The sequence below is a fragment of the Cibotium barometz genome, chromosome 11 (genome assembly GCF_041138505.1).
Source record: "Cibotium barometz isolate CiBa-2024 chromosome 11, ASM4113850v1, whole genome shotgun sequence".
Taxonomy (NCBI): domain Eukaryota; kingdom Viridiplantae; phylum Streptophyta; class Polypodiopsida; order Cyatheales; family Cibotiaceae; genus Cibotium; species Cibotium barometz.
Window position 1 is genome coordinate 10,066,238 of NC_141056.1, and position 144,179 is coordinate 10,210,416.

The following is a 144,179-nucleotide window of genomic DNA, read 5'->3' on the forward strand; positions in this document are numbered from 1 at the left end:
AAGAAGATACCCAAAAATGAGTAAATGCTCACATAAGATGAAGAGTTGAAAATGTACAAGGTTTATTAGTAAAAAAATATGCGCAATATTAAAAATATGAGATATTTTGGGTATCCAAAAATGAGTAAATGCTCACATAAGATGAAGAGTTGAAAATGTACAAGGTTTATTAGTAAAAAACTATGAGCAATATTAAAAATATGAGATATTTTTATAGCAGCGGAGCTATGGCAAAGTTTTTATAAAAATTACGCATAAAATAATTTCATTCAAAGCATGAAAAGAGGACTTCCTACCATATTCTAGGAATTATCATCCTAGATTAATTGAAGATATTCATAGAGAAATTGATTTTTATATTATGCATAATTGATTTTCATGCATAGAGGTATGCATAATAGATTATTATTTTAACATAAAAGTGTTACTTTTATCATAATTAGATTTCATGCATAGAGGTATGCATAAAAGATTATTATTTTAATGTAAAAGTGTTACTTTTAGCACAATTGAAATTCATGCATAGAAGTATGCATAAGAGTTGATTATTTTATTATAAAAGTGTTACTTTTATCACAATTGAATTTCATGCATAGAAGTGTGCATAAGAGTTGATTATTTTATTATAAAAGTGTTACTTTTATCATATTTGAATTTCATGCATAAAAGTATGCATAAAAGTTGATTATTTTATTATAAAAGTGTTACTTTTATCATATTTGGATTTCATGCATAGATGTATGCATAAAAGATGATTATTTTATTGTAAAAGTGTTACTTTTATCATAATTGGATTTCATGCATAGAGGTATGCATAAAAGTTGATTATTTTATTATAAAAGTGTGACTTTTATTATATTTGAATTTCATGCATAAAGGTATGCATAAAAGTTGATTATTTTATTTTAAAAGTGTGACTTTTATTATATTTGGATTTTATGCATAGAGGTATGCATAAAAGATATTCTTTTATACTAAAAGTGTGATTTTCATCATAAATGGATTTTATGCATAACTTAGATGCATAAGAGAAATTCTTTTATTCTAAAAGTGTAATTCCTACCAAATTGAATTTATGCATAAGAAGATGCATAAAAGATTGATTTTTACTTCGAAAGTATTAATCTCCTTAAATAGAATTTATGCATAAATAAATGTGTAAAGAATTCTTATATCAAATATAAGAATTCTCTTGTATTCTATAAATAGATATGAGATGTGATAGGATGTGATAAGAGGTGTATAAGATGTGACAAGCGGTGATAAGATGCTTATGAAATAAGTTATGAGGTGATAAGATGAATTAAGATTTGATAAGATGTGTATGGGATGAGGTAAGAAGTGTATGTGATAGGATAAGATGTATATGGGTTGTGATAGGGCGAGAATGGATGTGATGTAAAAGATTAGATGTGAAGGCATATGGGGTTATATGAATGGGAATGTGGAAATGGATGTATGTATGTGGATGTGTGGATGTGGAGATGGGAGTGTGGATGTGTGGATGTGGAGATGGGAGTGTGGATGTATGAATGTGGAAAGGGATGTATGCATGAAGATGTTTATGCATAGATGTGAATGTGGATGTAGATGTGGCTGTATAGATGTGAATGTGGAATGTGGATGTGGATGTATGTATGTATGTGGATGTAGATGTGGATGTATAGATGTGAATGGGAAGGTGGATGTTGATGTATGTGAATGTGGATGTAGATGTGGATGTATAGATGTGAATGTGGATGTAGATGTGGCTGTATAGATGTGAATGTGGAATGTGGATGTGGATGTATGTATGTATGTGGATGTAGATGTGGATGTATAGATGTGAATGGGAATGTGGATGTGGATGTATGTATGTATGTGGATGTGGATGTATGAATGAGGACGTGATAGTAGATGTATGCATGTGGATGTGGATGTATGGATGTGGATATGGATGTGTATGTGTATGTATGAATGTGGATGTATAAATGAGGATGTGGAAATGGAGGTAAGCATGTAGATGTGGATGTATGGATGTGAATGTGGATGTGGATGTGGATGTGGATGTATGAATGTGGATATGGGATGTGGATGTATAAATGAGGATGTGAAAATGGAGGTAAGCATGTAGATGTGGATGTGTGGATGTGGATGTGGATGTATGGATGTGAATGTGGATGTGGATGTGGATGTGGATGTATGGATGTGGATATGGATGTATGGATGTGAATGTGGATGTGGATGTGGATGTGGATGTGGATGTATGGATGTGAATGTGGATGTGGATGTGGATGTATGGATGTGGATATGGATGTGAATATATGATATGTGATGTGAAGGAATCTGAAGTGAAGAGATGGAAAATGATGTGATTGGATGAGTACACATATAAATGGAATGTGGAATAAGTAATGTGGATTAATGAGGGATAATGTGGAAAAATGAGAGTTAATATAGAAATTGTATTTGTAAACTGTTTATAAATACTGTTTGTAAATGGCTGTTTTATGTCAAGAATGCTGGGGAAGCATTTTGACCGTCTTGTGATTAAGGTCGTGGAGACCTAACTGATAAAGTTACAACTGCTGATGGAGAGTCAATGGAGGACGTCTCGCGTAGCAAGGTCGACCGAGGTCTTGACCAGCCTCGGTTCGATTAAAATGGTGAGCTTCCGGTACGGTGGATGAGGGACCAAGGAAACGGCCTATGAGTGAAGCGCTAGGTCACCTGCGAAGGATCCTAGAGGGTGCTGACCATACGGTGCTCGGGCTCTGGGTCGCCTAGGATACCCACGCGTGCGTCGAGGAAGATATTGGAACAAGGAGTAAGAGTTGTTTTCTGAAACCGGGCATGGATCTGGTTGATTGACCTTGCTGGTCTTCAATGGATGAGTCCATGGCTCTTTTTATGGATCTGTTGGTTGATCTTGCTGATCTTCAACGAGAGTCCATCTTGATTTTTATAAGTGATTATATTGCCGAGTATTATGGGCTAGGAACTATTGAAAAGGCCCCTGAGTGGACAGGTGGTGAGCGTTCTAGTTGCCAATGATGCCATAGATACTCTGATGAAGGAATGATGGGAAATTATGAATCAACCGGATAAATTGGAAGATTGTGATCAGTGGTACTATGGTTTCATTAAAGGATTGTTTTAAAGTTAGCTGATGCTAAGAAAAAGGCAATTTCATATTGGGTGTGTAAGTGGTGTGGCTAGTTTTATGTTGCATGAACTTCCGGCTAGGGGCCTTGGAACTCTTTTTCTTGGTACCCGAGACAAAACCTAACCAAATTCCAAATTGGATCCCATCACTACAGTGGTTGGGCGGTTGGCTAACCCATGGGATTGGATGGGGTTAGGCTGGACTGATGGATCCATAAATCGAGACTCAACTTTTGTTATTACGATAGATAAAGTAAATCCCGGACAGTAATTGTTCTATGGATAGGAATCAACGGCTGTACCTCTTGAATGGGGAAAAAAGCGTTGATCCCAATGATCCAAGTGCAAGTTTCTTCCTTGATCCGACCAAATATCTTATAGATGCAATTGGATCAGTTTGATCAGAAATGATCTTGACTACGTTAGAGTAAAAAGTTATCCTGGTGGAATCGCCCGTGCTTTTCGGTAAAGGAAGTTTTTCCGGGTTCGGTTTTGGAACAACCGACGGATTAGTCTCTTATCCGGATATCCGTGGGTGAGGCCCCGAGTGTGGGACCCCTGTCCCGCGCGAGAAGTGCTACTTCCGCTGCTAGTACCCGAATCCGTTGCTCGGTGGGAACAGGGATCTCACAGTTGGTATCAGAGCCTTTGGCTAATAAAGATCAACTGAGAAACCAAATATGTCAAAAATTTATCAAGAAGCACAAAAAGGTTATAATTGTGTGATATAATCCATACAATTTGATATTCAAACTGCAATTCGTAATTTGGTAATTGGGTCTTCAGATGAAAATACCGTAATTATATAGAATCCCTTACTTGCTTGAGGCCTAGATATGATGGTATTTACCTTATAATTCCAAGCGCCGTGACTACCCGTATATACCGAGAGTATACTGCAGCTCTTTACTGACAGTATATACGAGTAAATCTAAGACTTGAAATTATAAGCGTTAATGCTATCCAGATGATGAATTTGAATGTGGTTGATATGATTTTTAATTCTGTTTGGGAACTGATGAAATTTATTTGGATTCTGATTGAAAATTGATGATTTCTGAAATTTAGTTAAAATGTAATAAGCTGAGCGAAACCACAATGAGGATGAATGGGACGAGTCCCAGTGATAATATTCATAACTGGAATGATAATAATGATTTCAGCAAATCACTATGAGATTAGTGGATTGTGCTGTCAGATTGCTACTGTTAACACTTGAGACGGTAGATTAAGTTAAGGGATGACAAATTGAGAACTTGCTTAACTAAAATTCCTGTGGAGGAATGTTTAGAAGGAAAATTTTCAGTCTAATGGACCATTATCGTGTTAAAGATATGAATGATATGATCTGAATGAATTGTTATTTAATGTGATGAGTTCTATATAAGGGATAATTATCCCCGTATTCTGTTGGGTTGACTAGAATATAAGGAACCCCAGATTAGGTTAACATTATTTCCCCTGCCCATTCTACCATAAGGCGCTTTGCTATCTTACTCGCTCGAATGAGCACCTATCTTTTGTAAGATGGCAATGGAACATATAAACGGTCTTACCATGAGCTTAATGTCAAATAGGAAAATTCTAAAGACCATGTACATACTTGCTTAAGACTAGTAATAGTGGCTAGACCATTTTTTAAGTTTTGGTTGGCCAAATGTGAACATTAGTCACCTGTTCATAAGATTTTGACAATAAGGACTAGACATTCATACTCTTGCAATAGAATACCTGGGAGCTCTTCTCTCTTCTCTCTTCTCTCTTCATACTCTTGCAATAGAATACCTGGGAGCTCTTCTCTCTTCTACTCTTGCTTACATGTATCCTATCAAATCTTGATTCCTTGATGGATGCATGCTAGATAGGTTTAATTGTAGGTTTTCCTCTTCCATTAGTTGCTTCTTTTACGAGAGAGAACCACCGCGAAGGCTATCTCCTTCTTGCCTCCATCTAGGCAAGGGAAGCTCTCTACCCTCCTTAGTAAAGGAGCATTTTGGTGTGACAACAGAGTAAGGATGTAATGGAATGAGCTAGCACACTCACATTGAGGACTTGCATTAGGACTCGAAGGCAAGGCACAATGACACACGATTTGGCAAGGCTAAGGTAAGCTCTCGACTTAAACAAATTTGGCACGGTCTCACTACGGCTCTCACTAGGGACTAGCCTAGCGCTTAGCACCATTCTACCATCCATTCCTAGATATTAGATCACCCAATATTACTTGGAGTCGATTAGGAGGCCACACATCGAAAGGCATACGTTTTTGAGCTTCGGATGTGTTAGTTTTGTTGTTTTTTATTTGGTTTTAAAGATTGAATTCTATTTCCATATCTTAGAAGGAAAAAGTCTCATTTCATTGGTCTTTTGTATGATTTTGAAGCCCAAAAGGAATAGCTTAGCAATTGTGATTCAGAGTGGAATCACTTTGAAAACGTAATCTTTGAAGAGTTGGATAGTTGATTTTTGTTTATCAATTTCATATTTTTTCATGCACTATTGGAATTAGCAACTTAGAAGCATGAAAAATAAACAAAAAACAATTTAAAAAAACACTTAATCACTTGCATAAGCACCATTTACTAGGACTAGGAGACCTTAATCACCCCCTATAAATCTTAAAAACCTCAACAAACTCCAAAAACTAGGCCAAACAATCTCTTGGGTTGGGAGACGTGAGCATAAAGTCCCATGAAAAAAAAGACGTGAGTCGTGAGCCTACACATATGAGTTGTGGGTCTTGACATGTGATATGTGAGTCTACACATGACAAGCTGAACCATGAGTTTGGAGGCATAAGTTACACTAGATATCAGTCTAGAGGTAGGTATATAGTCTAGACATGTGAGTCGTGAGTTTGGAGGGGTAACTTAACATATGTGAGTCTAGACATGTGACGGCATGAGCTTGGCAAATACCAACAATTAAAACTTCCTTGAAGACTTTTAAGGACATATCGACTCATGTATTTTAAGGATTTTCCTATCATACAATTTGTACCACCTACAATTCCAAGAGAAATTCTTGTCCTTTATATTCATTTGGGCATTGCCCAAATAATTACACACCAACCCTATCATAGGCCTATTTCATAAAAATAAAATCTGTGAGCCTAGTTTATATTAAAAAAAGTCATGAGCCTATATCTGTGTGCTACAATGAGCTTACATACGAATCCTAAGACGTGAGGCCACCAAGCTTGACATGCGTCTAGCTCACCGTATGGTTCCATCTCTTGGTGGTACTAGAGATTGGACTTCTTCTTTCATTAATTGCTGCATTTTTAGTGGTGAGGTTTTTGTTGTGTTGGTTGTATAGTCAAAGAAGAGAGGATGCATTCTTTGAAGACCTTTGGAGGTTTATTCAATTCAAGAGCTTACCTTAGCCTTGTCGAATCACATGTCATTGTGCCTTCAAGTCGTAATGCAACTCCCTAATGTGTGGGTGCACTGGCTTATGCATCTCATGTCCTCAACCCATTTTGTTACACAGGAATTCTCAATGGCTATGTGGGAGAAGTTAGAGATCTCTATGTCTAGATGGAGGTAAGAAGAAAATGTCCTTTTTCACAGTGGCCCTCTCTCACAAAATGGGAAATGGGGAAGAAGCTAATGCAAGAAAGAAACATATCATCAAACCTATCTAGCAAATATCCATCAAGAGTAAGATTCAATAGAGCATAAGCAAGCAAGAGTAGACAAGAGAAGAAGAGCTTACAATATATTGCAAGGGAATTAATATGTATTACTTAGTGTCAAAATTGACTTATATAGAAGTGATTAGTTTGGTGTCAAAGGTCGGTCAAAACTAAAAAATGGTACAGCCACTTACTAATTTTAGGCAAGTATGTACACAGTCCTTAGACTTTCCCTTTGTGTGGTGACATTAAGCTTATGGTAAGGCATCTTTATTTATTCCAGGTCCATAGAGTCCTTGTTTTTGCTTGAGTCAACTCAGCACTTCACATAAACATATGTTCACTTATCTAAATCTAAGGACATAATCCCTACATAAGGCACCTAGATACACTAAGATGTCAAGAGCTAATCATCCATGGTTCTCCTTGATCAATCTACTAAGACCATGAGGATAATTTGGTATGCCCCTAAATGAGGATGCACTATAAAATTCGCATGCATCATAGCCTCACCATCGAGACATCCTTGCATGTACATCTTTAGGTAGGGGGACCATGGTGGGCGAAAGCTTGATCCATGTTATAATCCATCGCCTGGATTGCCATACATCTAATTATGGATGGGTCTCAATTCTACTGCTTAACTTTGCATGCCAACTTCACCTCATATCCATAACTATCCATACCACTTCGACTCAAAAGTAGCTTCACCACCGACTTGGGTGTGATGCAAGGACACATCACTCTATTAGGAAGGGGTATGTTAACCACGACTTCACATAAGGCACATTTCCATTACCCACTTGATGGGCACCTGAAGTGACATCAATTAAAACAAGCTGAAGAGAAGCAAGTTTTAGGGTCGTGAAGAAGACATATGTGAACCTATATTTTGATGGGCTTTTATGAAACTATTTCCATTAGAAAACATGGAGAAGGAAAAAATTGATGTACTTATCAATGTGAGCAAAGCAATGCAAAGGAAAAGACATTTATCTACACCATATTAGTATGCATATATTAGCATCATATATTAGCATGCATTTATTTACATCATATTAGCATGCATATATTTTGTACATAAATATCAAAAGGTGAGGTTCCATGCACAATTCTCGATTTAAAAAAAATGGGAAACTAAAACTCATTGTCTTGGACGTCACCAAAAAAGCTTTCCAATAATTATTCCCCCATTGCAATAACATACTTTCCATATATTCTCATAAGGGTTTTTCCCACCATGATGTCTAATAGGTCTAATGGGTAGCCCTACTCGCAATATGTGAAATATCAATTCGATGCTTTTTGCATAAATTTGTAGAGTTGTGCTTGGGTTAACTTGACATTTGTACACATAATCTCGCAACAATGAGCCTTACGCAACTCACAAACACTCTCTTCATTTCAACATTGCTCCCACACTTGTATTTTCTACCATCACTTCTATTAAAAAACATGAAAAAGGACAACTTCATGTCCTTATCACCATGAGAAAGCAATGCATAAAAAAATATATTTATCTACATTGAATAAAGCAGGAAATAATGGAACATATTTATTAAACCATACCAAATGAGCCTATTTGGATTCTACTTTTCACTCTTGAATTTTACACCTTTCGTCACACCCGAAATCCTCAACAAAAAAAAAACAACTTCCAAATTTAACAAAGTGTTTTTATCAAATTAATCTATCAAGCCTAAAAAGTATTCTTATCAAATTAATCTATCAAGCCTAAAAAACATATTGGATAAAGTTACACAAAGATTTGTAATTTTCATTTTGATTACAAACTAAGGGAACAGATAAAAGCATACTAGTCACTTCTCCTTCTCAATCTCAGCACTAGCCTCTTCTTCAACCTCCTTTTCTGTAATAAAAATACAAATGTAATTGAATGCCTTTCAAACCAAGCCTATACGTACTACAAAATGCAAAGCTGAGGTTGTATATACTTTAGAAATCCCTCAATCCTCAAGTAAGTTATCGGATAGCACCTTCAACTCATAAGCTCTGTGTGTGTGTGTGTGTGTGTGAGAGAGAGAGAGAGAGAGAGAGAGAGAGAGAGAGAGAGAGAGAGAGAGAGACATTGAGTCTCCCTCATTCATGTGCTCAGACTCCAACTGTTTGTGCAAATATGCAACACGTGCTTCATTGTGCACCTGGTATAATGCAGCAAATGCATCCCATGCATGTTTTGAAGTCTTACATGACTGAATATGAGGAATAATGCTTCACTTCACAGAAAGTGCAAGCAATGCAAATGTGTCTATGCATCTCTTCCATCCCATCCTGTTTGAGCAGCAGCAGTGGGAGGTACTGGTGGTGCATGTGGAGGAGCCACATCTGTATCAGATTCTACTTCAGATGTGCCTGCAGCACCTAGTTACACTAGTAGTTATGAAAACAGGACGAGTTTCACTACTGGCCACATTTCAAAGGCCTTTAGCAACTAGTGCATGCCTCATCATATAGGACCAAAATGGGTAGTTAGTCCCATCAAGTTTGTCCTCAGCAGACAACATGTTGAGTACATCACTACTGCCAGCCCATGACTTTCTACCAAATGCAAAATCTTTCAACACACTGCAAGTACTCATTATTCACTGAATACAACCCTGGATGGTTGCCAACTAACTGAATCAGCTGCAAAGTGTATGAAAAATAACACAGAGTAGAGAATATAGTGTTACTGGGTGGCGAAAGTATGATGGTCAATGTTGCTGTTGAAGACACTGTAGATGCTACTGCACACCAAATCTTTACCGCTACATAGCCCAAACACCCAAAATCGAGCAAAACCAATCCAAAATGACGCCTCTCTAAAACGTCTGCAAAAATCTTGATATCCAAAACATCGATTCTCACTTTTGAACTCATTGTTCTGAATCCTTAAAACAGGTGGGACTCTTGAGAAGTATTCAGGGAAAAGGTTCTTTCTTTTTTAAACAGAATCTTTCTTTTATTTTATAGAGAGAATAATTATAAGATCAGAAAGGGAGATTCTTACTCCTGTATACCTTGAAGGCTGGGGGAGAATCTTACATTCTACCCCACTTGAAAAGTGCGAGATGTCCTCATCTCGCAAGGTAGAGGACAACTCTTTTTCTTAAGATCCAATTTATTCTGGGGTTCCTTATATTCTGGTCAACCCAACAGAATACGAGGATAATTATCCCTTATATAGAACTCATCACATTAAATAACAATTCATTCAGATCATATCATTCATATCTTTAACACGATAATGGTCCATTAGACTGAAAATTTTCCTTCTGAACATTCCTCCACAGGAATTTTAGTTAAGCAAGTTCTCAATTTGTCATCCCTTAACTTAATCTACCATCTCAAGTGTTAACAGTAGCAATCTGACAGCACAATCCACTAATCTCATAGTGATTTGCTGAAATCATTATTATCATTCCAGTTATGAATATTATCACTGGGACTCGTCCCATTCATCCTCATTGTGGTTTCGCTCAGCTTATTACATTTTAACTAAATTTCAGAAATCATCATTTTTCAATCAGAATCCAAATCAATTTCATCAGTTCCCAAACAGAATTAAAAATCATATCAACCACATTCGAAGATAGCAAATTGTCTGCTTCTTTTCAAAGTAGAATCACATCCGGTGCTCAAACTACGTCTTCAGGCACAATAGATATTGCTGAGTTTTCATTTCTTAGTTCTCTACATGATGTAGATGAACCTGAGTCTTTTGAAGAGGCTCAAGAGAATCCGAATTGGGTGAAAGCCAATGTGGGATGAAATTCATACTATTAAAAAAAATGGTACTTGGGATTTAGTGAGCTCTTGATAAGAAAGCTATTGGTACTAAGTGGGTTTTCAAAGTCAAGAGAAAGATAGATGGGTCTGTTGACAGACTCAAAGTCAGATTGTTTGCAAAAGGCTATGGCTAGCAAAAAGGGATTGATTATGATGAAACTTTTACTCCCACTTCCCATAGAACCACTATCTGTTTTGTTATTTCTTTGGCAGCCTATCATGGATGGAAAGTGCAATAATTGGACATCCAAACAACGTTCTCAAATAGTGAATTGCAGGAAGAAGTTTATGTGAGTCAAGCAGCTAGATTCACCCAAACTAGTTAAGAAGAGAAGGTATGTAAGCTAATAAGCTTTATATGGTTTAAAATAAGCTCTCAAAGCTTGGTACCATAAGATTCATGCCTATTTGACTCAACATGGATTTCAAAACAATCCTATGGAAAGCACTTTATATGTGAAAAAGGAAAAGTAGATTTGCTTGTTGTCATTCTCTATGTAGATGACATGTTAGTGATAGGCAGTAAATGAGGATTTCATTACATCTTTTAAGGCTGATCTTACCTCAAATTTTGAAATGTCAGATCTTGGCTTTTTACACTACTATTTGGGTATGAAATTTATATATAAGATGCTATAGGCACTGCTCAAGAGGTTTAACATGAAATGTTGAAAACCTATCTCTACACCAATGTAACTTGGTGTAAAACTTAGTTTGCAGGATGCTAGTGAACCATTCGACATAACCACTTATGATCAAGTTGTTGGATGCCTAATCTATTCGTGTAACTCATGACTAGACATCCACTATGGTGTGTCATAACTTTTAAATTTCATGCATTTCCCAAGCACTAAGCATTGGCATATTCAGTTAAACATATCTTTCGATACATAAGATCTTGGATTATTTTATGCCAAGGGGGGTGATTTACAACTGTAGGTCTTCAATTCAAATTGGGTAGGCAATTATGACACATGACAGTTCACATGTGGAAATTGTTTCTTTCTTGGTACTTCGTGCATTTCTTGGCTAAGCAAGAAACAACCAACTATGGTAACATCATCCTATGGCATTCTATGATAGTTGAATGTCTATGGTTGAGAAGATTGATGGAGGATTTTTGTGTCCCTTCCAACACCCATACTCCTATTCTCACTGACAATCAGAGTGCAATGGCGATTGCAAAGAATCTTGTCTTTTATGCCAAGACCAACCACATTAAAGTGCATTACTACTGTGTCGGAGAGAGACTCCCTACAGGTGAGATCAATCTGATCTATTATAGTACACATGATCATGTGGTAAATCTTTTCACTTAAGTCTTATCACGTGAAATGTTTGAGGCCTTCCGCAAGCTTTGGGCCTCTTCTCTTTCAAAGAGTGATTTGTAATCTTTGTAAACCTCACATTTGTTCTAAGCGGGTTTTGTTAGATATTTGGAAGTACTTTACCATAAGGTCATGCACTTATGCCATGGGCACTTTTTTCCCATTTGGTTTTTCGCTATTACCATCCAAGTGTGACGAGCTTAGTTAGTATATAAGTAACCTCATCCACAGTTTAGGGTTGCTTACTCATTTGTACTTTCTCATTGTACTTGTGTACAGAGCTTCATCCCTCTCCTTTAAGCTTGCCTTTCTCTCACACTTGCTCATTTTTACTTTCTTATTGTACTTGTGTAGAGAGCTTCATCTCTCTCCTTTGAGCTTGCCATTCTCTCACACTCTACACCCTTGTGTCCTTGTCTTTGAGCATTGCATGTGTGTGAGTCTAGCTCTCCATTTTGTGTGAGCTAAAATCACTTTTCCATTAAAAAAAATGGGAACAAAAAAAAAGTTACAAAGAAAGATCAATGACAATGCTTGGCAAAAGGAGCTTACTACTATGATGTTGGTGAAACTCGTATATAGCTTACTGTAATGATAACATTGTAGGTTTCAAGAAAGTGAAGGAGAAACAAATTAAATTGCAACCAATGATTGAAATACATCAAAAGTTAATGACAAAGATATCCAGATGCCCAATGGGAGCACTTTTCATGTCCACATATGCTATTGTTGACATAAACAGAAGGTACGATGAAAAATATTAATTGAAGAAAAAACCTTTCTCTATGATTTATAAAAAGTAAGATCTTAAAGGAAATGCCTTATTATTGGATGGCATGGTACATCTTTGATAAAGTAAATATACTTTTAGAATCTATAAGGCGAGGAATGTTGATTTTTAAAAATATAAAATTATTATATTCTCAGTAAGGTTTTTTGTTATATTTTTGGTTTGAGAGTTGATCTGTGTGAGAAGACTTTTTCATGTGAAATATTCCATTGTAATTTTTCCTTGTTATAATTTTATATTTATAACAGACTAAAGTTTCTTGTATATTTGTACTCATATTCAATTATTGATTTGTAAAATACCAATTAATGATGTTTTGATGATTTTTTCCAATACATGTGATGACATGTATGTGATTCTATATGTTAATTTTGTTCTTCAAAAGATAAGGTATCAAAAATATTTTCCCACGACATTTGTAAATGGAAAATATTTTCAACTTTGAAAGGATGACTGGACTTTCAAAAAATAATACTCACCCTATTCAAGGTGGGAATATGGTCTAGCATGCATTATTAAAATATTATGAAGCCTTATGTTTGTATGGAGGACCAAGCTAGGGAGAAATTCCTTTTCTTCATGGTATGGAGCCAAGAGAATTGTTATTAACATGAAGGCATCATGAGGATTGGAAAAGACAATCTCATGTTGCCAATTTTAAGCCCTTGTGGTTTTTATGAACACAAGTCTCACCTTCTTTTAACATGAAAAAATTAGGAATGCATATGCTTGTTGGGTGACAACTAGGTTTGTTTTGTTGAATCAAAGGTCATCATATCTAATTGACACCCACATTGGTACCACATTATAGTTATTATGGCTAGTTTGTGAACACCCCTTGTTCCATGAAATAATTCAACAAAAGGTATTATGAATTGCCTTTTTTATGGTGTAAATGACCTTAGTAAAAGTATATAAACCCTTTTTTATGGTGTAAATGACCTTAGTAAAAGTATATAAACCCTTTTTGGTTAACTGTGTACGTGCACATTATTGACATATTAACTAGCCCCTTTGTTGAAGTTTTTCATTCTCACTGCAAACTCTATAATCGCTTATCCCTTTTGTTAATCAATGCTATTGTAATAAAAAATATATATTTAGTGGATTTTGACGATTTTGTATGTGCGCATTGTTGATTTAAAAGTTTTCATCCCTCCTCAAACCTTTTCATCTCTTACTCCTTTTTTCAATGAATGGTCTTGCAATAAAATTTCATATTTAGTGGATTTTGGAAGAAAGTTTTTCTTTAATTCTAAATGTCCAAATAAATACATCCACATCCCATATCCACATTCATACATCCACATTCACATCCATACATCCACATCTACATGCTTACCTCCATTTCCACATCCTCATTTATACATCCACATTCATACATACACATCCATATCCACATCCATACATCCACATCCACATGCATACATCTACTATCACGTCCTCATTCATACATCCACATCCACATACATACATACATCCACATCCACATTCCCATTCACATCTATACATCCACATCTACATCCACATACATACATACATCCACATCCACATTCCACATTCACATCTATACAGCCATATCTACATCCACATTCACATCTATACATCCACATCTACATCCACATTCACATACATCCACATCCACCTTCCCATTCACATCTATACATCCACATCTACATCCACATACATACATACATCCACATCCACATTCCACATTCACATCTATACAGCCACATCTACATCCACATTCACATCTATGCATAAACATCTTCATGCATACATCCCTTTCCACATTCATACATCCACACTCCCATCTCCACATCCACACATCCACACTCCCATCTCCACATCCACACATCCATATACATACATCCATTTCCACATTCCCATTCATATAACCCCATATGCCTTCACATCTAATCTTTTACATCACATCCATTCTCGCCCTATCACAACCCATATACATCTTATCCTATCACATACACTTCTTACCTCATCCCATACACATCTTATCAAATCTTAATTGATCTTATCACCTCATAACTTATTTCATAAGCATCTTATCACCTCTTCTCACATCTTATACACCTCTTATCACATCCTATCACATCTCATATCTATTTATAGAATACAAGAGAATTCTTATATTTGATATAAGAATTCTTTACACATTTATTTATGCATAAATTCTATTTAAGGAGATTAATACTTTCGAAGTAAAAATCAATCTTTTATGCATAAATTCAATTTGGTAGGAATTACACTTTTAGAATAAAAGAATTTCTCTTATGCATCTAAGTTATGCATAAAATCCATTTATGATGAAAATCACACTTTTAGTATAAAAGAATATCTTTTATGCATACCTCTATGCATAAAATCCAAATATAATAAAAGTCACACTTTTAAAATAAAATAATCAACTTTTATGCATCATTTATCATCAACAAATTCAATATTAAGGTCCCCCTGCTAGACTAGGCAAAAAAAATCTTTTGAATTCCTGAAACAAAAGAACATTCTGAAGACAGATCCTCACCCCTAATAGTAGTGAGAACTATCTCAACAATACCTTTAATGGGATAATAGGCATTATTGGCACATGTAACAGTGTGACCAACCTTGTAGAGTCTCCATATGTTTGACCAAACTTCTTTGAGAAGTTATGTGCTTTTAAAGCCACCACTATCAAGAGACTAATTGTCAGAGAAAGTTGCACTAAGACATGCATCTTGTTTAGGATTATAACTCTAAATAGCCATGAGTGAGAAGTCTTCATGAATAACAACATTAGCAAAGTCCTCTTTCTTTGAGTGTCAGGGTAGAACTATTGGAACCTTTGTTGGATTTTTCTTCTTTTCCTTGTTTTGAAGTTTGAAGCAATTTTCAATTGCTTGGTTGGGCTTCTTGCAATACCTACAAGACACGTTCTTTGGCTTATCTTAATCATCCTTAGTCTCTGAAGATTTGTTGTAATTGGTCTTTCACCGAAATTTTTCACCTTTATCCTTGACCTCTAGAGCTTGATCACACTGCTAAAACTTTTGAAGGCATCCTATCTGGACTATTCCTCCTATAACACTATGCTAACACACTCTTCATACATAAGAGGATTTGTATTATCTCTTAAAGAAAGCCAGAGGGAAGTATTAAAACCCAAATAAGATTCATGCAAAGAGTTTAGGGTGATATTAACGTTTTCCTTGTGCTAGGAATGATCTCATTAATATTGGCAATTTGTTCTCTAAAGTCCCCTAACTTTGTTAAGTGTTTAGTTGTTGGCCATACATGACTACTGGTGAATTTGACAAGGGAAAATATGAAAAGTAAGCTTGAACTAAAATTAGCAGCAAATGCTGTTGAGAACTCTACAAACGTTAAAAAAAATAGCAATAGAATTGGTCAATTTGAGAAGGTAGAATCGGTTGATCACAAAAAATGGAATCGGGCAATCCCAAAAAGTGCAATTGCGGAGGGATCGCTAAATGATCGGACTTTTGAACCCCCATGGCAAAAGTGCATGACCTCAAAGTAAAGTACTACCAAATATCTAATAGATTTATCCATGCTTAGAAAAAACCCCATACATTTGTAAACACTTTCGTATGTTCCTTTCACATACAAGTACACATGTCTCTCAACAAATATATCCCATGTGGTGGGTGTGTTGAGATGAGTTAGTGTAGCTTGTGGCATCTCAAGTTGAGGGCCCAAGTTTGAACTATGCCCTAGACAAAAGCCTGATGTGGCCTAATTTTCTTATCCATCTCTTGTAAAAGAAAAGGTCCCACTTACTTAGTATACTACATGCTTGCAATCAAGAACTTCTTGTTTAAAGACACACCTAGTCCTTGAAGATAATCCTTATTATTTATGACATGACATGACATAGGATGGTAGTCAATGATGCAACATCAAAGACTTGTATATTTGTCCATCTTTACATTTCAAAATAAAAAGATAAAGCTGATAGTTTAAATGATTTTTCATTTTCTATAGAGTTGAATAAATTGTATGAGAAGTTTTATTTATACAAGGTTCAATGGTTTTAAATATAAGATTTTTATCAGAATTTTTGTAAATTCTACTCTTTTTTAAAAAATTAAATTTTTGAATAAATAAAATTTAGTCAATACCAATTTAATTTTGATTTGTGTTATTTAACAAAAATACTTTCAATATTAGTTGGAATAAACCTTGTTTCTTATGGATTATTGCATAAATAGCCTCGTATCTTCATGTGTCTATCGTTTGTTATGTGAGTAGCTTTAGATTCTTCTCAATCTGTGGTTCATCAAAAACATTCAAAGCACTAAAAATGTTTTAGATCATGGTCATCAAAGCACTACAGCTTTTTTAGACCATGGTCATTAAAAGAAAAAAACCTAGGTCCTCCTCAAAATAATTGATGATGGTACATAAGTAAACAACACCTTACCGTGCCCTTAGGAAAGGCCGAGTAGAAGTAAACAACAAGTTATTATGCTAGCTCCTTACCAAGGGTGTTGAGCATGTAGGCTAGATTGGGAGCAAAAGATTCATCAAGGTTTGTGTACTATATAATTAAATTGGATAGACTCTTTTTTTTAATAAACCTATGAAGCAAAATCCATAATGTAAGCTAGTTTTCTAATTCCAAATACAAGGATAGATTTGGAATCGTCCCTAGACAAGAATAGATCTCTAGCTAAATGATTGGAAATGACTTTCTAGACCTAACCTAACATTCTAAACAAATGTATAACAATAATATTGTTTTTGAAGTCATGGGGTATAATAGGAGGTGTACTTACCTCTCAAATAGCTCTATCCTTAGAGCTAGCAAAAAACTCAAAGACTAAGCTATATGAATCCTCCCAAGTAGCATCCTATACGAGGTGGATATTCCACTTGACTAATATTTCTTCTATAGCTGTATTTCTAAGCTACCTAACTCTCCCGTTAGGATTGCCTCTAGATTAACTTGCAACTCTAGGCGTCCCTACAATGAAAATGTGTGTCTTGCCAAAAGTGAGTGGATTTGGTAACATACTTCTTTAGCAACATAAACTTTTATACCAAGCAAGTACAATAATTATACAAGGTTCCTTTATATGTTTTCTCATCATAAAAGCGAGGAGCTTCTACTCATTGAAGGAAAGATACCATGGGCAAGTGTGTGAGGTATATGTACATGAGTGAGCTTGAAAAGAATAGAAATGTACGTATGCTCTTGTAGACCAAATGGTCATAGACAAAAGCGTGCTAAACCGTATGTTACCAATTATTATTCACTTTAGCAAGGGCAAGCAATATTACACCTTCTTGAGATGGAAACAGCAAGGCATCCAAGAGCTTCACATATACAAAAAAGATTACTCTGAACCACATCATGGTCAACAACCAGAAAACATCCATAGAACCAGCAAACAACCAATGAGAGATTTCTGCCCGGCAGTGTAGTTACCCAAAAAAAAGAAAGAGAGCTATGACCCAAAAAAGAAATGGAATCAAGATTTTGTTAGTCAGTCTTTCTTTTATTGAATTTATTTCTGAGAGTTCAACCCGGTTGCTCATAGAGACCAAACTAAGTGTCGGTCCATGGAGCAGGGCAGAAAGATGTCAAATAAACATTACAAATTATCACAGACTGCTTTTGTATAATCGGAAGTTGTGGACTTTCCTCCCAAATCACCCGTGAGATACTTCCCCTCTTCAATAGTCTTCATGATAGCCTGATGGATATTGTCAGCTTTCTCACTCATGCCAAGGTGACGTAGCATCATCACCGAGCTGAGAAGCAGTGCTGTTGGATTTGCCATATTCTACAGAAGCACAAACAATTTTCCAAGTGATTTTATTCATCAAACATGTTGCAGCAAGTAGATTATCATATCAGGCTATGATTTAGTTACCCACCTTGCCTGCAATGTCCGGAGCAGTGCCGTGCACAGCTTCAGCTAAAGCAAGCCCTTTGTCCCCAATGTTGCAGCTAAAAAAACAAGATTATCATTTCGTCACAACAAGGACCGCACCACCCCCCATGTTGTGGCGATACATTGTCTGCACTTCCATACATTTTACTTACCTTGGTGTCAAGCCAAGGCCACCAATCAGACCAGCACAAAGGTCACTGATGATGTCTCCATACAGATTTGGCATCACCAGAACATCAAACAAAGATGGATTTTTAACCAGCTGCAAACCCACATAGCAATACGTTAAATCCCCTAGCATTCTGCCTGCATCCTAAGCATGGAGAAGAAAACAATAATCAATGCTGGAAGAGCTACTGGTTGCATACATGAGAATTTCATGTGCTTCCTTTGTAAATATAAATTAAGTGATTATTGCCGAGGATCATTTTCTTACCATCATGCAGCAGTTGTCAATGATGACCTCCTCATATACTATATCAGGATACTTCGCCGCAACTTCTTGACAACACTGCAAAAAAGCAACCCCATTGCGAGGCAAGCACCTGACAAGGTTTCAGTGCCTGGGGCAATGCCACATTCATTAACACTTCTGCTTGCATGATCGAAGCTAAGCGCTACTATCATTTGCAAGCCTGTGCCAATCAAACAATTTCTAGAGAAACTAAGATTGCAGTATTATCACAAATAGGGTGCAAGATAATTGCTAGACTGCTAAAATGCTTCAGACCATTCCAAGAAGCCTAAATAAGACAAAAAATACCTTTCTAGCTTAGATTGTTTTAGGGGAGACACATGCCCTAAGCACATCCTCCTTCCTACATGTACTCACCATCAGAATTCAAAAGGTCAGTCAGCTATTATACAAGGTAGTCCTGATAAGGTCCGCCCAAAAGCATCCAAGGACAGAACCATCCCAACTGCCCACTATTACGATTGACCAAACTTCATGCTTTCATGGTGAAGCTAATTGGAAATAAGCAACCGACGACAAAAAACAATTATTCTCACCCAATATTACATTTGGCCAAGCTTCATGCGTTCATGGTGAAGCTATTACACAAGGTAGTACTGAACACCTTCACCCAAAAGCACCTGATGACATGCACATTGTGACACACCTCAGAGTGTTCAGGGCAGCCCAGTAGCCAGTGGGCAGCCCTATGCCTGCCTAGCGCAACCAGGTGCATGTGCCACATGGCAATCGGCTATCGGAGAGCAAGTTGGCCAGCACAATAATGGTCATGGAGCAATAAAAAACAGGCCAACCGACATACGGGGCACTACATAACCATGCGTAGGCTTTCTCTCATTTCCCATCTGCATTTCTCGAGAATACAAGTCTACACAGTGATTCTGGGGTGCAAGGGCTGGTCAAGGAGAAACTACAGCAAAGTATCCGGCTTAGAGTATTGTGGTCAACATTTTCAGTCATCTTTTGTACTCAGAAAATTCAGTTGTAATATTTTTCTTGTACATGATACAATACAGTAGTAAAAGGCTATTTTGTGTGTGTGTGTGTGTGTGTGCATGCGCACGCGTGTGCACTGTCTGTTTGTAATCTGCTGCTCTCCTCTGAAAACCCTAGCACAAAGGCAAAGAGCTCTTACAGTTGGTATCAAAGCCTAGAGAACCTGCAAATCTCTCTTTTCTGGCACTTGCGTGAGTTGGTTGCTTCGTTAGGGTAGAGCCCCTAGCTTTCAAAAGTGCTTAAGGTGAGGTTTGGGGAAAGATTCTATTTGGTTTATCTTCTCCTTGGCTCCTAGTTACTCGTCACGGATTCATACAAAGTCCCTCTACCATGTACCAGATCAACCCCCGTTACCCTATCCACCCGATCCGTGACCCACCACCTCTACTTTTGTAATATGCAACGGAAGTCTTTGTATTGGAAGATCCTCTCACACAAATGCTCACACCGTCTTCTATATCTTGAGTTTCGTGAGTTTAGCAATCCACTTTAATACTACAAACTTTAGAGAGATATGAGAACTGTACACCAGATTGGGTCCCAAATTACCCACTGAAGGCCCCCCTATCCTGTTAACGAGATAGTATTTGCTTTATCACTTTAGAGAGAATGACTGTGGACTGTAGATAAGCCAAACGCAAGATCTCGGACGATCGGAAGCCTGGCTGAACTATACACGGCTGTCGAAACACCTCAATGAACTGATCTCAAGCCTATGCACTCTTCCCAAGGGCATGAGGAAGGGCTGCACACCTGAGGCTGAGAAACGACTGCAATGGACTGTTCTAAGCTATGTAAATATGCAGTAAAGGCTTATGAATGATATGTTACCTTCACCAGCTGATATAGCATGTATGGATGATGCACAGAGGGCAGAATACTGTTGTAGAACTGATGCTGGACTGAAACGCAGACTGTAGGGCTGAAACGCACTGTAGATCTGCAAACGCAGGACTAGAGGGGACTGAACAGCCGGTGGCCAAGGTAGATGCATAAACGCAGATGTAAACTGCTGTCCTGGGGCCTCGCCAAAGGCTGCCGTATGCAGGCGCCTAAGAGCTGAGCAGATGGCTGGACCTGAACTGCTGCCTTTTGGCAAAGATGGCTGGATTAAGGTACAATAGCTGCGCCTGCTGACTATGGGGCTACTGTATGCTGAATAGACTGCAAGAAGGGCTGCACCTGATGACTGTGGAGCTGTGGGCTGCTTAAGGGGACTGCAAGAAGGCTGAAGCACAACACAAACTCCAGAAGGGCAGGAACCAGTCTAGGCTGAAGGCGGGGAATGCTCCTAGTGCTGAGGAGGAAGGTGCCTAGCTCACTGAAGACTAAATGGAAGACTAAGCCCTATGCAAGCCTATTTATACTATCTAGGGGCTGGTCAAGTTGGCTGGTCATTTATTTAATAAACTTTATGTTTATAAATGACATTAAATGCTAAATAAATACCATAAAATATGGGGAAAATACCAGATAAATCCTAGTAAATTCCCTAAGGCTTCTGGGATGTTCTAAATGATGCACAAGCATATGAATGCATATTATGCAAGATGCAAAGTGCTTTCTGATGCAAACCCTAAGGCTTCTACTGACTCTACATGCATGAATGATTCTCTCCAAGTGGGTTAAGGGACTTGACTGATTGACTGACCCGCTAAGGCTGAGGAATGACCTACATAGCTCGTGCCTGACTTATCCTAGATGTACAATGGGGTCACGGCGTACGACAAATATCATCCTACTGGGTTCTAATAATGTATAAATGTTGCACTGCCGAAGATGAGCCATCTTGTCACCATGCACTGAGTGCAGAGTGCATGTGACAGCTTTTTTCACTAGGAGTATGGTAGAGAAAGCTCTTAAGAGGCTACATCATGGGAGATCTGCAGATCATACAGGGATACGAGGTGAGCACTTCTCTTATGCCTCTACCACCATAGCTCCTTTCCTTGCACATCTCTTCAACAAGGCACTTGTAGAGGGCTTCCCACACACATGGAGCATGAATATCATTACCCCCATTCACAAATCAAGTGACCCGATGGACCCCGAGAACTACATGACTCTCATGGTTGGCCATATTATGGCCAAGATATATGGATTAGGGAGGGTCTTCGTGCTCCAGGACATGCTCGGTTCCACAGTAACGTCCGCACGCTGGATCATATCTTCACCTTGAGGAGCCTGATTGTGAGAACTACAGGACTCTCATGGTTGGCCATATTATGGCCAAGATATATAGATTAGTACTTGAGCCAGCACTTGCGAGGGAGGGTCTTCGTGCTCCAGGACAGGCTGGGTTCCGCAATAACTTCCGCACACTGAATCATATCCTCACCTTGAGGAGCCTGATTGAGCAGGCCAAGTCACGAGAGCAGAAACTCTATTGTTGGCTTTGTTGATTTCCACAAAGCATTCGACACAGTGCCATGGGACCAGCTCCTACAGAGATTGCAGACTCTCGGGGTGCCTTCAGATATGATCTGGGGGATCATTGCTTTATATGAGAGGGTGACGGGACGAGTCAAATTCCCAAGTGGTCTGTCAGAGGAGATACATAGCACTATGGGGGTGAAGCAAGGCTGCCCACTCTCTCTGACACTCTTTGGCCTTTACATAGATGAGGTCACGGACTTCATAGACATGAGGAGGGAGTGGTGCATCACTCTCAAGGGTGTTGGTCACTTTATTACTCTATGCGGATGACATCGTTCTGATATCTAACTCGCAGGGGGGATGCAGCACCACATGGATGCCTCAAAAGATTTTTGTACACAAAGTGGCCTTTCAGTGAACCTTGGGAAAACCAAGGTTATGATCTTTCACACTTCCAGACGGGTTATGAAAGATACAATGATCACATATAGAGGCAACCAGGTGGAGGTGATAGAATCAAATGTATACTTGGGTATTACCTTCACTAGTAATGGGAGTTGTTTCTCCATGAGACAGGCATCACAGGACAAGCTCACCCAAGGTTATGTTGCCCTTGCATTGATGGAGCGATAGTGTCATCTGGCTCACTTCCAAGAGCCTCGCACCAAAGGATGGCTATTTTACATCTTAGTCACCCCAGCTATGATGTATGCAGCACCGGTATGGGCCCCTAACCTCTCCACATATGATTGGCATCGGATGGAGAGACCGCAAATCCTCATGATCTCTAGGATGATTCGCAGCAAACCATCAGTACCACATGAGATCGTCAGAGCAAAGCTTGCAATGCCCCCCATGATAGTAGAGGCTCTATTTTAAACCATAGCCTACATCAGCGGTCCAGAGAGACTACCCCACCTGGCCATGGAGTCCTCACAGAGTATTGCCACAAAGGGCCATCACCCATCATGGTATGCTGTAGTAGATGAGCACATGGGCTCGACATGGATAGATTACCGCCCTTCCAGTATGATGATGACTCCCCATACTTTACATTCTCCCGAGAGGAGAGGAATAGAGTTTTGAGACAGAATTTGATCCAGATGCACACCAAGGAGACTTGGTCGGGTCCCCTTCCCACCAAGATGCAGTACTACAGAGATCATTTCCTTAGATTAAAAGAGGATGGATTTGTCAGACACCCAGACTATATGGATGTACACGTCTCACGCTATGAGGGAGACTATTGGTCAGATCAGAGTTTCCCCTCACACTCTAGAGATTGAGACAGAGAGAGCAACATGGACCCCTAGAGAGGACAAAGTATGCAGATTATGCCACAAAGAGTGTAAGCCCAACGGAGCGTGCAGTGACAGATGCAACCACGTGTACGAGAGAGAAAGATAGAGAGAGAGATGGGAATAGGGGTTTCACACTGTGCACCACGCTAAGCAAGGAACAGCGTTACAGCACCCCTCCCCACCCCCTCTTCAGGAATTTATTTCAAGAACAATCCACGGGCTTTTCCAAGCCAAGACCAATGCAACGAATGAATACAATATCAAACAAAAGTGTCAATGTCAAGATCGGGCCGAAGACGATGTCGAGGCACAAGATAAATAATGCCGAGCTCACCACAAGGATGACTCACAAGAGTCTTACACTAGGCTAGTACCAAAATCCAATGACTAAATCAAACTGATGGTGGGATAGAAGTATATGAGGTAAACTTCTCAGAGACGGCTGAAAAGTTATTAAGATATGTTGCCACACTTTTTCCTGCCTTTTGCTTTACCTCATCCCATTCCTTCTGTACATCTGCTTCGAAGGTTGCGGGAAGGAACTTCTTGTTGAACATGGTTTTGAAATCAACCCATGAGGTAGGCTTGGTCCCATTTTGGATTTTCTTTTTGCCACCAATTCAAGGCGGTATCTTTTTTAAGTGCATACGGACCATGCGGAGTTTGAACTTTTCGGAGGAAGTCCTCTCCTCCAAAGGCAGCGTCAAACTATTTGATGAAGGATAGAGCTTTCTGGGTGTCCCGCTTTCCATAAAAGGTATCAAACTTTACGCTTTTCTCTCCCGGCTTGAAGATTGCTTTGCCGGTTGAAGGCTCCTTTGCCTTCTCCTCCTTTGCTAGGCCTAAAGAGGCTGCATCCAATAGAGCGGGTCTAGGGGTAGCTTCCCTCCGTCCTCCATGAGTGAAGGATCGGGTGACTTTGGGTTCCCAATGGTAACCCCCTTTACCTCGTAAGTATGCTTTGGCGGCTTCCACCCTTCGACTCCGGTGGTCTGGTCTTTGATAAAGTCCTCGAACATCTGAGCTCTTCTGTAGTCTTGTTCCTTCTTGGGGGTCACGATATTCAGCTGATGTCATGACTACAGTCTCATGAGAGACAGATTGGCGACCTTGGATCCCTCCTTAATGCTCTAGGTTGGCTTCATAGTTGCTCCCTTCTTGAGGCCCTTGGTTTCCCTCAACTCTCGACATGGTTCTATCACCCCAAAAAAGATTTCTTCAAGAGAAATTCTTACTCTGGTACCACTCTAAGCCCAACGGAGAGCGCAGTGACAGATGCAACCACGTGTACGAGAGATAAAGATAGAGAGAGAGATGGGAATAGGGGTTTCACACAATACACCACACTAAGCGGGGAACAGGCCCCGGCCCTTCTTCAGGAATTTATTTCAGGAACAATCCACGGGCTTTTCCAAGCCAGGACCAATACAACGAACGAATACAATATCAAACAAAAGTGTCGAGGTCAAAGCACAAGATAACTAATGCTGAGCTCACCACGAGGATGACCCACAAGAGTCTTACACCGGGCTAGTACCAAAATCCAATGTCTGAATCAAACTGATGTTCCCAAATATCCACAAGGCTCTTGGTGGCTGGCGCTGGCACCAGTGGCGTCTAGAGGCAATAGGCAGCACACATAGGCGGTTCTGAGGAGGTGCAACAAGGCAACGTTGGCGCATAGGGCAGAGACGACGCAGAGCTCATAGGGTAGAGGCAACACAGACGACACACTGGGGGGAGGTAGCACAAGCGGCATGTTCACAAGGCGGAGCAGCTACAAAGCAGGCGATGGCGCAACAAGGCGGAGGCAGCACACAAGTAGAAGCAGGCGCAGGCGGTACAAGGTGGAACAACAGGGCGGCACAACTCGTGACAGGTGGAGGCACAAGTGGCGGCGCTCTAGGGACGACAGAGACTGGCGCTGAGCGACGGAACATCAGTGAAGGCTGGCGCTGAAGCTGGCGAGGAGGGAGATAAAGTTGGTGATGAATTTTCTCAAGCTCTCTTTCTAAATCTCCACGAGTTCTTTCTCTATGTTCCACCTGTCAGAATACGCAGCAGAGATGATGACCAGATCTGGGAACACAAGAGCAAAAAACGCAGGCAGAAAAACAGCACAAGAGAGAGAGAGATGTAGGCGTGTAACTCTGCTCTGATATACACAAGAAGAACCCGATATGATACAAATAGTGGTATGGGGCTGGGGGCCTATATATATGCCCCTGAGAGAGCAGTCGGCCAGCATAGGAAGTGCCCATGACTGCTGAAAAATGTCCACGACTGCAAAAATGCAGTCGGCCAGCAGAAAAGTGCCCACGACTGATAAACTGCAATTGGCCAGCAGTCCAGTAGCCCACGACTGAGAAACATGCAGTCGGCCAGCACTGGAGTGCTCCTGGCATCCTCTGGCAACCCTCCCCACCACTGGAAAAATGGGAAAAAATAGGGAAAAAATACGGGGAGTGAGGAAAAATGATAAAACACCTGATAAGGGCGGGCACACCCACAACAAAGGCCCTGGTGTATAAATCTAGACAGGAGATGACTTCTAACACCCCCTCTCAGCTCCTGGCTGTGAAACCAACCACAGGGAGCTGGGGTGCTGCCCGAGCAAGTCCTGAGAGAGCGACTTCGTGAAGAGGTCCACCGTACTGTCCTCCGTCGAACAGAACTCCAGCAAGATGTCATCAGCAACAACGATCTGTTCACGAACAAAGTGCCTCTGGATGACCATGGGTTCCTCGAGTGGAAGCCCAAACCTGCAATGTAACCTCCTGCTGCTGCTCCATGAAACTGCTCCTGGGGCTGAAGTAGATCCCCTCGTGTCCGGATCTCCTCCCCAAACTAAGTCACTCCAACCGTGGAGTCGGACTCCATCCATCAATCCCCCTCCTGTGTACAAGAGTCCCCGATCCTTTGCATGCCGCAGAAACCACAAGAAACGCAATCCTGCCTCCCCAAGAGACATCCGCAACCATGAGCTCAACCGCCTCATCAGGAAGCTCCCGTCCAATCTGGTGTCCATCAACCAGATCAACGAACCATACAGCTTCTGAGTCACAGAGACATCACACTGCTCACAAGGATCAACACCTGTTACGGTGCACAAGCAAGTCCTGGAAACCTGATGAAACCTGTCAACCACCCCCTCTGAATCCGGAACCACAAAGCCTGGAGAAACCACCTCCTTCTGCAAGTAATCACCTGCCACCTGCCTGGCTTTCTGAAAGGTCCCCGTGGAAAGAACATCCTCAACTACTGGAAGTTCTATGTCCCGAACACTACGAGCCATCAGAGCATAAGTGACCTGTTCAGCTTCCTCTGACTCACGAACACAAGAACTACCAACATCAGTACTGGAAAGTTCCTGCCAACTGCTGCCATCTACTGGTAAGCTATCCACCATCTGGTCTCGGAAAGCATGTACCTGCAACGTATCCACACTTGAGTGACCATTACCAGACTGCCACTCATCACAATCTTGAGGACCTGGGAGAGAGAGTGCTGAAAGCCTGTAAACTCCATTCTCCACTCCACCTTCCCAAACCACTTGGCTTGTTGCTTTGTCCCGGAGAGCAACAAAATGCTCATCAAACTCCACCCGTACGCGAGTCTTGCAAACCTGATGCACTGACAACAGATGAAAACCAAATGCCGGAACATACAACACCTGGGAGGAATGCTTCCCCCCTTTGCCATCGGGAACTATCTCCATCCTGCCCTCACTGTGAACTGGGATAGTGGACGTATCCCCAGTAAGAATATGACCAGAAAGCCTGCAGAGATCCTGTAAACCGGAATGGGAAGGAGTCATGTGCCTGGAAGCACCACTATCGAGAATCCACTCCCGTGTATCCGTTGCGGAGAGTCCTCCAATCTCCTCCCTGCCTGAAGAAAATGAAACATCGGTGTCCATTACCTCCAGGTGCACAAAAGCCGGAGTCTTCATGATTGCTGTTGAGGAGTCTTCACCCTTCTCGGTCTTCCGCTTGAGACACTGCCTCCAATAGTGGCCTTTCTCGCCACAATCATTACAGGTCCTCTCTGCCTTCAGTTTCTCGCGGTCAGCGTCGGACTTCTTCTCAGAAGACTTCTCCGATGAAGCCTTCTCTTTGCCCGAGTTACGGCCTTTCGACCGTTGGCCAGTAAAGGCCTCCGAACCTCCACCCTGAGGAGGATTCGTGAATCGTTCCTCCTGGTCCAAGACCATGGGCACAAGCTCCTCCCACGTGATGGTGCTGAGCCTGCCACTGGTAATCAACGACGAGTAAAATGCTGAGTACGAAGAGGGCAAATGTGACAGCAACGTGATGGCCATGTCCTCTGACGATATCTCCTTCCCAGCCTGAAGAACTTCCTGCTGAAGAGCCTGCAGCTTGTTAATATGCTCCCGCATCGTCGACGACTTTGCAGGGCTCATAACCCGCATCTGTACTTCCAAGGAAATCCTCTTCATGGGCGATACCCTGTTGTAAAGTGAGGCCAAATGCTGCCATATACCTCTGGCCAGCGTCATATGCTTTACATGATTGATTATTTGTGGTGTGCAGTTGAGGAAAATAAACGAACGGACCCTGGCGTTGACACGATCCCACATCTGTGTCTGGGCCTCCCGGTCCTTTCGGGTTGACGGTAACTCCCCTTCCTCTACTTCTGGCCGTGGAACACCAACAACGACGAAATCGACGAGGTCGTACGACTCCAGAACAGATTCCATCATCACCTTCCATATGCCGTAGTTGCTCCCGTCCAACTGACGGTCCACGGGGAACGTGGGGAGTGTCGGGATCTTCACATATCTCTCTGCCATCTCAAACAGATCTGCCATGGCGGGGATGTACTCTGAAAAGGGTGGGTGGGTGGGAACAAAGAAGAACTGAAACCTGCAAGTGGCTGTCCAGCAAATCAGCCCGCCTTCCTCTTGCTTCTCCTCTTCCCGAACAGTCCAAAACAGTCCACCAATCAGCCACAAAACAGCCCCCCTCTTGCTCACACAAATCCCAAGACCTATCTAGAGCCTAGGCTCTGATACCATGTCAGAATACGCAGCGGAGATGATGACCAGATCTGGGAACACGAGCAAAAAACGCAGGCAGAAAAACAGCACAAGAGAGAGAGATGTAGGCGTATAACTCTGCTCTGATATACACAAGAAGAACCCGATATGATACAAATAGTGGTATGGGGCTGGGGGCCTATATATATGCCCCTGGGAGAGTAGTCGGCCTGCATAGGAAGTGCCCACGACTGCTGAAAAATGTCCACGACTGCAAAAATGCAGTCAGCCAGCAGAAAAGTGCCCACGACTGACAAACTGCAGTCGGCCAGCAGTCCAGTAGCCCACGTCTGAGAAACATGCAGTCGGCCAGCACTGGAGTGCTCCTGGCATCCTCTGGTAACCCTCCCCACCACTGGAAATGTGAGGATTATGTTATTAATCCTGCATATTGTGTACTAATTACTACTTAAGTAATTAACTTAGAACAAGAACCTTCAGGAGAACACTTGAGACAAGATTGAATTGACTTGTTGTTATTAAACTGAGTACAATAGGTCTCTTATATAGGAGATGAAGAGACACATTTGAAGAGGCATGTCCTTTGATGAAAGGACATGACCTTAGACGAAAGGGTACAACTTTTAGGCTAAGGGATGTGTCCAGTCGATGTAGAGGCACAACCATTCACTAAGGGATACAACCATTCGTCGAAGAGATGTGGCTATTCGATGAAGAGGTACATCCTTTGACGAAGAGTCGCAACCAGTCGAGGGTAGGGGTTCCCTTTGGCTGGTAACTCTTTGTATCTGCAACAGTAATCAGCAATGAAGAGAGAATCTGATACATAAACACGTCACAATCGTGACATTCCCTCCCATTTAAAATAAAACCCATGTGTCAAATGATAGACATCCGTTTGTCGAAGAACTCCTGAAGAAGGTTAGGGTACTGCTGCATTTTTTCATCTGTTTGCCAAGTGGAATCAGACTCATCCAAGTCCATCCACTTCACAAGAAATTCTGTAGTCAACTTTCTTCTTGTTTCCTTCTGTCTTACGTCAAGTATTACTTCTGGAACAAGGATAATATGGTCATCTTCAATTTCTGGTACATAAGAAGATAAGTCTGGAACAGGCGAATCTCCTTGAATATACTGTTTGAGCCAAGATATGTGAAAAGTCGGATGAATCTTTCCCCATGACGGTGGAAGTTCCAACTTGTAACTGACAGTTGAATTTATCTTAAGAATCTTGAAAGGCCCATAGAAGCGAGGTCGTAACTTTGGAAAAACTGACTTCACTGTTTTGTAGCGGTGAGGTGCCACATATAATAAGACCAAGTCTCCTTCTTGAAATTCTGCATGTCGACGATGCTTGTTGGCCTGTTTTTGATATTTTTGTTGCACATGGACCAATTTATCTCGAACTTGTACAAGCACATCTTGCATCTCCTGAACCAACTGATCTGCCAACGCCACTTTGTGTTGTAAAACAAAGTTTGTAGGCACAAGAGGAGTATGTCCATATGCTGCTTGAAATGGAGTTAATCCAATTGCTGAATGATGGGAATTATTATAAGCAAATTCCACGAGTGGTAAATAATCTTCCCATGATGCCAGACGGAATTGAATGTAATGTCGAATCATTTCTTCCAAAATCTGATTGACTCTTTCAGTCTGTCCATCTGTTTGAGGAGCTGAACTGAATAACAAATTTGTGCCAAGAGATTTGAACAAAGACGTCCAAAAATGTCCAGTGAACTTTGGATCTCTGTCAGAGATGATGGTCTTTGGCAAACCATGCAATTTGAAGACATGTTGCACGAATAATGACGCCACATCTGGGGCTGAAGCTGCTTTCTTGCAAGGAATGAAATGTGCCATTTTGGAAAATCGATCAACCACCACAAGAATCTGAGCATTGCCTTTGGATGAACGAGGCAAGGTGGTGATAAAATCCATACTGATACTTTCCCATCTCTCATTGGGAACTGGCAATGGTTGAAGTAACCCTTGAGGAAGTTGTCGAGAGGCTTTCATTGTTTGACATGAATGACAAGCTTTGACAAATTTGATAACATCTTGCTGCATCTAAGGCCAGAAGTATGTAGCAGACAAAAGTCGATATGTCTTGTTGATACCAGGGTGAGCAGCATAAGGGACTTCATGATGTTCTTGAATAAGAATCTTTCGCAATGAAGTATTGTGAGGCACACAAATGCGGTCACAGAAGAACAGCAACTCATCCATGATAATATAGGCTGCAAACATGTTCATTTCTGCAGGACTGGGATTAGAAGATTTGAGAGCACGGAACGCATCTCCAAAATCTCTATCCGTCAAATATTCATTTTTGAAACAAGCAGAGATTTCCATTTGCACATCTGTGATGGCAAAATTAATGGCTTGAGGCATGCGACTTAAGGCATCTGCAACCACATTCTGAAGACCAGGAACATACTGAATAATCATGTGGAAATTAGCCAAGAATTCAACCCATCTGCCTTGTCGAGAGTTCATAACATGCTGAGTGAAAATATACGTCAGAGATTGATGATCTGTATGTACAACTGAATCTGCTCCAAGAAGATAATGTCTCCATGTTCGATAAGCATGTACGATTGCCAAAAACTCCTTATCATACACAGGATACCTGCTTTGAATGGCTGAAAACTTTCTGCTGTCAAAAGCAATGACACGATCATTCTGCATCAGAACTCCACCAGAAGCACGATTTGAGGCATCTGTCATTACATCAAAGGGCTGAGTGGGATCTGCAATGGCCAAGACCGGGGTTGTCGTCAAGGCATGCTTGAGATCATTGAAGGATTGCTCAGCTTCTGAAGACCACTGAAGTTTGTCCAACTTTGTCAGTTCTGTCAAAGGGGCAGCAATCTCCGAAAATCTATGCACCTTGTTGTGATAAAAATTAGCAAGTCCCAAGAAAGATCGAACATCTGAAATGGTGAGAGGCAAAGGCCAATCCACAATCGCCTGAATCTTCTTCGGATCTACTGCAATCCCATTAGCAGAAATGATGTGACCAAGATATTCCACATGGTTTTTGAAAAATTCGCTCTTCTTTTTGTTGATGTACAGCACATTGTTGCGTAGTACTTCAAAGACTATCTCTAAATGCTCTTTGTGATCGACCATAGATCGGCTAAAAACCAGAATATCATCAAGGTAAACGATCACGAACTTATCCAAGTATGGCCCAAAAATTTCATTCATCAGGGTCATGAAAGTGGCCGGGGCATTGGTTAACCCAAAAGGTATGACCAAGAATTCATAATGACCATATTTTGTCCGAAAGGCTGTCTTGTATTCATCACCATTACGGATACGAATTTGATGATAGCCGGACTTTAAATCAATCTTGGAGAACACCTTAGCACCAAGCAGTTGGTCGAACAATTCATCGATGCGAGGTAAAGGAAATTTGTTCTTGATTGTCAGCTTATTGAGAGCACGGTAATCAATGCAAAGTCGCATTGATCCATCCTTCTTCTTGACAAGTAAAACCGGGGCTCCGAAAGGACTTTTGCTGGGACGGATGTGACCTTTGTCTAGCAACTCCTGTAATTGCTTTTGTATCTCCTGAGATTCAGAGTAAGAAACACGGTAAGGAGCTCGGGTTGGAGGAGGTTGACCTGGGATAAGATCAATCCGGTGATCCACAGGACGACGAGGAGGCAATGTCGTCGGAAGATCATTCGGAAACAAATCCTGAAAAGGCCTGAAGAAGGGTTGCTCCAAGTAAGCAGTAGTTGATGACAAGGCTTGAGATTGCTCACTGGTTTCTGCTTCAATCTCCCGTAACATGACCAAGGATGTTGCACTGTCACGTTTGCGAACGAGACGTTTGACTTGCAGGGCAGAAACAATGGTGATGGGTTTGGCACTGAAAAGGCCATGAAGTTCCATCTCTCGACCATTATGATATAATTGGATTGAATGGGAACAAAAGCTGATCACCGGATCATATCGATACAGCCAAGATTGTCCCAATATCATGTCATAATGTGACAACGGCATCACTGAAAAATTAAGGTGATCCTGGTAATCTTGAATCTGGAACTGGAGCTATTGCACCTTTTGGTTACAATTAAGGAAGGAACCATCAGCAAGCTCCACTTGAAAAGCATCCACAAAATGTCGGGTCTGTAGGCGCGGCTTATGAACCAAAGAAGTGCCCACAAAATTAGTGGAACAGCCACTGTCCGCCAGCACATTGATGGGATGGTCGCCAATGAAGCCAAGAAGACTAAGGACCTGTTTGGAAAGATTCACCGGAACAGGGTTGGTACTTTGGCCATTAAGCATCAGGGTACTGACAAACTCCGAAACGCGAACAGAACAAGCTATCTGTTTGTTCTTGTCTTTCACAGGAGGCGGGTCATGATCAGCATGGTGACAACTGTCCACCTGAGAATTGCGCCGAGTGTTGGAGGGTTTAGGACGCTGAGGGCATTCATACCACCGGTGATCGCCAGAACAAATTGTGCAGAGGCCTGGGCGACTAGGTTGAGATGAAGGGGCAGTTGATGAAGAGGTTTGCTGTCCTGAAGAGGTCTCTCGCTTGAAGTTGCGCCGATCATTGTTGCGACGGTCCTGTCGAGACCGATCTCGGTTTCTGCTGCTGCCAGAGGATTCGGTCTGAGAGGATCCTGCATTTGACGCGGAAGTTTGCCCGGAAAAGCGCGGCCGGAAGGACTGTTGTCCAGAATATGGTCGCCGAGAGTTGGGTTGTCCAGAATTAGGACGCTGGGGTTGGCTAGTCCCATTGGATCGATTCCGTTGGAAGGAACGGGCACCGGAGGAAAAGTTCCTGGGAGGACGCCGGTAATCACTGATGCGCTCGACATACGAGATTGCTTCATCCAGGGTGGCAGGATTATACTTATGGACTTCGTCTTGGATTGTGGGTTCAAGCCCGTCAATGAAGCTGTGAAGCTGGTCAGAGGGGCTGAGTGTCTCTATCTCCAGAGCCAATTTTTGAAACTCTGAGATGTACGCGGCCATGGAGCCAGTTTGACTCAGGCGGCAGAGAGAAGACCTGGCATGAAAATTCGCATTTGCAGGCTCAAAAGCCTTGCGAAGAGCACGCCGGAATTTATCCCACGTTGGAGTAGACTTGCCATCTGCAATCCTGCGTCGCCACCAGAGGAAGGCGGTATCCTTCAAGAGGGTACTGGCCAATGCCACCTTTTTGTTCTCGGGCAATTCAGTATTCGAGAAATAAACCTCCATTTTGTAGAGCCAATGATCGATTAACCGCTTATCACGGCGGCCATTGTAGGACTCAGGTAACTTGATGTCCATCTTTCGTGTTTGTGCTATGGTCATTAATTTATATAAAAGTTTAAGTTCAGCATTGTCTACCTCGGCAGTCAGATCAGGAGGAGTTAAGGGATCGTCCTGCTGGCTCACCGAGGATGATGATGATGACTGTGGAGAATGCGAACGATGCGCTCGCTGGGACTTCCTGGATCCCTCGCGCTGATGTTGGTGCCGCTGCTGCATGTCCATTGTCTTCCATCTGGGATCTCATTGATGCCATTCCGTCAAAAAATGCCTTTTGCAAGTCCTCCATCTGTTGTTGGAGAGTAGTCATCAGCAAGGCTTCCATCTGAGGATCGGCGGGTGGCACGTTGTCGTGCGAAGTCGACATCTAGAGCACTCAGAGAGAGTACTGTGGTGAAGCAGGAAAGGTCCACCCGAAATGTAGAATGGAAGGAACAGCTGCTGGAGAGGCAGTAATAGGATCCTCGTACGCGAAGTCGGGGTCTTCCACTTCGTCGGGATCGTCCTCCGAAGTTACTGCATTGGCTTCCTCCAAAGAACTGGGCACTGGAGATAATGGAGTATAGTCGGGGACGAAGATCTCGCAGTAAAATGTCACAGGAGGGCGCGTGGAGGAGATATTGCGTAAGCCATCCACACTGCACTCTGGAAGAAAGTGTGCCAACTGCGGGTACCGTGATAAAGAATACTCGAAATGAGTAAGATGCAGTGGCTCGCAGGTGAGGAAAATAGTCCAAATCGCCCAAGTGTCGGGTTCGGTCACATGCGGGCTGCTGACATGAATGCGGTACACCTGAGAGGCCGGGGATGCTGGGATAGGAGAGGCTGAAAGACTTGGAATCCACCCAACATCGGCGGGTAGTGGCACTGATTCCGGAGTGAGGGCACGAGGAGGGCTGTGTTCGGGAAGAACAGCCTCGGGGATCTCGTCGATGTAACTCAGGTAAGAGATGTGCATGTCAGGTTCCTCCAGGAAGTTGTCCATGAAGCATGCATGTAGAGGGCAAGAGCACACAGAGTATGTGGTGTGGGCAAAGCCAGGAAAACCCACGAACAGCCAGGAAGAAGGGCGCCTATTCGCTGGAGAGAAGGAGGTGAGTAAGAACTAGGCGACATCCTAACAGCCGGGTGGTGGTTTCCGAGTCGCCCACGGTGGCTTGTTCACACCAGCAAATCCCAAACGGGCGGCCAGCGCACGCCCAGCCGGTTACGCACGCCTGTTGGGTTTGTTTGGGTTTTTTTTTTTTGTGAATTCCACGTGGCAGTACACTTATTAATGTTGTGTATTGTTGTTTTTTTTTTTGAAGGTTGACGCTTTGAAGGCCGTCGCCGAGTGGAGGTGACGCTTCGAAGGCTGAATCGCCGAGTGGAGGTGACGCTTCGAAGGCTGAATCGCCGAATGAATCGCTGCGAACAGTGTTGAACCAGCAGTCACTGCTTATAGTAAGGCGGCTCACAACCGGCAGCCACGCTCAGCAAACAAGAGCGCCCGTTGGCAGCAACCAAGGCGAAGAGAGGGGGGCTCCATATTCAGCAGCGAAGGGGGCAGTTCCTGCCATGTTGCGAACGCCACCGGCAGGGCATTCCGGAAATACAGCAGGGGGTCCCTCTCTGCTATACACACAATACGTGTATATGGGTGTGAGACCTTGTGTACTTGTTTACATTACTACAAGCAAGGATTCACGCCAAGTCCACCATCGCTCTGCTTCTTCCATACAACACCGAAAGGAGAGGTGGATGAGGGAGTGCCGCGGAGAGGGTGAGGGCTTCACAACCCACGGGTAGGAAAAAATTTGCTCTGATACCACTGTGAGGATTATGTTATTAATCCTGCATATTGTGTACTAATTACTACTTAAGTAATTAACTTAGAACAAGAACCTTCAGGAGAACACTTGAGACAAGATTGAATTGACTTGTTGTTATTAAACTGAGTACAATAGGTCTCTTATATAGGAGATGAAGAGAGACATTTGAAGAGGCATGTCCTTTGATGAAAGGACATGACCTTAGACGAAAGGGTACAACTTTTAGGCTAAGGGATGTGTCCAGTCGATGTAGAGGCACAACCATTCACTAAGGGATACAACCATTCGTCGAAGAGATGTGGCTATTCGATGAAGAGGTACATCCTTTGACGAAGAGTCGCAACCAGTCGAGGGTAGGGGTTCTCTTTGGCTGGTAACTCTTTGCATCTGCAACAGTAATCAGCAATGAAGAGAGAATCTGATACATAAACACGTCACAATCGTGACAGGAAAAATGGGAAAAAATAGGGAAAAAATACGGGGAGTGAGGAAAATGATAAAACACCTGATAAGGGCGGGCACACCCACAACAAAGGCCCTGGGTACAAGCTTCTTATATACTTGATGGGAGTCCATGCTTTTGCCACACTTTGCTTTTGTTTTATTTTTCTTGCTTTTGTTTTATTTTCTTGCTTTTGCTTTCCCTCCTTGCTTTTGTTTTGGTAATAGTCAAAGTTCTTGATTTATGCTTTTACAATCTTCAGGGCCTTGCTTTTTGGCCTTGGAGCAACTTTTTGAAAAAGGGACTTTTAGCCTTTTGATCCAGTTCGATGTCCTCTTTCCAACAATGCCTTCAGCTTTTTGGTCACACCAAAGTTGGACTTGCTTTTTCTTGCTTTTTGACCAAGATGGGTGCTTTTTTCCAATTCCAACTTTAGGAACCTTGTTTCCATGTGTCCATCATCCTATCCATGTGTCCAGGTTCAAGTTCTATCATGTGAAAAGAGCATGGAGGACCAAATAGTTACACAGAGATAGAGACAGAGGAGCATTACATATGCAGATGCCCTTGTCAAAATACGCAGCGGAAATGATAACCAAACTTGAGACCACAGTGTAGAGTGCAGAAAATAGGCAGCACAAGAAAGACAGAGAGATAGGCGTGTGAACTCTTCTCTATACACAAGATCCCGAGAAAACTGAATGAATACAAAGTGGGGATCATGGGGCCTATTTATATGGCCCCATGGATGCAGTCGGCCAGCGCATGAAGTGCCACCAGCCCTCCACGACTGGGCAAAGCTAGTCGGCCAGCAGAAAAATACCACGACCTCCTCTGATCCAGAGTCACACGGGGACGCGGGGACGGGCCGTAGGGACGCGGGACGCGGGGACGCGGAGACGGGGACGGCCAGGGACGCGTGGGACGTGCAGGGGACGCCGTGCAACACGGGGACGCCTGAAGGCGTCCCGGGGACGCGTTCCCGAAACGTGGGACGGGCAGGGGACGCGGTGAGGGGACGTCTCCAACGGCCAGAAACGGGCAGAAAACGGCCAGAAACGGGCAGAAACGGGCGGAAACGGGCAGAATTCCAGCTATAAAAAAAGGCACACTCTCTATTGCACCCACACTCGTTTCTCAAGCCTCATTGCTCAAGCTTCCAAATCCATCTCTCTCCAAGTTGTGCCAAGTTCCAACTTCCAAGCCATCTCTCTCTCTCTCTCTCTCTCTCTCTCTCTCTCTCTTACCCTTCTTCCCTCTCTCTCACACTATTCATCATTCATGGCATCTCAAGGTGAAGGCGCCGCCGCCACATCTTCCGTTGCGGGCTCTTCACGAAGGAGGCCGGCGGTGCACACATGGTCATGGTGGGATGAGGTCCACTACGCTAGTCGTGGAGTGGGCGGTGGTTCAAGGGCATGGAATTGCAAGCTTTGTTCCTACAAGAGAAGTGGCGGCGCCAACAAAGTGCGAGCTCACTTTTTGCACGAGGCCGGTCATCAAGTGCAATTTTGCGCACGTGTTACTCCTGAGAAGCGAGCGGAGCTTCTTGAGAAGCTCAAGGTTTATGAGGTGGCCGAGGCGGCAAAGAGAGGGCGACATGTTGCCGTTGATCCTCATGATGTGGTGAGAGCACGAGAGCAACCGACGCGAATGGAGGTGGAGAGGAACCCAAATCTTGCTTCAAGCTCTCAACCATTCAAGTCCACTCCATCCACATCGGGTGCCTCCATTCCCATCCGCCGTCAATCCACTCTTAACGAGAATTGGAACCCAAAATTGAAGGATGAGGTGGATAGGTCGGTGGCTAGGTTCTTCTACCACGACCACATTGCGTTTCAAGCGGCACGGTGAGAGTCGAGACTCAATTCTCTTCACTCTTTTTTTTTTTAATGTCTCGTGCTTCAAAGCATTTGTCATATTGCCAAAAAAAGCTAACATGCTACATGGTTTTCCTTACTTGAAATAGGTCTCCTTACTTCCGTGAGATGGCCACAAAGATCGGGGAATATGGCCCCTCTTATGTGCCACCAAAGATTCGCACCACTTTGCTTGATAGGGAGAAGTTGGCCGTTGAGCAGGCGGCGGCGGATACAAAGGCAACATGGGAGACTAACGGAGTCTCTCTCATTGTAGACGGATGGAGTGACACGCGCAAGTGCTCCATCCATGGAGTGGTGGCCTACTCAAGGGGCAAAGTGTACTTCATCGAGTCACATGATGCGAGTGGCACTGGGAAGGCCGTGGATGTGCTTGCCGCGGAATGGGCGTCCACGATCGAGGTCATTGGGCCGGAGCTTGTGGTCGGCATGGTGGCGGATGGAGAGGCGTCAAATAGGGCAGCCGGGAGCATTATTGAGTCAATGTATCCATCCATCACAGTTTCTTTTTGCATGGCCCATTGTCTCAACAACCTCCTCAAAGACATAGGTGCCTTGCCATGGATTGCACCCACCATTGAGGAGGCTAACCAGCTTGTATCCTTTGTCCTCAACCACCAAAGGCTGCGACATGAGTTCTCTAAAAGGAGCACTCTTTCCCTCCTCAAGTATTCTGAGACAAGGTTTGCATACAACTTCCTCATGCTAGGCCGCTTGTCTACATGTGGCGGAGCCCTAAGAGGGCTTTTCCTTAGTGATGAATTTTCTGCCATGCCGCAGTCAAAATCAGCAACAGGGAGAACGTGCCGAGATCGCGCCGATGATGCCGCTTGGTGGGAGAAGGTGAAGACACTTGATGCCTTGGTCAAGCCTATTGTTCACCTTCTACGAGTCATTGACGGCCGTGAACCATGTATCGGCAAGGTCTATGAGGCCATGGATCGCATGATCGAGTCACTCCAGCAGCTTGTGCCAGACAGGGCCGAGTTTGAGGAGATCCACTCATTATGTGAGTCCAGGTGGAACTCCTACTACTCCCCTCTTCATGCGGCTGCCTTTGTGGTTCCAGGGCAGAAAGCAAGAGGCCGACAAGGAAGTAAGCAGGGGATGGCGGATCATTTTGGAGCGCTTAGAGCCCGACCCTACCATCAGGCGGAAGATCAGAGACCAGCTATCTCAGTACAGGACGCGGCAGGGATCTTTTGGATGTTTAGATGCACAGCTTGACCGCCTCAAGATTGGGTCTCCTCTTTGGTGGGAGGATTACGGATCAGATGGGCCGGAGTTGCAGCGCTTGGCTATTCGCATCCTTAGCCAGGCTGTGAGCTCTAGTTGCTTGGAGCAACTTTGGAGCGTTTACAGTCACATTGCCTCTAAGAAGAGGAACCGCCTTGAAGTGCAAAGGGCAAGTGATTTGGTTTTTGTGAGCGCTAACTTGCGCATGCTATGTGCGACAGCAACAGGGAAGGCGGATCCCTTCACCGAATGGGAGATGGCAAAGCAGGATCCTGCAGCTCAGGAGCATCTTGAGGAGGTAGAGGAGGAGCTACAGCCTGAGGGGGAGGAGGAGGCTTCAAATGGCATCGACGACTTCGACTTCCAAGCCTCCCATCAGGCTAGCACTTCAGGAGCTTGAGGCTTGACTCTTGAGCCTTGAGCCATCTCACCTTTTTTGTACCCACTCTTTTTTGTAACCCTCACTGCCCATGAGGCATGTACTTATCTCTTTGTATCTATCAGACTATCAATCACATAATCAGTGTGCCATCGATGTTTTATTAGCGCATTTTGCTCAAAATGACTCTTGTTTTTTTGTCTATTCGGTGTAAAATTTTGTTCAAAGTGTGTCTCTATATGTATGTCATGCATACAACTCCTAAATTGCTTTTAAAAAAGAGGTTTTTTTTTGCCGTTCCCGACCCCGTCCCCGGGACGGCACTTCCCCGTCCCCGTCCTCGTCCCCGTCCCCCGTCCCCGTCCCCCGTCCCCATGTGACTCTGCTCTGATCAAGTCGGCCAGTCTTCAGGAACACATGAGTGTAGTCGGCCAGCATCAGAGGCTCCTGCGAGCATGTGGCATCCACCCACACCAAGGAAAAAATGGAAAAAAATGGGAAAAAAATACGGGGAGTGAGAAAAATGATAAAACACCTATACAGGGCGGGCACACCCACAACAGAGGCCCTGGTGTCTGATTAAGACAGGAGATGACTTCTAACACCCCCTCTCAGCTCCTGGCTGTGAAATCAACCCAAGGGAGCTGGAGTGCCACCTGAGCGTAGCCTGAGGTAGAGACTTCGTGAAGAGGTCCGCCGCATTGTCCTCCGTCGAACAATAAAGGAGCAAGATGTCACCAGCCAAGATCTTCTCAGTACAAAGTGATACTGTATCTCTATGTGCTTGGTCCGGGCATGAAGACCGGGTTCCGAGCAATAGCTATACAACTCTGGTTATCGCACTGGATGACTGTGGGCTCCTTCTGTGGAAACCCAATCTCGCCTAGCAGCCTCCGCAACCATACAACCTTGCAAGCAGCACCACAAGCAGCCCAGTACTCTGCCTCTGTCGAAGATAAGGCAATAGTTGGCTGCCGCTTACTGCTCCTGAGCCAAGGGTAAAATATCCTGAAGTAGATCTCCTCGTGTCTGGATCTCCTCCCCAATCTCAGTCACTCCAACCTTGGAGTCTGACTCCATCCCCTCCTGTGTAAAAGAGTCCTAGATCCTTTGTACTCTGCAGATACCGCAAGATCCGCAATCCTGCGTCCCAATGAGACTTCAGTGGCGTCTGCATAAAAGAGCTCAACAGCCCCACGGAGAAGCTCAAGTCCAATCTGGTGTTCAGCAACCAGATCAATGAACCAACCAACTTCCGGTATTGCGAGGCATCGACTGGCTCACAAGGATCATTAATGGTTAACTTTGTGTTTGGGTCCATCGGTGAAGTAATAAGCTTGCAGTTCTCCATCCCAAAGGCCTCAAGTAACTCATGAACATACCGCTGCTGAGAGAAAAAAACCCCCTCTGGGTCTGCCAGATCTCCAATCCCAAAAAGAAGTGGAGTAAGCCTAAGTCGGTCATCTCAAACTCTTTTGACAAGGCAGCCTTCGTCACGCTAATGTGCTCTACACGACCGCCGGTGAGAATGAGATCATCCACATAAAGGATGATAATTGTAACCATGCCACATTCCCGAAAGAGATACAGGTTAGGATCTACAAACTGATCTCTGAAATCCAGTCCGAACAAAGAAGGAATCAATCTTCTGATTCCAAGCCCTGGGAGCCTGCTTAAGACCATACAAGGCCTTACGTAACCTGTACACCATCCCTTCTGATCCTGGAACAACAAAGCCTGGAGGCTGCTCAACATACACCTCCTTCTGCAGGTCACCATTAAGGAACGCAGATTTTACATCCATTTGATACACGGGCCACCTCTGAGAAGAAGCAAGGGCAAGAACGGTCCGAATCGTGCTGTCGGTGCAAAGGTATCCTCGTAGTTGATGCTTGGCCGCTGAGCATAACCTTTAGCCACAAGTCTGGCTTTGTGTTTGTCCACCGACCCATCTGACGCATATTTGGTCTTAAAGACTCATTTGACACCAATGACTAACCGTTTCGACGGCCTCGGTACCAACTCCCATGTGTTGTTCTTCTCAATGGCATCAAGTTCCACCTGCATGGCTTTCCTCCAAGTATCCTGTGAGAGGGCTTCCTTGACGGAAGTGGACTCCTTGTCCCGCATAATACGAGATATCAGAGCAACCTAAAGAAGCTCCGCTATATTGCTTTTGTCTCGGACTCTGTGTGATCTTCGAGGGCCGTCCTCTGTGGTCCACTCGGAGGGTAACTCCGTGACACCGGACTCCCAAAGGGTGTCCAACAACCACCTAGGTACTCGAACAGATCGTGGAGTCTCCTACTGTTGCAGGGGCTCTACTCCAGCTGCGGGCTCAACCTCTTGTGTTGACTGAGGGTGATCAACTGGAGCAATGGTCTAGGAATCATCATCAGACTCTTCTGGATCTCCAAGAAGTGGCGGCTCCTCGACAGTAGATACTAGAACATGCTCATCAAAGACCACATCCCGGCTGACAACAATCTCATTCCTGTCTGGATCATACAATCTATATCCCTTGGAAAGAGAATTATACCCCACAAATATAAGCTTGCGAGACTTGGAGTCAAGCTTCCGCCTCTGCTTCTTCGGAATATGAACATACGCATCACTCCCAAAAACATGGAAGTGCGAGACATCACGTTTCCTGCCAAAGTATGCCTCAAACGGAGTCGGTCGTTGGAGACCGGTTGAGGGTATGGACAGCCGTTGCCACAGCCTCTCACCAAAGTGGACGAGGAAGATCACGATGCTCCAGCATGGTCCTCGCCATCTCCACAACAGTCTTGTTTTTGCGTTATACAACCCCATTCTCTGAAGGTGATCCGGTATTGGCTAGTTCCCTCTTGATGCCATGGTCTGCACAAAATCTGAGAAATACAGTCGAGGAGAATTCACCTCCTTTGTCAGCCCTGAGAGTCTTTACCTGCAATCCAAACTCTTTCTCCACCATCACGTGCCAATCCTTGAGCCGTGCAAAAGCTTGGTCCTTCTGTGAAAGAAAGTAGACCCACGTGAATCTGGTACAATCATCAACAAGCAACATGAAATAGAGAGATCCTCCCAATGATGGTATCTGCTGAGGTCCACACAAGTCAGTGTGAATCAACTCCAACAGTTTCGACGCCCGCCTGGAAGCCTGCTTCAGAAAGGATTCCCTGTGCTGTTTACCACGTATGCAAGAGCTGCATCGTCCTTGCCTACTGCCAACATCTGGCAAGCCAACCACCATCTGGTCTCGGAAAGCTCGCCGCAATGCATCCACATTTAAGTGGCCAGAACGAAAGTGCCACAAATCTCCGACCTGAGAACCTGTAAACGAGGAGAGTGCAGAGAACTTGTAGATACCATTCTCCACACCGCCTTCCCAAACAACCTGGCCAGTCTCACGGTCCCTTAAGAGCAACTGAATGCTCCTCAAATTCCACCCAAAAGCCAGTCTTGCATACTTCATGCACTAACAGAAGATGAAAACCCAGAGCACGGATATAAAGAACACGGGAAGCATGCTTGCCCCCCTTGCCGTTGGGAGTAATCTCCATCCGGCCCTCACTGTGTATCGGAATAGTGGAGTTGTCGCCAAAAAAAATGCGACTTGACTGCCGTTTTAGATCCAAAAAGAAGTCACAAGACGGAGTCATGTGCCTAGAAGCACCACTGTCAAGAATCCATTCCCGGGTATCCTTCGCGGTGAAGCCAACTGCCTCCTCGCTCGAAGACGATGAAGCATCGGAGTCCATCATCTCTAAGTGCACAAATGCACGAGTCTTTGCAGCTGAGGCTAAAGAATCAACACTCTTCCCAGTCCGCTTAGGACACTTCCTCCAATAGTGGCCTTTCTCGCCACAATCATTGCAAGGATCGTTCAGCCTTCAGCTTCTCTCGTTCTGAGTCGGGCTTCTTCTTAGAAGACTTCTCCGGTGAAGCCTTCCCTTTGCCCTTGTTGTTATTCGGGCCTTTCGACCGTTGGCCAGTTAAGGCCTCCGAACCTCCGCTGTGAGGAGGGTTCGTGAAACGTTCCTCCTGGTCCAAGACCATTGGCACAAGCTCCTCCCAGGTAATGGTGTTAAGCTTGCCACTCGTAATCAAAGAGGAGTAGAAAGCAGAATACTGAGTAGGCAAGTGGGACAGCAAAGTAATGGCCATGTCTTCAGATGATATCTCCTTCCCAGCCTGGAGGACTTCCTGCTGAAGGGCCTGCAGCTTGTTAATGTGCTCCCGCATCGTCGATGACTTTGCAAGGTTCATAACCCGCATCTGCACTTCCAAGGAGATCCTCTTCATGGGTGATACCCTGTTATAAAGAGAAGCCAAGTGCTGCCATATGCCTCTGGCCAGCGTCATGTGCTTTACGTGATTGATTACTTGTGGTGTGCAATTGAGAAAAATAAATGACCGGACCCTGGCGTTGACACGATCCCACATATGTGCCTGTGCCTCTCGGTCCTTCTTCATCGACAGTAACTCCCCTTCCTCTGCTTCCGACCGTGGAACCCCGATGACAATGAAATCAGCAAGGTCATATGACTCCAGCACAGACTCCATCATAACCTTCCAGATGCCGTAATTGTTCCCGTCCAACAGACGGTCCACAGGGAATGTGGGGAGAGTCAAGATCTTCACGTGCTTCTCAACCATCTCTAACAAATCTGCCATTGCGGGGATGTAACTGAAAAGGGTGGGTGGGTGGGAAAAAAAACTCTAAACCTGCAAGTGGCTGTCCAGCACCTTAGCCCGCCTTCCTCTTGCAACTTCTCTTCCCAAACAGTCCAAAACAGTCCACCAATCAGCAACTTAATTATCCCCCTCTTGCTCAGAAAACTCCCAAGATCTATCAAGAGCCTAGGGCTCTGATACCATGTCAAAATACGCAGCGGAAATGATAACCAAACTTGAGACCATGAGAGCAAGTAGAGTGCAGAAAATAGACAGCACAAGAAAGACAGAGAGATAGGCGTGTAAACTCTTCTCTATACACAAGATCCCGGGAAAAGTGAATACAAAGTGGGGATCATGGGGCCTATTTATATGGCCCCATGGATGCAGTCGGCCAACGCATGAAGTGCCACCAGCCCTCCACGACTGGGCAAAGCCAGTCGGCCAGCAAAAAAATACCACGACCTCCTCTGATCAAGTCGGCCAGTCTTCAGGAACACATGAGTGCAATCGGCCAGCATCAGAGGCTCCTGCCAGCATGTGGCATCCACCCACACCAAGGAAAAAATGGAAAAAAATGGGGAAGAAATACGGGGAGTGAGGAAAAATGATAAAACACCTATACAGGGCGGGCACACCCACAACAGAGGCCCTGGTGTCTGATTAAGACAGGAACAGCCTTGTATATTATGAGATCAGAGGGAGATACCACTGCTTGTTCAAAGAGGGTTTTGGCCCACTTAGCCAGGTGATGGAGTATCGTGATCAGAGATGCTTAGGCCTTTTCCTCCTTGAGCTACACCAACATAGAGAGGCTTCTACAAGTGTAGAACCAGAGATCCAAGCCAAAGATCACTAGCTTCTTCAAGCCTATCAGCGAGCCACATTTCCATCCCCCTGTATCATCTACCTCTTGACGAGGGCTCACACTACAAAGAGCCTCAGGGATCAGAGCTTCCAGGAGACCACGACTCCCGGACGCAGACCACCACCACTCCATCAAGCCTAGTCTACCTAGATCTAGGCACGATACTGCAAAGCTATGGAGGAGAGATTCTATCATGACCCTATGAATTTGTGCAGCATAAGTGTGAGCATGGTGGTCGGTGAGCAAGATATATGTTTAAGGTTCATACTTGGGGACAAAAGGGAACTAATGTTTATAACCCCATGTGTGGAGGGGATGAAAAGGAACAAAGGTTCAAAGGTTTATAACCTTTATAAAAACAGCAGGTGCAAGACAAGAGGGCAGGACAGAACAGGGCTTTTCTCACGCCTCCTCTCTTGTGAAAAGCGACACAAGGACTGTAAGTCTCTGTCTTTGTGAGCAGATGGGACTGCAAGAAGTGTCAAACTAAGTCTCTCTTTTCACTGGGTCGTGACTGTTTCGGAGTCGTTTCTCTGGCCCTTTGTGAGAGGAAGGGTTTGGCAGTTTGGAGGGTGGAAACATGGCAAATTTTTGGACTGATTTGGAAGAGTTTGTGGACTGTTTTCATGGCTGAGTTTGTGGCTATGTGCATGGGCCAGTTAGATGCATATTCAAGGAGTCATGGATGCACTGTCTTAGCAGATTAGAGGAGATAACAGTGTGGTGTTTTTGGGACACAAAGTTGTGTGTAACCTCTATGCTAAGAGGTCCAGAGGATTGGCAGATTGGACATGCAGACTCATTTAAACTTTTCGATTGAATTTGAATAAAGAAATACCAAAAGGGGCGCCAAGCTTTGGGGCCAAAAGGTGTCGTTCTTCTTTTCGTATTGGAGCACTCTAGCTCCCATTTATTTGTTTCATCTGCTGGACTACAATTGGTTTGGGTGACTGCTAGTCTCCCGCACTTTGGTTTCTACTAGAGGCCGGTTTCAGATTCCAAAGGCTACACCAAGGCACGACAGATGTGAGTCCTCATTGCCCCATGCAAGAGACTTGGATATTGCTTTTGCTCAGGTGCGGACAGCCATTGCAAGGTCACAAGACAAGCATAAAAAGGCTGCCGACAAGCATAGAAGGCAATTGGATGTTAAAGAGAATGATTGGGTATTGTTGAAATTTGAGAAAGCAAGACTTGCAAAGAGGCCTGGGAAAGAGGGTGCATATCCTAAGCTTGCAACCAGGTACTATGGGCCTTTTCGAGTGATCGAGAAGATCAATGAAGTGGCTTTCAGATTGGCATTACCTAGTCATTGGCACATACACAATGCTTTTCATGTGAGTCTCCTTCGCAAGTATGTGGGGCCGGAGCCCAGTGAAATGGTCGTTGAGGATCCACCAAAAGTGGATGACCTTGAGGAGATCTTGCAGCTAGAGCAGATTGTGTATCACAAGGAACGCAAGCTTGCTGCAGGCAAGGTTGTGAGGCGTTACCTTGTGAAGTTTAAGAACTATCTTCCCATTAATGCTAAATGGGTAGATGAAGAGTTCTTCAAAGATTGCCCGCATGTGCTTCAGACATATTTGGATGCATTTCAGTTACGGACAACTGTTTAGAAGCGGGGGGGAATGTCACCATTTGGCCACCCGAATGGTTCACTCTTGCTTTCACACTATGTACATATTGGATTGGTGTCCATGGCTTATGGAATGTGCCTATGTGTCATGGTGTATAGTTGGATATGATATTCCGTTGGGACTTGACGTTATCATGCCCGGAATATCTGGAGGACTTGGCTTTCCGCTGGGACTTGTGCCTTTGTGTACATGCCCGGAAACGCCTCGAGGATTGGCTTTCCACTGGGTTTGATATCGCATATACTTGCCTGGAAACGCCTGGTCTTATATGGTTTCATGAACGGAAATTGCTCATGCCAATGCTGCATTGCATAGCATCTTTATGTGCTTGCCTGCAAATGAAATTGCATGCTGTTTTCATGCCTGCATGACCTATGTGTAGTTCCGGGTAAGGGGACGCCCGCCCGTGAACCGTGTGTGTGAAACTGTCTGCTGACATGGTTGTGTGGCATGTGAATAGGTGGTAAGTATTACCCAATCTAGGCTCAAATAGCCCTTAGGACTTAGCCAATATTTATAAGTGAGTGCGTTCCCACTTCATTAAAGTTTGGGCGCCCAAAAGTCACTTATAAATTATGACCTCTTCCAAGTTCACGCTCACTGAAGTCCCACTTATAAATTATGACCTCTTCCAAGTTCACACGCACTGAAGTCCCAAGGCGGACAAGACTCAATGTCTAGGACCTGATCCTCCCTTTTTACTCATAAATGGGTATCTCCCCATGTTCTCTCACCTGATTGGACCCCAATTCACTTACTTATTAAGAGAAAATTCGTGTTTTCTCTTCATGAAGATTTTTGGAGGCTGAAAACTCTGTTTTTCCACCATTTCTCTCCATTTCCAAGCTCTCCATAGCCATACCCAACTTGCTAGGGTGTTTTCCAAGCTTCCAAGAGTGTTTCCAAGTGCTAGTCACTCTCCTACTCACTCCCAATGACTGAAATTCAGCAAAACAGCTCTCATTTTTGCTGTAATTTTTGATCTTTTTGCTGAAAATCCTAATTTCAGCCTTCCTTTCTCAAATTGAACCATAGGGGAAGATTTCCCAAGGTTCCCTTCATCCTCTTGAAGACTTTTGTCGCGAAGGATTGTGGCAAATCGAAGATATCAACACTTCTAAAGCTTCCAACGCGAAGGCTTCCGCTTGCAACAACTTCTATGAAGACTGGTAAGTTAATTGGACAATATGTTGTCATTACTTATTCAGTAGAAGGGCAGGACTCCTTGTTTAGCCGCCCTGTGTAGTATTTCTCTTGTCCTATGTGCTCTTGAAGATGTTGCTACCTTGCTTGGTAGAACATAGAGCCAATGGTAGAGCATATGGGCACTGAAGTCGGGCCGGGCATCAAGGCAGCTCCTTGGTGATCTACATCGACATACCATTGTTTTCTAAATGCTGAATTTCATATGCATTGGCATGGAGGATTTGGCAATGGATGCCCGTGAAGCTATGTATTGAATTTCTCCAATAGTAATACAATTTACTCAAGGGAGGGGTCGGCCGTTCCGGCTCATTGTGTGTCTCTTGTCAATTCAGCATTTTACTTCTTGTACTTGAGCAAGTGTCCTTCAAATCTTAGTGTATTTAAGTGTATTGATTAGCATTGTGTTCAACCAAGTCACAGCAATTCAGCAACCAACCAGCTCTTCAAGAACTAAAGAGAGAGAGAGAGAGTCGTGAATCTCTGTTCTGTAGCCAGCAATCAGACTTTAGCTTCTTCCCCATGAAACCTGTATCTTTTGCAAATCTGCGCAGGTGTTCACCACAGAAAGGGAGAGGTCCATACACTATTCAGCCCCTGCCCGCCAGTCTCTCCACGATGAAGTACGCCTCTGCGTATGCATGCAGTTAACAGACAGAGAAAGGGAAGAAACTCTGTAGCTGTTTTCCCAGGGTTCAAAATAGCGCTGCCCTCCTACAATCTCTCCAAAGGCAAGAGTAAGCGAGGAGCAGCCCTGCAACCAGCTTGTATGCCCTCTGTTTTCAGAAACTCCCACCTTTTTCCTTGCGCCACCCGCTAGCCTTCCTTTCCAAAAAGCTAGAGAGAGATAGAGAGGGAGACGTGTACTCTAAAAGTGGAGTAGCCCCCTCTCCCCATAAATATCCTAGGGGCCATAAAGTTTATTAAAACTTTCCTAGGGGCCACCCAAGGTTATAAACCTTAAAATAATTATCCCTTGGTCCCCCTTCACACTTGGGGTTATCCACACATGTTACCTTTTGTCCGGCCACCCAAGTATGAATCCTTGCTCACTGACCACCATGTTCACACTTATGTTGTACCAATTTCACAGGGTCATGACAACAAATCTTCTCCCTTGTACATAACTTGAGGATCTGACTATCTAGCCTACCTATACCAGGGATCTCCAAGTGATGTAGCAAGATTCTCTCCTCATCCTACCAATCAAGTGTACACTACCAATCTACCTTGCCATCTTTTTTGGGTCTCTCAGCAACCCCGTATGGAATACTGAGTGGACACGAAAGTTGAGAAGTATTGCGGGCATTTGGGATCTTCCGTCTTTAATTGTTGAGCAGGATTTCTATTTTTGTTGAGCATTTGGGATCTATTTCGAGAAGAGAGAGAGAGAGAGAGAGAGAGAGAGAGAGAGAGAGAGGGGATATTTTTTATTTTTTATTTTTAAATTCGCACTGTACGGTATCGTACGATATCGTACCATACGAACCGTATGGTACGAATTGGTTCGTACCGGTACAAGAAACAACCATGGTTAATACTAATCACATGAGATTAGGATTAATGACAACATAATGATGAGAAAGCGAAAGTGAGCATTGTACTCTTCCATTAGATATGAGCCTCTTATATAGACTGGAGTACAAATGATTAGGGAATGATAAGCCCTTAAGTAAAACCCTAAGAAATCCTTGAAGTGAGCACCCATTGCCTAGATTTGAGGGAAAGCAAGATCCTCCTCCACTTGAGCTATGCGCCTAGAATATGCTGCTTTAGATCCTCATTTGACCAAAGTCTACCAAGTATAAGATGGCTATAAGACCTATGAACCATATGCTCTTATATACCTTCATAAGGTCAGAAAAATCTGAACTTACAAATTGAGAGATTTGAAAAAGAAATAATAGTGAAGAAGGACAAAGACAAAAACAAAGCATTTGAAAGATCAAAAATAAATAAACTAACAAACCTAGCTACTAAGGAGACGAAATCGAAAGATAATACCAAACGAAGACTTTTAATTAAGACATTAACAAAAAAAAAACAAAAAACAAAAAACCCAAAAAAAAAAAACAAAAACAAACAAAACAAAAAACCAAAAAAAAAAACAAATCAAAACAAAAAACAAAATAGCAAAACAGAGAACTGTAAACTCTAGACCTAAAGCACTAAGAGCCAGAACCAAACATTAAGCTAAACTTTAAAAAAGACTTCGACTCAAAAGTGCAACCATTAACTCCAATGTCTGTCCAAACATGAAGTGTAGGTTCATCAACTCTATCATGCATAGCGTGGACAATAAGCTATGACATCCCTACTCATGTCATCAGTGCCCAAGAGTAGGTGCAGGTTTATATAAGGTTAGTCCAAAAGAACATGCTTTATAAAACCAGCGAACTGAGTTTCTATCACTCTCCGAAGGTGATGGACACACTCAGCCATAATAGAGACTAGCACTCAACGTCTGCTCTAAGGTATAACAACAAATAATCACAAAACATAGCAAAGAACCAAACTAAGTCTATATTAAGCTAGAGCAAGAAAGAAAAGACTAAACAAGGCCTACTCTAAGTTAAAACAACAAACACTACTCTAAGCTAGAATAAGCCACTTTTACAAAAAGAGCATTGAATTATGAACCATATGCTCTTATCCCCAATGTCACATGTATGATATTTTGGTGTATTGTTTTCAACACCCTCCCTCAACAAAGTATCCATGGCTACTAATGTGACAATGCTAGCTCTAGTTACAACTTACTATTTACAACTCTGGTTATGATGACTATCCAAGTGCCCGTAGGTCTTACTCATGGTGGTTTATAATGTCAGAAGTTGATGACAAATGCTAGAATTCTAGTTATGTTTACATTTCGCTTAGGATAGAGAGGTGACTACAAGTAGGTAGGCCCTGTTGGTGTCAATAAGATGATATTCGAAATATTCAGATTTTGGGAGACTACCCGAGCAGAGAACCCTTGACTCAAAACATAAATTGAACTAAAAGGGGAGGAAGAATCCCCCTTCGATGCCAATGTAGATCCTTTTGCGGCGACGTTTCCAAGCAATGGAATCTTGGCTCGTCCTCTTAGACTCATGGGCCACGACAAAGCACCCGGATGTAGATGTGTTCGATGAAGATGTGAATGTCGATGCCGAACATATATGCCTTGAGACAAGCATCAATGATAAAAGATCCAATAGCTCCATGAAGGAAGCATAGGATATAGACCATGTGGTGGTCTCAGCATCATTGATTGAAGCACCTATTAGTGCATTCCTTGTCCCCTCCTTAAATGAAGCAAACCATTGAAAGAAAGATTGATCCATTGAATCTCTTACCAAAGATTGATCCATTGAATCTCTTACCAAAGATTGATCTAAAAGGTATTACATGTATTGTGGATGATGTTGATGAAGAATTCCTCCATGCTTTAGTTCGTTGTAGAATCCCACAGATAATGATTACCAAACTAAAAGCATGCTCTTGTTGAGGTAGCTCTTGATCTTGTCGATGTAGATGTAGCTCTTGGTATTCATCCTTGATTTCATTGTGTTATGAAATCCACGTAGGCAAAGATGGTCTCATTTTTTACTACAAAGATAGAGTCTACATGTGGTACCTACATAAAAAAATGCATTCTTCAAACGTTTTCTCAATGTGTTCATAAAGCCTTACATGATGATGTCTATCCCTTTCAAAAGATAATGCAATAAATATGCATAAGGGAGTCTTAGTCTTATCCATGACAATTGTCTTGCCCTTGTATAATTGATTAATGAGCATGATCAATGATTTGCATGATGCATATGAGCTCATAAATCCCATTGTTCCAAACAATGCTAATGCAGATTTATACCCTGTTTTTGGATTAACAAATTGACCACTCAAATCAAGGGGAAATTTTGATTTGCTGTTTTACAGAGGTTTAGCAACATCCAAATATGTAGATTCAAGCATAAAATGCCCAAAAAACCTCTAGCACTAATCAAGGTATTACAAAGTAATTTTCTGTTAATCAATGATTAGCATGAATCACTTGATTAGCAGAGGTAATTAATTGTTTGTAGTGCAAAGAATGGGTCAACTTGGAGTGATGATTTTGGGCAAATTAGCTTATGAGAGCTCAAAATCCTTTTGGGACTTGAATAGCAATGCCTCTACATGAGAGTAGCCACCTTAAACATGTCTTTAAGCAATATAACCATGGATTAATTACAATATTACAAAAGAGGGTTTGTGCAAGTACCCAGACTGAGATCTCCTACAAGGAGCCAATTTCTGCAAAAACCAGCACCATTAGTGTGTTGGGAAGGTCCAAAAACCCCTAGCGCCAAGAGGATTGATGCCAATTTGGCTTGCATCGCCCGGGATCTAAGAAAAACACAGATTTGAAGCTTCTTGGAAAATGGTGATGGCAGCTGCTTCAGTGCACAATTCGGTGTAGATGATACTGCTGCGGGCTACACCTTTGAGGTGTGGTGAGGCCTCAAGCGATGGTTTGAGCAATGGTTGGCTATAGCTCTTGATTTGAAACCTCCAATGAGCAGTAGTGAAGGGAGAAGATGAAGTTTTGAAAAGATGAGATTATAGATCAATTAATAATAAGCATAAGTGCTAATGAGATTAACTGAGCTAAACCATGAGCTAATAGAGATAAGGGTGAGTTGGATCTAAGCTCTGATACCATGTTGGCTTTCATGGTGGATCAAAGAAGAGATGAAGCTCATGATGAAGGAAACATTAAGCTAAACTGATCACATGGGATTAGGGTTAATAGCAACATATTCACAACATAATGATAAGAAAGTGAAAGTACTCTTCCATTAGATGTGAGCCTCTTATATAGGTTGGAGGACAAGTGATTAGGGAATGATTAACCCTTAAGCAAAACCCTAAGAAACCCTTGAAGTGAGCACCCATTGCCTGGATTTGAGGATCCTCCTCCACTTGAGCTAGGCGCCTAGAATATGCTGATTTAGATCTGTCAAAATACGCAGCGGAGATGATGACCAAATCTGGGAACACGAGCAAGTGCAGAAAAAACAGCAATGGAGAGAGAGGCGTATAACTCTACTATATATACACAAGAAGAATCCTGAATACAATACTCAATGTGGCAAGAGGCTGTGGGGCCATTTTATATGGCCCCCAAACAGCAATCGGCCTGCTGTAGGGCAGCCGACAAGACCAAATACTCCACGACCTGCTGACGTGTACAGTCAGCCAGCAGCAGAGGTGTCGGCCAACATCAAGAAGGTCCACGACCTGTGCAAGACAGTCGGCCACCTCCAACATATACACAGATGCAGTCAGCCAAGATCAAGGTCCTCCTGCCACCACAGGACTGCCACCCAAGCCACAAAAAAATGGGAAAAAATGGGGGAAAAATACGGGGAGTGAGGAAAAATGAGAACACCTACAAGGGCGGGCACACCCACAACAAAGGCCCTAGTGTCTACATAAAGATAGGAGATGACTTCTAACACCCCCTCTCAGCTCCTGGCTGTGAAACCAACCACAGGGAGCTGGAGCCTGGGGTGCCACCTAAGCAAATCCTCAAATAGCGACTTCGTGAAGAGGTCCACCATACTGTCCTCCGTCGAATAGAACTCTAGCAAGATGTCATCAGCAACGATCTGTTCACGAACAAAGTGCCTCTCGATGACCGTGGGTTCCTCCAGTGGAAGCCCAATCCTACCATGCAACCTCTGCAACCTCACCACAGCATCACAAGCAGCCCGGTACTGTGCCTCTGTCGACGACAAGGCAAAACATGACGGCTCTTACTGCTCCTGGGCCTGAAGTAGATCTCCTCGTGTCTGGATCTCCTCCCCAATCTGAGTCACTCCAACCGTGGAGTCGGACTCCATCCATCAATCCCCCTCCTGTGTAGAAGAGTCCATGATCCTTTGCATGTTGCAGAAACCACAAGATACGCAATCCTACCTCCCAAAGAGTCATCTGCAAACATGAGCTCAACTGCCTCATAAGGAAGCTCACGTCCAATCTGGTGTCCAACAACCAAATCAATGAACCATTCTGCTTCCAAGTCAAAGAGGCATCACATTGCTCACAAGGATCAACACCTGTTACAGTGGAAAGCCAAGTCCTGGAAACCCACTGAAGACCACGCAAGGCTGTTAACCACCCCCTCTAAATCCGGAACCACAAAGCCTGGAGAATGTGCAACAACCACCTCCTTTTGCAAGTAATCAACTGCCACCTGCCTGGCTTTCCAAGAGGTCCCCGTGGAAAGAACATCCTCATCTACAAGAGTTTCTTTGTCCCGAATGCTACAAGACATCAGAGCATAGGTCACCTGTAAAGTTTTCTCTGACTGACGAGCACAAGAACCACCAACATCAGTACTGGAAAGTTCCTGCCAACTGCTACCATCAACTGGCAAGCTATCCTCCATCTGGTCCCGGAAAGCCTGCACCTGCAGCGTATCCACACTTAAGTGGCCATTACCAGACTGCCACTCATCACAAAACTGAGGACCTAGAGAGTGCCGAAAGCTTGTAAACTCCATTCTCCACTCCGCCTTCCCAAACTACCTAGCCTGTTGCCTTGTCCCGGAGAGCAACAAAATGCTCATCAAACTCCACCCGTACACCAGTCTTGCAAACCTGATGCACTGACAACAGATGAAAACCAAGGGACGGAACATACAACACCTGGGAGGAATGCTTCCCCCCTCTGCAATCGGAAACTATCTCCAACCTGCCCTCACTGTGAACTGAGATAGTGGATGTATCCCCAATGTGACCAGAATACCTACAGAGATCCTGTAAATCTGAACGGGAAGGAGTCATGTGCCTGGAAGCACTACTGTCTAGAATCCACTCCCGAGTATCCGTTGCGGAGAATCCTTCAACCTCCTCCCTGCCTGAAGAAAATGAAACATCAGTGTCCATAACCTCCAAGTGCACAAAAGCCGGAGTCTTCATGATTGCTGCTGAGGAGTCTTTACCCTTCTCGGTCTTCCGCTTGCGACACTGCCTCCAATAGTGGCCTTTCTCGCCACAATCATTACAGGTCCTCTCTGCCTTTAGTTTCTCGCGGTCAGCGTCAGACTTCTTCTCGGAAGACTTCTCCGATGAAGCCTTCCCTTTGCCCGTGTTACGGCCTTTCGACCGTTGGCCAGTTAAGGCCTCTGAACCTCCGCCCTGTGGAGGGTTCGTGAATCTTTCCTCCTGGTCCAAGACCATGGGCACAAGCTCCTCCCAAGTAATGGTGCTGAGCCTGCCACACTGGTAATCAAAGACAAATAAAATGCTGAGTACTAAGAGGGCAAATGCGAGAGCAACGATATGGCCATGTCCTCTAACGATATCTCCTTCCGAGCCTGAAGAACTTCCTGTTGAAGAGCAAACAGCTTGTTAATATGCTCCCGCATCGTCGATGACTTTGCAAGGCTCATAACCGGCATCTGTACTTCCAAGGAAATCCTCTTCGTGGGCGATACTCTGTTGTAAAGAGAAGCCAAATGCTACCATATATCGTGTATGGACCCATGCTAGCCACACCTCCAAAGGCCATTCATGATTGAGTGGGATGCATGGCAGTTGCATTGGCACAGTCTTGAATCAAGACAACCATGTGGTTGCCTAAGAGCCTTTGTACAAACAAACAAGTGAGTATCTCGGTATGTCATGGACCTCCATATTGCCTTTTCACAAGTGCAAACATTAAAAGGTCTCAAGAAGCATAAGAAGGTAAGTAATTGTTGGCCCAAGGGAGCTAGAGCTACACACAAGCAAGCACATACCATAGTACACAAAGATGGTGATGGGTAGAGACATGCAAAACTGCGGATTGCATTGGAATGTGTGGAGCTGAGAAGTCAGCCAATATATAATATGAAAAAACAACAATAATGAAAAGGTGGGTGTCCATTCACACCATGTGAGCTGGGGGGGAAAACCCAAAGGAAAAAAGTGCCCCTAGTTATGCCATGTTCAACAACCACGTAATATATGCCAAGCTCGAGGACCTTGTTTGAGACCATAAAATGCTTTTCGAAGCTTGCATACTTCGCTTTCATGACTAGGCATCTCAAAGCCAACAGGCTGATTTACATAAACCTCTCCACCATCTCCCCATGCCATCGCTAACAGTCCGCTCTCCAGCATCTCAGAGGTCTGTTGTTGGAGAGGGGACGAGAGCCCGACTGTTACAGTAGAGAAACAACGATGGAAAGGGTTCGGGCCTAAAGCTAGACAAAGCGGCGACACCCACTCGAGAAGCTGGCTTGGCAGAGAAGCAACAAGGGCCCCCGGTGCTACAGCTGACACTTCAAGCCCGATGAAAAAGGCACCCTGGAATGGATGTGACGAGGGACCCCAACAAACGGATGGCAAAGATGCAGGCAGGGTTAACGGGCGCCACCGCCCACCTTCTTGCCCACCCCCCCGGGTCAGTCGGCGGCGCGAGTGCAGAGCTTGCCACCACTGCCGGTGGCTCCACCCACGATTGACAGCCTTCGAGCAAGAGCGTGCACCACAGTATGGTCAAGTCCGTCGACCTCACTTCGGATGATGATCCATTGTTGGGTGAACAGCATTGGCAATGGCTGGTGTCAAATGCTGCCTTAGCGCATGTCTCATCGGTTCTTAGCAGCATTGGTTGGCGATGGTGAACCAAAGCTAGCAGATGCATGGACAAGACATGACAGTAGCTACGTGGACAAGACGTGATAGGAGATTAGGGCTTAGGGCAAGGCTCTATTACCACTGTTGGCCCAGGGGAGCTAGAACTACCCAGAAGCAAGCACGTACCACAATACATAGAGATGGTGATGGATAGAGAGAGACAAAAATGTGGATTGCATCGGAATGTGTGGAGCTAAGAAGTCAACACATATATAATATGAAAATACAACAATAATGAAAAGGTGGGTGTCCTTCCACACCATGTGTGCTAGAGGGAAAAACCCAAAGGGAAGAAGTGCCCCTAGTTATGCCCTGTTCGCATGTGGCACTACAACCATGTAATATATGCCAATACTAATAAACACCAACAACAAATGGATTTCAAGGAAGGTGACGATGTCTTTACTCAAATTTAAAAAGGCTCGAAAAGACGAGCAATTTATCCAAAATTGTTTCCAAAATATCACAGTCCTTTCATACGATTAAAGAATTCACAAGGCTTTTCATGTTATACTTCTTTGTTGAAGATCCACCAAAAGTGGAAGATCAAGAAAAGATTCTTTTCCATCAAGATCCAACAATGAAAGGCATGAAGCTTTATCAAAATTTTCTCTTGTGAAGTTCAAGAATTATCACTTGCATATGCAAATTGGGAGAATGCCAATTTTTCTCAAGACACATTTTATATCTTTCTCATCTATGAAGAAGCTTTTCAACTGTACTCAACTATTTAAAAGTCAAGGAGATATCAACAATAAGAATAGTCTGGGACATAAGCTCTTTTATGAATTTCGCCGATAGAGACACTACGAATAATGTCTTGTCTAGATCATAAATGGTCCGAGTCCACATGGAGATGTATGTGTTTGGTGAATGAGCAATTGAAGGCAACATTTCACCCGATCAGAGATCTCTATTTCTACACGTGCTAAGAGCGCTTCAGGGTGGTTGAGTCATAAGATAAAGGTGGACCACATGTAGACACGTAAAATGATTTCTACACATGGACATCACATGGAATTGATTGCCTATACATCAAATAAGAAGTTGGGAGAACGAAACTCGCCTTCCTAGGCAGTGCCCAATTATTATTGACTTTGAAAACTAAAGTGAAATTTATAAATATTGACTTTCCTGCTTCACGAGACCCTATGCACCCAAAAATGAAACTCTCGTCCCCTTGTAAAAAGCGAGATCCACCCCTAGCACTCAACCTTTGCTCCCGACATTGTGCACTCCTAATAGAGAACATTACTCAGTGCTACTTTGGATAGACTATGATCGCAATGGTGATGAAATACTCTTTTATAATGGAGCTCGTCCTAATTGCCATATGCGTTGAGGTTTGCAAGTACTTAAAAACATTGTCATTCAACGTATGGCTCCTTCGATTAGGACAAGATCGATTGCCACGAGGCTCACAGCCCTATGGCTTGTTTTTCACATGCATGGGTGAAAATGAATTCAATCTACATAAAATTGGACTCTTATTTAATGGCTTTTGTGGGTATATGCGGAAGCAACAGAGGACTTAAGATGGAAGATGAAGAAGGTGAAAATGTCTGCATTAAAACAGTTGGACAAGAGATACTAAAAGAAACAAGTGGTGTTGTTCTTGTTGTTTGGTGTGTGTTTGGTGGTTGTCACGTGCACACCCTGTTGGTGTACAAGTGACATGGCATTCTTAGCATCCATAAGCATTAAGCAGATAGCATTCATGAGCATCAAGTATTATCCAAGCATTTACAGCAGTTATTCACAGTAGTTACAGCATCTATATGGGGCTGTTATAGCACTTACAGCATTACATAAGGCATTCATAGCACTTTAGCACCAGCTGACTCAGCATCTACAACTAGCCAACAGAGGTATAACCAGCCGATAGCAGCATCTAGAGCATTTATGAAGTCGTGAAGACATAGGCATGCTGGCCAACAGCAGTACCTGGCCGACCAGCAGCATATAAATACAAAAGCGCATCGTTCACTGAATTCATCTCTTCATCGTTGGGTGGTCTTCAGCCCAAGACCCTAAGAGGGTGTGGAGTTCAGCATATTCAGCATTCAGCATCATCAGCATACAGTCAGCATTCAGTTCATCCTCCTGCCTCCTAGATAGAGGAAAGCTAGCATCTGAAGGGTGGACCTCAGCATTGGAGAAGGGAACATTCAATCAACATCAGCTCTCAGCATATCTCTCTCTTCCCGACATAGATATTCATCTAGGACAGGCATAGATCTATTCATAGATGTTCATTGTAACCATTGCATTTAATATAGCTGCATTGCATTGACACCATTGTCTATCTCTTAAGTATAATTAAGTGAAGTTTAGTTAAGCCTAAGGTTGTTTTACTACGAGCAATCCCCCACATGTTACAGTGGTAGTTGGAGAGGGGAAGGAGGAGGAGGGTAGGGGGTGCCAAATAATTAGAAAGTTGAACAAATCACAACACAGCTCATTTGAAAAAGCCAAATGTGTGGAAAAAAAAAAAGGAGAGAGTGACTTTGTGAAAGGCACAATGCACATAATATAAATAAACTTCCTCCAGGCATCCAAAGTTTTGACAGTTGAATACATCAAAATCCATGTAAGCAGTCAACACAAACATGCAATGATTCAAACTTTTACTCACCTGCAAGAACAATCCATCAGTCTTTTTCATTATATTGGCTTTATGAATAGCTGAGACTCGCTGCCTGCCATTTGTTTGGGCATAGTAGAAGGCATACTCTGCAACCCGGAGGCTTGCCTGCCTTGTAATGATTTTCAGACTCTCTACCACACCCCTTACAACCTGAAATTTTTTTACAAGATTCAACTCAGACGTGCCTGACTTGGCCTCAGATGGCACAATGGCATATGGATCAATGTTCACTACATTCATAAGGTGTGTGAGGTTTGGCAAGAAGGCCATACATGTGTGGTGCAAAATTCTATTTGAAATAGTTCAAGAGGGCAGAACGAATGAGAAATAAAGGCAACTAAAGAACAATATTCCACTAACCTGGTGTTCCAAGCCACTGTATTCACCTTCCGTGTTTTCGCGAATCGTTACAAGATTGACATTATCATATCGAGTTTTATAGCCAGGAATGCTCAAACAAGGCCTGACATTTGCATACAGCCCTAGCTCCTTGCGAAGAGTAAGATTAAGAGATTTGTGACCTTTTCCAATTGGTGTTGTCATGGGACCTTTAAGTCCAATGCCATTCCGACGAACAGACTCCATGCTATCAAAGGTTACGAAACTGCCAGTGCGAGCATCCACAGTAGTTCCCACATGATGCTTTTCCCACTCTATAGGCACCCCTGCAGCTTTGAAAATCTGCATAACAATGGAACAAGATCTTGACTTCCTATCCACCAATGGGTTTTCAAATGCATGATAATGCATAGCTTTGCTTTATCCCTCCATGGTTTTTCAAATGCAACATAATGCATAGCTTTTTCTTGTCCATCAGCAGCTGAGGATGTAGATCCATAACCATTCAAATGCAAAATGGTGATAAACCACTTAAAAATGCAAAATCGTGAATAGCTAAGCAATGCCCATTGAATATTCAACTAAAGCATTGGAATGCAAAACAATGATATAGACTTCAAAGTACAAAATAATGATAGCTTCAGAAAGCAAAATGACAAATAGCTTTCAAATGCACAAATTCCATCCCATACAATGCAATAAGATGAGAGCAATTCACAGCTTCAAAATGCAGCACAATGTAAAGGTGAAAAGATAGTATCCGTCTATGAGTTTAAAGATATGAATGATGAAACACATCCTTCTACCACTTTGAAATGCAAAGCTGGTATCTACTCCAGGCAAAAGAATTAAAATTCATCCACAAACAAGAAGCAGGAAGTAAAAGTTTTCTACAGCCCACACGGACAGGCACACACACACACACACAGTCTTCATAAAGTTAAAATAAATCCAAACTTACGTATCACATACATGTCTTCATAAAAGAGAAATATATCCAAACTTACATATTGAGAATTTGACAGAGACAATTGCAGAAAACTTGGACACGAACAAAGAATTCGCTGGGAAGCCTTGCAAAGAATGCAAAAGCTTGAAAACGTGAAGGTATGTAACATGATGCTATGATCTGTAGCTTTAAAATGCTAAAACAATCAATAACTGAACATGTCATAGCTGAAAAAAGCTAACAAACTGCCATACACAGCTTCAAAAAGCAAAATAATTAGATCCATTCATAGCCATTCATAGTTTCAGAATGCAAAATAATTAGATCCATCCATAGCTTCAGAACACGACATGGGATAAAATCCATCCATGACTTCAAAATGCAAAGCTGATAACATCCATCCAGAGCTTCTGGATGCAAACATGATAATATCCATATACATCAAATGCACCCCAAAAAAAAAGGATTTACATCCATAGCTTCAGAAATGCAGAAACGGTGGCCTATTCATCGCTTCGGAAGGCAGAGAACCATGGCATACATCAACAGCTTTGAATGTAAGTAATGATGGCAGACATCCATCGCATTGAAATGCAAAAAAATGGTGGCATACATTCATGAGTGCATTGAAAGAAAACCAAGCACAAACAGGTGGCACGATGGCATGCATCCATTAGTGCATTGAAGGAAAACCAAGCGCGGAGACAGAAACCCTAATCTAACCTGCTTAACAGATGCAGCGATCTCGGGCCCGATTCCATCTCCAGGAAAGAGAGTCGCTCGAACAACGGAGTCATGACTGGCTGAACCGAAGGGTCTCCTTGCTGCAGAGAAATGATGAGACTGCTCTGACGCAGGACGAAGGCTCTGAGCGTTTGAAAACCTGATTTGAGAGGGCAGGAGGGTCCTGGCCCGTCTGAGGAACGCCATGGCTCACCACACTGTCAATTTCTTCGTCGTCTTCTTCCTCTGCTGCTGGCCTTTGCTCGTCTCCTCCTCCTCCTTCACCGCCTCCTGGTATGCTGTCAGAAAGGTTTTCAAAGCTCATCGGTCTCGCACAGAGGGCGAGAGAGAGTGCGGTATTGAGTGAGAAGAAAGGTGATTGCTTTTGCCCCTCTCTTTTTTCTTCTTGCCACGATCTTTACGAGGCATGGTTGAAAGTTGAAACTTGATGGGCAATGTACCTTTAGAATCTGGATGAGTGGTTCCCTTATGGAAAGATTGGAGTGGTAGAGTTTTTTTTTTTAACATTGTTCATATTTACCATAGAGTGGTAGAGTTTTACTTTGCAAATTTTTAAATTTGGTCCAGAGATGTTTTGATTAGCATTTATTATATCATCGGGTGGTAGCTTAGTCAATAAGGGTTCAAACCTTGCTGGCTACCCTGAATGATGCCACCTTGTAATGTTGCCTGTGGGTGTGTGTGGGGTGTGGTGTTTGTAAAAGGGCATACAGGGCCCTGAGAGGAGTCCACTAGGAATTAGTTGCGTAATTTTTATTTAAAAAAAATTACATCTATTCTTTGTGTAAATATCGTTATTGTTTATAATGAAAAGTCAAGCATCTTCCACAATCCAAGCGTGGCAGTTTAAGTGCTCGAAAAACATATTTTTCAGCGAATCAAAATAAGGACAAATCTTAAATCTATTCGGTTTTTGTTTCGAAATCTCTACAATATGCCGGTTTTATAAGTAAAATATGTGAAAAATCATACCTTAAAATAAGGGCTACTTAAAATCTCAGCCAATTTTTCTTAATGCTGGCCGGTACAAATACACTAGAATGCCATTTTTTGAGGCTTGGGCAGTTTGCTTTTGAAAATTATGGATTCAGTGTCCATATGGTTTGATATTGTTTATGTAAGTGTAGTTATTTGTTTATAATAAAAACACTACATAGTGGCTAGACATCTATCAGATCCATTGTACAGTTAAATATATGTACGAGCATGGTCGAACCCGCCACCATGAGTGAACTTTACTCACACTATAAGAAAATGAATTTATAAGAATTATCCGATCTAATCCCAAGCTACAACCCACTTGTCCCAACCTACTATTAGGAACCAGAAAAAGACAAAACTTTCTTATGAAATCTCTTGATGCACCTTTGGTCTAAAAAATTTATTGGAACCGACAACCCACCAGACTAAAGTGCATCTAATCACACTCCTAAATCCGCCCAACCTTCATTTATATCAATCAATTATCAGTAGGCTTCCATCGACACAACCTTGAACGCGGAATGTTGGGAAGAAATGAATCAAATCAGGGTGAAGGGCTACTAAGTGACTTGTTAGCTCTTTTCCGTATATCCAAAATCCCCACCTCTAGTCTAGGATTTATTCACATTATATGTATAGACATGGGCCAATAATGTATCAAAAGCCACCCATAAGCCTTATATATATATGGGTAGAGATAGGCAATGAGACATCCACTTAACTTGGGCAGCCGTGTAAAGCCCATTTGTATATATTCAACTTTTAACAATATGAAGGGGGGAATTCGATCATTCCTCAAATGCAAAACTTTTTCCTTCTCTTGAGCTCTTACCTTCTTACTTTTGCTTGTGTATGTGAATGAAGTGTGTTTGTGTGTGGATGGAGTGTGTTTGAGTGTGCATGCTTACTAGCTTTAGTGAGAGTTTGATTGAGCACGATTGGAGAAGAAGGTGGTTTAAGCTTCTAGCTTAACCATTACCAAGGATTACGTAGTTGATTTGAGAGGAGAGGAAGGGCTAAAACAAGAGGGACCTCTTGGCCTCTTTAGCCTCTCTAATAGGGACCTCTTGGCCTCTTTAGCCTCTCTAATAGGGACTTCCATGATCAGAGATAAGTGATCTAACCATTAGTACTATGGTTCCTTGCTGGAGAGCAACAAGGTTCTTGTTTTGACATGAACAAATGACACCGTTACCAAGGATCAAACCAGTCTTGCATGAGGTAAGGAAGTAGAGCTATTTTTCTACTAAAAAATCTTCTATTATTCTCACTCTATCTTGCCCTTGGAGGCAAATCCTTGGTAGAATGTTGAGAAGATGTATTCTATAGTAATATTGGAGTTGCTTTGTATGATTGTGTGTGCTATTGGAGTGTTTAGGAGTGGATTAGTGTGATTAGAGTAGGCTTTGCTTCTAACGTTTACCCTTTTTGTGTTTTATGTTTATTAATTTCTTATATTCTTTATCTCATGGGATTGGTGAAATGTGGTGGGATTGGTGAAATGTGGAGCAAGCTCTCTCAAGTGTGATTGAGGTAGGGTATCTCTCTACTTGGTTGATTTCATCATGACTATGAGCATTAGCCTTAGATTAATTATAGGAACTTAGGGTACATTAGTATTTTTTATGTTTTTTACCAAGGTTAGTTAATCAAGGCATTAATCTTTTTAATTGTTTTTTTTTTGTAAAATTTGTTGAAAATCATGACATTGAAGTGTTGCTAAGCAACCCTATCATGTCACAAAAACCCAAAAAACATTAAGAAAAACCCTATCATGTCACAAAACCCAAAAAACATTAAGAAAGACACTAAAAATTACAAAATCTTCAAAAAGTTACGTCCTCTACTCTCTAAAATTTTTGGATCATCAACTAGGATCCGGATCATCCAGATTCACATCGTTAAATTTGTATCCAAATCATTAACTAGAGCATGAGGGTCTGTCTTTGTGGGGTAAATGTTCTATATTGCCACACACCTAAGCATTAAGAATGGGGGCTATCAAGGTACCAATCAAATATTCTCTTGTAAAGTTAAGTAAAGACGCCTACCTTCCATGCCACCTACGACCATTAATGCACTTTTTGATCGATGAACCCAACCCACGTCTACTCTCAATCTCAACTCAAGAGTCTGGATCGTCGATCTGACTGAAAGATCATCCCATAAATCAGATTATTCAAAGTCCAGATCTCTTGTCTTCTCATATCATTACCTCTTTCGCATCAAGCAATTCTCATTTCAGATTTTTGTATTTCCCGACTGTTGATCCTATCTCCGAATCGTTTTACAATTTAGTCCCGTGACCATATTCCCCAGATTTCCCATCTCTCATTTGGATTGCTGATTTGACTGGATTCCACAAAGTGGAAAAAACAAAAAAAAATTACATGCATCTTGTGTGTTCTTCCTTTTCGTCTATGAATTTATTACTTTTCCATCAAAAACCTTGAAAAAAATGAAAACATTACAAAAAGACTATAAAAATCCATAAAAACTAAAAAATCATAAAATCCTCATAAAAAGAATTCCCACAAGCAATTTCGAGCATTGGACCAAGTGCATATGCATTTACGATCAAGTCGAATCATTGCCTATCCATATTATAACCCAACCTTTGAATATGAGATTTTGTCTCACGCTCCAACATTAGGGAGTGGTATCGGACCACGAGTAGTATTGACCTCCCTCATTGCAGCAGTAGACACTATCTCAGAAGCAAACTAAGAGTCCTTCATAATGGAAGTGACAAGAGTAGTATTATGGGGTATAAACCTGTAGAGCTTTCACCACTAAATGAGAATGGAGTCATGTGAGCGTCAAGTATTCATCAAGAAGGACTTAAAGAGCTTTCACCAATGATGAGAATGGACTCGGGTGAGGGTCAAGTATTCATCAAGTAGTAGGACTGAAAGAGCTCAAGAAGCTTGTCATATTGGAGAGAGATGAGCCATTACCAAGAATGTCGGGAAACAAGTTCACCCTGTAGAGCTTTCACTAGTGAGAATGGTGACAGGTGAGTATCAAGTATTCCAAGAATGGATCCACGTGAGCATCGAGTATTCATCAAGAATGGAGCCAGGTGAGTGTCAAGTATTCATTAAGTATTAATCAAGAAGGGCTAAAAGAGCTTAAGTAGCTCGTCATACTAGAGAGAGATGAGCTAGCAAGAATGTTGGGAAACAAGTTCACACTCGAACAACAAATGAAACCTATATGCTAAAGTGCTATGGTTATCAAGAAACTCCAAGAGTTCCAATCTACACTAACCATAATGGGGTGCTCTTGGAGTGATGATCACTTTTGACTATGTTAGGGTGTGAACTAGAGATCTTGGATAACTCAAAACTTATTATCACTTTGCACGCAACACAGACATGAGTTCTATGTAAACCTAGAGGGGAATATGTATATTTTAATGCGCAAGACTTCTCTAGTATATCCGATCTATGTAGACCTAGAGGGGAATATGTATATTCTAATGCGCAAGACTTCTCTAGTATCCGATCTATGTAGACCTAGAGGGGAATATGTATATTCTAATGCACAAGACCTCTAGTATCCGATCTATGTAGACCTAGAGGGGAATATGTATATTCTAATGCGCAAGACCTCTAGTATCCGATCTTTTAGTAGTGTGCCAACATGGGCACAAGAACCTCACAGAGTCCTTAAGAGCTCAAGAGCTTGCATAGAGCCAATTGTGACTCAACCTCCAAATGTGATAGATATATTATTTCTAAGGAGAATTAGAGCCACTTAAGGCAATATAGGCTAGTACGAGGATGCCCAAGGCAATATAGGCTAGTACGAGGATGCCCAAGGCAACCGCTTTAACATGACCAATGTATAAAGGGACAAAGAGGGAAATCACAAGTTTTTGGATGCACCTCTATTCAACAGGAGGTGTTATCATCATGCTAATGATCAAACGACATGTGCGGACAAGGATCTAAGGAGAATTAGAGCCACTTAAGGCAATATAGGCTAGTACGAGGATGCCCAAGGCAACCGCTTTAACATGACCAATGTATAAAGGGACAAAGAGGGAAATCACAAGTTTTTGGATGCACCTCTAGTCAACAGGAGGTGTTATCATCATCAAACGACATGTGCGGACAAGGATCGTAACACATACATCCCAAGAGTGGCCGACGAAGTGAGAAGGATGGAAAGGTCTAGGTTGGGAGGGACTTCCCCCATCCAACAAGGACCTAGAACATAGGACTTCACAACCAAGTGAATTAAGGACCTCTCCTAACGAAATCACCTTGAGATCAGGAAGCGTAAGGGTAAGAGTAGAATTTTCCTTTTATTCCACAAGGGAAACAACCTCCAAACCTGAAATCGAAGTCAAGCTTCCCTCCAATACAGGAGGAACGTTCAGCTTTTCCATAGGGATGAGCCCTTGGATCGGTAATCCGAGTTGAACTAGTAGACTTGTCAATTCAATTAGAACGGGGAACCACTAGAGTTAAGAGCCATGACTATAGGGCCTCAATTGTATTAATAGCTCTTGGAGCATTGGTATATGGATACCCAATGGCACATTTGGGCTTTTTACCCCCTGAACAACCAAGAGAAGCATCTTTTAGGGTACTAGCCTATGGATATGTGAGACCACCCTATACACATGTACCTCCCAGATTGGAACCTAGGCATATGGTTGCAATGGCTCATGAACCATCAGAATCGGCTTTCATCCCAGTGTGTCACTAGTTGAGCTCGATATCTCAACATCATAGGCAAGCTAGTTTCAAAGTTTGATGGAACGAGAGATCTACAGCCATCTAGCTGCTTTCAAACAAGTATATACAACAAAAAAGGTTATTAATCCTCGAATGAAGATATATACTTTTGGCTTAACTTTAGAGAATAATACTTTGCTTTAGTTTTAATTGTTAGAAGATTCCGAGAGAGAAACCATGGAAGACTTGGAGCTAGAGTTTACGATAGTATCTCTAACACGAGTGTCAAGCATAGCTCAGTAACAACTCAGCTTTACTAATTCTAGTACCAATTCGAGCACAGCTTGAACACAAGACAGTGAGAGACTGCATTAATCGTCTTAAGAACTTGAACAACAAGTGACCTATTGAGGAAAATATGAGCCAAGCCAGGCTAATTTTGTTGTTCTTAGAAGGGTTAAAGAGTAAGCAACTACATGATGCATTTATATGCGAAAATTCTCAAGGACCTCTCTCCACTTACCAGCAACAATGCATAATTATGATGAAGGAATTTATAGGCTAGTAAAAGGAATCTCCCTCACACTAAGAGTTGATCCATGGTATCCATAGGCTTGATGTCCCGCTCATGCGGCTCTACTCCAAGAAACCCTTTAAGTAATGGTTGTAGAGCATGCCCGTTTGAAGAGCGCAGAGGATATAAGAGGCCAATTGATGACAAAAAATTTAACATTGTAGAGATGAAGAACCAGGCTAAGTGGTGACGGTGCTACCTTTGCAATCGAGACTATTGGGCCATATACTATGATGCACCAGTTATTTAAAGAATAAATCCAGTATACATACCATTGTGTAGGTGCATGAGTTGGAAGGAGTACAAGACTGTTGGGCCATATACTATGATGCACCAGTTATTTAAAGAATAAATCCAGTATACATACCATTGTGTAGGTGCATGAGTTGGAAGGAGTACGAGGCCAAAAAGAAGCTTAACACTCTCCTCCTCAATTTTTGTGGATTTGAATCTCCACCATTTAGCATTGTCCCAATGGAAGCATGGATGTGCAAACTTAATAGCACAATTAATTACTTCACATCATGATGCTCTAGATGTGGCCATTCAAGACACCATCAAGTTTCTTGACACCATCAGCAATTGTTTACAAGCTTTTAAGAAAGTGAAGGGTCCCATACAGTGGCATAAATACGATGAATCTTATGTGTAAGCACTCGTCTTCATCATTAACCTTAGCCCCACACTTCCACAAATCTATGGGATGTTTGTGAGCATCCAATTTTTGGAAGCCTTCAAGATATGGGCCTTCAAAGAGATGTTCTCATCCAAGTTCATCCTTTTTGGCTAAAACTTTGTGTTCTCACCTACAATAATCAAAAGCCACTCCAATGTCTAAAGATAGTGTAACACTTCCATATGATGATGACATTGTTCACAAAGATAATTTAAAGTTCCTCTCCTCAACATGCCCATTATTCACAGCTTCTGAGGATAGAAGTAGGTCTAGGCAGGGGGGTTAGTAACTCTTTTCCATATATCCAAAATTCTTGCCTCTAGCCTAGGATTTGTTCACATTATGTGTGGTCATGGGCTAATGATATATCAAAAGCTAGCCATAAGCCTTGTGTGTAGAGATAGGTAATGGACACCCACTTAAGTTCGGACGGTCAAGTAAAGCCCATTTATCAACTTTTGATAATATGAAGGAGAGAATTAAATCATTTCTCATGTGCAAAAATTCCTTCTTCTCTTAAGCTCTTAACTTCATGTATGCTTGATTGTAGGATGCATGCTTATGTGTGTGGATGGAGTGTGTTAACTGTGCACGCTTGCTTGCTTGCTTGAAAGAGAGTGTGATTGAGCATGACTAGAGAAGAAGGTGGTTCAAGCTTTCGAGCTTAATCATTGCCTTTGGAATGAATACTTAGTTGATTTGAGAGTAGAGGAAGGGCACAAACAAGAGGGATTGACACACCTCTTGGCCTCTAACATCTCCAAAGGGACTTCTATGATCCAAGACAAGTGGTCTAACCACTAGCACTATGGTTCCTTGCTATGGAGAAAGAAGTTTCTTGACATGAACATGAGTACATGGAAACATGAAATGTCATAACTCACTCTCTTGGGCTTAATAAAAACTAAAAGTGCATCTAATCACACTCATAAATCCATCTAACCTTCAGTTGTATCAATTAAACATAGTGCTTATAAGTTGGAGACGGCAAGCTTACATCGACACACCTCAAGTGAGGGGAGTGTTAGGGAGAAATGAGTCAAAGCAGCCCAAATTTAGGTGAAGGGCTTTCCGAGTACTTGAAAACATGGAATGTCGTAGCTCTACTCTATAGGCTCAGTAAACACTAAGAATGCCATGAACATCCTCACATCTTGTTTTTGGATGAAGCTCCAACCTTGGAGTAGTAGGAGTAAGACTGTCAAGGTTCATTCCATCCAGAATCACATAAATATGTAGTATGATACAACAACCCTAGTGCTACATTTGTATAGGATCCTATGTTGGGATTATCCCCAAATGGACTAGGCTATTGAGCCCAACCACAGATCTAAGGAAAAAATAAAGGGCCTCATTTACCAAACCAATTCCAAGAGCAAAGAAAGCGCAAGCCGTACCATAATCCCACACACCATAACCTTTTTGGATATTTCTTCACAAGTCTAGGTTCTCCACTCCATTGGGAGGAGGAACATGGAACAAGAGGAAAAGGTAAGAGTCCATACCATTTGTAGTTTCTTGGCTTTCTTGTTTTTAATTTGATGTGCAATACTCAATTCATTTTGCTTTGACTAGATGCATATATGCTTCCAGGTGGGTGGAGACTATTAAGGACAAGGTAGGACTATGATCAACAAGCTCCTTACAAAGCTTTAACTTTTTCCAAGGTGGCTGCATGCAAGTGGTCTTTTGATTGATCAACTTTATTGAAGTTTTGTGACTAAATGCGTTGCTTGTGCCAATATTTCAAGTTTTTGCTCATTTATTTTAGTTTTATTATATGTGCTATGGTAGAAAGTTGTGCTATCATAGGTCTATTAGCAACTATCAAAATAAAATTATTGGGGTCAACATACCATGCCCTCCGAGGTGATGTTAGGTGCCACCTTCTTGAAGGGTCAAGATACCATGCTCTATGAGGTGATGTTAGGTGCCACCTTGAGGGTCAACATACCATGCTATCAAAGGAAGGCAATGGGTCAACGCACATGGCATGCTCTATAGGTGATGTTAGATGCCACCTTGAAGGGTCATGGTATATGTGATTGTAAGACATAGCCCACCTCTATTTATTATAGGCCTCATAACTTTCTTGTCCTAGAAGTTTGGGTCGAGATAAGTTTTTTTTACAAGGAGATCCTTGGTTATGGAAAGACTTATCTAAATGGATGAAAGGAAATATGAGAGTCCACATATATTAAAACTCAAAAGATCTCTCTAGCTAATCACTATGCATAAACACACATAATCCAGGCATATACTCATCAACTTGACCACCCCGAGCCTAAGGGTGCACACATCATAGTAATGAAGAACCACATACCTATCCTTGGTGTCCCATACCACCAAGAGGTATGTCTTCAATCCAACAGCACATAGCTGTAGTCTGAAATGGCAAGAGAGTAGATACTATGCTCTACACAAGAGAACATCCCTTGAGAGTACCCCATGCTCCTATTATATAGGAGAGCTCTCAAGTGACTCTTGACTCTCCATTTCCATGTGTGACCCTTGGTTGTCTGACCCTAACCCCAACCCGGTTTAGGTCTGCTGCTGACCCTAACCCCAACCCCCTGACCCTTGTCCCACTAGAGCATGTTCTCATGATCCCATGCTCACATGCCTAGGGCGGGTTAGCCTCCTAGTATATACATATAATATGACGTGCACATAACGTACTTTCCCTCTCTCAAAACATTGCACTCTTGCAACAATGAAAAGAAGGAAACCTACGCTGAACATTCTCAATTGGTCCCCAAGTTGAATCCTCAATTTCCCTATCTTTCCACTTAATTTTAGCCTTAGGGATTAAGCGATTACAAAGTTTCCTTTCCTTGAATTCAAGTACCTTTTCAGGTTCATGTGGAACATAGGATAAATTCTCAACCTCAACAAGTTCATGAGGAGTAACTGTGTTATCCTCACCTCCCAGCTTCTCTTTAAGTTTGCTAACATGAAAGACTGGATGAACTCTGACATGTGGAGTTAGTTTTAGCTCATACGTAACCGTGTCAATCTAATGTGTAGCTTGGAATGGACCACAATATCTAAGAGATAATTTTGAGCACTTTGCTGTTGATAAAGTCTGAGAATCTTTAGGAACTTTCAAATAAACCAATGCTCCTAGCTCAAAAGACCGAGGTGAGCGTCCCCTATCAGCATAAAATCATGCTCTATCCTGAGCACTCCTGATAGAATCCTAAGATTGGATCAGCATTTCCTACATATCATGCAAGAAATCCCTCGATGCATCAGCTCAATGTCCTTAAGACTGACATCAACAGGTGCCCTGAGTTGATACCCATAAATAAGCATAAACAGACTATAATCAATAGTCATATGCTTAGAATTGTTATAGGCAAATTTCATCATTGGAAGATACTTTTCCCAACTCCATGCTTTTCTAGAGATATACGCATCATGAAACATATTCTCTAAAATCTGATTCACACACTTTGTTTGTCCATCATACTACGGGTGATCAGAGGAACTCATACTCAAAGTAGTTTCCAATTTCTTGAAAACTTCTTACAAAAAATGAGCCGTGAACTTAGAGTCTCGATTACTCATAGTATTAGAAGGTAGACCATATAGTCTAAACAGCTGCTCCACAAATTGGTAAGCCAATTCCGACACTTTAATTGTTGTCTTTGTGGGTAAAAACCTAGCCATCTTTATCAATCTATCCATGACTACCCAAATGGCATCATGACTCCTACTAGTACGTGGAAGTCCCGTAATGAAATCCATGGAAATACTTTCCCAGTTTCAAGACGGAATATCAAAAAGATGTAATAACCCAGCAGATTTAAGGTGTTTAGCCTTGTTTATCCGACATTGATGACATCGGACCACATAACTCTGAATAAAATCTTCCATTTTGGCCAGTAAAATGTCCTTCTAACCAAAGCCAAGGTTCCTTGTATGCTAGGATGTCGTGCCGATGGTGCATCATGGCACTCAAAGAGGATCCTGAGGCTAATTTCTGGCACATCCGGCATGCATACCTTATCATTGTCGGAATAAGATACCATTCCGAATAAAAAATTGGTTGGCTTTTCCTTAATTCACCAGGTTTTAATCTACCTCAGAGTTAGACCGTGATTCTACCAAATTTCAATACTTTCCAAAGAAAATATATGTACTGCATTTTCCCCTGAGTGAATCGTATAAGAGGTAATTTCGGTGAAGCTAAGTTCATTGACTTCACCTATTTGACTCAACGCATCAGCAACGTGATTCGAGCTAAATATCTTGTATTTAATCGTGAAATCAAAGTCCTGCATCAACTTAGCCCATCTTGCCTTTCTACCTTTCAAGTCCAGCTGATCACAAATGTACTACAAAGATTGGTGATCTGTCAAGACCTCATACTAAGACCTATAGAGACTGTCTCCATGTCTTTAAAGCATAAATGATTGCATACAAGTCTTTCTCCTGAACTGGATACCTAGCTTGTGCATTGTTGAGTTTCTTACTCTCGAAGACGACAGGCTTCTCATCCTAGAAGAAAGTTGTGCCTCTCGTCTCGCAAAGTCGCTAGCATCAGTCTCAATGACATAAGGCCTGCTAAGATCCAACAAGACTAACATAGGAGCATCTCAAACTTTATTTTTCAAAGTATCAAAAGTTCCCTAGCTTCTCATTTCACTTAATCAGAGAATGACTTCTTATTTTTACCCTTAAGAAGATTGGTAAAAGGCACTGTTAACTTCGAATAATCCCTAATAGATTTTCGAAGAAACACCACGACACCTAAGAAAGATCTTAATTGCTTGACCATACGCGAAACTGGCCATTCCAAAACCTTTTGGATTCGATCCAAATCTATACTTATGACCCAAGTATAACAATTCCTTCTTAAAGAATTCACACTTAGATAATTTACAATATAGTTTCTCCTTCTTGAGCTTTCATAGAACCTCTTTAAGATGATCCTCATGCTCAACCAAAGTTTTATTGTATATTGAAATGTCATCTAAGAAAACCATCACGCATTTTTCTAACACATCCTGAAATAAATCATTCATCATATGTTGGAAAGTTGCTGGTGTATTAGTGAGACCAAAGGGCAACACTAAAAATCCGTAATGGCCGTAACATGTCCTAAAAGTAGTTTTAGGAAAATATTCCTCTACAATACGGATCTAATGATAACTAGTTTGCAAGTCAAGCTTTGTGAAATACTTAGCTCCTTGCAACTTATTAATAAGATCATCTGATCTAGGTAATGGGTATTTAATTTTAATTGTAACCTTGTTAAGACATTTGTAATCAATACACATTTGCCAGGTACCTTGATCTTTTTTCATAACTAGGATAACTGGTGCACCCCAAAGAGACTTACTTGGCCTAATCTGACCCATCCTCAAGTATTTAGCTAGTTGCTTGGCTACCTCATCTTCCTCAGTCTGGCTAAGCCGATACAGAGGAATACTAACAGGTACTACACCCGATACTAGCTTAATTTTATGGTCCATCTCTTGTTTAGGAGGTAATCTGTGAGGTAACTCATCAAGAAACACATCCTGAAATTCACTCTCTCTCAATGGAATTTAACACTTTACTTTCCCAAACATTTAAAGAAACAGTGTTGACATCAAAATGAGCACATGACAACACTGGCAACCAATTGGAAAAGTTCAGAGTTAAAAAGGTTTTCCATTAACTAAAGCTCATTAATCAAAGTTTCCTCGGGTACAAGAACGTTTCCCTTAAGAGTAACAAGGTTTCCATTGTGACAAAAAGACATTAAATGTTTGACCCAGTCAATAAAAAAATCTTTATTTTTTTAATGAAACCATTCCATCCCTAAAACGACATCTACATGATCCAAGCTCATGACATGAAAATCAAGTCTTTCTGAGTATAACTGGATGTCTAGCGGCAGCTTTGACACCTTCCTGTCCCAGAATTAGACTTGTTCTCCAGCCATCCTAACCTTGTACATGTGATCATTATGAGTGGTTTTCAGGTTCATCCTGTGTACCACAATGTTGTCAATAAAATTGTGAGTACTACCGGGATCAAACAATATATGAACCTGATGTCCATTTATTGTTCCATGAATACGAAATAATTTGTTTGGACCAAAAACGTCCTTATTTTACTGAAAGTACAATCTGGACATTAGCTTCCTTTAAGATGCGTTATATTGACTTCAAAAAATTTACTTTGTAATGCGCACAAATTTTTTTTGTATAAACTTCTTTGGCCCCACCTTTTGCCTAGGCACTCAAGGTTTACAGCTCCATTCAAAGGACAATTTCTTTGTGTGTCCCTTTTCTTTGCATTTGAAACATGTGTGATTATCCCTACTCACAAATTTTGGCTTCTTACTAGCGTTGTTGGATTTTTTTTTTTGGCGTGAAAACCATCTTTCTTTTTTGTCCACTCTTCCCAAAAGTGAATGTGGATTTCTTTTCATTAGACGATGGTTTTGAAGTGTTTTAGACGACCATTGTCTTATGAAAAACCTAAGTTACTTGAATAGCATCCTTAGCCGTTTTGACTTTGTATTTTTTTACCTTGTATTGATAGTCATGAGCTAGACTATTGATGAAAATCCCACTTAGGGTATGATTATCTGATTTGGCTTTGGTAGCCAATTGTCTAAACTTTTGCACATAATTGTCAAACGATTGATTCCCCATACTATTTTTAACAAGCTCGGCAATTATCTCGAATTCATCCTCTGGTTGGATGAACTCTTTTTTGAAAGCTTCTTTGAAATTTTGCCAAGTTGTAGGAATGGAATCTTCTATGAGATCCTTCCACCAAGTCAATGCCTTCCCTTTCAATAATCCATGCACCATCTACAGCTTTTGCACATCGGTAAATGGATGAAAGGTAAAGGGTGTAGTCCACCTGTTGAGCCAAGCATCTACACATTCTTGAGTCTTCTTTTTCTCACCATCGTACACCTTTGGTGCAAACGACAGAGCAACTGCTTTGGTAGGAGTAGGAGGCACCGCCAAAAGTGTCTTTTTTGAGAGTCAAGATTTGTACCTTCAGTGACTCCATATCTCGTCATGGTATTTTGCAATAGTTTTTTCCAGATGCTCTGTCTCTTCCATAAATTCACTCTTTCCAATAGCCTCCTCTTCTTCAACAACTTGGTAAGTCAGATCTTTCCTTCTGGAGTTAGGTTAATCACACATCTCATCGACATTATCATTGACCGCGAGAAGTCAATGTGAGCCATGGTAATAAGGTTCTCCAAAAATCACGAATCACTCGAGCCAACTTCACTTGACCACCCTTGACCAAAATGATCTAGCAAATTAATTTAGTAGAATTGACTGCACATAAGAAAAAATGCTTTAATTAGTATTTGGTTGCTAAACAACGGTAAAAGATCATGAAAACACCGTCTAGAATTAATCCAAATAGAAATAACTACTAATACGAGGCACACTTGAATTAATTATATGTGAATAACTAGCATCTATCTAATGTCAACACGTGAAAACGTACTTCAACACTAAATAACCCCTGAAAATATTAGATTATCGAAAAAAAAGAATTATCATAAAATTTTCCTAAATTTTCTTATTTTCTAGGACCTCAAAATTTACTAATTTTGAAATCCACAAAATCCTATCTTATGGCACTCCAAATCTAAATTTTCCAAAAAAATTTAGCGATAGAATTCACCAAAAATACAATCGGTATACAAAAAATACCAATTTCTAAGATTTCTAAAATAATTTTTAGAAATTTTCCTAGTAATTATGAAAAAATTACCTCAAGAATTCCATTGGTCATGATTTTTTTAAATTCTACTCGACAATCCTCAAATTCAATTAAAATCTCTAATTTTAAAGGAATTTCTAATTGTTTAGGTAAAAAATAGATTTTTATAGGAGATCGAATGGTCATAAGTGCCTGAACGGACACGCCACATTCCGAATGACAAACCCGAATATTCCAAAAATTGGAAAAATCTATCTTCTAATTTTCTAAGTTTTTAAATAAAAATTTAAAGATTTTTCCCGTGTCCCGAACGCACGAGAAATGCAAACAGACACAACACTCGAGACCCTAACAGCTTGGAATACGGACAGCCATCAGACATGGGATTCTCAAAAATCCAAAATTAGAATGTCAAAAGATTGGCGAATGAAAAGTTACAACAATCAAAATTCTTGAAAAAGTGTTTTAACAAAAGTATTTTTTTTGGAAAAAAAACCTTAAGCTTAATGCTTAATAAAAAAACGATTTTTAATGGGGGGACGCATGCTGCCCGTCGACTATGGACCCCCCCCTTTGTGCGCGCGATTACCTAAGGGAGAGGGGGGGAAGCATAAGCTCCTCTATCCCCTCCACTTCTCCACCAACAACTTCATCATCATCTTCTCCATAAATCATAAACAGAGTAATTAGAAAGCTATTACAATTAATCCACTTGATTAATTCCCATCCTCATGAAGAGCTTTCACATGCAAGAGAAGGAAGAAGGGAGAAAATCTGGAAAAGAGCAAAGAAGCCATCACCACGCACACAAGAGAGAATCCGATGTGGAAACATGAAGTTTATTATTGATTTTTAGTAGAAAAATCAACAAAATTCAGCCCCCACACCTGTGGGAAACCTGCAAAAAAACATGACAAAAAAGCTTAATTACCACATTCATGCTCAAAAAATGTCCTTAAAAATTAGGATAAATTCCTAAAAAAGTATAGAGATGTAGGGAATCCTGTCTACCAAAAAATACCCATAATAGCATGTGCGGTATTTTGGTAAAAAAACCCGTAAAATGCTCATTTCAACTATAAAAATAGAGAAAAATAGCATTTTCACTCATGAAATTCCCTCGCATCATCAATACATCTGTCCAAGTTGAGAAGCACTGCGTTCTGACCGCCATGTTGACGTTCCAACGCATGACACTAAAACAAACCAAAAAATAACATTTTTTGCTTAGTAAACATTAAAATTTACTTTAAAAATGCTAAATTTTTTGGTATAATGAGAGAATTAAGATGCATTAGACACCAAAACAAACCAAAAAAAACATTTTTTGCTTAGTAAACGTTAAAATTTGCTTTAAAAATGCTAAAAAGTTTGGTATAATGAGAGAATTAAGAGAAGAAAAAACATCAAAAATTAACTAGAGACCCAATTGATACCATTGTTAAAACCCAGAAGATCTCTGAAGCTAATCACTATGCATAAACACACATAATCCAGGCATATATACATCCGAGGTGCACACATCATAGTAATGAAGAACCACATACCTATCCTTGGTGTCCCATACCACTAAGAGGTATGTCGTCAATCCAACAGCACGTAGCTCTAGTATGAAATGGCAAGAGAGTAGATAATATGCTTTATACAAGAGAACGTCCCTTGAGAGTACCCCATGCTCCTATTATATAGGAGAGCTCTCAAGTGACCCTTGCCTCTCCATTTCCATGTGTGACCCTTGGTTACGTGTCCCTAACCCCAACTCGGGTTATTCTAACCCTTGTCCCACTGGAGCATGTTCTCATGATCCCATGCTCACATGCCTAGGGCAGGTTAGCCTCCTAGTATATGCACATAATATGACGTGCGCATAACAACATCAAAGACCCATAAGATATTGAGCCATGTGTCCAACTGTCTCCTTCTGGAATCAAAGATTATAAGAAAAATTTGCCTAAATTTCCCATGAACAAACTGGGACAACACAATTTTGAAATTGACAAAATGAACATTGTGCTCTTTTTTGTGTACAAAGAAAAGCAAGTCAGCACAATGGTTGTGTTAGAGTGAGCATAATCACTGAGAATTACTAGGATATCCCGCCACTTGTAAACACCAATCTCTTGAGGTTAAGCTCACCACCACCACAAATGGGAACACATTGAAAAAATCCTTCAAGATGTCAAAATTAAGACCTTTGATATGAGTTTCCACCACTCTTTCACAGTAATGGAGTTTCAAAGAAGAGCGTCTTGCAACCTAATCTTTAGGAGGAGGCCTTTGTAAGATGCAAGGATGGTTCACGATTGGGAAACTAATCACATCTACATTTGCAAGGCTCATTGGACCTTAAATGTAAACTTAAAATTGTGGAAGATACACTCTATGTGTTAAGGTATTCTTGTAGAAGTTCTTGAGAAGATTCTTAAGACAACATATGGGTAGTGAAGATGAGACCTTAGAATATGAGCCGCTTGCCGAGCTTGATGACTATGAGGATTGGATTCTTGTCTTGGCAACGATAGACACTCTTTCAAAAAAACTTGGAACAAGATTTTTAAAAAATTGAATGGTACAAAGATAATGCAACATCCCTGTTGGGAGATAACATTGACTTTAAGCTAGAGATTGTTAGCAATTCTTCTAGGAGAGAAGATTCTTGAATGGAAGAATTAAACCTTATTTTTCCCACTAGCACTCGACTAACATGTAGAAATCTACGAAGTATGGCCTCGCCATGGAGACAAATCTTCATTGGCTTTTGCTACAACATTTTACTATGTTTAGGTTGCTATGTTCAGGCTGTAGACCCTCATAAAACCTACACAAAGCAGTAGGAAACACACCTTAACACGATCACACTTCCAGCCAGCAAGACAGTGGCAACCAAATGTGACAAAGAGCTTGGTGGCTTTGAGCAAGAGAAGCTCTACCAAGCCACCACGCGAAAGCTTAACAAGCTTAAGGCCAAGGTAAAGAAAGAAGAAAAGCTCAAAGAGGAGCTCGTCAAGCCTCCTAAAGATGATCTGAGGCAAGTGTCTAAGCAGTTGAAGTCCTATAGCATTGGAGATACAGTGGTTGAGGGCTTAAAAAAGGGTAAGCAAAAAGTCATATACTTCTTATGGTGTCCCAATTGAGGTGAAGGAAGTAAACCTTGCTACAACCTAGAGTCGTGTTCATTTTCAAAGACCTCACCCCCCCTGAAGTAACAAGAAGGTGAATTAAAAGCTCTACTCAAGGAGTATCAAGATGCCTTTACTTGGAAATATAAAGGGAATTCCTTTGAAAGTGGTGAAAAACACCATCCCTAGACTAGTGTTCATTTCCAAAGACCTCACTACACAAAGCAATAAGAAAGGAATTCCTTTGAAAGTGGTGAAACATACCATCTGTATCATGGAAAGCCCAAAACCATCTAAATAGAGAGTGGCTTACAACATGAATTTTAGGTACAAGCAAATGGTCAAGAATAAGCTAGACAAGCTCATTGATGTGGGATTTGTTTATGAGATGGAACATGCCAAATGGGCTCCATCGATTGTGATTGTTGAAAAGAAGAACATAAAACTTAGGGCATACGTCAACCTTAAAAAGGTTAATGCCACCACAGTTTTAAATCAAGTGGTAAGACCTTCCTTCCCACCATAATGGCATCCAACTTTATGTATTTATATAGATTTGATGGTAATTCCAATGTTATCCATCAACCTATTAAAGAAACATGGTGGACCCTCATAATTCCCCTCATTTTCATACCCTTACAATCCTCTATTAAAGAAATCAAGTAAATGCTTTCTCTTTATGCTAGTAATGAATTCATCTCTCTCTCTCTCTCTCTCTCTCTCTCTCTCTCTCTCTCTCTCTATGTGGATTTAATGTTTTCTCTTTCTATGGATTCAACACTTTCTCTCTGTCATTGTTATCTCTCTTGGTTGTAGAACTCTTGCCGCCTCCAAAAGCAAGCCCTCTTTTCTCTTTTTTAATGTGGTTCCCTCCAATTTTATTAACGTTTTAACTTTTCATACTTGTGCCATGTGTTTATGCTAAGGTACTAATAGTGAGAACAACCCCACTAGGTAGGTGTTAACTCTTTTTTGTACACCCAAAATCCTTGCCTCTAGCATAAGATGTATTTAAATTATGTATAGGCCATGGGCCATTGTTATATCAACAAGGCCAGCCATAGCCACAAGCCTTGTATAAATGGGTAGTGATAGGAATTGGGCACCCACTTAATTTGGGCAAAGTTGAGAAAAGCCCTTTTATCTATATACAACTTTTGATAATGTGAATGGGTAAATTCTATCGTTTCTCATGTGCAAAGCTTTCTTCTTCTCTTGATATCTTCTCTTGTTTTTCTTGCTTGATTTTATAGTGCATGCTTGTGTGTGTTAAGTGTGCATGATTGCTTGTGAATGGGTAAATTCTATCATTTCTCAAGTGCAAATATTTATTCTTCTCTTGATGTCTTGCCTTCTTTCTTGCTTGATTGTATAGTGCATGCTTGTGTGTGTTGAGTGTGCATGATTGCTTACTTAAGTGAGAGTGTGATTGAGGATGATTGGAGAAGAATGTGGTTTAAGCTTTCTAGCTTAACCTTTACCTTTTAGAAGGATTACTTAGTTGATTAAAGAGTAGAGGTAGGGCTTAAACAAGAGGGATTGACACATCTTGGCCTCTTTAACCACTAGCACTTGCTACAGAGCAAACGGGTTCTTGACATGAGCAAAAAGATCAAGCGAGTCTTGGGTGAGGTAACGAAGTAGAGGTATTTTTTCACTCAAAAATATCATATTATTCCCACTCTGCCTTGACCTTGGATGCAAATCCTTGGTAGAGTATGTGTTCTAGAGTTACATTGTGTGATTATGTGTGCTATTGGTGTGCTTGTGTGTGCTATTAGTGTGATTATGAGTAGATTAATGTGATTAGAATTGGCTTTCTTATAACCTTAACCTCTTTTGTGTTTTATGTTACTTAATTTATTCAATTCTTTGTCTCATGGAAGTGGTGGAATGAAGAGCAAGCTTTTTCACGGGTGTGATTGAGATAAGTTATCTCCACTTAGGTGATTTTATCATGACTATGAGCCTTAAATTAATTAGGAGATTAGTGTACATTAGCATTTTTTACATTTTTTATAGATATTAGCTTAATCATGGTATTAATCTTTGTAGTCGTTGTTTTTTGTTAAATTGAGTTGGAAATTATGACATTGGAGTGTTGTGCTAAGAATGTATTAATCTTTGTAGTAGTTATTTTTTGTTAAATTGAGTTGAAAATCATGACATTGAAGTGTTGCTAAGAAACCCTAGCATATCAAGAAACACTAAAAGCATTAAGAAAAACCCTTAAAAAATAAAAATTTATAAAACACTTTTTATTATGTTCTTTGGAATTTCTGGATTATCGGCATGGCCACAATTTAGATCATTGACTTTGCATTGAGATCACTCCACAGCTTGAAAAATAATTAATATGAGATTGTTTGTGGTAGTAAACGATCTTTATTAGCCACATAATTGAGCATAAATAATGGGGGATATCAAGGTACCAATCAAATACTCTTATAAGAGGATATAAATTTAAGTAAAGACCACTCGAGTACTTGAAAAAAAGTACATAGAAATCGATGCCAACTACCATCATAAATGCACTTTTTGGATTGCCAACCCAACCCATATTCAATCTCATTATCATCAATCTTGTTTGCTTAAGAGTCCCAATCATCAATCTTGTTTTTCAATCATTTTAGAAAGCAGATCGCTGCTTGTTCGGATCATTGCTTATGATCCAAATTACCTAGAGTTTGGATCACTTGCATTTCTGATCGTATCTATTCTGATTGGGCACTATGCGAACATTTTCTAATTGTCAATCTAATCTCCCAATCGTGGACATCTAAATTGCTATATTAAGATTATCAAACCAATAATATTGGGATTGTCAAAATATTAAGATTGTTGGATTTCAAGATCTTCTTGTTCACATCATCGCATTTGTTTGGATTGTGCGCCTTCCAGATCATCCTTCCATCTGTTATCTGGTTGGCTGATTCGCTGGATTCGAAAGAGTGGAAAAAATGAGAAAAAACCAAAAAGAATCATAATTACATTATGCATATGCATTTTGTATGTTTTTCCTTTCCTTTGTAAGTTATTATTTTCTTGTCAGAAATCGTAAAAATAAAAAAAACATTATAAAAAAGACCATTAAAAATCCCCAAAATGTAAAAATCATAAAATCATTATAAAAAGACTTTCCACAACCAATTTTGATGTTGGATCAAGTGCTTATGCATTTGTGATTAGGTCAAACCATTACCTAGTCCTATTCAAACTTGATCTTTGAATACAAGACATCATCTCAAGCATACCTTTGTTATTAGGGAGTGGTACTGGATCATGAGTATAATTGACCTCCCTTTTTATGTAGAGCTTTTGCAAAGTGAGAATGAAGCTAGGTGAGCATCATGTATTCATGGGTGAATTATAAAAAAGGGCTGAGACAGCTCAAGAAGCTCAGCCTATTGGAAAGAGACAAGCCATTGTGAGAATTCATATATTCATGGGTGAATCATTAAGAATGGCTAATGATTCACCCGTGTATTCATGGGTGAATCATTAAGAATGGCTAATGATTCACCCGTGTATTCATGGGTGAATCATCAAAGAGGGTCAAGAGAGCTCAAGAAGCTCGTCCTACTGGAGAGCTACTGGAGAGAGATGAACCATTAGTGAGAATGTTAGAGAAAAAGTTTGCACTTAAACTTTAAATGAAACCTACGTGTTACAATGCTATGGCTATCATGAAACTATAAAGGTTCCCATCTACATTAAGACCATAATGGGGTGCTCTTACTAACATCCCAACCATAGATAGCCTACAGTCAAAATTAGTGACCAAGATGGAACCCAACATCAAAATCCAAGATTCAAAGAAGGTCGAGACACCCAAGAGTGCCGAAGACATAATGACGAACACTGTGATCAATAGACTCAAAGTAGTACTCAAAGTTAGACTGAGAGAGTTGGGCCATTCTCAGAATTGACCTGGTGTGCTATTTGTAGAAGCAACCACACTATCCATAAATGCCCAATTCTCTAGCGAGAGCCAACAATTGGAGTGGGTATTGGAGAAGATATGGAAATCATGAATTAACCAACTGCTACTAGGCCCAGGGAATGATGAGGATGTCTGCATTATCGGCACCCCCACAATAGACTTCTAAATACCCCTATATTGCTAGAGATATAGTATAAATGAAGAGTATCTAGAGTGAATAAAGAGTATCTAAATGCCTTTATATTTCTAACATCACTAGAGCAAATAACAAGATAAAATTTTAATGAAAGTTTAATATCATATAAGAAAATATTAGATACTCTTCATTTAGGCAAATCATGCTTGTGAGGAGCCACACCTATTATAGGCCCCAAAAAATCTTAGATACTCTTCATTCATGCAAATCATGCCAGTAAGGAGCCACACCTATTATAGGCCCTAGAAATGCACAAGTAGCATGCTTACATATTGTGCTATACAATATGATATGAAAGTGCACCCATGCTTCTAGGTTGAATTATTGCAATGTAATTCTTATGAAGTTAATGGTAAGGTGAATGGTTTCAATGAGAATACACCTTTCAAGAATATATTTATGAATGCCATGTAGAGGAATCATGCTTGAGGCTCTTTACAAAGAAGGCATACCTTTCAACATGCAAGGTTTGGAGGGACGACGAGATCTGGCCCTATAATGACTGTCGCTTATGTGTGTAACCCCCTAAGCATATGGATAGTGTAAGGGCATGGATAGAAGGCCGATTACATAACCTTAGTTGTAAGAAAGGATGTCATCATGGTTGCTTGCAAAAAGAGGAGGTGCACAAGGAATATTGCTTGTCCAATTTCTTAGTTGTAAGAAAGGATGATTACATAACCTTAGTTGTAAGAAAGGATGCCATCACGGTTGCCTGCAGAGGAGGTGCATAAGGAATCTTGATTGTCCAATTTCTTGCTCATTCAAAGGGTGGGCTACGTTGGGTAACTAGGCCTTTAAAAATTCTTGTGCACTTTCATCCCCCTAAACATGGATGGACAGAAGGCTGATTACATAACCTTAGTCGTAAGAAAGGATGCCATCACGATAATCTTGCTTATCCAATTTCTTGCTCGTTCACATGGGTGGGCTATCTTGGGTAACTAGCCCTTAAAAAATTATTGTGCTTTTCCATCCCCCTAAACATGGATGGACAGAAGGCTGATTACATAACCTTAGTTGTAAGAAAGGATGCCATTATGGTTGCCTACAAAGAGGAGGTGCACAAGGAATCTTGCTTGTCCACTTTCTTGCTCGTTCACATGGGAGGGCTATGTTGGGTAATTAGCCCTTTAAAAATTCTCGTGCACTCCCGTCTCCCTAATTACATAATCCCAATTGTAAGAAAGGGTGCCATTTTTATTTGCCTGCACAAGTAATATTACTTGTCCAGTTTCTTGTGCTGGTTCACATGGGTGGGTTACGTTGGCCCTTTAAAAAATGTTGTGCACTTCCATCCCTACAACAAGCCATACATAACAAAATTGAAAAATTCCATCTCTGTCACCCCCCCCTCTCTCTCTCTCTCACACACACACACACACGACACTTAATTGTAAAGACAAAGTGCCATACAAATGAAATTATTATGTATTTTTACTAGTTGAGTTCAAGAATCGATTTACGAAGTTTACTAGCCCCTAATTAAAGAAGGAATTTTCATACATCTAAAATAGGCAGTTAGTTCAATGAGTTGTCTTTATTTTGAATGGGTGGAAAAAAGAGGTTCTTGGCCCCTCCATGTAGCTCACATGCATCTAACCCAGGCCCCTAACCGTCAACTACACGCAGAGGTATGGTATAATTGTCAATTATACAATACGAGTATAATTTTATATCGTATGGTATAATTGTCAAGAGAAATGAACCTACATAGGTGAGCTCCTCATCGGCTGCCATGCGCTTAGCATGACATTTTTCGAAGAATGTCGCACCGGTCGGTTGCGCCAGAAGCTCTTGTAGTCCTTCCTGATGTTGCAGAGTACCTCAGCAGTCTTCTTCATGCTTGGCCTCTGTTCGTTTGTGGGAGATGCACAGTAAAAGGCCAGTTCCAGCACTCTCTCAACCATCAAACTCGTCAAAGGGCTTCTCTCCAGCTTCGGATCTAGTGTCTCTATTGCTTTCCCTTCGCGAAACATCTGGAATGCCTGTCTAAAGACAATGCACCAGGTGAAAAGCTTACTCTCGCTTCCTCATTCACACATACACTCTCATCTAGGCATACATATAACACATCTACACACGTATGCAAACGTCATGCACATGCACATGTACATGTACACACACACACACACACACAAAAAACAGACAGAACTGTGACCAGTGACTACTCTTAGTGTTTATGAGGTGGAGGCTCAAAAAAAAGACAGACAGAACTTTGACTACTCTTAGTTTTTATGAGGTGGAGGCTCTGAACCAGAGAAAGGAACCTACAGGTGACTTGCAATCTCCTTAAACCAATGCAGAGTGACATTGAACCCTGAACCTACCACGCCTTTATGTGTGTAAGCGTTGTGCACACATGTACCTACAATGCTACATGCATATGAACGCAACATATATGCATGCGTACACACAGATACAGACATAAAGCATAAATACGTACATATATATGGAGACACACATAGAATGCATATGCACATACATTATACACACGTGCTTGCATGCATAGGAATACTTGAATATACAACATACACATATATACAGAGAAACATATGAGCATATCTAGATTCTAGGTACACAAGATCATACGTACATGCATGCATGTATGCTTGAATTCATACATACATACACACACACACACACATGTAAAGAGTCATACATACACATACACACACACACACACACACATACACGATAGCATGCACAAACAAAACAGGCAAAATTCAGTGTGTTTTGGACATGGACATGCACACATGGACACACAATTGGGGTGCATGCATGTGCGTACTTACACTCACACATGTAGAAGCTAACAGGACCTATTGTTGAATGGATAACACATTTGTATGGATAGGTGCACTTACAGACAATTTGCTAGCTGTAATGCGCATACTTCAAGGTTAAGGATAAACCCACCCATTTTGCAGTAGTCCGCTCCTTTGACTCACTTTTTGGCTGAATAGGACTCCTTCCCGTGACTAACTCAACAAGGAGTACCCCAAAGGAATAGACATCACTTTTCTGCGTGAGTTGGTAAGTCCTTAGATACTCTGGATCCAGATACCCTGCTGTGCCTCTTACTTGTGTGGAAACATGAGTAGCATAGATTTCCGAAGGCCCTAGGCGTGAGAATCCGAAATCAGCTACTTTAGCTCTGAAGTTATCTGTCAGCAAGACGTTAGAGGACTTGATGTCGTGGTGGATAATAGACCGATCTGCAGAAGATGCAAGTGGTTAGAAGGCCATAACCATCTTCAGTACGTCATGCCATTTTTATAGGCTTTCTTTACTCTATCCCTCACCAGCATAGAGATGGAGGTAGGTCACAGCATGTGCAACATCTATAGCAATGTCCAGCCGCGTAGCTAAGTCGAGTATTGCACCAAACTGACCTGCACAACACACAACATATGAATTGAGGTGCAACATATATAGCAATGTCCAGCTGTGTAGCTAAGTCAAGTATTGCACCAAACTGACCTGGACAACGCACAACATATGAATTGAGGCAAAATGAGAAACTCACACCAATGTTTCTTAGAGCAGAAAAAGTGCATCCCGGCTAATCGTCTGCTTTACCCACTACAGATCCATTCACATCATTTCTAGCTGTGAATGCATTTGTACAAGGCAGACGGTTGGATTTTCTCAGCTGGACTTTCTGCGATTCTGAACCCAAACAAAGCCTTCCAGGGATTCTCTGTGGCTTCTTGCAGGTGCTTGTGAAAGGAGTTGCTTTGTTGAGACCTTGATCCCGACTGTGGCTTCTTGCAAGTTGCAGGTGCTTGTGAAAAGAGGGGCCTAGCAGTTGCTTTGTTCAGACCTTGATCCCGACTGGTCACTACCGCAAACACAAATAGATAGCAAGAAATGGCCCTTGCTCACAATGCCATATAGATAGGATGCCACAAATGCAAGAAGGGAGAAGCTCATGTGCAGCATGCCAAAAAGCGAGGGCAAGAAGCTCGTGCCAATTATCAAAAGGTAGCCTTCTAGCAAAAGTGAAGATGCGGTGGAGTATGCTTTCATCTAGCTAGGCACGTTGATGGCTTTGCGACTTAGGATCTTTTGAGAAACTCTGCCGTCTTTTAGGATGGGGTCAATGACTAGCTTCCAAAAAGTTCCAAAGATACCCCCCCTGCGCACCCCTTCATGGTTACGAGAACGAAACAAAACTGGTAAGCAAGGAGGAGATATTTTTACAGAGCTTAGAGCTCCCTTGCTGGCTGTCACCCCCCTCCCCCCCTTCTTCTCCAAAGCACTAGTTCTTGCCCCCCCGCCCCTTTGCCCACATGCTTTGAGCGGTCCTCACCCTTCCTAGCTGGCTCCCAGTCCTTCCCCTTACTTGTGCATCTTTTGCTCCCTCATCAGATTTGCTGCTAGCATGTCACATGCACCCATGCATTGAGGTGCAGTATGACACGCTGGCTCATCATTAGTGCTATACTTGTACAGAAGTAGTACCTTTTTTAAAGAATATGTCGTATGTTGTGACCCCATTGTGAGCCTGTCACGTGCACCCATGCACTGTGTGGTACACAGTGACAAACTGGCTCATCAACAGTGCAAGAACATGTACAAAAGTAGTACCTTTTTTAGGATATTTTGTGGTCTGCCAGGTTAGTGTTAGGTCAGTCTTCTTAACCCACTTTGGAGAATTCAGCAAGTGTTCATCATGTACGTGCATGTGGATGTCAACCTTAGGAGTAGTATGCATCACGGGCATATTAGTACACTTCATGTAGGGGCCAGCCCCAAGGCTTGCAAGGGGTAGGTAATACCCCTAGGCATCAGTCAGCAGCCTATAAGCTTGGGCATGCAGTCGGCCAAGGCTAAAATGGGCTGTTGGCCAGAGGCAGACTGCATGCCAGATGCTACTGCAGTCAGACCAGCCACGCAGCAAAGCCAGCATTAAATGCTATTTAATTCAGGTCGTGGCAATATCAGCAGGCCAACAACACTTTCTGGCAGCCGACCAGCCCTTGGGTCCATATAAAAAGGCAAGCCATCATCAGTCCCAAAAATCATCAGAATAGAATCAGAGTTATCGAGCAATACAATCAAGCATGTGTGCATAGGCCTTAGCCTTTGCATACTTACAGCCACTCTTGTGCTTTCATCCCAAGGCAAAAGGAGCTCAGCCTCTTCAAGAGATCTTATCACACCAACCCTTAGTCTCGGGCCAGCGTATCCTCTTCGAAGATAGCTTCATAGTCGATGCACACTTCTGCCCAGAGTATAGTCACTTTGTCCTTGCGTTTGGCGGTTTGTTCGTTCAGTCTTGTGGACACAGTTCAACTTGTATTCAGTTCTCCAGAAGAAGAAATAAAGCAAATACTCCTGCTTGCAGGGGGGACCCTTCAGTACTTAGGTTTAGAGAAGGCCTCATTGTTTCACACGGTCCTAGCTTGGTGTATGCTACATTGGTATTAGAGCTTGGGACATGATTCAACCAGGCAACCTAGGGTGAGAGCATCCTGTGGATGGTAAAGCTGAGATCAGGAAAAACCACTCGCCCATCCACCATGGCATCAAGCTCCGAAGACATCACTAAAGAAGAAGAACCATTCCAAGAAACGCTTCCGCAAAAAGAAGATGAAGACAACCAGAAGTTAAAGGAGCAGATAAGGCAACTCCAGATTCAACTCGAAAGAGACCAAATGGAAAAAAAACTGGGAGAATTACAGGCAACCTTGGCCCAAGAGGAGACACCCAAGGGACAAAGTTCCTCAATGGAACAGTGGTGTCGATGGATGACCGAAAAAGAAGAGTAAGACCGTGAAGCAAGATTGGCCGAACAGTTGGGAGAGAGCCAAATGCAAGGCCACAGAGGAGCGACTCCGGGCAGAGCTCGAAGTGAAGGCAAACCACGAGCAACAAGCCCGAGAAGACTCGAGGGATTAGTTCCAACAGACACTCCGGACTTTGGTAACTTCTTTCCACCCTTCTCAGTCCTCCACAACCCCAGCCATAGCCTCAACAACAGTTATCGGTGCCTCACTGAACTTCACCAAGTACGACGGCAAGTGCGACCATTCGGTTGTAACCCAGTTTATTCACCAATTTGTTGCCCACTTTCCACTCTCCAAGAACACAGATACCCAAGACAAAGTCCATGTGGCAGCTCCACACCTCACAGGTGATGAAGTCACTTGGTGGTAACATTGGTCCCATTTGCGCACAGATTCTTACACTGGCTTACCAGACTATAATTGGGACACCTTCCTACAGTGGCTACCGCCACAGCTGTACCACCCTCTCCACCCTCGCCCTCAACCACCAATGCTATTCAGCTTTTGCCCGCTTTGAATGCGGTACCCGCAGTGGTATTCGATGCTAAGCAGGAGGGCGGAGTTGAGGAGCTTTAGAAAGGTCTTATTAGAGCTTATGGCATAGCAAAGGGGCAACATTTTGTTGTTCACATGGGCGGTTCAGAAGATGCCATCTCTTCGCAGTTGATAACCAAGATGAAATGTACCCTAGTGCATATCAAAGGGGCAACATTTTGTTGTTCACATGGGCGGTTCAGAAGATGCCATCTCTTCGCAGTTGATAACCAAGATGAAATGTACCCTAGTGCCATAGCATTTGGACGTGGAGGGGTTCACTCTCCCGGCCTACGTACCCATATCACCCAAAAAGCTCAACAGTTTTCCTTCACAGTCCAGAAGGAGGTACTGCTGCAAGTACAGCAGGTACTACTGTATGCACAGCAGGTAGGGTTTCCAGCAAGTACTGCAGGAACAGTAGAGTTTCCAGTAGGTACTGCAGGTACAGTAGGGTTTCCAGCAGCAGGTACGGCAGGTACAGTAGCATTTCCAGCCGGTACTGCAGGTGGGTTTCCAGTGGGTGTACTTGCATGTACAGTAGGGTTTCAGCAGGTACTGTGGGTACAGAAGGTTTTCTAGCCAGTACTACAGGTACAGTAGGGTTTCCAGCAGGTGTACTTGCAAGGGTTTCCAACAGATGTACTTGTAGGTACAGTAGGGTTTCAGCAGGTACTGCAGGTACAAGAGTTTCCAGCCAGTACTGCAGGTACAGTAGGCAGGTGTACTTGCAGGTTCAGAAGGTTTCAGCAGGTGCTGCAGTGCTTTGATCCACCATAGTTTGCTAACCCTAGAAAATCAAGTTGGTATCAGAGCTTTGGTTTTAGGGTCATTTTTAGGGTTTTTTATCTCAGCAGTATCCGTTGCTGCTCATCACTATTTTGTCAACTGTGAAATATCGTCAACATCAGCTGCCGTTTGCGCCTCTGACGCTTGCAAGTGCAACTCTCAGCACTGTGACACCTGAGTGCTAACATTCGGCTGCTCGAGCTGAGGTGGCACAAGGTGTGTGCGTGAACACAAGTGTGCTGCGCCCGCGGGTGGGGCGCAGGTGTGCATGAAGGACAGTCAAAGCCGGCCTCTCTATAACTGATTCAGCTCCTACCGGATGATGCCCCCGTTGCTCTCTGGTCATATCTCTGCTTCACCTTCTATCTCTGCAACAGCACCGACTTGCCTTTGCTATCCATCGTCTTTGCTCTTTGTGCATCATCTAAAATGCCCCCTGATTACCAGAGCAGCCTCCACCGACGTTGCCACACCATTGCTGTTGCTAGAGCTGCAAGTACTGCGCCACCAAAACCACCACCGCCTGTGAACTCGGCTGCTGTCTAGTCGTAAAGTGATTACGCCTGCTTTGCCACCGCCCAACATTACAAGAGGTGCCCGTTCTGCAACACAATCACCGCTGTGCTAGTTGCTCCCACTGCAATACTAACACAGCAAGAAAAGGTTAAAAAAAAACAGTCTCAAATTTTTGGTATAAAAGAACTCACACAAGAGGTGTTCTTTCTATCTTTAGTGGTGCATATGCCCTATCAACTACCTTTTTGTTGTAGTAATTCTTTCTATTTGTTATGATTCTTAGTGCTAGGCTTCATTATGGTTGAGTCTGCCCTATATCTCCGGAGCTCTGAAGAAACTCAGTACACAGATCTTTGTATGAATGTATGCTCTTATGTGTGTAAGTGTGTGTGTGCGTGGGGTGTGTGTGTGGGAGCATAACTTACGCAGCAAGGTAGCTTGCATGGTATTAGGATGCCCGACAGCTCTCCTTTTGTGGCTCAGGCCTATGCTGATGACTTCTTCTTCTTCCCCCAAAATACACCTACAGATCTACAAGCCATCATGCAGGCCCTTTTGCTCTATGGGCTGGCTGCTGGACTGAATGTGAATTTCTCAAAATCCAAACTTTTGCCACTCAAACAATATCTTTGGCATTCTGTGTGATAGAATGTGCAGTGGAAGAAGGGAAAGTGGAAACACAGAGAGAGTGAGAGAGAGAGAGATGGAGAGGAAACACAGGTGTCTCAATATCATCATCAAAAGGAATACATGTCCCGAGCAAGAGGGGAAAAAACCTCGTATCTGAGGGACTGCAGCAAACAATGCTAAGCAAGTAGTGAGAAATGAGGGAGGCATGCCAGCTATATATATGCCCATGAGTAGGCAGCCGACTGGTGATAAAAAACCTCCACGATTGGGAAAATACCCAAGACTCCATAAAATGGAGAATAATGTGGGAAAATATATGTGAGGGGTGACCAGCCCCTCTGACTAACATGGTCAGCCCTAGAGGCTAAAATAGGACACCAAACAGGAAGCCAGCAAGAAGGAAATGATGTCTAACACCCCCTCTTAGCACCTGATGCTGAGTGAACAAAGATGAAAGACTGCAGAAACAGGTACCAAGAAAGCTCCACAATCCTCAGCAACTCAGCTACAAAAGCAAGAGAACAAGCTGCCAAGGAGGGCATGACAAGATGAAAGGACTCCACATCCCCCTCTGAAAAAAGATATCGTCGGACTAATATAAGCCCAACCTGATTCTGATCCAAATCCAAAAAACTCTTGAAGTACCACTGTGTCCCAGGCACGGTTAGCAACCACAGATCCAAAGCATCCCATTGGGTCCAAAAAGCCATCCTCCAAAACAACAAACCCATAGAACTGGTAGGGGAAGGGGCATCCTCAGAAGCATCACAAAGAGAGGTAGAGGTAGACTCCTCACAATGAGGAAGGGAAGCAAGAATATAAACTGCAGTGGTAACAAAGTCCTCAAAAGCATCACAGATAGTAGAAAACTGTTCCATAAGTAGAAGACTGTTCTAAGAATCAGCAACAAATAAAAGATCCATGTGAAAGGATCACACCTCAAGGGCAAAACACCCTCCTTGTTCTGCAAACACTGCAAAGAACACAGGCTCGGACACAATAAACTTTGCTCAGGATCTCTGAAAAGATCACTGCTCTCCTCCAAAATCTGTAAACACCTGTCACAGAAGAAAATCTCCACAGATACAAAATAGCTCCCGAAACTGATCCTCAAGTGAAGTAGCTGGAGATAGGTCCCCTCTGAGTGTAGAAAACTCCCGTGGGAAAGCAAAACACAGCCAAAACACTGCTATCCAGCAAAAAATAGCACTCCACCGCCAACAGAAGGCAAGGAACATGAAGAAACCGGGAAACCGTGTAGGCCAGGAACAAAACACAGGTATAGATGCTCCAAAATCAGCAAAACGCTGACTGAAATCAAAAATTCAGAATCCTCCTCAAGTACCAAACTGCCTCCAAAGCCACAATCCAAACAAGAAACGCCCTCTGCAAGTGATCTGTGTCCACTGGACAAGAAAACACAGCCAAACAAGGGGCTACAGACCTGAAAATTCAGGCCAACCAGTGTCCACACCTCCTATGAGGAAAAACGTTGAAGAGAAGGTACCTTTGGGTCCAACAGATGAAGCCCAGGTGAAGGTAGAGCTACCAGCAAGATCAAGATCAGTTCAGAAAAAACGCAGCAACCATGGCTGCAAATCTAAAAACGCAGAGGTATTCGGGGCTATAGAAAGGGCTGAATCTGGAAACGCAGAAGAAACAGGTACACCCAAGCCTCAGATCAGCAAATCAGCATTAGAAACCTGTAGAAGAAAAAAACGCAGCAAATATGCTGCTGCTGGCCTGTACAAAACAGGCGACAAGCACTACAGGGGGGGTATGAATATTGAGAACTGCTGCAAACTACTGTAGACACCACGTGTAGAAAAACGCAGCACACTAGGTACTGCTGCCCTGAAAACAGTGCATAAAACATGTGTTCTTCTTAGAGGTCAAAGTGATGAAGAAAGACCACGGGCTGCTGAGAAGAAACGCTTGAAGAGGTAGGCGACCAGCAGCAATGCTGAGAAAAAACGCAGATCTGTCCACCTTGATGAAAACGCAAAAACGCAAGGGGGAGAGGAGGGAGCATCCAACACTGAAGATCACCGGGGCTCTGATACCATGATACGTGATTGCTTCGATCTTGTAGAGCTCTCCCTTTAGGAGTTTGAGGTTTCACACTGTTTTTGGCTCCTTTGTCATGTGCATGAAAGATGCCATGGACATTCTCAGGTGCTGGTCCAGAAGAGGCAGCCAGATAAAGAGTATGAACCAGATAGAGCTAGGACTTGGAGCACAAGGTGCAGTTTTGGACTGGAGAAGGACAAGGATGCACTGTCGGCTGCATGGTAGAGCTGTCGGCTGAACCAGATAAGACTCCAAGAGCTGTCGGCTGAGGTGGCTGTAGGCGCATAGGCGTTTATAGATTTTATGATTTATTTTGTCTAGTGGGCTGGCCGACTGCTGGTCGGCCAGCACTCCAAGAATTCCAAGAGGGTATAAAAGGCCAAGGTGCTCATTGTGTAGATTCATTCACACCCTTTTATGGAGTGGATCCTTAGGGTCCCAGTTAGGGACAGATTTTGGTGATGTTCACCTTTTCCAAGAAGGCAGCCAAGGGCTGTAGATTAGGAGTACCTTTTTGTACTATATAAATATACTAAATTTTACCTCTTTACATACCACAAACCATGTCAAAATACAAGGCACTCGCACGGTTCACAGGTGGGTGTCCCCTGCCCGTGAACTCGACACGTCATAACAGGCAGTCACATGAAAACAAGTCATGTGAAGCTAGTTTCAAGCAAACAGAGATGAGTGCACATGCGTTATGCAATGGATACATCTCTTGTTCTTAGAACTTGTAGATAGGAGGTCTTCCCGAGCACGTAAGTGGCTTAGTGGGAAGCCTACACTGGGATCCTTGATAGTGGGTTCCGTGTCCTGGCCACACTATGGGTGACAGGAGGATAGTGTTAGCAGTCATCTCCTGTCTATACACTTTGTTAGGGCCTCTGTTGCGGGTGTGCCCGCCTGTATTTAGTGTCTTTCCATTTTTCCTCACTCTCCGCATTTTTCCCTATTTTTCTGGAGCTGTTTATGGGCTGTCAGTTGCCCCAGATGCTGGCCAACTGTGTCTTCTCTGCCCGACTTGTGTCCTGCAGTCTTGGCCGACTGCATGCACCTGGCCGACCAGGTATTTGCTGGTCCAGGTGGCAATCGTGAGCAGCAAGGCTGTTGTCGGCCTGTTTATGGGCTGGCCGACCAGCAGCCAGGGGCCATATAAAATGGCCCCTTGCCCCTACACTACTCCATTATGTATATTTATGGGATTTTATTGGTGTATATAGCAGAGTTACACAGCTTCTCTCTCTCTCTTTCATCTGTGTATTGCTCTCTACAACACTTGTCTTCATTTCCGTTGTGCATTGTGACATGGTATCAGAGCCCTAGGTGGCTTGAAGCTTGGAGACAGTGGTACGATGAGGGTTTGCTGATTGGAGATTGTTTGGGCTGTACGGGACTTGGAGATCGGGTAGAAGGCGGCCATCACCGTTGGATAGCCACCTTGCATTCTATTTGCAGCCTCTTCTTCTTATTTTTCCCCACCCACCCTCCCTTCACAAGACCTTGTGAACCCTTGAGATGGCAGATTTGCTTGAGATGGTTGAGAAGCACATGAAGATCCCGACACTCCCCACGTTCTCGGTGGACCAACAGGTGGACGGGAACAACTACGGCATATGGAAGGTAATGATGGAATCTGTTTTGGAGTCCTATGACTTTGCTGATTTCATTGTTGTTGGGGTTCCACGGCTGGAGTTGGAAGATGGGGAGTTACCCTCTATACGGAAGGAACGGGAGGCACAGGCACAGTTTTGGAATCGTGTTAATGCTCGAGTCTGTTCTTTCATCTTCCTCAATTGTATACTACAGGTGGTCAATCACATAAAGCATATGACGCTGGCCAGAGGGATTTGGCAGCATTTGGCTTCTCTCTACAACAGGGTATCATCCATGAAGAGGATCTCCTTGGAAGTTCAGATGCGGGTGATGAATCCTGCAAAGTCGTCGATGACGCAGGAGCATATCAACAAGCTGTAGGCTCTTCAGCAGGAGGTTCTCCAGGCCGGGAAAGAGATATCATCAGAGGATATGGCCATCACGTTGTTGTCACACTTGCCCTCTCAGTACTTAGCATTTTACTCCTCTTTGATCACCAGTGGCAGGCTCAGCACCATCACATAAGAGGAGCTTGTGCCTATGGTCTTGGACTAGGAAGAGCGATTCACGAACCCTCCACAGGGCCGAGGTTCTGAGGCCTTGACTGGCCAACGGTCGAAAGGCCGTACCGAGAACAACAAGGGCAAAGGGAAGTCTTTATCGGAGAAGTCTTCTGAGAAGAAGCCCGATTTAGACCAAGAGAAATTGAAGGCTGAGAGGACCTGTAATGATTGTGGCGAGAAAGGCAACTATTGGAGGAAGTGTCCCAAGCGGATTGGGAAGAGCGTTGATTCTTCAGCTTCAATTGCAAATACTCCAGCCTTTGTGCACTTGGAGATGTTGGACACCGATGTTTCATCTTCTTCGAGCGAGGAGGCAGTTGGCTTCACCGCCAAGGATACTCGAGAATGGATTCTTGATAGTGGTGCTCCCACGCACATGACTCCTTCTCGTGACTTCTTTCAGGATCTGAAATGCCAGTCAGGTCGCATTTTCATTGGCGACAATTCCACCATACCGATTCATAGTGAGGGCTAGATGGAGATCATTTCCGATGGCAGAGGGAGGAAGCATTCCGCTCGTGTTCTTTACATCCCTGCACTTGGTTTTCATCTATTGTCAGTGCATGAGGTGTGCAAGACTGGCTTCTGGGTGGAGTTTGAGGAGCATTTTGTTGCTCTACGGGATTGCGAGACTGGCTAGGTTATTTGGGAAGGTGGAGTGGAGAATGGTATATACAAACTCTCAGCACTCTCCTCTTTGACAGGTTCTCAGATTGGTGATTTGTGGCACTTTCGGTTTGGCCACTTGAATGTGGATGCGCTGCGGTGAGCTTTTCGGGACTAGATGGTGGTTGGCTTGCCAGATGCTGGTAGCAGGCATGGACGCTGTAGTTCTTGCATTCGTGGTAAAGCAGCATAGGGAATCTTTTCCGAAGCAGGCTTCTAGGCGGGCTTCGAAACCCTTGGAGTTGGTACACATTGACTTGTGTGGACCTATGCAGACGCCATCCTTGGGAGGATCTTTGTACTTCATGTTGCTTGTTGATGATTGTAGCAAATTCTCTTGGGTTTATTTTCTTTCACAAAAGGACCAAGCTTTTGCTCGGTTCAAGGAGTGGCATGTGATGGTGGAGAAAGAGTCTGCTTGCAGATGAAGACTCTGTTAGAAGTCATCTCCTGTCTATTTGTATACACCAGGGCCTCTGTTGTGGGTGTGCCCGCCCGTATATCATTTTTCCACACTCCCCGTATTTTTTTCCTATTTTTCCCTATTTTTCCCATTTTTTCCTAGTGGCTGGAGGGCTGCTAGTTGATGCCAGGAGCACTCTGAAGCTGGCCGACTGCATCTGTATCAGTCGTGGGCTGTAGGAGTGCTGGCCGACTTGTTCTGTCCAGGCGTGGGGCATCTGATGCTGGCCGACTGCTATATTCAGCAGTCGTGGGATTTTGTCCAGTCGTGGGCCTCTTTTAGAGCTGGCCGACTGCCCTCATGGGCTTGTATATATTGCCCCCCATCCTCCTCCACTTTCTCATTCAGTATCTTCGGGATCTTGTGTATAGAAAAGAGTTCACACATCTCTCTGTGTTTCTTGTGCTGATTATTTTCTGCAGTCTACTTGCTCTTGTCTACCCAAGTTTGGATATCATTTCCGCTGCATATTCTGACATGGTATCAGAGCCCTAGGCTCTAGGAGATCTTGGGCGTTTTTCTGAGCAAGAGGGGGAGCAACAGGTTGCTGATCGGTGGACTGTTTTGGGCTGAACGGGAAGTGAAGGTGCAAGAGGAAGGCGGGCAGAGGGGCTGGACAGCCACTTGCATATTTTCTGATTTTCAGATTTTTCCCACCCACCCACCCTTACAGGTTACTCTTCGAGATGGCGGATTTACTCGAGATGGCTGAGAAGCACGTGAAGATTCCGACTCTCCCCACGTTCCCAGTGGATCGGCAGTTGGACGGGTCCAATTACGGCATCTGGAAGGTCATGATGGAGTCAGTTTTGGAGTCATATGATCTTACTGATTTTATTATCAAAGGGGTGCCAAGGCCGGAAGCTGAGGAAGGGGAGTTATTATCAACGAGGAAGGACCGCGAGACACAGGCACAAATGTGGGACCGTGTCAACGCCAGGGTCCGGTCGTTTATATTCCTCAATTGCACACCACAGGTGATCAACCATGTGAAGCACATGACGCTGGCGAGAGGCATATGGGAGCACGTGGCTTCTTTGTACAACAGGGTGTCACCCATGAAGCGGATATCCTTGGAAGTGCAGATGCGGGTTATGAACCCTGCAAAGTCTTCGACGATGCGGGAACACATTAACAAGCTGCAGGCCCTTCAGCAGGAAGTCCTTCAAGCTGGGAAAGAGATATCGTCCGAAGATATGGCCATCACGTTACTTTCCCACTTGCCTGGTCAGTATTCCGCTTTCTATTCCTCGTTGATCACTAGTGGCAGGCTCGGCACCATTACTTGGGAGGAGCTTGTGCCAATGGTCCTGGACCAGGAGGAACGTTTCACGAACCCTCCTCACGGCGGAGGTTCGGAGGCCTTAACTGGCCAACGGTCGAAAGGCCGTAATACCAACAAGGGCAAAGGGAAGGCTTCACCAGATAAGTCTTCCGAGAAGAAGCCTGATCCAGAACGAGAGAAGCTGAAGGCCGAAAGATCGTGTAATGATTGTGGCGAGAAAGGCCACTACTGGAGGAAGTGCCCTAAGCGGACAGGGAAGAGTGCTGAGTCCTCAGCCTCAGCTGCGAAGACTCCGGCATTTGTGCACTTGGAGATGGTGGACTCTGATGATTCATCGTCTTCGAGCGAGGAGGCAGTTGGCTTCACCGCAAAGGATACTCGGGAATGGATTCTCGACAGTGGTGCTTCCAGGCACATGACTCCATCTCGTGACTTCTTCCTGGATCTGAAGCGGCAGTCAGGTCGTATCTTTATTGGTGATAACTCCACTATTCCGATTCATAGTGAGGGCCGGATGGAGATCATTCCCGACGGCAAGGGGGGCAAGCATGCTTCCCGTGTTCTTTATGTCCCTGCTCTGGGCTTTCATCTTTTGTCAGTGCATGAGGTATGCAAGACTGGCTTTCGGGTGGAATTTGAGGAGCATTCAGTTGCTCTAAGGGACCGTGAGACAGGCAAAGTTGTTTGGGAAGGCGGTGTGGAGAACGGCATCTACAAGCTCTCTGCACTCTCCTCATTGACAGGCTCTCAGGTCGGAGATTTGTGGCACTTTCGTTTTGGCCACTTAAATGTGGATGCTTTGCGGCACGCCCTCCGGGACCAGATGGTGGTTGGCTTGCCAGATGTTGGCAGTAGGCAAGGACACTGCAGTTCTTGCATACGTGGTAAGCAGCACAGGGAATCCTTTCCGAAGCAGGCTTCCAGGCGGGCTTCGAAACCTTTGGAGTTGATTCACACTGACTTGTGTGGACCACAGCAGATACCATCCTTGGGAGGATCTCTCTACTTCATGCTGCTTGTTGATGATTGTACCAGATTCACGTGGGTCTACTTTCTTTCACAGAAGGACCAGGCTTTTGCTCGGTTCAAGGATTGGCACGTGATGGTGGAGAAAGAGTCTGGATTTCAGGTCAAGACTCTCAGGGCTGACAAAGGAGGGGAATTCTCCTCGACTGTATTCTTTCGGTTTTGTGCAGATCATGGCATCAAGAGGGAATTGGCCAATACCGGATCGCCTTCGGAGAATGGAGTTGTTGAACGTAAGAACAGGACTGTGGTGGAGATGGCGAGGACCATGCTGGAGCATCGAGATCTTCCTCGTCCACTTTGGGGTGAGGCTGTGGCGACAGCTGTCCATACCATTAACCGCTCTCCGACGACTTCTGTACCCCATATGACTCCATTTGAGGCATATTTTGGCAGGAAACCCGATGTCTCGCACTTCCGTGTCTTTGGGAGTGACGCGTATGTACATATTCCGAAGAAGCAGAGGGGGAAGCTTGACTCCAAGTCCCGCAAGCTGGTATTTGTGGGGTATAACACTCTTTCCAAGGGATACAGGTTGTATGATCCAGAGAGGAACGAGATTGTTGTCAGCCGGGATGTGGTCTTTGACGAGCATGTTCCAGCATCCACTGTCGAGGAGCCGCCACTTCTTGGAGATCCAGAGTCTGATGATGATTCCCAGTCTACCACTCCAGTTGATCCACCTCAGTCATCACAGGAGGTTGAGCCCGCAGCTGGAGTAGAGCCCCCGCGACCACAGGAGGCTCCACGATCTGTTCGAGTACCTAGGTGGTTGATGGACACCCTTCGGGAGTCAGGTGTCACGGAGCTACCCTCCGAGTGGACCACAGAGGACGGCCCTCGAAGATCACATCGAGTTCGAGATAAAAGCAACACGGCGGAGCTTCTTCAGGTGAACTATGCTCTTATGTCTCGTATCATGCGGGATAAAGAGCCCACTTCCGTAAAGGAAGCCCTTTCACAGGATACTTGGAGGGAAGCCATGCAGGTGGAACTCGACGCCATCGAGAAGAACAACACTTGGGAGTTGGTACTGAGGCCGTCGAAGCGGTCAGTCATTGGTGTCAAATGGGTCTTTAAGACCAAGTACGCGGCTGATGGGTCGGTGGACAAACACAAAGCCAGGCTCGTGGCTAAGGGTTATGCTCAGCGGCCAGGCATCGACTACGAGGATACCTTTGCACCGACAGCGCGGATGACCACGATTCGGACCGTTCTTGCCCTTGCTTCTTCTCAGAGGTGGCCCGTGTACCAGATGGATGTAAAATCGGCGTTCCTTAATGGTGACCTGCAGGAGGAGGTGTACGTTGAGTAGCCTCCAGGCTTCATTGTTCCAAGATCGGAAGGGATGGTTTACAGGTTACGTAAGGCCTTGTATGGTCTTAAGCAGGCTCCGCGGGCTTGGAATCAGAAGATTGATTCCTTCTTTATTCGGACTGGATTCCAGAGATCGGTTGCAGATCCGAACCTGTATCTCTTTCGGGAACGCGGCATGGTCACACTCATCATCCTTTATGTGGATGATCTCATTCTCACCGGCGGTCATGTGGAGCACATTGGAGTGACGAAGGCTGCCTTGTCAAAGGAGTTTGAGATGACCGACTTAGGCTTACTCCACTTCTTCTTGGGATTGGAGATCTGGCAGACCCAGAGGGGGTTTTTCGTCTCTCAGCAGCGGTATGTTCATGAGTTGCTTGAGGCCTTTGGGATGGAGAACTGCAAGCCTATTACTTCGCCGATGGACCCGAACACAAAGTTAACCGTTACAGATCCTTGTGAGCCAGTTGATGCCTCGCAGTACCGGAAGTTGGTTGGTTCATTGATCTGGTTGCTGAACACCAGATTGGACTTGAGCTTCTCCGTGGGGCTGTTGAGCTCTTTTATGCAGACGCCATTGAAGACTCATTGGGACGCAGGATTGAGGATCTTGCGGTATCTGCAGAGTACGAAGGATCTGGGACTCTTTTACACAGGAGGGAATGGAGTCAAGCTCCAAGGATGGAGTGACTCAGATTGGGGAGGAGATCCAGACACGAGGAGATCTACTTCAGGATACACTTTTACCCTCGGCTCAGGAGCGGTTTCTTGGAGCAGCAAGAAGCAGCCAACTATTGCCCTTTCTTCGACAGAGGCAGAGTATCGGGCTGCTTGTGGTGCTGCTTGTGAGGTCGTATGGCTGCGAGGCTGCTAGGCGAGATGGGGTTTCCACAGAGGGAGCCCACAGTCATCCAGTGTGATAACCAGAGTTGTATAGCTATTGCTCGGAACCCGGTTTTCCATGCCCGGACCAAGCATATAGAGATACAGTATCACTTTGTTCGTGAGAAGATCTTGGCGGGTGACATCTTGCTACTTTATTGTTCGACGGAGGACAATGCGGCGGACCTCTTCACGAAGTCTCTACCTCAGGCTACGCTCAGGCGGCACTCCAGCTCCCTGGGGTTGGTTACACAGCCAGGAGCTGAGAGGGGGTGTTAGAAGTCATCTCTTGTCTATTTGTATACACCAGGGCCTCTGTTGTGGGTGTGCCCGCCCGTATATCATTTTTCCACACTCCCCGTATTTTTTCCCTATTTTTCCCTATTTTTCCCATTTTTTCCTAGTGGCTGGAGGGCTGCCAGTTGATGCCAGGAGCACTCTGAAGCTGGCCGACTGCATCTGTATCAGTCGTGGGCTGTAGGAGTGCTGGCCGACTTGTTCTGTCCAGGCGTGGGGCATCTGATGCTGGCCGACTGCTATATTCAGCAGTCGTGGGATTTTGTCCAGTCGTGGGCCTCTTTTAGAGCTGGCCGACTGCCCTCATGGGCTTGTATATATTGCCCCCCATCCTCCTCCACTTTCTCATTCAGTATCTTCGGGATCTTGTGTATAGAAAAGAGTTTACACACATCTCTCTGTGTTTCTTGTGTTGATTATTTTCTGCAGTCTACTTGCTCGTCTACCCAAGTTTGGATATCATTTCCGCTGCATATTCTGACAGACTCTTAGGGCTAACAAAGGAGGAGAGTTTTCTTCCAATGCATTCGTGCGGTTTTGTGCGGAACATGGCATCAAGTGAGAGCTGGCCAATATAGGTTCGCCGTTAGAGAATGGAGTAGTTGAGCATAGGAACAGGACTGTGGTGGAGATGGCGAGGACGATGCTGGGACATCGTGATCTTCCTCGTCCACTTTAGGGAGAGGCTGTGGCTACGGTTGTCCATATCCTCAACTGTTCTCCAACGACTTCAGTATCGAACATGAGTCCCTTTGAGGCGTATTTTGGCAGGAAACCAGATGTCTCCCATTTCTGTGTGTTTGGGAGTGATGCATATGTTCACATTCCAAAGAAGCAGAGGGGGAAGCTCGACTCAAAGTCCCAAAAGCTTGTCTTTGTGGTATATAACTCTCTTTCCAAGGATACAGGTTGTATGATCTAGAAAGGAACGAGGTCGTCGTCAGCAGGGATGTGGTTTTTGATGAGCATGTTCCAGTTTCCACTGTTGATGAGTTGCCACTTCTTGGAGACCTAGATGATTCTGATGATGATTCCCAGTCGATTGGTCTAGCTGGACAGCCTTAGTCAGTTGAGGAGGTTGAGCCCGCAGCAGCTGGAGTTGAGCCCCCGCAATAGCAGGAGGCTCCGCGTTCTCTTCGAGTACCCAGGTGGTTGGTTGACACCCTTAGGGAGTCGGGTGTTACGAAGCTTCCCTCCGAATGGACCACAAAGGACGGGCCTCGAAGATCGCATAGAGTTCGTGACAAAAGTAATTCAGTGGAGCTTTTACAGGTAAACTATGCTGTGATGTCTCGTATCATACGGGACAAAGAGCCTACTTCCGTCAAGGAAGCCCTTGCACAGGATACTTGGAAGAAAGCCATGCAGGTGGAGCTGGATGCCATAGAGAAGAATAACACTTGGGAGTTGGTTCCGAGGCCGTCAAAACGGTCTGTCATTGGTGTCAAGTGGGTCTTTAAGACCAAGTATACGTTAGATGGGTCGGTGGACAAACACAAAGCCAGACTTGTGTCTAAGGGTTATGTTTAGCGGCCTGGCATCGATTATGAGGATACCTTTGTACCGATAGCGAGGATGGCCACGATTTGGACCGTTCTTGCCCTTGCTTCTTCTTAGCGGTGGCCCGTATTTCAGATGGATGTTAAATTTGCGTTTCTTAATGTGGTGACCTGCAGGAGGAGGTGTATGTTGAGCAGTCTCCAAGCTTTGAGGCTCCAGGGTCAAAGGGGATGGTTTACAGGCTGCGGAAGGCCTTGTATGGTCTTAAGCAGGCTCCCAGGGCTTGGAATCAGAAGATTGATTCCTTCTTTCTACGGACTGGATTTCAGAGATCGATTGCAAATCCTAACCTATATCTCTTTCGGGAATGCGGCATGGTCACGACTCACGTTGATCATCCTTTATGTGGATGACCTCATTCTCACTGGCAGTCATATGGAGCACATTGCAGTGATGAAGGCTGCCTTGTCAAAGGAGTTTGAGATGACCGATTTAGGCTTACTCCACTTCTTCTTGGGATTGAGGATCTGGAAGACCCAGAGGGGGTTCTTTGTCTCTTAGTAGCGGTATGTCCATGAGTTGCTTGAGGCCTTTGGGATGGAGAACTGTAAGCCTATCACGTCACCGATGGACCCGAACACGAAGCTTACAGTGAATGATCCTTGTGAGCCAATTGATGCCTCTCTGTACCGGGAGCTAGTTGGTTCATTGATCTGGTTGTTGAACACCAGATTGGACTTGAGCTTTCCTGTGGGGATGTTGAGCTCGTTTATGCAGACGTCGTTGAAGTCTCATTGGGACGCAAGATTGCGGATCTTGCGGTATTTGTAGTGTACGAAGGATCTTGGACTCTTCTACACCACTAGAGGTGAAACTAAGGAACGAGTTAGACTCCAAGGTTGGAGTGACTTAGATTGTGGGGGAGATCCGGACACGAGGAGATCTTTATTAGGCTACCGTTTTACCCTCGGCTCAGGAGCTGTTTCATGGAGCAGCAAGAGGCAGCTAACTATTGCCTTGTCGTCTACAGAGGCAGAGTACTGGGCTGCTTGTGGTACTGCTTGCGAGGTTGTGTGGCTCCGAGGTTACTTGGCGAGATTGGGTTTCCACAGAAGGAGCCCACGGTCATCCAGTGCGATAACCAGAGCTATATCGCTATTGCTCGAAACCCGGTCTTCCATGCCCGGACCAAGCACATAGAGATACAATATCACTTTGTTTGTGAGAAGATCTTGGCTAGTGACATCTTGCTTCTTTATTGTTCGACGGAGGACAATGAGGTGGACCTCTTCACGAAGTCTCTACCTTTGGCTATGCTCCGGCGGCACTAGGGTTGGTTCCACATCCAGGAGCTGAGAGGGGGTGTTAGCAGTCATCTCCTATCTGTACACTATGTCAGGGCCTCTGTTGTGGGTGTGCCCGCCCGTATTTAGTGTCTTCCCATTTTTCCTCACTCTCCATATTTTTCCCTATTTTTTTGGAGCTGTGTATGGGCTGTCAGCTGCCCCAGATGCTGGCCGACTGTGTCTTCTTTGCCCGACTTGTGTCCTGCAGTTTTGGCCGACTGCATGCACCTGGCCGACCAGGTATTTGCTGGTCCAGGTGGGAGTCGTGAGTAGCCAGGCTGTCGGCCTGTTTATGGGCTGGCCGACCAGCAGCCAGGGGCCATATAAAATGGCCCCTTGACCCCACACTCCATTATGTATATTTTCGGGATTTTATTGGTGTATATAGCAGAGTTACACAGCTTCTCTCTCTCTTTCGTCTGTGTATTGCAGTTGTCTTCATTTCCGCTGTGCATTCTGACAGATAGGAGGCCTAGACTCCTGTAGGTGACACGAGTCCTTGCCTCAATTTGGGCGACGTGAAGCTCCTTGGCCTGATTGTACTTTGGCACGAAGTAGGGGAGAGCAACTTGGGTTGCCAAATGGTGACAGTCAGTTTTGAGTCCGTTTACAGTGCTTGGGATGTGGCGATATGGGGGTCCATGTCATGGGAAGCTTGGAGCATCTGTCGACTGTGTGACATCAGGGAGATTGAGGTAGAGGAGCGCTATCTCTTCAATGCCTTGTCTATTATGAGATTCGAACTGAATCACCTCACCTTTTTCTGGAGGGGTCTGGGCCTCTCTCAGGTTCCACTGAGTACAAGGACCAGTGATGTTTGTGCCTCTTGATTGTGGAGGTGGTGGAGGTGAGAAAGCATATGGCCAGCTCGTTGAGGAGCAAAGAGACTTGTGGGTAGTCATACAACCTACTCACTTTTTTCTACTGTGCTACTGATTCTACTATGTTACTAAGCATCTTAAAATTAGGAATGGAGATGCCTCCAGCCTTGGAAAACTGACCAGTCCTAGTATTTCTCATGATACTATATGGATGCGCCCCTTTGAGACCTTTACCGCAGCTCCATGCTCAGTAGGAGTTAGGGATGTTGCTGTTAGACTGAGAGTGATTAGATGTTGGAGGCCTCACACCAGATGACCTTTAACAGACACACAGAGACAGGTAGCCGCTATCATACGAAGGCATCGGAATGCACCATGGCCCACCATACCCACCTAGAGACTCTTGTTGCAAGGCGGAGGAGCTGGATATTTTTAGGACACATTTTTCTTCACACACAGCCCTGAATATATTGCATTCTCAAAATCATTCCAGATTTTCATCATGTCTTTTTTTGGTTGTAGTCAAAGAAATGATTACAGCAAGACTACTTACCATCAAGATGCTGACGCAGATTTCCGTTGCTCACGTACTCGAACACCAAAATGCATTCTGAACTCTCATCCAAATAGCCCATAAATTTGACGAGGTTTAGATGCTCGACATTCAAAAGTGTGGACAACTCACTATGAAATTCCGCCGAGAGCTGCATTTCATGTACGTACTGCACTACACCCCCCCCCCCCCCCCCCACACACACACACAAAGGAACCCAAAGGTTCAGCCAAGTATATTGTCCTTGAATTTTTTGCAATTCTTTTTCTCCTGTTTTTCTTTGCTTTGTTTTGGTTTGTTGTTATTCTCTCAATTTTTAAGTTCGTATGCATGCATGCCTGTATGTATGATGGATTTGTCAGCTAGGATGGTCATATCTTTATGCATGAACCTGCACCTATGGTTGGGCGGTGATGACCTGAATGGGGATGTCATAGCATGTAGTCTATGCTGTGCATGATGGAGTTAATGATTCTAAGTTTTGTGACGAGACTAGTTAGGATTGTATTTTGGTTTTGGGAAACAACATGAGCTTCCCACTGGTAAATGCGTGCATGCATGCATGTCTGTGTATGCATGTATTTATGCTGTATGCATGCATGTGCGTCGGTGCGTGTGAGGTTGTGGTGCGCGTGTGTGCCCTATGTGAAGGGTGACAAATAGTTAACCTTCCTGGCCCGCTTGATGGCAACGAGTCTTCCATCCGGTAGCCTCCCTTTGTAAACCATGCCGATACCCCCTTGTCCGATTTTGAGTGAGGGAGAGAAGTTTTCAGTAGCTTTCATCAGCTCGGCCATTGTGAAATTGATGCCCTTGGGATCTCCCCCCAAAGAAGCAGACAAGCTCAATCCACTAGCCTCAGACAATCCATCATTAAAGGAACTTACTGCACATCATTGTAGGCTGTTAGCCTTGTGATCACTTTACTCACTTATATAAAACATGCAATTGAATTCACTACGATGGGCCACAAAACAAGGAGGGCTGATCCTCTACCTGAGAAGTCAGGAAGAGGAAAATTTGCTTCTTTATGTTCTGTCTTGATTGATGGTGCAAAGCAACCTCCCAAAGTGGATACAACATGAAAAAGCCAAGAACCCCTTTGTGATGAGGATGTGGCCTTAGTATCCATGACATTATTTTTGGAAAAGCTCATTGAGCTCGAATGTTGAGACGGTTTAGGGTTTTGAGATGATTTAGGGTTTTACTTAGTTTGCCTTAGCGGTGTTAGCAACCTTTCTTGAAGTAATGAAGGCATATTCGTCTACAGCTTCAGGGCTACAGAATGGCAGGACTTAACATTTCCAAGTTAAAGGTATCCTGGTCTTGAGCCTGTGGGCAGGTCCATATGATAACTAGCGGTGTTCAGTGGGGTTTGTAGATTGCACCTTGGCATCATAGAATAGATCTGTTGAGAATTAGGAGGGGCTCTTGAACATGGATATAAAACCTGCAAATGCCTACCACTGGGTGTGGGGGGGAGAGAGAAGAGAGATGGTTTTCTTGGAGCATCAATGGATATGCATACCTAGAAACTCAGTTTCCTAAGAGTGCCATAAGCCTGCAGGAGAAGTGTGTGCATAAGATTTCACTGAGTTGGTTTGAAGGTTTGACATACATGCATGCATACATTAGTGCAGTCTAAATGGAGCTAGGAGAGGTAGAGTATGCTTCTAACGAGGGGTTTAGAAACCATGCTTAAATGAAGCGTGCGCCTAAGTGCATGATTAGGATTAAGGTTTGACATAGTCGGCCATACGGTCGTGGGGATCACTGGTCAACGCTTTGTATTTTTCTACGTTTTCTTGCTATATATATATAATATATACACATATATATTTTTGGCTAAATGATCAATTTTAGGATCTGTCTTTTCCACTTTATTTAATTAATGCCGAAGGAATCGGGTGAATATATATATATACATATATACATATATATATATACATATATACATATATATATATACATATATACATATATATATATATATATATGCACCCAACATTTTTTCTTGGGTTCATTAATTTTCTAGAAGTAAAAGTATAGAGGGTGATTTTGAAGGTGTTGTAAGGTTGCGATGATGATTTTGGAATTTTTTGTGAGGTTTTTTAGGTAAATATTTTAGTATTTTTTTTAAGAATCTCCAATGATCTTCCTTAAATTGGTCCTATTGACATATACCAAATATTTTAGTGTATTTTCAAGAATCTCCCATGATCTTCCTTAATTTGTTTTATTGACATATGGTTTTGCTCCATACGTTGGGAAACCCGTTTCTTCTTTGTTGTTTTTGAGGCCTACAATATTTGTTAGGAGCAACAGAAGACCATCAATTGGGGGTGGCACACTCTCTCTCTCACATATATGCTCTTTGTAGTTGCACTCATTGTCTCTCACATAACTTTGCCAATTGCATGTAATTTACGTGCTTTCTTTCCTAGCGCATTGCTCTCCCCCAGTGTGCACATGATGGTGCAAGAGATGTAGGAATGGGCGGTGTAGGTTACAACAACATATAAGGGAGGGGGACATAGGTGTAATGAAAGGGGCTTGGCCTAGGAAAGCCCATGGGCATGGATATGGCTGGGCAAGTATGGGAGCCCAATATTAATTAGTGTGAAAAGGTGGGCATAGGGCTATCTAATCATTTGTCTAATCAAAATCATACTTTCTTGGAGCTCCAAGCGTAAATAGCTATGGTGATACTCCCTTGAGTGCATGTGGTACTCCATTATGAGTGTATGTGGTACTTCATTATCTTCTCTTTCTCTCTCTCTCCATGGTATCAGAGCTGTCTTTGATCCATTTCCATCTTAGATTCAAGAAAATTTAAGAATTTCTTGGAATTCTTGAGTTTCTTGATCTTTTTTGAGTTTCTTGAAAATTTTCTTGATTTTTTGATCAAGAAATGGAGCATGATGATTATGGGATGTTGGAAATTTCTTTGATTTTTGGTTTGTTCTAAGCTTTTGGGGGCTATGGATCACTGTGGACCAAAATCTGGGGTAGCCGTTCCAAATTTGAATGAGGACCAAAATTGGGAGAAAATTATTGTTAATTTTGATTAGCACTAATCAAAAACGTTTTGGATTTTGACCCTCTTCTTGGTGTTAGATCTTGATGGCAATGGAGTTCTTTCTTGAGCCTAATCTTTGCAATCACCAAGCTAGGTAGATTCATCAATTTCCAAGCTTCATTCTAAGCTTTCCAATGGAGAAATTTGTGGAGAAAATCGCTTCTTGCTGCTGTGGATTTAGCGCCGTTTAGCTACGCATTTATTGTCGTTTTTTTCCTATGAATCGACGCCTAAAAGCAAGATTATACTTGCTTAAACTTTGCCTAAGCTTAGGCAAGCTTAAGCTAGGCATGGCGACTTAGAGCGTTAATGGCAGATCTTGCTGTGAGGGACTGTGCGCGTGTGGCCGTGTTGGACTGTGCGTTTTCTCCATCATCTCGGCTGTGTGAAGTGGCGAATTCAAGTGTGCGCTGCTAGACCTTAATCAGGGAGCTGTGCGTTTTTCTTCATCTCGATTTAGCTGGTTGAGGGTGATTTCGACTCACACCTTTAACACCTTCATGATGACAAGCGAAGGTAGCGGTCAGCCTATGGTTTCTTTACACATCCCTTGATGTAAGGCTTCTTTTATTCAATTGATTGCCATTGCTTAATATATTTCCTAATGAGAGCCTTATGATGCTTTAGGCTGCATCTTAAGCTCTTGAACACTATGGTTTCAAGTTCCTTTGAACACCATTGCTTCAAGTTCTTTGAACACGACGGCTTCAAACTCCTTGAATACCATTGATTGAATCTTTTGAATGCCAATGCTCCCCTTTGTATGGTGTTCAATGTTATTTGGATGATTGTCTTGCTCATGAATGATGGCTATAGAGTGAAGGCAAAGGGTTGAAGTGTTGTCCATGAAAACAGTGGTATGTGAATTCATATTAGTGCCAAAGCTTGGCTTAAAGCAAGCACATGCAGGTGCCTCCATGAGCCAATGATTGCATTGATCTTAGGAGTCCTTTCTTGAAGCTAATTATTGCAAATTGTGTGCCTTTTGATTCACATGCTGTTGGATGCTATTTGGATGTGATTTGGTGTATTAGAGCTACTTTGGTGATTGAAGGAAAGCATGAGTACATGCTCATTGTAATGGATAATATGAAAATAGCATGAGTCATGCTAAACATTGTAATGCTCATTGTAATGGATAATATGAAAATAGCATGAGTCATGCTAAACACATTATGTAAGTGCTCCTATCTTTTCTTTTGAAGTTACATCCACATACACCTCACTTGTACTTTCACTTCAATTTCCTAGCATCTACTATGCTTGTGAGGGTACCTTAGGCATTGGAGGAGAGGTCCCAGGGGAAGCATGGCATGAACTCTCCTTATCCTGAGTGCTTTTGGAAAAGCTACAAGGAGGGGGATTAGGTACTTTGGATGTGAAGACTTGGCTCCAGCTTATGCATAGATTCGGACTAGGTATGAGGGTGGGAAGGCTTGATCGGGAGATCGGCAAGCATAAAGCGCTCCTTCGATATATAACTTGACTACATTGCAAGCATGCCGAGGCTATAGAAGCCAAATGTTACTTGATTGAGCATGCCATGGACACTTGGTAATGATCAAAGCATAAGAGTTGCATTGGCAAGTGGATGCTTATGGCTATAATTACTTGGATCATTATGTCATGATTGGACATTGGACAAATGTTAGTGGATTATTATTGAGATTTGGTCCGTATTGCGGGGAGATTATAGCCAAATTTTTGTGATTTTCTTACATTCTGCAGTGAATACAAAAGTGCAATTCAGTTCCAAACCATTCAAGATCTCTCAAGGGCATTGAGAAGCCTTAAAAGGGCATCTTAAGGCAAATCTAACAAGCCGTCAAGTGGTTGATTTGGACACCATTTCAGGGTGCAAAGAGGCTAGTTTGATCAGACTGAAAACCTTAATTTAGTCAAAAACTGTGCGGATTGAATTCAAGGTGTTTACATAGCTTAAGAGCACTACATAACTTAAGAGCACTACCTAAGAGCTTCCAAATGAGCCAACAAACTCTCGAGTCCGTTACCGTTTGGGTGGTTAACCTCACAAAGTTGACTTTCAGCTAAAAGTCAAAACAGAGACGTATAGGGGTGCTAAAAGTGGTGATTCAGGGTGATAGGAGTGTTCCTCTCATCAAGACAAACACGGCAAACTAAAGAACTCTCAATTTGGTTGCCGTTTGCTCTACTAACTACTTGGTAGCATGGAAAACCGTGGTGGAAGGCCATCGAAAGCTCAAGTACAAGTACTCGTGGAGGAAGAGAACCAAGTTCAAGATGATGCCAATGAGATGGTTTGTGATGGCATGGTACATGTGGTTGATACTCCATTGGGTGAGGATCCACATGGTCAAAATGTGACACCATATTCCATTTTTGAACATGGGCAAAACTTAAGGGCAATGCAACAAGAAAGGGTACCTCTACATGACATTAGTTGTCAAAAAGTGAATAAAGGCATACCGATGCACACTAGTGGACATGATTAAATCTCATTGGGGAACATCACTTTGGATATGTTAATAAGGATTGCTCTCACCGATGTAATCAAGGATGCACAAAGAGATGCCCAAAAGGAGGTGCTCTACATTAGTAGTGAGATTGTGCGTCAAGGTAATGAGAATGCCAAGTTGATGCATCAAATGGTAGACAAGATGGATGAAAGGTTTGCAACTCTTGAAGACCGGCTTTTAGGTGTACAAAGGGGTGTGGACAAGTTTGACCATGCACCAAATCCACATGGGAATCTTGGTGGTATGCAAGGAAAGTCAAATATGCCTTCAAGAGACCATCAAAGTGGGCATGTTTCGGGTTTTAGGCTTAGAAAGTAGCCCATAGTTTAGGATCCCATGGATGGCTCTTCAAGGGGTGCGTACAATGTGAGTGGGAGATGGGATATACCACACAATACCCATGGACGTTCTACATTGGAGTCACCAAGAGTTAAAGATGTGAAGGACAAGATTACACTTCCCAAGTTCAAAGGGGTGAACACAACCACCAAAGAATTGAAGAAATGGATTAGCAAGATGGAGATGTACTTTGCATTGTATCCCTGTGAGAGAAAGACAAAGTACAATTTGTCGTGTTGTATTTGGAAGATTATGCCCATTCATGATGGCGGTTTACTCAACATGAGGGTATGCATTGACACTTGGGAGGCATTCAAGGATGCCATGTTTCAAAACTTCATATCTCCATTGGAACAAGCTCAATTGGTGGGACAATGGTATGATTTGGAGAAAAGGGGAAGTTTCGTCAAAGAGTATAGTAACCAATTTAGGAAGCTTTCCATGTTTGTTGGGGGAATGAATGAGTACAACAAGATGGTGAAATACATACATGGATTGCAATAATCACTTGGAGCTGATGTGAAGGCTCAAAGACCTCAAACTTTGCAAGATGCTATGTATTATGCTGAATCTAAGTATAAGGTGGGTGTTGCAACTAGATGGAATGCGGGGTCAACTAAGCCATCTACTTTCAGCCCAAATGTAGTAAAATGGCTAACTTCTACCTCTTCAACACCTTACGTACCTCATGGTAGCTTCACTCCGACTTCTACTTCTATACAACGATATCCTAGTGTGTATGGATAGCTCAGGAATGTGAAATGGAGTGGTTCTATGGCCAAACCTCCTCTCAAAAGTGATACTAAATCCTCTTCCCTTCAAGGCAAAGTGATTAAAAAATCATCACAAGTGGAGATGGATGAGAAGAGGAAGAATGGAGTTTGCTTCCTTTGCAATGAGAAATGGAGTCCCAAGCATAAAAAGGTTTGCAAGGCAAAGGAGGTAAGGGCTAACATGATCTTTGAGGTGGTTGAAGAAGAAGTACCATTGGATTACATGGATGAGGATGAATTTCAAGATTGTGCAAATGATGTGATAGAAGAGCTTACTGTTGACTCTTCTCAAGAGTTTCCATTTGATGCGGGTGGAGAGGATTGGGTAGAAGTTGAAACAAAAGAAAGGACAGCCATGTTATGTACCATTACACAAGAAGCTAAAGCGGGATGCAAAGGTTCCAACACTTTGAGGCTTGTGGGGAAGATTGGGGCAGATCCATTCACATACTTATTGATTCGGGGAGCACACATAGTTTTGTGAACACTAAATCAATAAATTTTTTGAAACTATGTCCAATGGAGATGATGAAGCCTCTAAAAGTGGAGATTGCAAATCGCATCCAAGCACCACATTAATGGGTCCCATGTCAAGCACAATCAAACGGGCATCATAGGCATAATCGGAAGACATGAAAATGTGGTTTATGCATGAAGGCAAAGAGCTGTGTTTGGATGGAATTTGCAGCCATGCTTTAACCTTGGTGTCTATGAAGCAAATAAAGAGAGAGTTGAAGAGCTTATGCCTTGTTTACATGCTACAACTCACTCGTCAAGAAGAGGACAATGGGCTACAAATACATGATGAAGGGATGGATGCCTTGTTGCAAGAGTACAAAGATGTGGTTTGAAGCACCTAAATGCTTGCCACTTACTAGAGAAGTTGACCATGCCTTAGAGCTTGAGAAGGATATAAAACTAGTCAATAAACCTTCTTATAGGATTTCAAAGGTTGAGTGGGAAGCGGTGGCAAAGCAAGTGGAAGAGCTTTTGGAAATGGGATTCATATAACCAAGCCAATCACCTTTCGCCTCACCTGTTTCGTTGGTGAAGAAGAAGGATGGATCTTATAGAATGTGCATTGATTATAGGGATCTCAACAAGATCACTATAAAGAATCGATATCCTATTTCAAGGATTGATGATTTACTTGATGAATTGAAAGGAGCAAAATATTTCTCCAAGATAGATCTCAAGTCCTGGTATCATCAAATAAGGATGAAAGATGGTGATGAGTTTAAGACGGCATTCCGGATTGAACAGGGTCTATTTCGTTATGCCTTTTGGATTATCAAATGCCCCGGTCACATTTCAGGCTCTCATGAACAAAGTTTTGAAGCCATTCCTCTACAAATCAGTTTTGGTCTTCTTTGATGACATACTTGTGTACAACAAGTCAAGGGAAGAGCTTGAGGTGTGCAATGGGTTGCTTTGGTACAAGGGAAAGGTCTATTTGGTCCCTCACTCATCCTTCAAGCTGAAAAACCTACAAGAGATGCACTCTTTACCATTGGTGGGTCATTTGGGAGTGTTCAAGACCTATGATAAGATATGGAAGAGTTTCTTTTGGAAAGGACTTTGGAGAATGTGCATGACTATGTGCAAAAGTGTTTGCCTTGCTAACAAAATAAGGACCCTAATCAATTACTGGGAGGATTGTTGCAACCATTGCCTATTCCGGAAGGAAAGTGGACACACATTGCCATGGATTTCATTATCGGGCTGCCCACTACTAAGAAAGAGTGGAATAACATCTATGTGGTAGTGGATAGATTGACAAAAGTGGCTCATTTCATACCCACAAAGGTGCAATATACAGCTTCTATGGTGGCTCAACAATTTATTGAGCATGTGTTTAGGTTGCATGGAATGCCTAAGCAAGTGGTAAGTGATAGGGATGTCAAGTTCATGAGCCATTTTTGGAGAGTGTCTTTGATTCCATGGGGACTACACTCACTCCTAGTATGGCCTATCATCCACAAACGGATGGTGAAACTGAGAGGGTGAACAAGTGGCTCGAAATCTATTCGAGACACTATTGTTATGACACCCAAGCTTCATGGGATAGATGGTTCCACTTAGCTGAATTTTACCATAACAACACCTATCACGAGTATTGGTATGTCTCCAGTTGAAGCCATGTACGGGTATAAGGTGCATGTATCTTCTATTGCATTCAATGAGAAAAAGGTGAATCCTCAAGCCAAAGCAGAGATTAAGAAGGTGTGTGCAATATCGCAAAGGTGAAAGGATAACATGGCTAAGGCACAAAACCAAATGAAGCAATATGCCGAGGAGTCAAGGAAGCATGTGTATGCCGAGGAGTCAAGGAAGCATGTGGAGTTCAAGGAAGGGGATTATGTTTTTTTAAGAATCCCTAAGTCAAGGTATGCATCATTGAAGGGAGACACCAATATAAAGCTTGCTCATTGCTTTTATGGACCTTACAAGGTGTTGAAAAGAATTGGTGAGGTTACCTACCAATTGTTGTTACCTTCTACCACAAGGATCCACAATGTGTTTCATGTGTCACATTTGAAGAAGTATGTGGGACCTCAATTGGAAGTGATTGATGAGTTGCCTCCTATGGATGAAGAGGGAATGATTCAATATGTGGTGGAGAAGGTGATGGGAATGAGAGAAAGACACCTTCGTAATAGGTCTCATTAGGTGAATTTTGGACTCAACTTTGGGCCTTTTTCCTCTAGAGAGAGAAAGGCTTTTGACCAATAGAAAGAGAGCCACCATAACGAAACTTTTGATAATTAGACGTTTTTCATATATTCTTTATATGAATATATTGTTATTAAAGAAATACGAAATACATTTGACCACACTTTATAATGTCATTTCTTTGATATATATGAAAATTAGAGTGTTGTCAGCTCATTTAATAAATCTCAGCTCATTTAATGAACGGTTTTCAATCTAAAATTTTTCCTCGTTCAACTCATTTAATAAAAGTGCCTTTTCTTCTAAAAATTTGAAATGTTCTCTTCGAAGTTCCTAGCTCATTTAATGAATGGATTTCCCTCTAAAAATTTCGCACGTTTTGGAGGTTATCTCTTCTTTCATCTCATCTTCTTCCATCTTCTTACATCTGCTTTTATTTTCTGTTTGCTTCCATGGAAACCACACGTCCTAGGTGTCCTTGCTCCTCTACTAGTGCTATTATAGTATACAACAGTTTTGATATGGATGATCAAAGGTGGATTTCTACCACAATCTCTACTGGTAGTAGGATTATATTGCAGACGAGGAAGCGAAAAAAAACAAAGAATGAGTTCATCGACACTGGCAGAGTTCAAGATTTCAAACTCTCTGACACAGGTAGGAGCATTAAGGAAGTCCTTATACAACATCCCTACATGCACTTAGAACTGCGTCTGCAACGTTTGCCTAATGGAATCCCACTCCATAGACCAAATTGTAAGTAAATGCTTTTACATTATGTTTATGTGTTTCATTTCTATACATTATGTTTATGTTATGTGTTTCATTTCTATACTTATGCTTCTCTTGTATTCGTTTGTATAGATATATATCCTTCAAACTTGGTTGACTGGTAGCCTATAGATAGTATTGTGGGAATCTTCGATGTTTTTCATGCATCTATTGCTGAGCAGCTATACAAAGAAACATCAAGGTCTTTGGTAGAGAGGAGTTTTCTTTTGTAATGAATTTTACACGGCACCTCATAGTGTTACAAGTTATGGATCTTTGAAAGCATTATCACTGTCTTCATTCGACAGTCCAAAATGGCCAATACCAACAGCAGAAACAAGTGAGTGCTTTAGATTAAAGATATACCAAGACGTGCAGAGGTGTATAAGACCAAATGTACCAAATGGTAAGGAAAAAATCTTTGTCTTTATGTCATTGCATGTTTTTGTCGACTTCTTTTATGAGACGAGGAGGTCAAAAAACATCGTCAATATTTATCTGTAAAATCAGAGAAATGTTTGGATTTCTTAGGTCAAAATTGAGATGTGAAAGAATTAAATGGGGTTACCTGCAAAATCCATAGGAAATCTATTATCTGTAAACATATGATTGGCTCCGAGAATTTTATTTTGGCCTTTCATTATATGAGATGGCATTATGTCAATGGAAAACTTGTAGCAATTGATCAGGACTTGGAGGACGACATTGAAAATCCATTGATGTTATTAGAGGTATGGTTTGGACATGAGCTCTTGACAGTACTCAATATAAGGTTAAATATCTCACTGCGTCAAGTGAGAATAGACTTGGGAAATGAGGATGACCTACAAGTGCTTGATGATTATGTGTTCAAGGGCAATGACCATAAGGTATGTTATTCAATCTAACCTCGAAAAAGTATTCATTTCAAAACTATGCCATAATCATTATTACTTATATACATTACTTTGATTTTTGGAAATAGGTATCAAGGAGAAAAGAAAGGACCATTCAATGTAAAGACATTACAAGGAAGCAAGTTTTCGTGGTGCAAACGACCATCACATAGAGATAAATGTATTTTTGACAGCATATAGTTACATCAATCATGATAACATTTTGTATTTCTCAGAGCAATAGAAACTAACATAAATACTCTACATTTTCTTATTGGATGTTTAAAACATTGATAGTATGTTCTTATTTTTTTCTACGAAGCGTGCTATTGGGTGTGGGAAGATTCTTGTTGTTGGGGCAGTGAAGTTTGTTGTTGAGTGGGTGCTTGCTCTTCAGGACACTCTTGGTTGCTCTTCCGAATGCTCTTGGGGTGGTTTCTCTTGGGGACGAGAAGCTTGCTCTTCTGGAACAGAAGCTTGCTATTGTTGCGGGGTTGAAGCTTGACTTTGTGCAGTTTGTTGTTGTTGGAAACTCGAAGCTTCCAAATTGACTCGTCATACCCTCCTTGCGCTGTAGTGATTTCTCATAAATTAAGTCATGAAAATAAGTCATAGATAATATACACGACACAAAACAATGTATAGGATAAGAAAGTATGTCCAAAACACTATAACGCGATATGGCTACATAAAAAAAAATCATAATTCATTCTTCGCGTCGTAGTGATTTGTCAGACATTGCCTTTCGTTTGACCCAATATCTAATGAATGTAGGTAAAACATGATATATATGATTGAATATAACATTTAAGACCAGTAGTGATTGCTTGATAACTTTGTTAATGACTTTTTATCGTGCTGAGTAGCTTATTCTATTTGTTGTGTTGGCTGATGAGTTTGGCGAGAGCGCGCAGAGTAGGCAAACACGTGGGAGGACTCGGAATGGACTCAGACTGGGAGAGTACATAAACCGATTGAAGTTTCCACAATTCATTATATACCACAAAAAATTCTTGAAAGACAATGCAGAATTTCCTTTGTTTGCAATCAAGACATTATCCAGATACCTTGGGGCATATTCCATCAGGTGGAATGCAGACAAAGTCATGCTTTTGGAGAAGCAGTTAGCGTTGCAAATCTTTGGGCAGGGCCCTAGAGTCTATGCACTAAGGAGTAAATATTACTTAGCCTATACTGCTTATGGATTAGCATGTGGGATTAAGGATCCTAATATGCTAAGTGATTATGGCAAAAGGGAGCTTCTTAGATTCACAAAACTGAGGGTTCCTCCAGTTTTACAGTTACAGGATGTTGCAGAGTCATCTTCAAAAAGGGCAAGGCTTCATGCACCCGAGGATGTTAGTGAGTAGGTTGAGTAGTAGTATATTCCTATCTCTTGTAATAATATTCTCTCTCGTGTAATGTCATTAAAGTTTTGCATATGATTTCTGAATTTGAAATGTTAATCATAGATCTATGGATATCCAAATCTTTCCATTTCTTTGTTTTGTTCCTCGCCATTCTGCATGCTTAATACTTGCATTAGATCTCCTCTATATATCTTGCTTTCTTTCTTTATTCACAAGTTTTACTGCTTGATTAATTTCGGATGCTTTGAATTGCTGCTTCTTTTTGGCTTTGTGTACAAGCTTCCTATATGTCACTGATGTAATTCCTCTAAACTATTAGCTTTTTCTACTCCTCCATCATGTCTTGTATGATTGAAATACCTGAAGCGTGCTTGATAATGTGTTTTCTCCATTCCCTGGGTTGACCATATTGATAAATTACCATACTTCTTTGCAAACTAAGGGGTATGATAGTATATAATATGCTTCAAGAGAATAAAAGAATACATTAATTGGTATATTTTTTAATATACAGTATAAAAACTAGTTCAATGCATAATCAATCTAATACCATATAGTGGGTGATGTGTTGATCCGTCCATGCATCAATCATTGATCTCTTGAACTCATCTAGCACTGTTTGAAATATCTCATGGTCCTCCTTCGTCCACACTTTCTTGTCACAAAACTTAAAAATAGTGTCTAGAGATTTTCACACCTTGGCTTTCCGTGTTCTTGCTTGACCATTGTCTGCATAGTCTACTACTGCATTGTGAACGCACTTCCATCTGTTGTATTTTACGATTTGCACTGATCGTCTTCTTCTACGACCTTCTGGTGTTGGTTCAAATAGAAACCTTCTTACTTTAACACCTCCAATGGAAGGTTTCTTAGGTACATTGTTCCCATCCTTAGACCTTTTTTTTTTCATCTTGTTTAATTTTTGCATGTCCACTATGCAAACCAATGTCTGATAGAACTTTCTCTAGTGCTTTGATGGATGTAACCTTTGCTGTATTATTGGGATGTAGAGTCCATGCAAAACATATGTATAAAAACAAGAGTTTTTCAATGATTCTACAAAGAGCATGCATTGTACAAATGTGGACACTTGACAATGGAATATCGAGAATTGGCTTGAAGTTTGGGTCTTTCAAGTGCTTATCCGATGCCTTCTTCCAATACCTCTTATCAAACACCTTTGCACTGCACATGCAATATAAGCAGGGACTTTTTGAATTGACACTCTTTGACACGTTGTGTATGCATTTCAGAGTTTTAAGATCACTTGACATATGCCACTCCATCTTATATTGTCCCATGCCTTCCACATCCAAGATTTTACCATTTCTCTGCTCAGCTGATGATCTCATTTCTCTGCTCAGCTGATGATCTCGCGTAACGATGTCTTATGAAAGACCCAATGTAGAACATCAAATTCTCTGATTCTACTTGCAATACATAAGAAACATAGGAATGCAACACCCATTAGTGTTTTTAATATGTAATTCTTTTTTCACAAACATATCCGAGTCTAATAAATTTTACCTCAAACGATCCCAAAGACAATATATTGTTTTTAGATTGAACATTAAACCATCTAAGATCATCTTTTAGAATAGATGTATCAAGTGCCCTGTTCATTTAGTGTGATGGTAACCCTTTCTTTCTCTCCTTCACAATTTGACACTCATCAAGCTTTAGCACAAATTTGAGGACACCATCACATTCTTCAGGAGTAACTTCAAACAATTGAATATCATATGATTGTAAGGCCTCCAAGTCATAGAAAATATTATTAGCACAAATTTGAGGACACCATCACATTCTTCAGGAGTAACTTCAAACAATTGAACAACATATGATTGTAAGGCCTCCAAGTCGTAGAAAATATTATTGTATCTATTGTAGACCACATCTCCTGTTGGTGCAGCATAGGTATCTTCAATATGAAATGGGGTTTGCAGTGCCTCTTCCTTTACTTGTTTATGCATTATTTTAAACCAAAGAAGGATTTGGTAATAATGATCCTTTCATACTAGAATCCTTCATCTTTTCCTACAAAGTCTTATAAATGGCTGAGTACCCTTTGTGTGATATACCAGCCTCATCAAGTATTGCCTCGATGTCTTGTGGATTGAGTTGATTCTCTTTGAAGAAGTCGTCTATTTGCTTTTCTAAGACCTTCTTATATTTCTTCTCGTTTATTAGTGCTTCTGCATACTGGCAATCTAAAAGAAGACTTAAATGTACGCAAGAAGGTTCTGTCATCATTGATTCTTTATCAGGGTGCAATAATGATCTGATATCAGATTGAAATGTAAAAAATGATATACATGAACATATGCAATAATGATTGCTATTCATAAAATATCACAATAGAAACAATAATAAAATATCACAATAGAAATAATAAACCATTTAATAGAAATGAGCTTACTTGACTACATGTATTCTCTTCTTGATGCCACCACCTCCTAGATTCATTTGCTCAATATCCCTTAGTTTTTTTTGTTGTCTACGGAGATCTAATGAGGTCTGCTTATGTCTTAATTCAGACATTTGATTTTCTTCAAATGAATGCTCTTCTTCTCAAACAAATCTCTTTCTAATTTAAGAACATTGTTTGTTGCTTTCAAATGATGTGTATATCCTAGGAGCCCATTATAGCTATCTCCAACAAAGTTAAGCAGAGATGTCATATTCCTAAATGGGGGTGTGGAGTTTGTAAAAGGGTCTTTTGGATATAACCTCCCATCAATCCATAAATTTATGTTTTTCTTCCCTTGCATCCTCAACATTTCTTTAAAAGGAGTACACAAACTGTTAGGTTTATTTCTCTTACTTAGAGGTTCATATTCATGTTCAAGTTCGATGTGCAAGTTGTAGATGTCTATTTTCTTTGTATTCCTCCTTGCTCTTGATCCCTCTACCATCCTCTCACTCCTCTCCGTGTTCCTCCTTGCTCTCTTGATTAGTGAAAAAATCTGAATGAAAAGGAAAAGGTGCCAAAATAGTAAAAAGAAGTAAAGAGAAACTAATTTACGAGAAGAACTTTGATTTTGAAGGTACCAGTACCTGCAAAATTTGATATGTAAAACCTTTAAAAATTGAGATGAAGTTTCTTGCAGGGAGGGAACTCAAAAATCTTCGAAATTTGAGGTGAAGTTTCTTGCAGGGGAGGGAACTTGAACTATTTTTGGATGATCCTTGGTTCAAATTTCAAGAAATATTCTATTTCGGCTTGTACGTAGAGATTTTGAGATATAAGCCATTAAACTTGGAGAATTGACGAAGTCATTGTTTACGTATCGTACATATAGTACATGAACAGATTGAATACTTTGAGAACTAGCAATATTCTATCATTTTTATGTATATTTAAGAATCGAAATATATCTTTTATATCTCATGAAAATGCCAAGAGAAAATACGCCAAAATCAATTTCACCTTATTTTTTAGGCTTTTTGGATTATCTCTCTCTAAGCTTAGTTGGCACTTCTTAGAGGGTCCAAAAGTTGAGTCCAAAATTTCCCTAATGATTGTGAAGTGCCTTGTGAAGTGGAAAGGCTTGCCTATTAAAGAGGCTTCTTGGCATTCTGAAGGCTTCATGAAAGACCATCCGGAGCTTCTACAAGCAATGAATCATAGTGGATAAAGTGGGTACAGCTGTATGGTGTCTTTGGACAGCTATATGCATGGGTTGGGATGATGGTATAAAGGGTGTCATTGCTGTAAATTTACTGTATGGATAGCCATGACCATTGGTGTTTTTCATCACTCGTCAATCAAAGCAAGGTGCAACAAGGCTCCATGGGCTTATGGCTATCATAGAGGGCAATCCATATGTACATAAAATAAGTGGACAGCTCTATGGGGAGTTCTTTTGTGCGAGATGTCTTTTGGATTGCAAAGAGTGTACTTCCACACTCATGCTTGAAGACAAGAAGGTTTTTCATAGTCCATACATTGTTTCCTACATGGTTTCGAGGATGAAACCTTTGGGTGGGGATGGTTTGTAATGAAAGGGGCTTGGCCTTGGACATAAGGGAAGCCCATGGGCATGGATATGGCCGGGCAAGTATGGGAGCCCAACATTAGTAAGTGTGAAAAGGTGGGCAAGTATATAAGTGAACAAATTATAATTAGGGATATCTAATCATTTGTCTGATCAAAATCATACTTTCTTGCAGCTCCAAGCTTCCATGGCTATGGTGGTACTCCCTTGAGTGAATGTGGTACTCCATTATGAGTGCATTCTCTTTCTCTCTCTCCCCATCACTACAATGGGAGTAGGCGGTGTTGGCTCAACGAGCAAATGAGGGAGATGGGTGACACACTCTGAGGGAAGCAACTTAGTTTTGCAATGCTTTAGTTGATACCCATAACAAACTTTGGGCTTGTTTGTATGGGGGAGGGAAGGAGGTGGTTGTGGAGAAGGATTGACGTCGAGGTGGATGAAGCACGGAGGAGGTGTGAGTAATGACCCTCACAAAAAAAGAGTGAATAAGCGCAAAGAGAGAGAGAGGCAGAAGGGAGGGTGAATAAGTGCAAAGAGAGAGAGAGACGGAGGGAGGGAGGGAGGGAGGGAGGGACTACTCACGTAGGGATCAACAGATTTCATGCTCGAACTGTATAAGGCTTGCATATATTACAAGTTACAACTATCAGCATATGTTGCATTTCGATCGCCCCTATTTTTTAGTGTTGTATATATTGAGACTTTTATAAGTGTTGTATTAATGCTCGCTATGTGCCAGCATTAATTAATATTACCTTAACGATAAACGTTAAAGGCTCCTCCCTTCATCAGGCACCTTAGCGTATAGTGCAGCAAAGTGAGAGATGCAAGAAAATGGAGGTTGCTCGTGCTATTAGAAATATAGAGGCGATGATTGCCTGACAAGGAAGGTCATTTGCCTATGCGAGAAGACTTGAAGAGAGAAAGAGAGGGGCAATGGTTGCTTGGAAAGACAAGCAATGCAAAAAGATTGTCTGCCTCATGTGAGCAGACTTGGAGAGAGAGAGAGAGAGAGAGAGAGAGAGAGAGAGAGAGAGAGAGAGAGAGAGAGAGGTGATGGTTGCCCCTCGTGCCTGCTGTACGATAGACAAAGTAAGGCAGCCTCTCTGAAAGCATATCGGGGAGAGATAAATACAAACGTTTGAGAGAGAGAGAGAGAGAGAGAGAGAGAGAGAGAGAGAGAGAGAGAGAGAGAGAGAGAGAGAGAAGATGCACTGCGCAGAGAGAGAGGACACAACATTGTAATCATGTAGATAAAATAGGGATTTTAATGGGTTTCATGCTAAACAAAGGTTTCCAATTTCATATTAAAGGTCACAAAGCCCGTTGTTATTAATAAATCAAAGGTCACAAATGGCCATTGTTGTTAATTAATTAATCCCAAACAGAAAACATTTTGGGTACATATTTGTGCTTTTGTGTGTGCTTAGTACTAATTAATTAATGCTCAACGTTGTGAGCATTAATTAATTAATTAATCAAACATATTTTATTATTAGCATTTTAATTATTTAATTAACGAAAAGATATCTTTATGTAAAGGTATTATTTAATTAATAATTAACTTAAGGGAAGGAAAATTGCATCCCTTTCCCTTGCCCCCTTGCTTGCACATCTACGCCACCTTCACCCCCTCCTCAAGCTCACATAATCCTTTAGGTTTGCCTCTTTGTTCACCTTCTTAAACTTAATAGGAAGAAAACATAAACACCAAAAACGCATGGGGCGTAGAAAGGACCTTTCTTGGGGAGTGATTGGTTGTTGTCATGCATAGTAGAGCTTAAGGTTGACGAGAGAGAGTGCATTTGTTGTAGCGTAAAGCACAAGAGAAGGACTCTGATGGGGCAATGAACAAGAGGCATGTGTGTGTGTGTGAGAGAGAGAGAGAGAGAGAGAGAGAGAGGAGAGCTGCTTAACGTCGGCTTATTGATCTAGAGAGAGAGAAGGATAAAACATAAAGGCATTCAAAATAGAAACAATCAAGGTGCAAAAAACTTTTAAAAAGGTAATTTACATGCAAATCACATAATGCACTCATCCCTACAAATTAATTCATGCATCTTGGAAAAAAGATTTTGGTTCATATGGTGCATATAATATTGTTTTCAATCAAATTAGTGTAGTTGTATTAATTAAATGCCACTAATCATTTAATTTATAAAACCTTAGTACATGAATCCCCTCCCCCCTCCTCCATCCTTCCACTCCCTCTCCTCTATCCCTCTATTGGGAAGAACGAACCCTTGAGGCCTTTTATAGAGAATTGTGAGACTTTAAATAGAAAGGACATAGGTGAATGCATGTAAATAGAAAGGGCAAGGAGCGTTATTGTTTCTTTGACTTTTTCAAGCATTAATCATTACATACTAAAATAAAATCTTAGAAAAATACTCTTATTCTTGAAAAACTCATAGAATATATTTAATGGAAATGCAAAACAATGTTTTGGTGTCATATTTTTCTCTTTTTTCTATTTGTATTATATTTTTTAGGAACTTTTCTTACAACGATTTCACAAAATAAAGCTTCTTGATTGTATAGGAACGATCATGTTTTTCCCTTGGAAGAGGACCTTGACTTTTTTAATAACCAGAGAACGTTTCCAATCATCATGATGGAGGAGAAGAAATAGGCATGGTCGGGTAGATATGGAACAATGGGAATATGCTTGCCTTTTGTTGGGTAGCCATCCTTTTCAAAAATGACAACAAACAACTTAATTCAATTATTTCCATCTTTGTAGTTCTTTACGGTCAAAATTCTTGGAAGGGGTAAGTCAATTGTCAAAAAGCAAGTTTGTCGTTTTTTGGATGTAACTAGTTAGTGACTGTCAGGACAAGGGTAAGGCTAGGGGGAGTTGGGCAGTTCAGGGGAGTCTGGACTAGTGTGGACGGCTAGGGCTATAGTTAGCCAGCTAGGGTCTATATTCGACAGTTGGGCGGATAGTTTCCCTATTCTCTTCTAGGAGGTTCCTTCTTCCATCCTCTCCTTCTCTTTGCTCGGGAAGCTCCCATAACTGCAACAATAGAGAAACGGTGCACATATCAACTGCTGCACAAGAAGTCTTTCCTCTCCCTCTCTCTCTCTCTCAACCGTCGCAAGGAGAGTAACCTCTCTCTCTCTCTCTCTCTCAACCGTCGCAAGGAGAGTAACCTCTCTCTCTCTCTCTCTCTCTCTCTCTCTCTCTCTCTCCGTTACTTGATCGAACGAGAAGGGGCCAGCAAACAACCCCATGGTAAGCGCGCACAGCAGCGCACCAGGCACCACAATCGCCTAGGCCACAACAAGCAACAGCGTCACCACACAGTGAAAGAGAGTCTTGCCAGGCCAATATGCATACCACAGAACCGGGTGCAGACCACACAGTGAAATGACGGGCAATACATCAATGTGCAGAACACACAGCGAAATGGCGGGCAACACATCAGCCACGTGCATCGCCATGAAGGACAACTCTCTGGTGGCCAACAACCGGCTGTAAGGAGAGTTAACTTTTTCACCATAGCCAAGATAGCCTGCCAAGCCAAAGCAAGGCAACCGACGGAAGTGCCACACAACATGCACAACGGCATCACAATCAACAACAATGAGCATGTGCGAATGAGCCGTGCCACTTCATAGATAGCAGCAAGAGTCCGATTTTCGGTGAGCTAGTTTTGGTCAGGTACTAGTCTTCATCTTGCACACGAATTTGATTTGTTACCATGACCTCTAAAGTTTTCGAGCACCTTGAGGGGGTCAGCAGCATGGTGGTCATCTATCTATGGATACCAATATTATTGATCTGGATGCGGGTGACCACGGATTTGTGGATTTACACGCACACTTTATTAGAATCACGTACACAATGTATTGAACAAAGTTTACTTGTTCTTTCTCAAAGTTTATAGACCATGCAAGTGACTCTCCAGCAGTTGGTCACTAATTCAGGGTTTTAGAGTGTCCCGATTTGATACTCTAGGAGCCTCTACCCCTTGGGGTAAACTCAAGACACCGAAACACCCAAGAATCAGGATGTAGCAGCTATGCTCAAGAGCATGAAGCCTCTTGTGTTCTGCGGGGAAGAGAAGGAGCGTAATAAAGATGAGGAGCGTAATAAAGATGCAGTGAACACTTTTTTACAAAAGTGGACGGATTTGCATCTTTGAAGCGTTCTCCTGATGCTATTTGCACTCTCGAGGCAAGTCTTACGCTTGAGGGCAATGCCTACAAGTGGTGGATGAGCCTAGACAAGAGTGTTTGACCTATGTCATGGGCTACTTTTTGAGGCACTTTTTTGAAAAAAATTCTTACTTGATAACAAGAAGGATTGCAACTGGAATGCTTGGGACAACTGTAAGATGGAAGGTTCTATGTTGAACCAATATATTTCTAAGTATTGTGAGATAATTCTCAAGCTTGAGGGTTTGGATGATTTTCAGAAAGTACGAGGTTTTTTGCATGGTTTAGATAATGAATATTAGACTAAGGTTAAACGCAACACCCTAAAACTTTAGAAGAGGCCATAAAGAGTGTGCATATCTTTGATGATAATATTGAGAAGAAATGCACGGCCCCTAGACACCTTGGGTTGGAGCATCTGACGTTCTTAGTTCTAAGGGGAACAAACGGAAGGGGGCCAAACAAGGTAGTGACGCGGTTAAGAAGGCTAAGGGGCCAAGGGGTCCCTTGTCTCTACAAGATTATTAGCGCGTTAAAAATAAAAAATTATATTTGATTTTCATGGCTGCTGATCACGATAAACAGAATTATCCAAAGATACGTGGCAAGGATGTCAATAAGGGCGGTAGTAAGGTAGTGCACACGGTGCAAGTCTTGCCACTTGAGGCTTCTCAAAAGTTTTCTAAGGTTCAAGTATGCCATACCGATGCCACACATGAGTGTTGTGTAACCTCTACGATATGGGTATCCTCTTTTGGGCCTTATGATTTGGGTCAGATGCATGGACACATCAATGGACGAAGAGTTCGTGTCATGATTGACGATGGGGCTACACATAACTTTATGAATTATCCCTTAGTTAAAAAATTAAAATTGCCACGAAGCCCTAGTGATCATAGATACATGGTATCTCTTGCTAGTGGGCATGATAAGCATGTATGGGACATGGTGGTTAAGAAAGTAGTTAAAAAATTAAAATTGCCACAAAGCCCTAGTGATCATAGATACATGGTATCTCTTGCTAGTGGGCATGATAAGCATGTACGGGACATGGTGGTTAAGAAAGTACCACTCATTATTCAGGGACATGAAATGCACCTAGATTTTGAGGTCATGCATATTACTAGAGAGCTGATGTTATTTTGGGTCGAATGATTTTTTCATTTAGGACCATCTCTTTCTCATAGTTATCTAGATAATACTTGCGATTTTGAGGTCAATGGTAAACAAGTTTGTTTGCAAAGTGAGCACGATGTGCCCCCATCTCCACTCATTTGTTTTGCTGAAGTGGACCGCCTTGTACATGCTCATGAAATAGAAAATCTCTTTTTGTGTTACGTCTCCTTCAGTTTTGTCACATAACGATGCTAGTGGTGATGATTTTAATTCCAGTTTGTGTATGTCTACCAAGGGTACAGAAAGCGATACTTCTCTTCATGATTTGCAGTTAAATCTCTCAATTCTGTCATATGTGAACAACATGTTAGTGCTATGCATGATAATGAACAACCTCAAATTTTTCCTAAGCTCACTCCTTAAGTTTCTAATTCTTTGCAAAGTCTTTTGTTTGAATTTCGTGATGTGTTTCCAAGTGACTTGCTGTTTGGTTTGCCCCCTGATCGCAATGTCCAGCATGCCATTGAAGTGCTCAAGAATGCTAAACCAGTCTACAAGCCTCCGTATCGGCTTAGCGCTAGTGAAGCCAGTGAGGTAGAGCATCAGCTTGCTGACTACCTTGCCATGGGCTTTATTGGGCCTAGCAATTCACCGTGGGCATCACCAATTTTATTGGTGAAGAAAAAATATGGGTCTGTGTTTGTGCGTGGACTATCATGGTTTAATTGCAATCACAATAAAGAATAAGTATCCGTCCGCGAGTTGATGAGCTTTTTGATTAACTGCAAGGTGCGCGATACTTTAACAAGATTGACTTAAGATCGGGCTATCATCAAGTTTGCATCCACATGGAGGATGTGCCTAAGAAAACTTTTCGTACGAGATTTGGGCATTATGAGTTTTTATTTATGCCGTTTGGTCTAACTAATGCTCCAACTAAACTTATGACGCTTATGGATAACACCATATTGGGGAATATGGGAATTTCCCACAAGTTTGGGACACATGGTCAAAAGTTTGGATTAACCATAACTTGAACACCACTAGTCCAAAATGAGCGCTTTATAGCTCTTTAGATTCCATTTTTCAAGCGTTTTCCAACGATAGGTCATATGATAGGGTTTTGAGAAACTTACAAACATGTTATCCATGTCCCCTTTTTTAAGTATTAAAAAATGGAAATTGGAAAATTCCCAAATTCACTAATATGGTGTTGGATAGCGTGTTACACCCGTATCTTGGTGGATTTGTTGTAGTATTTCTTAATGATATTTTGATCTTTAGCCGCACCGAGGAAGAGCATTTGTAACACTTACGATTAGTGTTCGATTTGCTAAGGCAAAACATACTTTATGACAAAGAGAGTAAGTGTGAGTTCTTTGACTCTCGGAGATCCCTTATTTGGGTCACATAATCTCGACAGAGGGAATTCAGATGGATCCTGCAAAAGTAGAGGCAATCCTTAAGTGGCCTTATCCAACCAATCTAAAGGAATTACAAATATTCCTTGGGTTGGTAGGGTTATATCATAAATTCGATCAGAAGTTTAATAGTCACTTCTAGCGAGCAGTGTTCAAAAGGTTGGACACAGTGCTCAGTATGAGCACATACTGAGCATTGTTGACCACTCCCAGAGAGTGATGGTTAGACGATAGGAAGGGTCAACCAAGTACTCAAAGATATGCTAAGGGCATATGTGAGTAAATGATAAACCAATTGGGAAGATTACTTTTCAATTTTAGAATTTGCCTATAATAATGCAAAGCATGTTGCCTACTACGGGCTTTAGTCCTTTCATGGTTATGTATGGCTTTTTCATGTTAGTCGCGCCTGCAAAAATGACTAGGCAAAGATGCTAATGTGGTGGATACAAGTGTTCTTGTAGATTCAATTGAACCTTCGATTTTACCACATGAGCTAGAGTGCATCTTATATTTCCAAGAGAAGCGAACTCGTCCGAGCATAATGTGTATAGCTGTGGTGTGCACATGTCAACGCATGGAGCACTAAAGAAAGGGGTGTTAGTCAAAACTTGACCGAGGTCCCCCCCGTGTCTATGATTGTCATGGGAGTGAGGATTTTGAAATATTTTACTATCCAATTTTTGTAAAAGAAAAGCCTGAGTAAGCATGGGCTAAAAATAGCCATGTAATCTATTTTTGATGAAATAAAATACTCTAAAAATACTCAAGCAAGGATTCTTTTGGCGCATGCTTGGGGGGCCAGTTGGGACCCAATCTGGTGTTCTCTTCAATTTTTGTATTTTTATGTGTGCGCGTTTCCTGATATCTATGTTTTCTCGTGTGAGGAGACTGTCACTAGAGTCAGATTTTTGAAATATTTTACTATCAAATTTTTGTAAAAGGAAAGCTTGCTTGGGCTAAAAATATCCATGTAATCTATTTTTGATGGAATAAAATACTATAAAAATACTCAAGCGAGGATGCTTTTGGCACACGCTTGGGGGGGAAATTGGGACCCAATCTGGTGTTCTCTTCAGTTTTTATATTTTTCTATGCACATGCTTCATGAGCTCTATGTTTTCTCGTTTTAGTGGTATTAGATCCTGGCTATGATCTGTTTGTAAAAAGTTGTGTGTGGGGCACTCAGACAACATGTCCATATGTTAAGTATTGTATAGCAGCATTGGCCGTGGGGGTGAGCATCAAACCAAGCATGAGCCACCTGTGGGCACAAGTCTTGACCAAGGGACAGTGGTCAAAGCAACAACAAGGCACACACAGCGCACCAGACCACTAAGGCTGTAGCAACGGTGACAGCGCACCGACCACCACCAGCGCAAGATCGACCAGCCACATCGCTGGGTAGCAAACATGGTAACAGCCACACATCAACGATGATGACCAAATACTGTTAAAGCCAGCCAACCAAGCACGGGGATGATGTCTCCTTCTTAAGAGACAAGAATAAGCTCCAACCCACTCTTCTACTTATACCCTTGTCGACGGAGCGACCAATAGGACACCATATGGGATTAACCACTTTTGCTTGGCAATGTGTGGAGAGCTAGGGGAAAGAAGAAGAAGAAAAGGGAGGAGAAGGAGAAAGAAGAAGAGGAGAGATAAGAAGAAGAAGAAGAAGGAGAAAGGAGAGGAGAGAGAAGAAAGGGAAGAGGAGAAGAAGAAGAAGAAGAAGAAAAGAGAGAAGGAGAAGAAGAAGAGGAGAGAAGAAGAAGAAGAAAGAAGATGAGAGTAAAGAAAGAGAAAGAAGAGGGATAAGAAGAAGAAGAAGAAAAGAGAGAAGAAGAAGAAGAAGAGGAGAGAAGAAGAAGAAGAAAGAAGAGGAGAGTAAAGAAAGAAGAGAAGAGTAAAGAAAGAGAAAGAAGAGGGATAAGAAGAAGAAGAAGAAAAGAGAGAAGAAGAAGAAGAATAACAAGAGAGACAAGAAGGAAAAGAAGAAGGAAAAGAAGAAGAAAAAGAGAGAGAAAGAGAATTATTTTAATGATTAGTGCTATACTTTCATCGTTTAAACGTTTACTGTAGATGTGTTGATAGATATGTGGATCACTCTAGTGGCATCATGAGACGAGATCAATTCGAGCGTTATTGTCAAACGGTTACGATCATTGTTATACGTTTTTTTTGACCAATCGTTCGATTCCATGATTTAGTTACTTTCTCAGCTCCGTAGAGACTTGTGATTAGAGTAGACTTTCAAATTATACACCTAACCTGAACTAACATTATTCTAGGTTGTGTGTTATTACTTAAGCAGTTTATGTCGTAATCATGAAAACAAAAGTCTTGAGTTTATGCATGAGTGTAGGCATGTGTGGTGTAAGCATAATGTATAGATTATACCAATGATCTCTACCATGGAGCTTCCAACAATTTTCATCTCGACTTACACACGATAAGTCCTCATCTTTACTAAATAATTACGTTTTTAGTTATTCACAAATTGTTTTAAATTCTCTATTTCTCTTAACCTTTTCATTTTGTAGCCAATAATACATAAAGGTAAGACTCTATTACTTTTGGATTTTATTTTTTATGTCCTCAAGTTTTATTTAGCATTTGTTATTTAACTTTATGTCCTTGGACTACTCAATATGATCGATGATGATGAAGAACAAGACTACTACGACTACTCCGACTCTTAGGGTAACATATTCATTCGATTATCCCTACAATAAATTTTATTTAAGACTTTTGTAAATTTTAAGGAGTTCTTATGGATCAAAAGTAGAAATTCTCGGAGGAACTGGCCCTTCCATCTTGAACTATACCGTATGAATTTTTCACTATGAATTAGTCTTGTGGTATGGGACACGAGATTAATCCTGTGTGAAGTATTCCAATGCATATTTATCTCTAGATTTATGTGGGATAATTTCTGGTGGTATGAGACATTAGAATTTATTACACATAGAAGTCCTTGATACAATGTATCTTTTATATGTCTATGATGAATACTTATCACAAATTGAGTGTTGGTTGTGAAAGAATCCAATCAATTGTGACATGTGCGATGCATGTAAGGAATGTGTGAGTTTAATTGTGAGTGAATCTGATCAACTCTTCTGAATTAATTCTTATTTATCTATGACGAATAACTTATCACAAATTGAGTGTTGGTTGTGAAAGAATCCAATCAATTGTGACATGTGCGACGCATGTAAGGAATGTGTGAGTTTAATTGTGAGTGAATCTGATCAACTCTTCTGAATTAATTTTTAATGAGGGTAACCTAGTGTGGCATACGAATCGAGAGTGAATCTGATTCTTTAGAGGGTAACCCTAGTTGGTTGTGAGTGAATCTAACCAACTATGACACGTGTGAGATGTGTGGTATACTCCATGAATACGTGTGATGCGTATGAAAACATTGTGATTGAATCCAATGTAGGGGAGTTGATTGTGAGTGAATCTGATCAACTCTAAGACATGTGTGACACATGTAAAGATTATGAGAGTTTGATTATGAATGAATCCGATCAACTTTAAGACACATGTGACGCGTGCAAAGGTTCTGCTAGTTTGATTTGTGAGTGAATCCAATTTACTCTAAGGCACGAGGGACGCGTGCGAGGACATTGGGAGTGAATCCAATTAATCATTGTGAGTGAATCCAATGTGGGAATGATTAATGTGATTGATCACTCGTGTGTGCTTATAGTTACAACCGAGGATGGTTGTCTCCTAAATCGGGAGGACTGTCATCGGAGTTAGATTTTTGAAATATTTTACTGAGATTTTACTATCCAATTTTTGTAAAAGGAAAGCTTGTAGAGTAAGCTTGGGCTAAAAATAGCCATGTAATCTATTTTTGATGGATAAAATATTATAAAAATACTCAAGCAGGGATGCTTTTGGCACACACTTGGGGGGACAATTGGGACCCAATCTGGTGTTCTCTTAAGTTTCTATATTTTTTTTGTGCACGCGCTTTGCGAGATCTGCGTTTTCTCGTTTCAATGATGGCATGCAAATCATCTATGCTTTGCAAGGGCAATACACCTAGTGAAATTCCTATATATCTAACTTACCTAACCCTTGATATGTGAAGGTCATCATTTAAAAGATTTCTCAAGAAAGCATGGTCCCTTGTAAAGGAAAAAACAACACAAATTATAAGGGTACTTGAATCATGATTGCTCAAAATGGTTTCTTAAACATGTGAATTGCACTTTGCCTTGATCAATGCACCTATTTTGGATATATGGTCTTGATAACAAATACAGTGCATGTAATGAAGAAGGGAGGGTGGTAACAGAGAGAACTTGCCAAGGACACAATGAACTCATGAGGAGTTTGGAAGACCCCATATAGCAAAGTGAAAATAATTGGATTATCTTAACCAAAAAGGTTAAGAGGTTACAAAAATGTGAAACTATGTAGGCTCCACGTCCATATTCACATTTTGAATGCCTGAGTGTTAAGAAGAGAATGCATATATGTGAAATTTAAAGGAATGCGATGTGTTTGTTCAAAATATACATGTCCATATGATTCTCCATTACATGATGCTAGGCATGTTAAAAACAATTGTTGTCAACAATAGCCTCTATATTATGCCATCTTGAAATTTTTACAAGGGTGTTTCCACACACATTTATGCATCCCCTTGAAAAAAAGTATGTCACACGACACACGAGTTACTTGCTTCCTTTTTCATATTAGGAAACTAATGCTTAGAAACTTTTTTTCGGAGTAAAAAATGATACGCATGAAGTTATTTTGTTTTGTTTTCCCAAAGAAATATGAATTTACACATTATTTGGAAGACCACATTTGGTTTGTCACAAAGTGTTTAAGCTTTAACACCTTGACAAAATGTCTTTAGTATTATGGATTCATTTACACTTCCTCTCTCTTTTTTTTAAATACCCAAGGCCCAAATGTACATCGACTTTCTCATTAACTCCTCTATGCTCGTCTACCTTGATAAGCTTTAACACCTTGACAAAATTTCTTTAGTATTATGGATTCATTTACGCTTTCTCTCTATTTTTATACCCAAGGCCCAATATGTACATTGACTTTCTCATTAACTCCTCTATGCTCCTCTACCTTGATTACACATTAAGATTCGTGAGTGTTGGAAGATCCCTCGTGATCGCCCATGGATCCCTCGCACATCCCACTTCTCACCTAGGTGGGGACCATGGGCATCTATTTATCCATATCTAGCCTTGCTTTTGTAACAAACAACTTTTGTTTTCTTGGGGAAAAAAGGTATAGGGTGTGTGTGGTTCATTGTTTTTTTGTTTTGTCAAGTTTTTTTTTCCACGCAGGGGGAGGGGTGGTGGTGGTGGTTGGTTTTCCAAGTTAATTCTACCTCTCAATACCCTGGTACATACATGTATACATGCATAAAATAGAAATCACCACAAAATAATGGGTAATATTTACGATGCTTGCATGATAATATGTATCTTTTTTTGCATGGTAATATTTAGGGTTTTTGCATGGTCTTTTTCGCATGGATTTTTATATGGCAATTTGTATCTTTCTTGCATGGTCATACCTAAAAAAGTCCCAAATTACTATGCAAAAATGGTATACATTGCCATGTAAAGAATTTTTAAAATTCAATTTACCATTTTTATCGTATGGGGATTAATTAATTACCTATAAGAATCCATAACATCTTTTGGTGTTAGAGTTTGAATTAACTTTAAATCCATTTAAGGCAAATGAATATTTTTCTTGGTGGTCCATAACATCTTTTAGTGTTAGAGTTTGAATCAACTTTAAATCCATTTAAGGCAAATGAATAATTTTGTTGGTCCATAACATCTTTTGGTGTTAGAGTGTGAATTAACTTTAAATCCATTGAAGGCAAATGAATGATTTTCTTGGTTGGCCTGGATCCATCTCATTTTTTACATATGAACCCCCCTCTAAATGCAAAAGATGGTATGTGGTAAATTAAGTTATTATTATTAATAATAGATAACGATTTAATCTATATGAAATCAAGGTTTGATGGCACTTAATGTGCTCGATGATTTGAATGAAAGTGGTATAGGTAACTCATTCTCTAATGGCACTGATTGGTGTTGTATAAGGTATCTAAGGTGGGAGGTTAAGTGGATGTTTAGGTAGGTGTGCAAGGAGGTGGTGTTTAAGGTTCTGAAAGTGGAGAGTTTAGAGAGATTAGGAGAAAGAAATAAGCAATTTAGGGTATTAATCAATAGGTATTTAGATGTGGGTGACTTCAATTGAAATGGTGCCATGTGTGGGATTATGTCATTAATTTATAATTATTATAAATTCTATATAGTGTTTAGGCCTGCCTTCATGGTGGAGCTCCACTTGCCATTGCCCCATTCATGAGGCAATTCCAACTAGCGATTTCCCCCAAGCACTCTACATTAGCTTATGCGCCTTAAAAAATAAAAACTCATTTTATAAATCAATAACCCCAAATCCTAATTCCCCTCCTTACCCCCCCACCCCAAGCCCTTTCTAAAGCCAATTATTTATTATCCCCCCAATATCCTTATTTTCACCAACCATTGGAAAATAAATATCTCAAAATCCAAAAAATTCAAGTAGTCATCTTTCCTCATAAGAAAAAAAATTCAAGTAGTCATCTTTCCTCATAAGAAAAAAAACAAAAAAACAAATTCCTTTTTTTTTGTTGGAGAGAGAGAGAGAGAGAGAGAGAGAGAGAGCAGCTGTTTTTTGAAGCCTAGAAATGTTATTTATAAAGGGTAGAAAATATCCTCGAAAATAAAGAAATGCATGGATAAAAATAGTTGTTTTATATGGTTGGGAAATAGGGTAATAATCATTTGTATTATTATTTTTATCAGAATTTTTAATTCACTCGCTCCGATTTCATGCAACGTGCCTTGACTTACCATCCATTCTATCCTCATCTTTTTGTCACCCCGGAAATAAGAAGCATTTTAAAATGACATTAAAATAGTTCGAAATAACACCCTTTTTTCCTTGGATCCGCGCACTTTTTTCATCCTGCCGGTGCAACAGCTCCATGCTGATAATCCCCTCCTAATCAAACCTTAATCCCTCATAATCCACCAACGTCCTAGTTAATTCTGGCTGCAGACAGCCTTTTTGATTATTAGTCCTCTGAATAACCTGAATTTCTTATATTCACAATCACCTGTAGCCTCTTAGTAATTAACCTACTTAATCTCTGGATAATAGCCTGCAGTGGTATCTTTATAACGAGCAAGATGCGTGCAGTGACCTGATTAATCTCTTGATACCAGCCCTATAATCTCTTTATTATTATTATTAAGACGTGTGCACAGTCGATGGATAATCATAAATTCATAAATCTTAGGATTAAACTACTCATCATACCAAGCAATTCATCTCCTTTACTACTGGCCCAATTAGTCTAATCTAGATTACTCGCTTTATATTAACTCCTTAATTGCATAATCTATGCTACCAAAGTGGCCCAACCTAAGTACAGCCTTCCAACATTACAAATAGAGATTCTACACGAGAAAACCGTTTGATGCGAAATTAAGATTAATTCCTTCAGATTTTCGTATGGATCATCCCCCCATTAATAATAGCTGTTTGGAATTTTCTCTCAATTCCCCTCAGTTCAATAAATCAGTAGAAATTTCTGCAAACGAGGAATTAAGCCAATCGGTTCACTCAAGTAAAGCTACGCAGCCTATGAGCAATATGATGATCAAATCAAGCCTAATTTCCCGCCAAGGCATGGCATTAAGCAATTCTCTTAATGATCGCTCTTTAGAATCAACACCACTTAATTGCTCTCCTACAAGTGTATCCAGTACTGCATTGCAGCCAATGCCATCGGTACCCTCTATCAGCATGCTAAATGCAAATGAAATCACTCAAGGTAATTAACATTACGATAACCATAAATATAATTGTATTAGCATTAATCTTGTATCACCATTTTGATCAAATTAAAACAGCCCATATCAATCAAAGGAGTAATAGAACTCTCTCTCTGTCTTGTTTTTTGCTATGCTCAGAGTGGGGCACTACTAATTATGGGAAGGTATCCATGTTCATGAAGCATAATATTGGGCCAACAATGAAATCTACAGAGACAGATCATATTGTGCAGCAATCTTTACAATCGATGATGGGCTCAAGCATGCAGTCTTTTAGAATGCTTAATGATGAAGATGACGAGGAACAGAATATGAGATTCTTTGAATTGGATTTAGCAGCGTCTCTATGGTCCGGATCTCAGAATCCAACTAGCAAGATTAAGGCTACAGCTAATAATGCTTCCAATAAGTTAAATTACGGCAGATTTGTGAAAGAGGGTGTCGCTAATTATCACGACACTTTGTCACTGTCTAATCCTCGACTCTCACAGCCTAATACAACGATCAGCATTAGTAATGCCCGTTCCACCGCCAATAATGATCTGAAAGGGCCTTTAATTAGTGCAGATAAGAATGCAAATAGTGATCATCAAGAGACTGCAATTACAACAAAGGCGGCCACAGACACATTCGGGCAACGCACTTCCATTTACCGTGGAGTCACTAAGTATGTTCGAGGCGCATTGGGTTAATTATATTTGCTAGCTTGCACAATATACATTAGGCTAATAATCATTAACACAAGCCAGAAAGAATTTGTTACATTATTAACTTGAAATTTGCAATGGAAACATTAATATTCTGATGACCACTTTTCACAAACCAGGCATCGTTGGACTGGACGATATGAAGCTCACTTATGGGACAACAGCTGCAAGAGGGAGGGCCAGACGAAGAAGGGAAGACAAGGTAATAAAAGTCTTAAATCTGTTTTTCTGATGTCTTAGTCTTATAATCACATCCCATCGATGTACTGAGAGATACATTTTTGGTTCTGTTTTTGGAGCCGGGGTAAGAAGCGAGCAAGCTCGTTCTAAGACTTTAGTTAGTTATGTTTACCATAATATCAAATATTCACATCTATGTTCTTAGATACCCTTTAGTTAGTTAAGTCTACCATATCTTGAGGAAAACTTTAAAGTGTAGTATTAAAAAAGGTAAAGCCTATTCAAGACTTATTACAAAGAGCTTTTTTTAAACGGAGAAGCTTAACTGCTTAGCTAGGAATCAGCTATACTACAGAGTAGCCTCGACCTCAACTAGGTCCATAATGTAATGCATGAGTTCCTTATCCCTTCTAGAAGCAGCAATTATTTTCCCTTTTCTTGTAATCCAGCTGAATCTCAGTGTCTCTGACTTCTTCTATCAGATTCTCCCTGTCTGTATCCATTCTAGCCACGAAAACATCATTGAGTTCTTCTATTTCAGCAACAAGCAACAATTCCTTGGTATTCCTCAAAGCACTTCGAATCTGCAAAACCAAAGAGTTCCTCAACCCCTGAACCACGTCGAATTGTTTTTTCTGAAAAACATGCATATTTCTACCAATCCATACATTCCATACAAATGCCGATCTGTAATATTACAAATTTTAGTTGAACAGCCATTAGTTTCACCAAGAAGAATCTCCTTCCAATCTAGGCCCTGTGGGTGAATGAGGTAAACACAAGGAAACGACGCAGAGCAGGTTCGATTCTTGGGCAGAAGATAAAGAGATGTGGGATATAGTCCATCATAAGGTGAGCGTAAGGCTACACCCAGAGTAGAGTCCATTGCCCAAACCAAGTTCAGTTGCACGAGCATTCGTCTCCACAAAGCCTGATGTAAATTAAGCCACAACAAGAAAGAGATTTTAAGCGGAATATATTTGGACCATATGTTGGTAAATCTGAATTCCCATTGCCTCCTTTTCCAACTGAGGTTCCATCCTCTGTTCAGTTTGGAGTATAGTCGGGGCTCAAGATTTCCGAACACGCTAGCCCAAACAATTGTTTTGGGAAGAAGAGGACCTTTCAGCAGGTTGAGGTCCTCTTCATCAAGCCTAAATTTTTCTTTGAGCTCAGCACGTGTTAGCCAACCACCACTGGCTTTAAAGTCCCATACGTCTCCCCAGGTAGAAAGACCTTTCTTGAGCCTTTCTTGGAGAGCTTCTGCACCTGTAGTCTTGACATACCATAGAGAACCATATGGAATCCTGGTGATAAGTGCCCACTTTAGCTCTAAGGCCTTTGTTGAGAGTAATATTCTCCTTTAATTTATTCCAAGATGACCACATCCTTTTAATAAGCATGCTACCCTTTGGCTTGATGGGGACCTTAGTAAAGAACAACACAAGAGAAGAAATATTCTTCCATCTATGGCACCCTTGGGATAGTAAACAAGGTAGAGTCCCTGTGGAGGAGTTAGGCCGGCCAGTCTTCATTGGGGAATAGTAGGCTTCTGACCACCCATTTGCGTGCCATTCTATCGGCTAGTTTAGTTATATCCGGAATTCCCAGGCCACTTTTTTTTCCTTGGCAATGTACAGTATTTCCAAGCTACCTTGGGTATTTTGAGAGTATCAGCATCACCTTTCCATGGGAAATTTCTACACATGGACTCTAGGGGCTTGATCTCAGCCTGAGAAGGTCTCTAACAGGAGAGAAAGAAAATAGTAGCACGGATCAAGATATGTTTTAGAACCACTATCCTGCATGTCAGACTGACTTTCATACCTTTCCATTTGGCAAAATGTATTTTGACTTTTTCCATGGCCCAAAGCCATCTTTGATGCATGATCACTCCAAATCTCATGGGATACCTAGTAATCTGAATATCTTGCCATCCGGGATAATTTGACACCCTTGTTCAAGGAGCCATTGAGATAAGGCCCTTGAAGAAGAGTTCTAATCCCTGTTTTAGAATGATTTATGACAGAGCTAGAAGCTAGACAAAAAGTTTGAAGGCAGTCATTGTGAATTAGATTGTTGGTATCATCTGCAAACTGTTGTAGGCATAATTGTTTTTAAACTCCTGGGAGATTTATCCCTCTAAGTCTTTGTTCCTGAGAATAGCCTTGTCGACAATCCAGCTAAGAGCATCGGCAACAATGGTAAATAAAAGAGGTGCCAGTGGACATCCCTACTTATGGATCTTTGTAGTGCAAATGGGGGGGGGGGGTGGGGGGACTTGACCATTTACTGCCATGCTCGCATTACACTGACGTTCCCGAACAGGGTGTGAACAGCTTTAATAAACCTTGGAACAATGCCCATATCCTGTAGGGACTGCAATACAAAATCCTATTCTAATCTATCATATGCTTTATGAAAGTCAATCTTGAAGATCCCTGCTCCCTCCACGCAACGATTCTGGGGTGCTAGCAGCAGAAGTAGCACTTCTTGTGCAGGGCAGAGCCTCTCACTTGGGGCCTTGCCCCACGGATATTTGGACAAGAGACTAATCCCTTGGTTCTTCTAAAACCGAACCCGAAAAAACTTCCCTCGCCCATAGCAGAGACATAGGCGATTCCTCCGGGATATTTTATTCTAATGTAGTCAAGGTCTTCACTAACCAAACTAATCCGACCGAACCCGTAAGTCCCATGGTCAGATCAAGAAAGAGACTTGCACTTGGATCATAGAGTCCAATGCTTTTTCCTCATCAAGAGGCACAGCCGTTGATTCTTTTTCATAGAACAAGGGTTATTCGAGATTTACTTCAACTATCACAATTTAACAGAATTGAGTCTCATTTTAGGGATCCATCAGTCCAGCCTAACACTATCCAAAATCCCATGGGTTAGCCAACCACTGTTGTGATAGGATCCATTTAGGAATTTGGTTATGTTTTGCTCCAAGTACCAGGGAAAAGAGTTCCCAAGCCCCCTAGCCAACGCTTCAAGCAAAGTTCAAGATAGTCACACCACTTACACACCCAATATGAAATTGCATTTTTCACAGATTCAGCTGTCTTTAAAATAATCTTTTAATGAAACCATAGTATCATTGATCATAATCCTCCAAAATATCTAGCTTGAATTCTATTTTTCAATCATTCCTTCATCATTGGTGTACCTATGGTATCATTGGCAACCAGAACGCTCACCACCTGCTCACCCTGGGGCCTTTTTGATAGTGCCTAGCTCATAGTACCTAGAAATATAATCAAGTAGGCATCATTGGCAACCATAATGCTCACCAACTGCTCACTTAGAGGCCTTTTCGATAGTTCTTAGCTCATAGTACCTAAAAATATAATCACATAAGAAAGATCTAGATGGACTCTCCGTTGAAGATCAGTTAGATCAACCAACAGATCTACATAAAAGAGCCATGGACTCATCCGTTGAAGACCAGTAAGGCCAATCAACTAGATCTATGCCCGAGTTTAGAAAATAACTCTAACACCTTGTTCTATTTTCTTTCTTGATGCATGCGTGGGTATCTTCGATGACCCAGAGCCCGAGCACAATACCCTCTAGGCTCCTTTGCAGGTCACCTAGCACTTCACTCATAGGCCACTTCTTTGGTCCCTCATCCACCGTACTGAAAGCTCACCATATATGAATCGAACCGAGGCTGGTCAAGACCTCGGTCGACCTTGCCTCCATTGACTCTCCGTCAGTTATTGCAACTTTATCACTTAGGTCTTCACGACCTCATTCACAAGATGGTCAAAATGTTTCCCCAGCATTCTTGACATAAAATAATCATTTAAAAACAGGTCATAAATACAGTTTCTAACGAACTCTTATCTTTCCACATTGTTCCACATCATTTCTCGTTATTCCACATTCTTCTAAATCAATTCACTTTGCTTATTCCTCATTCAGTCATATCTATTCCCATCATCCTTCATCCATTTACATCATCCTTCATCCATTCTCATCCATTCTCATCCAATCACATGTGACATCATATTACATCTCATCACATCTATCCACATCACATCACATTCACCCACATTTATCCACATCACATCATATTACATCTCATCACATCTATCCACATCACATCACATTCACCCACATCACATCTCATCATATCCATTTACATCTATTTAGATCCTCATCACATCACGTCACATCCATCCTCATCACATCTCATCCATTCATATCTACCCATATCCACATCACATTACATCACATCCATTCATATCACATCTCATCTATTCACATCTACCTAGATCCACATCACATCACATTCACGTCCACATCTATCCATATCTCATCACATTTATTCACATCTCATCACATTCATCCACATCCATCCATTCATTCACATTCACATCTATCCACATCCATCCATTCATTCACATGCACATCTATCACTTCACATCTCATTCTCATCCATTTACATCACATCACACCCATTCACATATCATCACATCTCATCACATCCACTCACATCACCCATTTCCTCACATCACATTCACATCTTATCATATTCACATCCACATCCATTTATATCACATCACATCTCATTACATTCATTTACATTCCTTAAGCTTCATTAATGAGAACTAATTCTAAACTTCAGTTTACTCATTGGATCCTCGATCCTCCTCCCAGGGATTCTAGATTCCTTTTTCTGAATAAGAATTATCCAAGTTTTCTTGATGGATATTTTCATATTCTTTCTCAAATTTCTCAATTAAAATATATTTAATTTTCTTCTTTTTGAGTAAAAGATTCATGGGATTTACAAAAATCAATTCTACCCATATTTCTCAATAAAATTAATAATGCTCAAAATTTTATTTTTGATAAATACTCATAATTTGAATTATGCCAAATTTTCCTCTTTTACCATTTAATTACTTGGATCTCAAATATCATGGGAATTCCTCTTATTGCATAAAAATAAATGTACCAAAATTTACTCTTTTCTCATAATCAATTAATTATGCATAATTATAAAAAAATTATTTCTCATAAATATGATGAAAATCATTCTTTTTGCATAGGATGTCCAATCCTAGAATATGATAGGAAGTCCTCTTTTAGCATTATGCATATAAATAAGATATGTATTATTTTCTAAATTTTTTGCCATAGCTTCGCTGCTATTACTGATAATTCTCATTTTTTTTCTCTAAAGAATAAAAGCTTGTAATGAAAATATGATAGTAGTTCTTCTTTTATATGATAGTAGTTCTTCTTTTATATGCTTAAAGTCAAAATATGAATTTAAATCATAATTTTAACCATAATCATAAACTTAATTATGATTATCTCACTAGATTAAGCTAATTCCATTATTTCTCTTTTCTCAAATTGATAGGATAATCTATTTCTCATTAAGAATCAATCAAAGTAGTTTTTTAACTACTTATAAATAATCTAAAAGAATAACTATTATTTTGTGAACACAAAATCATAAAAATATCATTTTCTTAATCTCTAGCTTATCAAGCCTAGAGTTTAGCTTTGAATTAAGAGACTATCATTGAGAAATATCCTTTTTCAAGAGATTTAGCCCCATAAAGATGGCTATTCTTTTAGAGAGAGAGATTTACTTAAAGTAAGCATTGTAGATAAGCATAAAGATTAACTTTCTCTTAATTAAACATTAAGACTTTAAGGGAAAGCTTGATTTGAATTAAAACAATCATTTAAAAAGCTTTTTATGCTTGAGAGGGGTTGAGAAGAAGAACGTTATTGAGAAAATTAAAAAAAAAACCATAAAAATTGATTTTACCTCCAAGTTTGGCTTGATTCTCTAATTGAAGTGAAACCCCCGACCAATCAATTGGTCCACCGAGAGGAGAAGAGAAACTCCAAGAGTTGTTGTAGAGAGAGAGAGCTTCAAGCTCCCAAGAGAGAAATTTAAAGGATAATAGAAAATATGATTATTTTAATATAATACTAGCATGGTATAGCTCCAATATTTTTTTACAAATGACTGAGGGTCTATTTATAGGTGAGGGAGGCCACTAACCAAGTCCAACTGGGTTCTAGAAGTTTTCAAGTTCAGTTTGACTCAATTTGGACAAGATTTGGACCAGTTTGGCTTCCTTTTTGATTTGGTTTGATCCAAGAGAGAGGAGAGATAAAAATATCACAATTTTTTTGAATTAAAAACCCTTCCACACATGTGAAAGAGGCGCCTACCTCAAGAGTCCCCCTTTCCTTACCAAGGTGTCAAAAATGCATCATTATTTCAAAATATCTCATTTTTTAGTAATATCTCATA

The 144,179-nt window shown here is 41.8% G+C and overlaps 2 protein-coding genes across 5 annotated transcripts; both read right to left on the bottom strand.

The window, feature by feature from the left end:
• Positions 1–18,170: 18,170 nt before the first annotated feature.
• LOC147633736 (isocitrate dehydrogenase [NAD] catalytic subunit 5, mitochondrial-like) lies at positions 18,171–61,949 on the bottom strand. The gene is made up of 7 exons (XM_086804766.1): positions 61,488–61,949; positions 59,837–60,157; positions 59,465–59,626; positions 19,040–19,114; positions 18,756–18,865; positions 18,587–18,659; positions 18,171–18,492 (listed from the first exon to the last, which is right to left on the bottom strand). Exons 1-7 carry the CDS (start codon positions 61,692–61,694, stop codon positions 18,301–18,303), a joined length of 1,140 nt encoding a protein of 379 aa, XP_086660892.1. The 5' UTR covers positions 61,695–61,949; the 3' UTR covers positions 18,171–18,300.
• Positions 61,950–84,808: 22,859 nt separating this feature from the next.
• Positions 84,809–107,721, bottom strand: LOC147633737 (calmodulin-binding receptor-like cytoplasmic kinase 2). 4 transcript variants are annotated; one of them, XM_086804767.1, is made up of 6 exons: positions 107,026–107,719; positions 106,698–106,915; positions 106,030–106,198; positions 86,686–86,775; positions 86,300–86,598; positions 84,809–85,368 (listed from the first exon to the last, which is right to left on the bottom strand). In XM_086804767.1, the coding sequence occupies exons 1-6, from the start codon at positions 107,183–107,185 to the stop codon at positions 85,090–85,092; spliced, it is 1,215 nt and encodes a 404-aa protein (XP_086660893.1). In that variant the 5' UTR covers positions 107,186–107,719; the 3' UTR covers positions 84,809–85,089. The 4 variants fall into 4 exon arrangements, with proteins under 4 accessions (XP_086660893.1, XP_086660894.1, XP_086660895.1 ...); XM_086804768.1 differs by having other exon boundaries at positions 85,144–85,372; positions 107,026–107,720; XM_086804769.1 differs by having other exon boundaries at positions 85,230–85,368; positions 86,248–86,598; positions 107,026–107,721.
• Between the last annotated feature and the right edge of the window lie 36,458 nt (positions 107,722–144,179).

Bases quoted from the DNA above. Each gene is read 5' to 3' on its own strand.
- LOC147633736 (XM_086804766.1), bottom strand. From the start codon at position 61,694: ATGGCGTTCCTCAGACGGGCCAGGACCCTCCTGCCCTCTCAAATCAGG. The intron at 60,158-61,487 runs GTTAGATTAGGG...ATTGTTATGCAG, and splicing joins TCGCTGCATCTGTTAAGCAG to ATTTTCAAAGCTGCAGGGGT. The intron at 19,115-59,464 runs GTGAGTAAAAGT...GCTTTTTTGCAG, and splicing joins CTGATGGATTGTTCTTGCAG to TGTTGTCAAGAAGTTGCGGC.
- LOC147633737 (XM_086804767.1), bottom strand. From the start codon at position 107,185: ATGAGCTTTTCCAAAAATAATGTCATGGATACTAAGGCCACATCCTCA. The intron at 106,916-107,025 runs GTAGAGGATCAG...AATGATGTGCAG, and splicing joins TCCTCTTCCTGACTTCTCAG to TAAGTTCCTTTAATGATGGA. The intron at 106,199-106,697 runs GTTAACTATTTG...GGTGTAGTGCAG, and splicing joins CCATCAAGCGGGCCAGGAAG to TACGTACATGAAATGCAGCT.